The following is a 144,179-nucleotide window of genomic DNA, read 5'->3' as shown; positions in this document are numbered from 1 at the left end:
CAAAAATACATTTATTTTACCAATCATTCACATATATAAGTGACTCACACGCGATGGTATTATTCGCAAAAGTTGGTATCATCTTTTTTTAAATTTGTTGTCACACTTTCTCAAGTACTACTCAAAATCGTCTTAACTCATTCCTGTGAAATTTCGAAATAAAGCTTCGTCGTCTGCAATCAATTTTATATAGAAATTATTCTGTCTCTTGACTACCAACATATTAAAGCTCTCTTTTCCACTACCGTGGTTTACTTCTTTTCTTTTTACCCATCAATGCAATTACTAAATATGATGCTGCCGCGACTGCTTGCAAAGACATATAGCATTCTAAACTGAAGTCGCCTGAATTTGCCTGAATGAAATCACTTCTAGGCAAGACGCATGCGATCTAGGGAGACAAATGACGCATGCGACGTTTTAAAATTGGTGGCTCAAAGTCGTAAACCTTGAAGCAGGCGTCAAATGGATACGTGTATCTTGCCTCATGTCGTTCAGTTTTGTCTCAATGGAATTGCGCCTTTATAATTTAGGGGTCAGACGTAAAAGGGTTTAAGTGCAGTTTTGATAGTTATGAGATAATCAGCTTCAAAGTTGTTTGAGTTTTATAAATTCTAGGAGTCATTAAACTAAAATATGTCTAGTGTACAATGTACTATAAAATGATAAAAATATAAGAGTATATTATTATTCTTACTATATCCTTCCTTTTTTTTCAATTATTAAAAAAATGTAATTGAATCGGTACATGGTGCTGATAAATGTTACTGGTAAAACGGTTCAAGTGCAGATGCTAACTACATATTACTAATCATTTTTGTCCCAGCTGTTATCCACAGTATAACTACAACTGGCACGTTGCATAGATAATACTTAATTAGTCTTCAAAATTGGTCACAAATCTAATATTTATTTACTTGAAATTAATCCTGTATTAACATGTGTTTACACATTACAGAATACTAAAAAATAGTTTTGTGGTACAACCGTTCAAGCGCACGGTTAAACCTGTTTACTACCAAAGTAAAGTGCAATTGTTTTCAGTGAACTAAATGTAATGGCGATTAATGACGACTGTAGGGCGAAATATGCTTAAATCGTTTTACCACCAAGTTCTAATACCATTTAAGTATGAGAATCTGTCCTTAGAGTAAAATTTTAAATAAGTGCACTTAAACCCTTTTACTTCTAACCCCCTCAATTAAAAGGTCATGCGACCTAACTCTGTAGCTAGTTTCAACTGTTTTGGATCTGGAGTTTAACGTGATGATGAACTGATAAGTCCGAAAACGTTTGTGTGATGTACCTTGTGATGTACATACTTTGATTCCAACTTGGATCTTTTTTAGAAACAAATAAAATTATATCCTATAATCTACAGATGAAGAATTTTTACTTCTTAAGTCAATTTGCCCTAAATATAAAAGACTGCGAGCACTTTTAAAAAATAGGATCAGGGAAGCGCATGAGTCATACATACATAATGACGAAAACAGTATCAATACTAGCCCTAACTTATTTTGGAATTTAGTAAATAGAAACAAGAAAGCGAGTATTGACACTGAATATATAATTAATGGAAACAATGAAATAATTTTTGACTGTAAAACAATTTCCCAAGAGTTTGCTGATTATTTTAAGTCTATACATGACCATAAATCTTCTACATACGATTTAAATTTTATTAATTCTAGTCACAATAATTCTCCTTTGCTCAGTTTCACTAAAGTTACAGTGCGTGATATACATAACGCATTTTCAAAATTAAAACCAAAGTTTTCTTCGGGAACTGATGGTATTCAGGGGTATATATTTAAAGCATGTCGCGACTATCTTACATATCCTCTAATAATTATCTTCCAAAAAATAGTAGATAATAATTATTTTCCGAAATTGTTTAAAATGACTAAGGTAACTCCTATCCATAAAAAAGGTTCACGAAATGATTGCAAAAATTACAGACCCATTGCAATTTTGAATTGTATAGCAAAAATTTTTGAACACATCTTACATGAAAAAATGTATGCACATGTACAGAAAATGATATGCCCACAACAATATGAATTTTGTAAAAATAAATCTATTGAAGCTAATTTATTATTATTTACTAATTATATTAATTATGTCATAGTCAACAAGAACCAGGTAGACGTGGTATACACTGATTTCGCCAAAGCCTTCGATAAGGTCAACCATGATATTCTATTAGAAAAATTATTGTACTTTGGGCTAAGCAATTCATTGCTAGAACTTTTTGTAACATACTTGACAGATAGATGGCAATTTGTATTATATAAAGGAGATAAATCGGAGGTTTTCCTGGTGGAATCAGGTATACCACAAGGTTCAAATTTAGGATCGCTATTATTTTTACTGCTTGTGAATGAATTACCTTCTTTAATTACATCTCGGTGCCTTTTATATGCGGATGATTTAAAAATATTTAGAGAAATTAAAGATTTGAATGATTATTTTCAATTACAGTACGATTTAAACGAGATTTATGATTGGTCAATACCTACGTAATAAACTGTATTTTAATTTGAACAAATGTACGATCATGACATATAGTCGTCAGGCAAACCCTAGTTATTTTATGTACAATATGGGAAATAATAACTTACATAGGGTCAATGAAGTGACGGATCTTGGTATTACGTTTGTAAATAATTTAAGTTTCAACTTACATGTGCAAAATATTATGTCTCAGTCATACAAAATGATGGGACTTATTAAACGTGTAACATATAAATTTCGTAATATCGACTCAATTAAACGGCTCTTTAATTCATTTGTTAGAAGCAAATTAGAATTTGGGAGTATTGTCTGGAGTACCTTATTAAATAGTGGTCAGTGGTTAAAAAGTTTATTAAATATTTATTTTACAGAAAGCATAAAATATCGCCAGAATATGATTCGTATCAACCATTAAGAAAAGAATTTAATATAAAAAAATTAGAGCAAAAAAGACTTCAACGTTGTTTAATTTTTCTCTATAAACTATGTAATCAATTAATAGACTCGCCTAATTTTTTGGGGCAAATACAATTTTATGTCCCGGATCACAGAACCCGTCCAAGAAACATATTATTTTTTGTAAATACTTCTAGCCTACTTAATAAAATGTTCCAAATTTACAACGATTTAACAACAACCACTTGTCTGGAATTATTTGGAATAAACTTGCAATTATTTAAACGTCTATTGCATGAATAATATAAAGAGAGGTTTTTTTTATTATTTTTAACGTTTTTTCTGGTAAACATCTGTCGTTTTTGTCTCTATTACCTCGAATTATTACATTATGTGCATGTTGTACTAAACTGTTGTCATTGTAGATACGGATACATGTAAGTAGGGAAACCTGTTTGTATCTGTTATTAATAAATAAATTTTATTATGGTACGCAGCCAATTAGAGGGATTCATATTCCTTTTTATGTTAATAGTTATTTGATCTGTCCAAAAAAAATGTTTACAAAAAAAATAGTTTTAATTTTAATTTGCTCCTTCCTTTTAAAACCGGGTAGTGAGAATAATAAAACTTACCAACGTAACAAACAAATGATATAAAATAAAATATACGGCAACTAGTGGCGCTAGCATAGATCTCGTCCTCAACATTGTTTCATCCATCACTTCGACCCAAGCCTCTTGCGTCAATATTTGAAACATAGACATGAATGCCTCGGCAAAGGTTTCAAATTTAGCAAAATCCAAAAAACAAAATAACTGCATCGAAATACTAGAAGAAATTATCAGCAAACACATAGTAAATATAATCAGGCTTCCCAATTTTTTTCCAGGACCAAAGATTTTATAAACAAAGTCTTCTAGTAATGGAGAAGCTTTAATTAGCCTTACAACTCGCAGCACTTGGAAGTACGTAAAACCCGTCATATAAAAGCCTGGAATAACATGGATAGTAGTGCCAATAGCTAACAACAGCTCGAATTTATGAATGGAGTGTTTCCAGTATCCTCTCCACGCCAAACACCAAATTTTAAAAATAGTTTCCAAATTCAGTAGAGCTGTAAATCCCAGTTCTATGTAGTAATATTTTTCGTAAAAGACATGTCTAGGTCTTTCGTCGTGCTCAAATCGCATTGTGGCTGTGACGATGCCATTTGCGAGTATTACGCACATGACTATGAGTCGGAAATGGGGAGATCTTAAAATTTTATGGCAAAATTCCGGTGCTGATCCGCTATGTTTGTTTTCGTCCAAGGTAACGAGTCTCCATCCCCTGTCGTCACCAATTAGTATCTAAAAATATAAGAAATAAATAAATTTTATTGAATCATAGACATGAAAATAGTTAAAACTAGAATTTCAGCGAAGTAAAAGATGTTTGAAAAGAAAGATACTTTTTTCTAAAGGCGGGTTCTCACTTGTCAGTTACGCTGACGCAGTCTAACTGATTCAGTGATACTGAACAAATAATGAACATGAGAACACATTTTCATTTTAAATGATTAGTACAATCATACTTTCAGTTAAAGTGAAAACCAGTTCTACTTTTTATCATTTTTTAATGATCATGATCGCATAATGAATAGAAATTGAAGCGCGAGAACACAAATTTTCGTGATTTGTTCAGTGTGGCAAGTTTTGAGAGCAATTTTTTACAGAATCTTCCAAAGCTAAACCTTTCAATATAGGTTTACTAGTAGGCCTACCCCATATAATTCTGCGAAATATCCAGGACTTGGCCCACCATTTACTACGTTTTCTTCTCTTTTGATTCACTAGGATATTCTGTAATTGATTTACTAATTATTGTAAACATACTTCGCGAACAGCTGGTCTCAATTTTTTTAACCATTTTCATTAAACCTAAAAACTAAACTAATTTACTGGACATTTTGTATTCCAGATTAGGACCCGTTTTCAAAGTATAAGTTTTAAGTATGTATTAACAAACTTAATTTTAGTGTTTATTTATTTGATTTTAAAGTTTGAAATTCAATATTTCAAACAGTTTTCGATGTTCAAATCTGGAATAGTACATTGTTTACCGGGTAGGAAAAGCTTAACATTCCTGGACGACTGTGAAGATTGCTAAGTCGAGGCGCAAGCCGAGACTTAGCAACACAGAGTCCAGGAATGTGGCTTTTCCTACGAGGTAAACATACTATTTTTCCGCAAATCGTTTAAAATTCGACAGATATTGATTGATTTAAAAAAAACGCGATAATTTTATTCCCAAATAAATGGTGCTTTGAAATTCCTAATAAAATTACTTGGGTTACTATGGAAACGTATTGAGGTTGAATTGTCAAACTTGACGCTTATAAATTTAATTGCTGGTGTTCTCGAAAGTAAAATGATAAGTGATGATGAAATTTCCATTCCTGGGACTCCTCCAGAGCTGGTTGAGGCAGTGAATACTGCTTCATTAGAATTATTGCCAAAGAAATCAAGAGAAAAGTACGAAAATGCATACAGACGTTTTATGGATTATCGCATGAGTAAAAATATGTATTATCATTTATGTAGAACACTAACAACTGTACGGAAATATCATTTCCTTACAGTAAGGAAATGACATTTCCTTACAGTAAGGAAGTCCTGACTTTTTCTTCAAGAAATTTTGACAGGAATGTCAAAATTTCCTGGCGATTTGCGGAAAATAATATTTTTCCCAATAGTCGAAGAAATGAAACTGAAAAAATGGCAAAACCTCGCAATTTTTTCGTCCAGCATCGATTTGTACAAAAATTTGGGATTAGGCTCATTTCACCCTCTAGTTCATTTTCTACATTGAGCCGTTGTACGCTTTTGGTTTTTTAAGGGTGAAAACTACCCCTAAAAAAACTACTTTTAAAAATTATAAAATAACATTTTAAACTTTAATATTGTCAACATTTGGTTCTTATTAGTTACGTAATGATTGTTTTATGCTTTAAGATATACTATCATAATATTTTAACCCTTAAAACCACCCTTGTTGGAGCTATATATAAAAAATATTAGTTACTTATCCTAAAAGAATAATTTCGGCTTGCATCGATTTACATAAAAATTTGGGATTAGGATCATCTCACCTTGTACTTCATATTCTATATCATGCTCAAGGGCATCGATTATTTTTAGGGGTGTAAACTACCCCTTATTGTCAAAAATTATATAAAAACATTGTAAACTTTAATATGGGTAAAATTTGGTTTTGATTGGTTAAAAATAATGATTGTTTTATGCTTTAGGATATAATATCATAATATTTCAACCCTTAAAACCCACCCTTAAGAACATCACAATTTTTATAAGTAGATAATCTATAGATCTATACAGAAAAAAAGTAGAATAATTAAAGAATTACAAAAACATTTATTTACACAAAAATACGAATTTACAAATATGTAGAATTACAAATACAAATAGTTTTTAAGTCATTTTCCAGTATACGAACCAGTTCTGTGGTATTATACATGCATTGAAAATGTTCCATAAGCGGACTATTCGAATATTTCGAAAGAAAAAATTCGTCTTATAAACATAGCTCCTTGATTTTTGGCGATAAAAAGTTTTTTTCAAAAATGATTTTGTAGGATTTTTGAAGAGCTATAAGACATTGTAAATTAAATTCCGTTAGATCCCTTAGTTTTTAATTGGTGTGTAATCGTAAATCGAGGTTTAAACAGCTGTATCTCGCTCAGGTACCGACTTTTTTTATCATAAGTCTCTCTATTTTTATGGCAAGAATTTTTTATTATTATTTTTTGAAAGGTTTAATTGTATACTAGAAAAAAGATAATATAAGTTTTCCTCGAAAAATGCAAAGTTTTTCCGTTATTTGGCTTTGAATATTTCAAATTATGCATTTGACGAGAAAAGCTAACCTTTAACATGCCGTATCTCGGTTTGTATTGATCTTAAAGATATTATAGAAAAAGAGTTTGGTTTGTGTTGCTAAATGATATAATTTTGTTATCTGCAGTTTTTTTGATTAAGTGCATATTTTTCGAGGTATTCTCAAAAAACCCTCTAAAAAAGTCAATTTTTTCGTCGAAAAACTGTTACTTTCAAGCGCGAATAACTCGAAAAATATTAGTTTTACGAAGAAAATGTAAAAAACATTTTTTTCTTAGAATTGCCTTTTACATCGATTTACATGGTTAAAATGTAATTAAAAATTCCCACCCCCGAGATGGGGTGGCAACCACCCCCAAGGTTTTAGCGTACAGCGGCATGATATAGAAAATGATCCTTGGACTTTTCCCTACCTTCTGTGAAAATTTCAAGTAAATCCATGCTGGACGAAAAAATTGCGAGCCAAAATGCTTCATTTCCTCGACAAGTAGTGTAGGTTTTCGCGAACATGTTTTGTAATGATACATTCTTTCGGCGTTTTCAGACCATGGTCGAAGACAAATCTCGAGGAACTATATATACAGACTCTATGGTATGGTATTGTATGGTAGGTCCCGCTTTTGTGAGCCCTTCAGACACTTAGACCTTCTACGGCGGGTCCATCACCCCTATCTTACGAACCAGGTCCATAAGAACCTGGAATTCGGCGTTTCTAAGACTCAGGCTGCACGGGGCTCCTATGTCTGTCAGAGTCAGCAGGGTCTGTAAATCTGAGCTCCACCTGCCGATGCCACCCCGAACGTCTAATCTTTCAGCAACCTTATGGCCTCACAGAAAGGCACAAGTCTCTTCAAAGGCAACTCCCCTATCTGGCTCGGCTGCATAGAGGCCGATCCCAGGATCTGCCACCTTTGATAGGCCAATGCCGGGCACTTCCAGACGACATGTGAGAAGATTTCCTCCTCCTCATTACATAGACGGAACCGTGGGCCATCCGCCAATCCAAGCATATGAAGGTGCCGTCTGAGTCTACAGTGGCCGGAGAGCATAATGACCACCAGGGAGCATCTTTTAAGATCTAGAAGAAGAAGTTTAAAGATGGCCCCACTATGTGGAGCCTAGCCTGTCTAAAGCTCATGATGGGTTGTAACGCCACGGAGTAAAGTAGAAAACAAAAGACGATCGTCTGGGATTAGTTGTTTTGACGTTTAAGGCTATTAATTAGTTCCGAAAAAAGAGGACTAAAACGAACTATAACGTTAAAGGGGTTTTATGATTTCATATGGTCAATGGACCCCAAATATGAAAAAACCGCAAAGTGCTACCATTTAAAGAGATGCGTTTTTGAGAAAGGGGTCAATTAGTCCATTTTAGTGATGGAGTGGTTGGAGGTTGGAGCATTTGTTTCTGCAACACGAGACCTTGGACGTTCATTCCTATGTGTCGGTCTGTTGTACTTACGTACGGACATGTGGCACAGTATCGGGCTACTTCGGTTTCATTTTTGTTGGCGAGTCACAAAATTATGAGGGTATATCGATAAGGACAGTTTCTGCATATAAGAAGATGTCCCATATTTTGTATTTCTCCACAGTCACAGTTAACATCCTCTTGGTTTGGTTCATTTTTCCCCAATTTTCATGCTTGATTTTAATGGAGCTACCCATGTTCTTGTCGCGTAACGTCGCAACTTGTGGCATATGCTGACGACATAACATTAATTAACAGAAACCTTTTAGAAAGGGGTTTAGAAATAAATCAAAACAAAACAAAATACCTAATATGCTCAAGAAAAAATTCAGTTAATGTGACAAGGTTAAATATTTGTGAATATGAATTTGAATAGGTAGAACACTTTAAATATCTCCGGGTCTCAGTTAATCGAACTAATGATAGAAGCATAGTAATTAATGAAAGAATCCAGGCAGGAACAGAACCTACTGAAAATATAATAACTTCCTCAAAGATAAGAAGCTTACTCACAATACTAAACTGAAAATTTACAAAGCAGCAATCAGACCAGTAATCACATATCGTGCTGAAGGTGCTTTTTGTCTGACACAGAAAGAGGAAGAACGATTGATGATCCTAGAGAGAAAAATAATTCGGAGGATAGCAGGCCCACTAAACTTATACAGGTAATAATGAATTTAGAAAACTCATGAACCACGAAGTAAGAGAACTTCTGAAATGAGAAGACATCGTCAGATTTTTCAAGGCACAGAGACTCAGATAGATGGGACATATAGAAAGGAGAAATCCAGAAGCCGTTATCAAGAAAATTACCAAATGGAGACCTGTATCAGTCAGACTACGAGGAAAACCCAAAACTAGATGGGAGAACCAGATAGCCGAGGACCTTAAGAAGATGGGAGTGAGAGAATGGGTAACCATAAGCAAAACCAGGAACGAAAGAAGAAAAATTGTAGAATATACCAAGTCACACAACCAATTGTAAAACCAAAATGTTAATGCGGATTGATTCGCCGCGACAAACGAATCGGAAGAGCCCAAAGAGGGCGGCAATCACTTCGCTAGGAGTGTAGATACCATGATGACCCTCGTTCTTATCCTATTCGTAGTTTTCCACATTTTAAAGACTATATTTTGGCCGCTCAATTGAATCTGGGGAAAAATATTCGGGCGGTTCATCCTGCACTATTCCAATGAAGCTTTTCCGGGATTTTAGTCACTTTCGTGGTGTTCGAGCTCTATATAGGTATAAAGCATGCCGCTCGTCCGCGATTTGTTTTATTTTCTCTATGTGCTCTGCTATACTTCTGCGTGATCTGCAAAACCTGCAGCTTTATAAAGATTTGAGGGTGTGGTCAGTTTTATGCATCGCGTTACTATCCTGCATATGTCATTTAGACATCTACTACAATTACTGTAGATATAATTGGAGAACAACACAGTTAGTAAAATCTATGAACGATTTTGAAAAGCCGCCGAACTACTTGACGCGCAGAAAATTACCGAAAATTATCTTAGTAAGAGTTCAAGAGAGAAAAAACGGAGTCCAGTAGAAGAACCAAGGTGACTGACGTCATTGAAAAGATAGTCAGACTAAAATGGAGATGGTCAGAATACATATCCAGAATGACAGATCGGCGATGAACAAAGAGGTTACTGGAATGAAGACCAAGGGAAGACAATAGAAGCGTCGATAGATCACCAAAAAGAGGGACCGATGATTTAATAAGGCTAAATAAAAACTGGATGAGAGCGGCGCAAGATAGACGGGGTTGGAAACACGACGAAGAGGCCTATGTTCAGCAGTGTACTTTTAAGGCTGGATGATAATCTTAGTAAGAGAAATAAACTCGAGCTGTAAGCTATGTTTAAAAATGAGGTAGACTAGTCCCGGTATTCATTGGCGTATCCAAGTGGGGTGTCACGGGGGTCATGACTCTCCTCCCAAACGAAAATAAATATCAATTCAATAATCAAAAAAAAAAAAAAACCGAGAGCTGTCAAACAAAAAAAAAATAGGTCCATCCAAAAAATAATTGAAAACCTACTTATCCTAGGGGTGGTAAGACTAAGTGACCTTGAATCAAAGAAAAGTAATTAAATCACCCTTAAGATTGATGAACCCCCCCCCCCCCCAAAAATTCTGGATCCTCCACTGTCTACTTTTTTCTCTATCTGGTATTTGTGCAGATGGGCAAAATTTTGCAAGTCGTTCCTAGTCTTGATGAATTACAATTGAATATTTAGATTACAATATTTTTTGTTTAAAAAAAAGTATACGAGTCCAAATAAATATTAGAAGAGATAACTATTTCTAAACAAATACCTGAGAAGCAGTGCTGTTTTGAATATGTCCCCGTATACCCCACATTTGCTGAAATTGTACTCGTATTTCGTTAAAAGTTTCAGTGATAACAGCTATGAAAACGTTCTTGACCAACCAAGCTAGGAAGAAAATCATCGTACTGAAGTATAGAACTGCTCTCCAGCCAGGTAATGAGTCGATCGCTCTGTACATTATAAAAACCCATCCTTCTTGTGACGCTGCTTGGTAGACGGTAAAGAAGCTGGTAACTGAAATAACAAATTAAAGCATAAAAGTATAGTACACCACAAAAGCAGATACAGAACTTTTAATTAATCCTTAAAATTGATATTTTCTTCAGATAACTTCTAAATATCCGCTTTTTAATTTGACTTTTATTTGACACTCGAACTTATTGTTTGTAAAAAAATTTTTATCAAAAATGTGTGTCATATAGTTAACGTCATATAGTTAACGTCAAATTGTGATCGCCAAAACTGTCAAACGACTACGCTAGGTGTCGCGTCAGTCATGGACGGAGCGAATAATGCAGTAAATATTCTGATAGTTTCGATTTTGTTCGTGCTATAAATTTCTTGTTTAGTTAGTGTATTGAACATATTGTTTTTTAGCATGGAGCGACGTCATTTAAATTTGGATTAGATGAGTAGGGCTGTAGACCTTCTTCAAGGTGACAAGCGGGAAACTAATGTAGCTGAACGCATGGAAGTCTTCCAAAGTGTTTTAAGTCGATTGTGGTGGCGTTTTTGTGACACTGAAAGTCCAGACGATTGTAATTCAGGACGGGAGCGCGTTACAACTGCAGCTTAATAACGATGTTTAGTGTTACCGCTAGAATACAACCAACAATTACAACACCTTTTTTTAATTGAATCTGAATTGATTAGCGATTTGTAGCAGGCACACCCTGTAACCATAAGCCGTGATATCCATCAAGGCTTCATAATATGCCAGATTATTTGATTTCATTTATGACCTACTTCATTTTACACTATATACTCAGATATATAGAAAAATATATAGGTATAAGTAGACAATATTTACCGAATTCATCAAATCCATTGAAGCCTATAATGTAACGAGAAACTCCCTCAAGCTTCATGCATTTCATTCCTTCAGGACATTGATAGCCAGATGAAGGGTCCAGAGAACAATATGTGTCGGGTATAGCTAAACTGTTGATTGTTATTTCCCTAAAAAAATTAAAGCATATAATATCATGATAAAATTATCCTTGAACATTTATGAAATATTAGAATCAAAGTTATAGGACTGGACCCCGCGTATGAAAAAAAAGTTTATTAATAGCAAGCTGAAAATTTGTTAATAGCTTAAGGGTGTCTAGTCGGATAAACTTTGATATATGAGAACACTGGAACAGGGGCAGTTTTAATTGTGGAACAGGTTGAAAATTTGGAACGATCACACCACGAAAACGGCACATTTATTTTGTTCGACAGAACAGACTTAAACTCTTCGAACAGAGATTAAACTCTCATGCAAAAATCAGACTACTATTTATCACCAAATGGGCGTTTTAATGAGTGGAACATGCAGAATATGTTAAATGACAGGAATTATGATAGGTGATAAATAGCAGTCTAATTTTTGCATGAGAGTTTAATCTCTGTTCGAAGAGTTTAAGTCTGTTCTGTCGGACAAAATAAATGTGCCGTTTTCGTGGTGTGACCGTTCCAAATTTTTAACCTGTTCCATAATTAAAATTGCCCCTGTTCCAGTGTTCCCATATATCAAAGTTTATCCGACTAGACACCCTTAAGCTATTAACAAATTTTCAGCTTGCTATTAATCACCTTTTTTTTCATACGCGGTATCCAGACCTATTAGGTAACCGATTTTTTATGTAATTATAATTTCTGTGACATCAATACTCAACGTTTTTAGTGACATTATTAGCGAAATATAAATACGAAATAAACAAATTAAGACACTTTGAATGTTACGACGAGGAGCACTCCCAACCCAAATCATAATTTACAATGTACAGTGGACTCTCTATATAACGAACACGGATATTACGAGGTTTCGCTTATAACGAAATACACTAGATATCCCATGAAATTTCTATTGAACTATAACACCTCTATAACGAGGCATATTTGGTTATAACGAGGAAAAATGAAATCGAAGAATATGTTTATTTACCTGTTTTTTGCGCAGTAATGGCTATAAATAAATACCCCAACTTCCTGTATATAGAAATGCCCAACATCTGTGTTATTATCGAGGCCAGTGCTGTAATAAACTCCACCGCCTGTAATAAACTTCTTTCTTTATCGGCCGATATTGAATATTGTAGGAAATTTACAATTTACGATGGCGAAGTCGAAGTCTTATTTTTCAAGTCAACCATCGACACCTAATAAATTACGTAAGAGACATCAAAACATTTCAATATTATTGTTGTCTGATATAACGAAAACCGCTTATAATGAGTTAATTAGTCCGTCTTTGCAGTTATCGTTATAGAGGAAGTCTACTGTATATACATTGTAAATGCCAAATCATGATTTCGAAGTGTAATGAGGCAAAATGTATATGATGCATTCATTTCCGAATAAAATACGAAAAATTATACATAAACAAACAAAAACAATCTTACTTTAAATTTAAAAATAAAGTGTATACTTTGGTTCGGCCGTATCAACTGTGACGCAATGGTTTTTCAACTCTCCAAAAAATTGCACTCCCAATAAACCATACAGTGACATGAAGAAAAGGAAAAATAATGTTACGTTGTAGATTTGCTGACTCGAACGCCTAAAAGGTAATAAAAATATTCAATTAAGTTTCAAAATTGTCTCTATCTATCTCTTTTAGTTTATGAACTATAAACCTTATAAACAATATGATACTTTTAGGCCAGGAACCGAAGCTTTTCACCTCGCAATTTTTACAGATTGGATCAATTTGCTTGAAGATTTGAGAATAAGTAGTGGATAGTCCAAGGATCAAAATCTATATGATTCCGAAAGGCGCTTTTACCATGGGGGTGGTTGCCACCCCATCTGGAGGTGGAAATTTTTTATTATATTTTGACCACAAAAGTTGATAAAAACGTTCATTCTAAGCAAAAAATGTTCTATACATTTTTTTGATAAAATTAATAGTTTTCGATTTATTTGCCATCGAAAGTGTCAGTTTTGTATAGAAAAAATCAATGTTTTTCGATATACTCATTTACGATTCACTCAATTTTTGTCGTAAAAAAATTTTTTTCAAACCATGTTCTTGAGAATTAAATAACCTACAATTTCATATTCAAACATTTTTTCGTATCTTATGCTAATCTTTCTATTCTGAAGAAAATGGCATTTTTTAGCAAACTACAAAAATTCGTTATTCGCTTTAACTCCAGTTTTTTAAAAACTAATCATTCTAAGCCAGTCAAACTTCTAGAATCTATTAATAAGACATAAATAAATAAGAATAAATAAGGCCAATGACTAAAAACACCGCTAACTTACATTATGCCTCCAATTGGATTTCTCCTTTTTAGTCCATTCTTTGACGGTTTTTGCGGTAAATTTTAAAGAACCGCTTGGATTGACTTGAAATTTGGCATACATATAGATAATATGTCAAAAAAAAAGTGATATTGTGCCGATATGGGCTTTTGCTCTGGGGGTGGTCACCACCCCTTCTCGGGGGTGGAAATATTTAACCTCAAAATAACCTCGGAAATTGATAGATACTTCAATTCTGAGTAAAAAATCTTATATACGACTTTTTCGGTGAATTGATATTTAGCAAGTTATTCACGATCGAAATTGATAATTTCCTACACGAAAAATGCATGTTTTTGAGTGGATTTTCAAAAATATCTCTAAAATTATGCATTTTTACGAAAAAGTCATTATAATCAAAAAGAAACCTATTAAATTAGTGAATGAAGTGGTGTTCTTTAAATTATTATAGCAATAACACAACCTAAGTTACAGCCTACTTAAAATCGGGGTTTTTTCGAATTAACCTTGAATCAAACATTTTATCCGTAAATAACGCTAGAAATAGAGCTTTTTAGAAATAATTATGCAAACATCTTTTAAATATTTAACTGATACCTTTAAAAGGTGCTATGATAAAAGTGATTTGGATAAAAAATGGCTGAGTTATTACAAAAACAAAACGATTATGTCGTTTTTCATTGTTTTTCATTAAATGTTTTCCATTTTTCCAAAATTACTTGAAAACTAAAAGAAATCTGAAAAATATATATTAATACTAAATGTACCTAGTATTTTTCATACTAAAACTTATTCAGTTTTTTTAATGTCTCTATGGTAAAAACTGAGTGAGATATTTATATTTTAAGTTTGCACGTAAGTGTGAGAAGCAGTTCTCTAAGCCCTTTGAATCGCATGCTTTAAAAATCAAAGACCTCCAGAAAGTCCGCTTCTGATTACTTTTATCACTTACAATTCCCCACAAAATAAGCTTTGAAGCAATGAAATATCTTGAAAATTACAGAAGTTATCGTTAAAAAACCATATTGAAACTTGTGTCGAATACATTTTAAGCGTTGATATAAGTATTTTATTTTTTTTTTTCATGAAAAAGGCGCAAAGTATGAAAAAAAGGGAAGATATATATTTTCTGTCATAAATTAAATAAGTAACTCAAAAATGTTTTTTAATTTGAAATACCTCAGTGGCGTACTATTTTTTTTTTAATTCAGACTAGTACCCGTATGCGCGCCAATCGTGAATATAAAATTCTTAATGGTAAGTCTGTCAATAAATGCGTAATAACTACCTCTTAAAAACCACTAAATTTCATTTGCATATCTCAACCGGTTTTAGAGCAATCAATAAATCTTCACTTTGTAAGAGAAATATCAACACTCCGTATCTTGGAACTTCATTAGGTACGACTCTGGTTCTACTAGGTCTCCAAACTTCATACTTACACAGATTTTTTCATTTTTTCATAATCTATATTTCTGATCGGAATATTTTTTCGATAAAATACTTACTTTTTGAGTTATTTGCGAAAAACCGTCTAACAACGTGGTTCTTTTGTTGAAAAATGAACATATTCACTCGCAAATAACTCGAAAAGTATTGACTTATTGAAAAAACTTTATAGAACAAAAGTTGATTAGAATTAGTCAGTTTATCCATTTCCAGACTTATTTTGGACCTATATTTTTTCACCCTCGAGAAGGGGTGAAACTCACCCCCAGAGCAAAAGTACACATCGGTACTATATCACTTTTTTCCTTAACTTATTAGCTATGTGAATGCCAAATTTCATGTCAACCCAAGCGGTTGTTTAAAATTCACAGGTTTTGCAATATTTTACCGTGAGTGAATCATCTAATAAATCTATTTGTAGGGGTAATTTATAAGGGTTGAAAATATTAAATACTTAAACTAAATTGCAAACATAAAATAAAATTTAGATCACTACAAAATATATCATTACCTAATTTAAAATTACAAAATAATTTTTATACAAATTCTTATTTAGAGGGTAGTTTTTATGGGTTTAAAAATAGTTATAAACTATAAAATACATTTCAATATGAGAAACAATCAAATTCCTATATTTAACATACTATTTAACGTACCTACATATAATTTAGATTTAAATAACGCTTATATTGGCTGTTTTTAATTTTTGGTAAAAAGGGGTAGTTTTTACCCCTTAAAAATAAAAAGCACACATTGTAGTTATATCACTTTTGAAGAGAAGGATAAGATGAGCTTATTTGCAAAATTTCTTCTAAATCGGAGCGGTTCTTTAGAATTTAGAGGTCTTGCAATATTTTACCGTTAACGAACGTACTATTTTTTCAAAAAAATATATTGATTTTTTAACCGTAACTTTTTTATTTTTTCTCTTAGAAAGTTTGGTAAAAAATAATTTTATAGGTTTTTACAAGATATATAAGCCTATTAATATTAAATCTTTTTAAAATCCTCAATTGTAAAAAGAGGTGACTTTGAAAGGGTTGGTAAAGGTGGTTTTTGCATGTTATTACAAGTTTTAATTGTCAATAGCTGACTTAATTTTTGCAGTAGAAAAAATTTTTGCAAACTACGTTCTTGGGAGTCAAATATGCTAAAATTTCATATTTAAATATTTTTTCGTATCTCTTATTTCTTTCCAAACTACAAAAATTTGTTATTCGCTTTTAACTCCATTTTTTAATAACTAATCATTCTAATTTTAAGCCGGTTAAACTTTTAGAACCTATTAATAATACATAAATAAAGAAGACTAAATAAGGTCAATGACTAATTTTAATTAGGATGGTGATTAGGGGGTTGCTTGCGATCACTTTTTCGCTGAAAAAAAAAATAGGGACTGACACTATTTTCATTATAAGTCACTTAATTTTTGAGCTACGGACTTTTTTTTATTTCTGGCGATAGATATTTCTAAACACTTTAAATTAGTTTTCCGTCGACCGTCCATTTATGATCAATTTTAACACCCTCAAAATCATTGATTAATGATCCCTATTAATGAATGATTTTCTATTAATGAACGATTTCATTATAGGCAACACAACATACATTGCTTGCATAAATTAATTAAACGCTCTGTGATTGGCAGTGACCTGTGGTGTAGGCAACCAAACATATACCTATTTATATATTCCCACTAAAAAATTTAAAATCAAGTAGCCGTTGTTAGTAAGTACTCTCTGTCATTGTATGTCATTATTTACTTTATTGTTTAAAATTCTGTGTTTAAATAAAAATTTAAACTGAGATATCTTTATTTCTGAAAAGTACGGTCGACGGAAAAGTTTTGTAACGAACTCGTGAATTAAAATGGCGATTAACAATCTCGAACATTAACGCGCTCGATCCGCTCACGCGTTAAAATATCTCAATTGTTAATCGCCCTTATTAATACACTTGTTGGTTAAATAACTATAAACAAGTTCTCCTCGAAAAATACATAGTTTACCCGTCTTTTGACTTTGAAACTACAATATTTAGCATTTGACGAAGAAGAGCCAACATGTAATAAAGTATAGCTTGATTACTATTGGTCTTAAAGGATATTTAAAAAAAAAACTGTTTTGTTTATTTGTTCACAAGGTACATTTTTGTTAAGTAAAGTTGTTTTGATAAAACGAAATCTTTTTGAGTTATTAGCAGAAAACTGATTGATTTTTTCGATATAAAACTAACACTTTCGATAGCGAATAAATCGAAAACTATCAATTTAAACAAAAAAATGTATAGAACGTTTTTTGCTTAGAATGAACGTTTTTACCAACTCTTGCGATTAAAATATAATAAAAAATTTCCACTTGGACTATCCACTACTTATTCTGAAATTTTCAAGCAAATCGATCCATTTTGTAAAAATAGCGAGGTTTTGTCCTATTTTAAGCTTCATTACTTGGACTATTTATAAATAATTTATAAACAATTAAATTGTTTATAACAATTTTTTGACCACTCGGATCGAAATCCACCCTCGAAATTCGTAATCAGTAGCCAAAACTCAATAAGAAACCGTTGAGTTTGCCCATCAGAATTGAAAGGTCCACGCTGACCTAGCTGGTGCTCAGACTATCCACAGAGAACGGCAGTTCTCACCAGTGGCGCACAACACCCCTACATGCGACACTATATATCCACGAAATTTTCGATTTTCTAAACCTGACTGAATTAAAAATTGGGCCAAATCCCATCTTAAAGTTTAGGAAAAGACTCGTTTATCCATATGTTACTTCTCCATTTTGGTCCAAGGGTGTGGATTTTACGGCCCTTCCCATTTAAAGCCTGTTTTTCGTTCTCGTCCCCAAAACTCCCAAAAATTTCACAAGTTTAAGCCCGACCTTTGCGGCTTCTCATAGCACAGATCATTACCTTTCCAACGCATGTTTAATTTTGAAAATCGGTTATACCATTCAAAAGTTATCGAGCTCAGAAATATGACTCAATTTTTATTTAAAAAATGGAAAATGTTTGTGGATATGTATGTATGTATGTATGTATGTATGTGTGTGGAAAAGTTAAACCGATCTGAATTTGTTTTTCTGTGTTTCAAGAGGGTGTGAGGGCCGATTCAGAACCGGTCTAATTTTTGACTTCTGACTACCCGTAAGTCAGCTAGAGGGCTAGATAGATACAAAATAGCATATTTTTTGGGCGTATATATCTAAGGTTCAACGAAAGACAGGAAAACCGCAAATACACTAAATCAATAGGGATGAGTTAAGCTTTCAAATGGCGCCTAAGCGATCAAGCTGAGACATACACACTGCTCACCATAGCCAAAAAACTGAAAAATTAAACTTTGAAAATTTTGGTTTTTCGACAATTACTCAAAATTTCAACCTACGAATTGCGCCAATAACTGAGCGTTTGTAGAAGGAATCAGGACGCGTCTAATGGTGTATACCTTATATCTGGGAAAATTCGAATTTTTAAGTTATAGGCTTTATAAGTATGATCAAATCTATTTCTTATGGGAAAAACGGTTTTTCAAGCTCAATAATTCCTCTAATACGTTCAGTTATCATACTCGATCTTGGACGCATCAGATACTACTTGTCAATACGTTTCAAATTCATGTTTAGTGATCAACATCAGGTAAGCCGTTCAGAAGTTATAGAGATCCAAAAGTATAATAATTAGTCCAGGAACTGAAATTTTTCACTTCGCAATTTTTACAGAATGGATAGATTTGCTTGAAAATTTGACAATAAGTAGTGGATAGTCCAAGGATCAAAATTTATATGATGCCGAAAGACGCTTTTACCATGGGGTGGTTGCCACCTCATCTCGAGGGTGGAATTTTTTTTATATTTTGACCGCAAATGCTGGTAAAAATATTAATTATAAGCAAAAAATGTTCATTATAAATTTTTTTGATAAAATTAATAGTTTTCGATTTATTAGTTATCGAAGCTGTTAGTTTTATATCGAAAAGATTACCAGATAACGGCAGTTCTCGCCAGTGGCGCAGAAATACGCCCCCCTAAACGTGACACTATTATATACACGAAATTTTCAATTTTCTAAATCTGACTGAATTGAAAATTGTGCCAACTCACATCTTCAAGTTCAGAAAAAGACTCACCCATTCATATGTCATTCATATGAATGGGTGCCATTCACACATTCATATGTCAACCATCCATTTTGGTCCAAGGGTGTAGATTTTAAGGCCCTTCATATTTAGAGTCTGTTTTTCGTTCTCGTCCCCAAAACTCCCAAAAAGTTTAAAAATTTAAGTCCAACCTTTATGGCTTCTAATAGAACTGATCATTACCTTTCCAACGCATGTCTAATTTTGAAAATCGGTTATACCATTCAAAAGTTATAGAGCTTAGAAATGTTACTCAATTTGTATTTAAAAAAGGGAAAATGTTTGTGGATATGTATGTATGTGTGTTTGAAAGTTAAACCGATTTGATATTTTTCTCTGTGTTTAAAGAGGGGGTCAGGGCCGATTTAGAACCGGTGTAGTTTGTGACTTTTGACCACCCATAAGCCAGCTATAAATAGGACTTGGTAGGTACAGAACGGCATATTTTTTGGGGGTATATATATTCGAATCAAGAAGAGGTAGGAGAACCGCAAATACATCAAATCAATAGTGTTGACTTAAGCTTTCAAATGGTGTTTAAGCCGTCAGGATCAGACATACACACGGCTCAGTATAGCCGAAAAACTGAAAAACTAAACTTTGGGTTTTTCGACAATTACTCAGCATTTCAACCTACGAATTGCGCCAATAACTTAGCGTTTGTAGAAGGACTCAAGACGAATCTAACGGTGTATACCTCATATCCGGGAAAATTCGAATTTTTAGGTTATAGGCTTCATAAATATGATAAAATCTATTTCTTGTAGGAAAAACGGTTTCTCAAGCTCAATAATTCCTGTAATAGCTTCAGTTATCATACTTGACCTTAGATCCATCAGATACTACTGGTCAATACGTTTCAAACTCATGTTTACTGATCAAAATCGGTTAAGCCGTTTAGAAGTTATTAAGATACAAAAGTATAATCCAATTAACGATTATTCCCCAAATGGTTTATGTAGTTGTAGTGGTTACGACGCTAAATTTGATCTGGCAACGGGCAATCCGACTTCATTTACCGGCCATCTCAATATATTTTTTTTCAATTTACAGTACAACCTGTCATATCCGGACCTGTCATATCCGGACCTCCCCATATCCGGACGGTTCTGCGCCGTCCGGATCTACCGAAATCTACCGAGAAAGGCAGTCCTGTTGTTGGACAACGCACTAAAAGAAGAACTAAAAGATGGCCAAATAATGTATTATAGGATCTATAAAACGTGTCTATCGACGAAAGTTACTGACGGCGCTGATTACTGGAATGTATGAAGGAGAAAACGTTTCATAGACTGTAAAAGAAGTAGTGGTCTTGATATCCGGATTTTTTCATATCCAGATCGGTCTGTCGCCACATTGATCCGGATATGGCAGGTTGTACTGTATTTCGAATAGAAAAAAATCTATTGGACATTCGATGGACACTAGATCATTTGGGAGATAATGCAACAAAGGTGACCATTTATAAAGCTTGACGTGTAATAGAGGAACATTGCATTCAACTTCATACATTTAATTTATAAATAACTTTGAAAAACTCATGATACAAGAATAAAAAACCGCTAAACGCCGTAAAAATGAGTGGCGCATAAAATATTCCATCTACAAAATATCTGATATGAATGTTACGTGGCGCGAAAATGGAGTTTCATTTGATGCAAAACAAAATTCTAATTTTATTTTAAAATATTTTTCCATAATATTTGCTAAATTTGAAGTAAACGCGCCACAAAAGAGTTTCAAAATTCAAACTGTATCAAAGTTACTCTTTTGTGGCGCGTTTACTTCAAATTTAGCAAATATTATGGAAAAATCTTTTAAAATAAAACTAGAATTTTGTTTTGCATCAAATGAAAATCCATTTTCGCGCCACGTAACATTCATATCAGATATTTTGTAGATGGAATATTTTATGCGCCACTCATTTTTACGGCGTTTAGCGGTTTTTTATTCTTGTATTATAGACTGCAACAATTTGAACATCATACGATTTTCGACTTCGATTACCTGGCAGCGATACTCTTCCAGTAACATAACGTACTACGAAACGCATGGGTTTGGTGAGAGGGCCTTATATACCAATATCGTTTTAAATATGTCTCTCTCTTCTTATCATTGAAATTACATACCTAAATTAAATTATTTCCTATACTGTATGTAACAAATATACCCAAAAATTTTCAAAACAACCTTCGTAATAAAAAAATAAAAATCTTACTTGAATATCTGATTTATCCGAGATTTAGGCATAGAAAACTTCAAAAATACTCTCAAAAATCTTATCATGATCAAAGGTCTCGGTGCTCTTAATATAGATAAGTAGCTGAATCTTGGAACTATGCTAAGCATTTCAAAAACTTGCAAAATAACTGATATCCAAAGGAAAAACACCATACTTGCATCAAATTGGCACCAATGGTCTTTTAGGTAAGGTCGATCGCCCTACAACAAGAAGATAATGATTAAATTATTTCTAAACTCATATCTAGAAAAAATAAAAATTTTATCTAACGTTTCAGTTTTTAGATCTGTATTCGCATTCAAAATACAATTACCAGCATACAACAGTTATAGTTCAATCTTCTTCTTGTTGTGCTCTATCCTTTAGTGGAGGTTAGCGACTACGCTGCCAAATCTGTCACTCTCCAAGGCAGCTCTAAACAAAGATATTTGGATCCCGGGACCCCGTTTTGCTTCATATCAATCTTCCCCTGCATGATCAGTTGTACGAGGCGGTACTTTTTCTGTGTACCAGATAACTAACTTTTCTAACTTTGATGATCTTTAGCAGCTCCTTATCTGTACCTATTCTCCTCAGGATATTTTCGTTGGTGGTGTGGGTTGTCCAAGGTATTTTCAAGATCCTTGTATAAAGCCAGAGTTCAAAGGCTTTTAACTTGTTCATCAGCGTTATGTTGAGGGTCCAGGCCTCCGTTCCATACAAAAGTATTGAACACACATAGCAATGCAGAAAACGACATCTAAGACATATTAATGCTACTGTTACAAAATAATAAGCTTTTCATTTTGATAAAGCCTTGTCGGGATACATCTATTCTCGCTCTTACTTCTTGTTTATAATCAAGTTGATTCTTGAACCAGCAGCCAAGATATTTGTGTTATTTTACGTATTCAAGCATTTCAAGCTGTTGGTGGTTCACATAAATATAAGGAAGGGGTAAAGGAGAGTCATAAAAATTTATAGGTTCCCTCACAGCTGATTTTTGCAGGACTGTTTGACAAAAAAACTTACAATTTACTAGTAATATTGTCCGACAAATTTTAACGGTGCTCCAGTTGTCGGGCGCAATAAAGTTTAGAAACCTCTATATTTACTAGACGCACCCCTCCTGTAAATTTTCTGTACTAGAACAGTACGGAAGTACCGAAAGTACGCGGCAGAAACACGACCCGACACAGAGAAGACAAATTGATTGCTCGAAACAGCGGAGATGAAAACCCTTCGAAAAATCAAGGGTCAGACACTATGGGACAGAGATAGAAGTACAGATATAGGACGGAGATGCAAGGTGGATAACATTAATAACTGGGTAAGAAACAGAAGAATAGAATAGAATGACCACATAAGCCGAATGACAACAAATAGGGTAGTCAGGACAGCGAGAGACGGTTCCCCAATAGGAAGACGATCAGTGGGAAGACCACGAAAACGATGGAACGACAACTTACTAGAGGCACATTGAAAAAACAGACAGAGTCTCATGTCTATACAAAAAAAAAGAAGAAGAAGAAGAAGAAAATTTGTAAGACTCGACATGAATAACTGAATAAACAAATTCTTATAAGGGGGGTAATCATGATTTTAAGTGTGGGCCCAAGGTCTATTAGGAATATTTAGCTTAAGAAAACGTACTCTAATAATATGTTGAGTGTAGATCTTAATGTAATATACAGGGTGTAACAAAAATACAGGTCATAAATCAAATCACATATTCTGGGACCAAAAATAGTTTGGATGAACCTAACTTACCTTAGTACAAATATGCACACAAAAAAAGTTACAGCCCTTTGAAGTTACACGATAAAAATCGATTTTTTCCGATACAGTCAAACCCGCTTATTAGAATACCTCTTAAAGGAATATCCCGGTTTAAGGAATAGAAACTTGAGGTACCGAAACGTTTCTACTAGCGACCAATGATCGGTTATTAGAATATCCCGGCTATAGGAATAATTTTGATTGGCACGAAGGCTATTCCAATAAGCGGGTTCGACTGTATATCGAAAAGTATTAGAGATTTTTTAATGAAAATGGACACGTGGTAGTCTTATGGCAGAAACATTTTAAACATAAATTATAGTTAAATTTGTGCACCCCTGTTTTGTTCCCTTAAACCCCCCCAAACTTTTTTGTACGTTCCAATTAAATTATTATTGTGGTACCCTTAGTTAAACACAATGTTTTTAAAACTTTTTTGCCTCTTAATATTTTTTCGATAAACCAGTTTTAATCGAGATGCTGCTTCTTTTTTAATATGTTTACATACAAATTTTATGTGGGTTCTGTGCATTTAAACCCCCCAAATGTTTGTGTACGTTCCAATTAATTTATTATTGCGGTACCATTAGTTGAACAGTATATTTTTAAAACTTTTTTGCCTCTTAGTATTTTTCCGATGAGGCACCTTTTATCGGGATGTGGCTTCTTTTCTAATATGGTTCAAAATATACCTCAAACTGTAATTTATAAAAAAAATTTCATATTATTACCAGGTCTCTACAATCGTACGTAACAGTATACAAATATGTGGTGGATTTGACAAATATTCAAAATATCTCGATAAAAACTAGCTTTTCCAAAAAGTACTAACAGGCAAAAAAGTTTTAAAAACATTGTGTTTAACTAATGGTACCACAATAATAATTTAATTGGAACGTACAAAAAAGTTTGGGGGGGTTTAAGGGAACAAAATCCCATAAAATTTTTATGGGGTGCACAAATTTAACTATAATTTCTTTTTAAAATGTTCCTGCCATAAGAATGCCACGTGTTTATTTTCATTAAAAAATCTCTAATAATTTTCGATATATCGGAAAAAATCGATTTTTATCTTGTAACTTCGAAGGGCTGTAACTTTTTTTGTATGCTCATTTGGACTAATAAGGTAAGTTAGGTTCAATTGAACTATTTTTGGTCCCAGAATATGTGATTTAATTTATGAGTTGTATTTTTGTTACACCCTGTATAATAAGTACAGTTTGATAGTCATATTGAAAAAAAAAAGAATAAAACTCAACTTACTTCGATAGTCTTGTATCCTTACCTTAATTTTAAATTAAGTATTTAAGTATAAAAGTTTTATTAACATTTGAACAAAATATATTGATTATCATTATTGTCTTCTGAAAACAATACTACCTATTCTTAAATAAAGAATAACCTTAATAATTATTATTCAGTACTTTTAATTACAGTAGTTTTAGATCCATTAATCCATCCAATAATTAATTAATATTTTAACAATAGGATGCACTAATATAATTACCGAAGAACTCATTGAGATTATACAGTGAGATTATACATAATACAAAGCGGGCCAAAGAAAACAGTCCACCTCGATATTTGGCAGTATTTATTAGATTTTAAGGAAATGAAGAAACAGGTCGATTTTTGATCTAAGGGGACACATTTTTACGGAACATACATCTGTCATTTGTCAACCCCCTCCCTTCCATTTCCCCCAATCCTTATTTTTAAATAGGGAATAGGGGTCGTGTGCTACCTCATTTGAAAGGTTATTAAATTCTCTATTCAGTAATATTAATATTGACATAATTATTTATACAGGGTGTCCAAGAAAAATTATTTTGAATTAAATTAATTGACAAAAAAAGAAGAATGTATGCAATTTTTAACTCAAAATAGATTCTAATACTGCCAGATAAAAGAGAAAAATGTTTATTTGACAAATAAATATTGTTTTTCGCTTAAATTCAATATTCAACCTACCAAGAGGCAGATGAGTGGCAGCTTGAACATTGAAATTAAGCGAAAAGCAATGTTTGTTTATCAAAAAACATTTTTTTTCTATTTTGTGACAGCAGTAAAATGTATTTTGAATTAAATAAATTATATTCATTTTTCTTTTTGTGTCAATTAATTTAATTAAAATATTTTTTCTTGGACACCCTGTATAAATAATTATGTTAATGTTTATATTACTGAACCTTGATATTACAACCATTTAAATGAGCTAGTACACGACCCCTATTCCCTATTTAAAAATAAGGAGTGGGGGAAATGGAAGGGAGGGGGTTGACAAATGACAGATATATGTACCGTAAAAATGTGTCCCCCTTAGATCAAAAATCGACCTGTTTCTTCATTTCCTTAAAATCTAATAAATATTGCCAAAAAACGAGGTGGACTGTTTTCTTTGGCCCACACTGTATACATAAGTAAGTAGTCAAATAGATCTATACTACTACATGGCTAGTTATACAGACTATTTAGTATTCAATTAGATATTCGCACTATAAATGGCAACACTGCTTCCCTGCTGCTCACCTAATGCAAATGATTCGCGGCTGATTCATTCAGTTATTCGTCATTCTACAGTAATAATAATATCGTATGGCATTTTTGCCGGGGAGATCCTTTTGGATAGTTCCGGCGCCATTTACATCTTTAACCCTGTTTTAAGTAACTAGTGCCGATGTACACTAGCCCAGATTCTATAACTAGATTCTACAGTGACAATGCAACTCATTATTTTAAGCAATGTTGCCGATTTTAACGATTCCTTCATTGGAGTATATCTAATCAAACATTAAACAGTCTGTATTACATGACTTTTACAGAGACAGTTTCTGTTGACATGGATTTAATGTAGCTATATCATCATCATCATTATCCGTAGTTCACCCCACAAATTCCTGTCTTGAGCAAATTATTTGCGGCTGATTCATTCAGTCATTCGTCGTTCTACAGTGACAATGCAACTCATTCTTTTAAGCAATGTTGCCGATTTTACCGATTCCTTCATTGGAGTATATCTAATCAAACATTAAACAGTCTGTATTACATGACTTTTCCAGAGACAATTCCTATTGACATGGATTTAACGTAGTTATATCATCATCATCATTCAGTCTATACTTGTCCACTGCTGAACCTAGGTCTCCCGTAGTTCACCCCACAAATTCCTGTTATGAGCCGCTTACATTCAATTTTGGCATATCCGCTTCAGGTCATCTGTCCATCTTGTCGGTGGTCGTCCTCTACTCCGAAAGGTGTCCTGTCTGGGTCTCCACTCGAGAATACGTTTCGTCCATCTCTCGCGACATGCCCTGTCCAGTTCCATTTCAAGGTCGATATTCTTCTGATTGCGTCGGGTACTCCCGATATACGGCGCAATTCTGTGTTGGTTATTTGGTATCTTGGGGTTAATCCCAAGCTATATAATGAAGCCCAATGTAATGAAATACGCAGATGATAGAGTAATTTTATTAGACAGTTTATTTTAATCTGATTCAGAATTAGGGGAGGCCTATGTTCCACTTTGGACGCAGAAGGCTGGATGATGATGATGGGATGCACTCAGTGGCGTGCTGGCCATATAAATGAATCGGTGCAATCACCAAGAGGCCGCGGCCGGTCAAATAAGTTTCCATTATAAATAATGAATAAAAAATTCTGATTATAGAAGGTAACATGAGGATGGGAGGCCGCTTTCCTATAAAATCACCGGGCCGCTTGAAAAGTTCCAGCACGCCACTGGATGTACTTGGTATCGGATATGTTCGAGATTTCATTATGTGTAGATAAAGACGTTTTAAACACATTTATTCTTACCTTCAGAATTCCCCTTATGTGCATTTTGGCTATCATTTCGGAGGTAAAAAGAATTGTGACAACAGCATCGACAGAAAAGGTGGTAGTCTGCATAAAATGGAATTTCTCGAAGGTTTTTGGAGTATTGCAACTTACAGAGGCCAGACTTAACAGAGCACATGTTCTCATCAAACGTCGTACCCATCTCTGAAAATAAAAATAATTATTGTAGCTATCTAAACTTAAACTTACGTACATTTGTACCTATTTTTAGAATGTTATAGAGTTTTTTTCCTTAGAATATATTTTGATAACTATAATTGACACTAGTTGACTTTGTGTTACTTTTACTATTTTTAGTGGGAATTAATAAAAATTTCTGTTTAAAATACGTCTATTTTGACGTTTCAATATTAAGTTCGGAAATATTTCTCAAAATACAAATTAAAGAATAAAGAATGACTAAGTTTTCAATCTAATAGCACATAAAACAACATTAAAAATATTACTCTACATCCCATCAGATTGAAAACAATGGGAACCTTCTCTGGTTACATCTCCGAGTCTTCTAAAATTTGCAAGCCATAACGGATACTGAGACTAAAGAAGATGAGGCAATTTTACAATTTATAATTCACGTCCCATCTGCTCAGCGCGGTAAAGTTCCAACGAGAATGGTTCCCTTCGTACTCCAATCAGAGCAAACATGTAAATCAAAAATTAATAACCATTTTCAATTTCGTTGCAACACGAAACTACAGCCGCATCATATTCTAGTTTAATCAGAGACCGCAGCAAGCACCTCTACAGGTTTCGAAACTTATTAGTCTCTCATCAGGAGGCACATATGCTGCTCTCCCTGACCCAATCAGGACAAACCCGGGCGTGCAGTCACGGATTGCAACGAACGAAATGACAGGGATGCCCTAGCGCCAACTGCTAGCAAAAGACTAAGTTTTCAATTTAATAGCACATAAAACAACATTAAAAATATTACTCTACATCCCACCAGATTGAAAAACAATGGGAACCTTCCCTGGTTACACCTCCGAGGCTTCTAAAATTTGCAAGCCAACTGATGCTGAGGGTACCCCGTCAAAATAGCCCCGTCAAAAAAGCTCCGACAAAATAGCCTCGACATAATATCCCGCACACAAAATAGCTCCGATAAAATAGCCTGCAGACAAAATAGCCGCGGAATAATAGCCCGCCGACAAAATAGCCCCGACAAAATAGCCCCGACAAAATAGCCCCGTCAAAAAAGCTCCCTTCAGAATTCATTATGAAATCATTCCTTAAAAATACATTTTTTCGGAAATGGTAATTATCCTCAATTCAAATGTTTATCTTAACCACATTAAATAAAAATGGTCTTTTCAGAGAACTCGAGTCCTGTCTTCCCTGCCTCTTGGAAGTTTAAACATTTAAGTTAATAGAAAATCAATGTTTATTTATGATATAAACATTTTTTTCTGTTTTCGGGCAACAGTAAAATGTATTTTAAATTAAATAAATTAAATACATTCTTCCTTTTTGTCAAATAATTTAAATTAAAAAAAAAGTTTTGGACGCCTTGTATAACTAATTATGTAATTGTTTATAAGAGGCTGTTTTAGCCGGGGCTATTTTAGCCGGGGCTGTTTTGACCGGGGCTATTTTGTGTGCGATCCATTTTGTCGGGGCTATTTTGTTTGCGGGCTATTTTGTCGAGGCTATTTTGTGTTCGGGCTATTTTGACGGGGCTGTTTTGACGGGGCTGTTTTGACCGGGCTATTTTGACGGGTCACGGATGCTGAGACTAAATAAGTTTCGAAACCGGTATATGTGCTTGCTCCACTCTCTGATTGAACTAGAATATGATACGGCTGTAGTTTCGTGTTGCAACAAAATTGAAAATGGTTATTCATTTTTGATTTACATGTTTACTCTGATTGGAGTAGGAAGGGGACCATTCTCGTTGGAACTTTACCGCACTTTACACTTTATAAATTGTAAATTCCCTCATCTTCTTTAGTTTCAGCATCCGTTATGGCTTGCAAATTTTAGAAGCCTCGGGGGTGTAACCAGAGAAGGTTCCCATTGTTTTCAATGTGGTGAGATGTGGAGTAATATTTTTGGTGTTGCTTTATGTGCTATTAGATTGAAAACTTAGTCTTTTGCTAGCAGTTGCCGCTAGGACATCCCTGCAAATTTACTTCGTTGCAATCCGTGACTGCACGCCGGGGTTTGTCCTGGTTGGGTCAGAGAGATGTGCCTCCTGATGAGAGACTAATAAGTTTCGAAACCGTTAGAGGTGCTTGCTGTACTCTCTGATTGAACTAGAATATGATGCGGATGTAGTTGCAACGAAATTGAAAATGGTTATTCATTTTTAATTTACAAATTAAAGAAATTATTTTGTTTTGTTACGTAGTAATACGAAAAGTTTTCAGTAGTAATTGCACAAGAGCTCTAAAATTATTGAATTTTTTACGAGTGACACTTTGACAATTGTAATTTCACGAGCCGAAGGCGAGTGAAATTATGTCAAAGTGTCACGAGGGCAAAAATTCTATATTAATTTTGGAGATCGAGTGCAATTTATTGCGATTATTTCATGAATAAAACTGTTCAAAACCAAAATTTTATTGTAATTTATTTATGTAAGTACAAAATTATTACAATTAAACACACAGTTGTTATAAATATTTCACGGTTGAAAGTCATCACTTTTATAATTTTTAAAACATTAATTGTCATTAATGTCACTGAATTTATTTTTTCTTAGCAACAAAGGGCATCTGACGTAATATACTTGACGACGGGAAATTATCAAAAATTATCAATTTAATTTAGATTTCTGTAGCTTTCTATTGGTCAAAATCTCCTATGAATGAAATAATCAGTAGTAATTGCACAAGAGCTCTAAAATTCTCTATTAATTTTAGAGATCGAGTGCAATTTGTTGCGATTATTTCATGAATAAAACTGTTCAAAACCAAAATTTTATTGTAATTTATTTATGTAAGTACAAAATTATTACAATTAAACACACAGTTGTTATAAATATTTCACGGTTGAAAGTCATCACTTTTATAATTTTTAAAACATTAATTGTCATTAATGTCACTGAATGTATTTTTTCGTAGCAACGAAGGGCATCTGACGTAATATACTTGACGATGGGAAATTATCAAAAATTATCGATTTAATTTAGATTTCTGTAGCTTTTTATTGGTCAGAATCTCCTATGAATGAAATAATCTTAATAATTTAATTTTATTTGTCTCTTTCATTCTGAAAATTTAGGCCGACTTTAAAATGATATTGTCAATATTTTAAAGGTGTAGAATTCCTGAGACCATTTTATTGGAAGATATATAGTTAGTTCATTTGATTACATATGAAATCAACTTTTACTTAAGAATGCCCGTCAGATAAATCATAACATGTGATTTGTTTTTAAAAAGACAACCACAATACCTACTCATGATAGTAAAATTCTCTCATTATTGATGCTATTGTAAATCATGAGTAAAAAATAGGAAAAAATGATAAATACTATCCCGACATGGTAAGTATTTGATCTTAAATTTAGTTTACTCTAATCTAGTTAATTATTAACGTGAAAGTCTAATTTTATATGTATTAGGTACCTACATATACATACAGGGTGAGGCAAATAAAGGGCCTATTAGAAATATCTCGAGAACTAAAGGCAACAGAATCATGAAAATTTGAATAAAGGGGTTTTGAAGGATGATCTATTAAATGAAAATATTTTCATCTCTTTGCAACTTCCGGTTATACCGGAAGTTGCTTATAACTTCGTTTTTTTAAATGGGACACCCTGTATATTTTTACATTTTTGGATTCTCTTCGATGTCTTCTTTCTTAAAATATGAGGTTTTGTAATATTATACAGGGTATTTTAAAAGATAATTACGTTTTTTTATTAATTTCGTAGCAAAATTAACACCCTGTAGAATTGTAGTAGTTTGACATCTAAAACTCTACTTACGTTCAAATGATTTTTAATATACTCTACTATTGTTATGAATCATAAGTAATGCTAAATTTTTAATTTTAGTATACAGGGTTGGTCGAAACTCGGAATGAGTATTTTCTGAGTTTTCTTAAATGGAACACCCTGTATTTTAGTATTGTAATGAAATGATATTGTATGGTACTTTTTTGTTTCTTAAGCATTCCCTATACCTAACTGCTTTAATTTGTGCTTAATTGTTGGTCGCACCAACAATCTTAACTACGTAGGTATTTTGATAGCTAAACAATTATTGGTAATTTTAAGGACCAGTCTGGATTAATATGTATTTATTTCTGAAAAATTATTTGGGATTGAGTTTTTTCACGGCCAACCTAATAAAATTTTACGTATTTTTTGTTGCAATTATTGTTTAGCTAGTTATTACCAATAACTCACAAATTAAAGCAGTTAGGTATAGGGAATGCTTAAGAAATAAAAAAGTACTATAAAATATCATTTCATTACAATACAAAAATACAGGGTGTTCTATTTAAGAAAGCTCAGAAAATACTCATTCCGAGTTTCGACCAAACCGGTATACTAAAATTAAAAATTTAGCTATACTAATGATTCTTAACAATAGTAGAGTATATTAAAAATCATTTGAACGTAAGTAGAGTTTTAGATGTCAAACTACTACAATTCTACAGGGTGTGAATGTTGCTATGAAATTAATAAAAAAACGTAATTATCTTTTAAAATACCCTGTATAATATTAAAAAACCTCATATTTTAAGAAAGAAGACATCGAAGAGAATCCAAAAATGTAAAAATATACACGGTGTCCCATTAAAAAAAAAACGAAGTTATAAGCAAGCGGTATAACCGGAAGTTGCAAAGAGATGAAAATATTTTCATTTAATAGATCATCTTTCAAAATCCCTTTATTCCAATTTTTATGATCCTGTTGCCTTTAGTTCTCGAGATATTTCTAATAGGCCAGTTATCTGCTTCACCCTATACAGGGTGTTTCATTAATAATTGTCCATATAGTAACTGGAGAAACCTTAGCACAAAATACGAAGATTTAACCTAAAACACTTAAATAAAATGTGGTTCCTTACTGAGTTACAGGGTGTTTTATCTAAAAATTTAAAAATTATTTTTGCTTAGCATTTTAAAACTATTCGACGTATCCTTTTCATACTTAACAGAAAGTGCGACTACTATACAGCCTACTAAATTACGATAAACAAGCGTTTCTAGCTACTACCAGAGGCGTACGACAGGGGATAGTGAATTGTTGACCCTTCTCAAATTCTACGCCACTGGTGGAATTACTATTTTAGTACCATTTTTAAATTCTCAAATATTTTCTACGTAAATAATATACTCCTCATTGGTAACGATAAAGTCATTAGTTTTCGAGATATTTCAAGTTAAATATGAAACGGCACGGTTATTTCGATTAATTTACGATATGATTCATATGATTAAAATTTAAAAATTATTTGTACCCAGTACTTTAAAACTATTTGACGTATCCTTATCATACTTGGTAGGAATTGTAGGTACTGTACACCCTAATAAATTAAGATAAATAAACGTTTCTAGCTACTACCAGAGGCGTACGACAGGGGATAGTGGCTGGTTGACCCTTCCCAAATTCTACGCCACTGACGAAATTGCTATTTTAGTGTAATTTTTTGATTTTCAATACTTTTTATGTAAATAATATACTGTTCATTCGTAACGATAAAATGATTAGTTTTCGAGATATTTGGAATTAAATACAATACATTAATCAAAATAACCGTGTCGTTTCATTTTTAACTTCAAAAATCTCGAAAACTAACGACTTTATCGTTACGAATGAGGAGTATATTATTTTCATAGAGAGTATTGGAGAATCCAAAAATTGAACCAAAATAGCAATTCCGCCAGTGGCGTAGAATTTGGAAAGGGTAAACCATTCACTTTCCCCCGTCGTACGCCTCTGGTAATATACAGAAACGTTTGTTTAACATAATTTAGTAGTTTGTACAGTACCTATACTTCCTGCCAAGTATGAAAAGGATACGTCGAATAGTTTTAAAATGCTGAACAAAAATAATTTTTAAATTTTTAGATAAAACACCCTGTAACTCAGTAAGGAACCACATTTTATTTAAGTGTTTTAGGTTAAATCTTTGTATTTTGTGCTAAGGTTTCTCCAGTTACTATATGGACAATTATTAATGAAACACCCTGTATATCGTCGATATGTTATGGATTTATTAATATGTACCTAGTGGCATTTTTTACTACTAATTTATTCTTTTAATATTGTAGGTAATCGTCAATTGTAACTAGATCTTACTACATTTTGCTGAAGAATTTGTGACGCAATTAGTTTCATTTTTAACATCATAGTAGCAGCTTCTTTGATTATTTTCTTTTTGTCATCTATTTCTTTTAGGTCTATACATGACACATTGAAGTGTATGTTCACTTTTCCATGCGTGTTTAAATATTTGAGATCTATCAAATTCTCTATTTTCATATAAGATCGATGTTCACTTATACTAACATTTAATGGTCAGAATGGTCTTAATGTTTCACCTAAATAAAAGTGTTTGCATTCACAAGATATTTTATAAATGCAATTCTTTATTCTTTGTTGTTCGTTATTAGGTTTGGGTGTGTTGTTATCGTTTTAGTAAATCTTAAAACTAACTTAAATTCTAAGTTCATACATCAAAACAAAACATAATTACCTTGTTCACCCATTCAATATCTGCGCTTTCGTTGAAAGCCTCATCAGGTCCATAATCAGCCAAAATTGGTTCCCCTTTTAAGCTCTGCTTCCTTCCTAGCATCATCTTGATTCTTTCCGGGATAAATTTCGAACGAATTTTACCTAAAAATAAACAACTTAATAACTTTTAACAAATAAAAATTCTCAAGTATTTTTATTACCGAATCCTATTTACAAAAACGTAATAAAAATTAAACCTCGATGGGAAGAAAGGGGGCCCAGAAGTTATGTACTACTGTAATTAAATAATAAGTACAAAGTAGGTAAATTGCAAAAAAAGTGAAAAAATGGGGTTTTTCATTCGAATTTTTTCGACCCCTTGAGAACATAACTTACAACCTTCATATTCCGCCTAGAAAAACCATAATATTATGACTGAAACGTGTGATAAATTTCGTTAGGATTAGTTTAATAGTTTTTGCATAACAATTTTGCCATCTAGTGTCTGCAAAACACATTTCAAATTTGTAAAACTATGCTGCGTCCAAAATAGTCGAACTCTAAATACTCGAACATTTTTATTATTAGTCCAAGCAATAAGCAATGAAGCTTAAAATAGGACAAAACCTCGCAATTTTTATAGAATACATCGATTTGCATGAAAATTTGGAATTAAGTTCACCTTACCCTCTACTTCAAAATCTATATTGTGCTGACGGCCGCTTTTTATTTTTTAAGCGTGGAAACTACCCCTTATTGCTAAAATCTATAAAAAAGCTTAAAAAGGATGAAATTTGTTCAGATGCATTACATAATGATTGTCTAATACTGCAACTATATTTATTGACTATTTCGGCCCTTTAAAAGTTCAGTTTTTAAGTGTGCAAACTCCCCCAAATTGCTCAAATTTGCTCAAAACTTCTCAAAAATGCTTAAGCAGGATAAACTTTGATTCGGATGATTTATGTGATAATGGTTTGATATTCTTAATATAATTTCTGAGTATTTCAACCCTTCAAAATTTATTTTTGAAGGGTGAAGACTACCCCTTATTGCCAAAACCTATAAAAAAGCTTAAAAAGAGTGAACTTATTTGTTCAGATGCATTACATCATGATTGTCTAATAAGTACTGGAACTTAATGCCCTTATGCTTAAATTTGCCCAAAATTGCTCAAAAAATGCTTAAGGAGGATAATATTTGATTCGGATGATTTATGTAATAATTATAGATATTCATTTATATTCGTCCCGCCTAAAATTTACGGATACACGTATACGCAAATTATGTATACGTATTCGTATGTTATATAGTTCCATGAGTTTAGTATAAATCAATGTATAAGTATATATAAGTTTCTAACGTACACCATACAAAAAACATCGCTAACTTATTACATTATTATGCTTCCAACAGGATTTCTCCATTTTTTTTAATATAGGCATTGGTTTTTTAACCCTCACTTTTTTATTTTTTATCCTAGAGAGTTTGGTAAAGAAGAATTTTGTAGGTTTTTACAATTTCTATAAGGCTATTAATATTAAATCCTTTTAAAACTCTCAGTCGCAAAAAGAGGCGACTTTGAAAGGGTTGGTAAAGGTGGTTTTTGAATGTTAGTACCTACTAGTTTTAATTGTCAATAGCTCACTTAATTTTTGCCGTAGAAAAATTTTTTGCTAAACCAAGTTCTTGGGAATTAAATAATAAACAATTTCATATTTAAACATTTTTTTCGTATCTCTGATAGTAATCTTTCTATTCTGAAGAAAAAGGCATTTTTTACTAAACTACAAATATATAACTACATTATATACTAAATTTACAATCAAGATGCAGTAGAAATAAACAAACAGACACGTTAAATGCTACTAGGAGCATTGCCGAATCATAATTTACAATGTATATGGGTCATTTCATTTCAAATCACTCAATTTTGGAGCAAAAAAATTTTGGACCTCCGATTTGTCTGAAAATTGGTATATAGGGGAGTGCAATTAGAACGAAAAGATACAATGTTTCGGAAAAAATCAAACAAGGTTATATTTTTCTAAAACTTTTTTTGTTAGTTTATAAATATGTTAAAGTAAAAAGTTCTACTCACAAATTTCGCCGCTATTTGTTTATTAATTGTTTAAACAATAACAATTGTTCTGTATAAATAATGTTAAGAATACGGGTGAATTCAACATTTTATTTTGATAAAAAATATTTTTATTTTAGTTTTGATTATGCTGAACCCGAATCTGACATTACAATTTGCAAATTCAAAATGGCGGATTCAAAACGGCGGATTTTTTCCTAAAAATCCTTAAAAAGTAGTTGTAAAATCCGAATTTTTTTTATAAAACGTGTTTGTTTACATATATGTGGATATTTTTGAGAGGTTGCTGAACCTGAATCAAATTTTGATAATTTAAATTATAAAATGGCAAATCCAAAATGGCGGATAACTTAAAAAATAGTTGTAAAATAATAGTTTCTTTACAAAATGTATTTATTTCTACATATATTTATTTTTGAGAGCCTGGATAAACCTAACTTAAATGTTAACATTAAAAACTATAAAATGGCGGATCCAAAATGCGGATTTTCTAAAAACAACATAAAAAAGAACATTTTTCAAAAACATTTATTGTTTTTATTTTTAGCAGGTTGTTGAATCTGAATTAAAGATTAAAAATTTAAATTTCAAAATGGCGAATCCAAAATAGCGGATATTTAAATGAAAAAGAAGTAGAATCCAATCAAACAAATTTCAGTTATGAGTAAAATACCTATATTTTTCATAATACTGAAAATTGTTATTATGGAAAGTTGTTCAGAATTAAAAACGATGTGTCAATATGCAATTACACTCTTCTAATCGAAATATTGTGAACTATAAAGGTACATATTTATTGCGCGAAATATAATTTTTTTACGTACCTCGTATAATATTGATAAAATATAATATTTTATATTTGCATATTAAGTGTTAGACCATGCACAGCTATTTATGACGAATAACTTTCTTCATAAAATTAATAATAAAACAGTTATCATAAATAATAAGTGAAAATTTAATGAAGAAGTTGGGTATAATTAATTTGAAACAATATTAAAAAAAAACAAATTTTCGATTAGAAGGATATAATTACATATTGGAACATAGTTTTAATTCCAAACAACTTTTCTTTATAAAAATTTTCGATATTGTGAAATATAAAGGTACTTTACTCTTGAGTGAAATTCATATTTTTTGACATACCTCGTACAAAATTAAGAAAATTTGATATTGGATGGTTGCATCTTATGTTATATACGATGCAGAGTATTTTGTAAAGAATAAGTTTTTTACTAAAACTGATAAAACTAAAAAAGTTATCAATAGGTTCCAAGTTACGCAGACATACTGTATAAGAGCTAAAAAAATTTTTTTTGTTGAACATTTATTATTGTTAAAGCTTATTATTAAATGTATTTTAGGCAAGTTATACAGAAAAAAGTTTTGATTACTCTGTATATACATTTTTTCAGCTGGTAATTTTCGGTTTTTGTATTACATTTTTGTTATCTTTCTTAGTTTTCTCAAAAAGAAATTGTTTATTTTACATTTAAACTAAAATAATTCAGTGTTTTTTTAAGACTACATCCTAAGCTTTAAAAAAATATATCAAAAAAATTGTATTAGATTTATTCCAACTTGAGTAATACCGTCTTAAATTGGTGGGAACTCTGTAAAACTACGAAGTTTTCAAAAATTACATTTTTTGAGATATCGTATTATTTGAATGAAATTTCTGAGATTTTTTTTGAATAGAAGATCGTTTAGTAAGATTATTGAGAGGTAAGTTGTGCAATTTTGAGAGTTTTATAAGTAAAATTTTATTAGTTACACATTTTTAAATCATTTTTAAGCAAAATTCATGTAAGACTCACTTTCCGCCCACACCGTACTTATGTCCATATATTTTATTTCTTTGTATTACAACCATAAGATAGCTTATTTCATCTTCTTTCATGTCCAATTTGTAAAATTTCTTTTGATCCATTAGTTAAAGAATTACATTAAAAAAACTCAACCGTGCACTTCTTCCAACGCTAGTTTACAGTGCGCCAATGTGTGTGAGAAGGGTGACTTTAGCGTTATAAATAAAAAATTACAGAAGCTAGAGATTTAACTCTAGAAAAATCTTTATATAAGTTTTTTTTGTAAAATTTTCTGAATTTTTCAATGGTCAAGTCAGTTTTTTTCTAAAAATTATATTTTCGGAGTTATTTAAAAAAACATCTAACTTCGCTGTTCATTTGTTTAATAAAAAATGAAGCACCCACTTCTCGAGTAGAACTTTTTGATATGTTGTATATTAAACATTTCTTGATGAAATTACAGAAAGTTTTATCTTGTTTGATTTTTTCCGAAGTGAAAATCTAAATGCACTCCCCTAATATAGCTTCTGCGGAACGTAAAAATAAGATATTTAAGGTCAAACAATCTTCTTCTTTTTTTCTCAAAATGTTATTTTATGCGATTTTACAGTGATTTGGTGTTTATTTATACAAATTTGCATTTTCTGTCGTAAAGTAGCAATGGAAAACATAATATTTTAATAGAAGGGACTCAAAAATGTTATTATATGGCATTATAACAAGTTACTTTGATTCAAAACAAGCTTTTGATCAAATTTTATAGTGCAGAAAACGTTAAAATACCGTTTTTTACATTTTTCTCCATTCCCAAAATACATCATAATCGATTTGGCTGAAAATTTTCCCACAGATAGACAAAACATAGGACTTTAAGTGGTGAGAAGGATTTGAATTATATTACAATACCAAAACAGTTACATGCAATATTATAGTCAAAAATATAGGCGTCTACTGTAAGTACAATTAACTCGAAAATATCGACCTCACGACAAAAATTGTTAAAAAGAAATTGTAATAATTGTAAATACGATTTATTTGGAACAATTTCAGTGCCTACCATTTTTGTCGAAAAGTTAAAAATGGCGGAGATATTGAGCAAAACAGGTTCTCCTTTAAAATCAAGATGGCGGCTAACGTAACGGAGGAATTCATTCGTGATTTTAAATTTAGGCTACTATTAACTCCCCTAAAGATCAGAAAAATAAAATTTTGGGCAGCTCGGCATTCAAGGTCAAATGCTATCCCGACTGGACTAATATATACTTTTGAGTCTGATATTACTGCATGTAACTTTTTTTGTATTGTAATATAATTCAAATCCTTCTAACCACTTGACTTAAAGTCCTATCTTTTGGCTATCTGTGGGCAAATTTTCAGCCAAATCGATTATGATGTATTTTGGGAATGGAGGAAAATGTAAAAAAACGGTATTTTAACGTTTTTTACACTATAAAATTTGATAAAAAACTTGTTTTGATTCAAAATAACTTGTTATAATGCCATAAAATGACATGTTTGAGTCTTTTCTATTAAAATATTATGTTTTTCATTGATACTTTACGACAGAAAATGCAAATTGGTTTAAATAAACACCAAATCACTGTAAAATCGCATAAAATAACATTTTGAGAAAAAAAGAAGAAGAAGAATTTTTGACCTTAAATATCTTATTTTTACGTCCCGCAGAACAAATATACCAATTTTCAGAAAAATCGGAGATCCAAAATTTTTTGCCTGAGTAATTTGACATGGAATGTACCATATACGCTGTGAGCTCGTACGTAGAGGGGATATTTACAAATTCGCGAGCGCCAGTAGTGGCAAGTCTGTAAACGTTTACCGGAAATTTGACATAAATGTCAAAGTGATTAATTTAAAATTAAAATTAAAAACATTAATTATAATAAATATTATAGTTGGTCAAAGCTGTGGTATACAGGGTGCGCCAAACCTCTGGTCTTCTTTGATTACGGCTAAACTATGAGATATACAAAAAAATGTTTATAACAAAACTAATGTGTATCAAAGAGATCTATAATTTTAAATTATTTTCAATTATACAGGGTGAGTCAGAAAGACGGTATGAACCAAAGTTGTATTTTTTTAAATGGAACACCCTGTATATTAAATCATTTTTGAATGTATTATTTAAAAATATGAAAAATTTGTATAAGGTCTTATAGGCCTAAAGTTAATAATTTTCGAAATATTTACATTTTTATTGAGAAAAATGGTAATATTTATAGGGTTGTGGATAATGTTTCCATGGAAATAAAAATTTAGGTGATAGGTCAAAGTTTTTAAAATATAGTTTTATTTTTAAATAATTTAATATTTTTTACTTTTAGCCATAAAATATACAGTGTGATCACTATTTGCAAATACAAAAATTTTTTCATTTTTTTTAAATGCGACACCCTGTATATTAGTTTTGCGTTTTGTAGTAAATATTACAACCTTTCTTTTGGTATAAGGTTGTATGTACCTAGCATGTTTCGTTTTGTAGATATTTTAAAAAAACTATAGATTTTACGTTTTTGCGGATTTTTTATTTAAAAATTTTTTTGCAAAAAAAATAATTATAATCTGGTTTTAGAAACATACACTAAAATATAAAATATGAAAATAAAAACGTAATTAAAGATTAAAATAAATCGTATGCTAGTACAATTCAATTGAATTTAATAACTTTAAATTATTTTACAAAAAATATTTTACCATATTAATGAATACATAAATTAGTTACTAAATTAAATAAACAACTAAATTTTAAATCAATCGTAGTAATTCTTCTACCGCAACTTTCCTGTACCAAATTAATTGTTAGTTATATTGTATTTACGAGTAAGATCAGTTAACAACTTTTTAATTTACCTACGTCTTGAGAACGTATAAAGTATGCTTTGAAACAAATGAACGTTATGGAAGTATATTAAGAAGTAAATAGTATCTATGTACCTACTCGTGTCACAATAGCTGGTAATAATTTCTAATGGTTTCGCCCAAAACAAATGTCATATCCAAAAAAATTTCGGTTAAAAAATTAAAACTTAAAATATATAAAAATTGTTACAAAAATTTCAACTACAAAAGTATTACCCGTTTTTGTGACACCAGTAAATACTATTTATATTAATAAATAATTTGGCTGATACATTTAACATTCATTTGTTTCAAAGCATACTTTATAATAATTTTTATATTCTCAAGATGTATGTAAGTAAAAAAAGGTAAATTAAAAGTTTAACTAAATACAATTTAACTAACAATTAATTTGGTACAGGAAAGTTGCTGTAGTAGAAAAATTACTACGGTTGATTTAAAATTTGGTTGTTTATTTAATTTAGTAACTAATTTATGCATTCATTAATATGGTAAAATATTTTTTGTAAAATAATTTAAAGTTATTAAATTCAATTGAATTGTACTAGCATACGATATATTTTAATCTTTAATTACGTTTTTATTTTCATATTTTATATTTTAGTGTATGTTTCTAAAACCAGATTATTATTATTTTTTTTGCAAAAAAATTTTTAAATAAAAAATCCGCAAAAACGTAAAATCTATAGTTTTTTTAAAATATCTACAAAACGAAACATGCTAGGTACATACAACCTTATACCAAAAGAAAGGTTGTAATATTTACTACAAAACGCAAAACTAATATACAGGGTGTCGCATTTAAAAAAAATGAGAAAATTTTGTATTTGCAAATAGTGATCACACTGTATATTTTATGGCTAAAAGTAAAAAATATTAAATTATTTAAAAATAAAACTATATTTTAAAAACTTTGACCTATCACCTAAATTTTTATTTCTTTGGAAACATAATCCACAACCCTATAAATATTACCATTTTTCTCAATAAAAATGTAAATATTTCGAAAATTATTAACTTTAGGCCTATAAGACCTTATACAAATTGTTCATATTTTTAAATAATATATTCAAAAATAATTTAATATACAGGGTGTTCCATTTAAAAAAATACAACTTTGGTTCATACCGTCGTTCTGACTCACCCTGTATAATTGAAAATAATTTTAAATTATAGATCTCTTTGATACACATTAGTTTTGTTATAAACATTTTTTTGTATATCTCATAGTTTAGCCGTAATCAAAGAAGACCAGAGGTTTGGCGCACCCTGTATATTTTTACCTTAAATATACTTACGTTTTAAATGCTGAATTTAAGTTTTTTTAATGTTCCGTAATATGTACTTATAAATTAATCTGCGCCATCTACACGATAATTGTGAAAGTATTCGAAGTAAGAAATTCATATTTTATCAATAGGGCTTTTCATTTACAGTCATTTGTTTCGAGCTTCTGTCATGTGTCACATAATATTAATATATCTACGTCATACGTTATTGGTATCTACAAATGATACAAACCAAAGACGTATGACGTAGCTATATTAATATTATGTGATACATGACAGAAGCTCGAAACAAATGACAATCGATGAAAAGCCCTATAGAACGTCAAAATGATTAGCAAAATCTTAAAAAAATCGATTACAATTTAATTACTATTTTGCGTTGTAAATATTAAGCGATAACAATTAAATAATAATTTAAAAATTACCAGTGAAAGTTGAATTAGTAATCCGTCAGGAGCGACACCAGCGAAGCTCAAAGCGTATACATACATTGTAAATCTCAAATCATGATTTCCAAAGTTTATAAATTGTAAATTATGATTCGGGAGTGCTCCTAGTAGCATTTAACGTGTCTTGATTTGTTTATTTCTACTGCATCTTGATTGTAAATTTAGTATAAGCTAGTCAAACTTCTAGAATATATTAATAATACATAAATAAAGAAGATTGAATAAGGCCAATGACTAAAAACACCGCTAACTTACATTATTATGCTTCCAATTGGATTTCTCTTTTTTTTTTTTCAAGAAAATATATTGGGTTTTTAACCGCAACTTTTTTATTTTTTATCCTAGAAAGTTTGGTTTTTGAGATACAAATCAATTGGAAGTTCTGTCCGACAAAATATATATATGGGACGTTTTCGTAGTCTGACGTTCCAAATTTTTAACCTGTTCCACAATTAAAACTTCCCCTGTTCCAGTGTTCCCATACATCAAAGTTTGTCCGACGAGACACCGTTAATAAGCTATTAACAAATTGTCAGCTTGCTTTTAATCACTTTTTTGGTACCTACATAATAAAATTCTATATTTATAAATTATACACAGTCTTACAGCCCGTAGAAGTTCATGGGATGGGCTAATACATAAATAAAAATTAATATCCCGAATCTGATACCCAAGAAAAGTGAAGTAAATATTTTAGTTGATGAAATTCATACTTACACTATTTAAATCGTCTCCCTTCAAATATAATTGATGGGGATTTATATTTCCGTTTTATCATGTTTTTAATTTGTGGAATTGTCTTCAGACTTTGTGCCTGGCTGTTTATAATTTCATAAGAAGGGAAGCTGGGGCGCGCATGGACCTAAAAGATCAATATTCCCTGACACATTTATTTCCTAATAATATAACAAATTTACATTGAGTTTACTTAAATTATTTTAAGAATTTTTCTGTTTAAATATACTTAAAAGATTAAGTTTTCATTTGCCCTTTGAATTTTGAATATTTTAAGTATGCCGAAAATTTATTCTGGGCCTTTTTAAAAGTATTTAAATAATCGATAGTTGGTAAACCTGTTAGAATCCGGTACAGTGTTGCCTAATGTCGAATATCTATTGGAAACTTTGTATTTTTTGTTGTGTAATAAAAACAATATACAATCAACATATACCGGGTGGTAAATCGTAAAACGGGCCATAGGAATAAACTCAATGTAAAATTCTAAACTGTTGAATTCCTGCTTTCCTAATTATTTTACTTCAAAATGTGTAGAGGATTAAAATCTGTATTAAAAACAAAAGTTAAAATTGTTTTACGATTTAAATACATTCAATGTAATACATTTGCACGCGATTTGCACAATAAGTAAGTAGATATTTTTGTGTAAAAGTTAGGCCACACGTTACTATTTAACTCATAACTGAATAAAACATATTTAGTATTAATACTTTCTCCTCAATTGAGAGTAGGTATAGGTATATCTTATCAACTTTATTGCTTTTTAAAAAAAGATATAATAAAAATATTGACAGTTAAAACATTGTTAAAATAAGTTCATTGTGACCGAACGCAACCGTTATACACAGTGTGGTCTAACTTTGGCGTGATACTCTGAAAAATGTATTATATTTTTAAAAAATTTTGGAATATGTTTAATTCGAACAACAATTTTAACAATGGTTTTCAATACCTACAGATTACAATCCTCTACAAATAGTTTCAGATGTCTTTTGATGTAAAATAATTAGGGAAGCAAGAATTCGACAGTTTCGAATTTTATATTGAGTTTACTATGGCTCCATCCGGTATAAGCTGTAGGTGTAGGTGTAGATGTAGATCTGCGTCTGCAATATCGGTTCAAAAGTATGTAGTATGTAATGTTAAAAATCGATTAGAGTTTTCAAATAAAATATTTTTCCACCTACCTCTACCGAAAGTATACTTTTCCGGACCTGATTGTAGGGAGCAAAGTTGTACTTTTCCTCCCTAGGGAGGAAAAGTAAAAGTGACGTCATGGTATTTCATTCATGAAATATAACTTATTGACGCCCTGTACAATATCTATTTTCTATTACGTAAGTATCTATAGATTTTAACGTTTATTTAAAAACACTCTGTATTTTGCAGAATAGTAAAAAACAGTAAATTGTTATTCTGATTTAACAATGTTTACATTAATAATTTGACTTATATTTGACAGTTGACAGTTATAATGTACCTACTTGTTGGTTTTAGTTCTAATAAATTTTGTTGGTTAGTCACATAAATATATTAAGTAAAAATAAAAAAAGGACTTGTTATTTGAGGAAGGTGGAAAAACCATATGTATAACATGGGAGTAAAGTGCCTTTTCCTCCCTTGAATGATTACTGCCCTCCGCTACGCGTCGGGCAGTAAACTTCATTCTCGGGAGGAAAAGTAGCACTTTCCTCCCTTGTTATACAAATAGCTATTGCAAACCACGTCCAAATCGGGCTTTTAAGAATACTTATAATAGTTATAATAAAGTTTATTTGGGATACGATTATATGGTAGGGGAGCCCAAGTGGGAATTTTTGCAGTTACTCAAGCGCGTCAGATTATCACATGGGGAGAAACCTGGTACCCTTCTTCATAGGAAGCCGAGAAAATACGTTTTTTTAACGTATACCGATTTTGAACTTTGAGATTCAATTTGTTCAACCTAGCTGTTGATTGTTATTTTGGTATTTTGGGTATTTTTCACGCGTAACAGCGATTCTTTTTAATATTATGATACATGTTATGAGTCTCTTGAAGATATGAAGAATAAAAAGGTAATGGTTTAAAAATTACCATCCTATTGTTTATAACTTCGTCGAAAACGCCGGTCAACTTTGACGGGTTGTATCTCATAGCAACCACTCGTCGCAATTAAACTTTTTTTGTTTTAAAAGAAGCGTCCTGTCACAAAAAATTGTTTATAATTTTTTAATATAGGTACTCCTGAGTCCACTCAAATAGTCCAATTTCAATTCTGTAAAGTATGTTAGATAGTGCCTTTTTATACGAAAATCGTAATTATTCTGGAATATCATAATTATTACGGTTATTATTACCACCGTCAATTAATTGTTAATTAACAAGAAACCTAATTTTTGCTAAATTATTCGTTCAATTTCCACCGGCTTTAAGCCCCAGAATTCTGGAAGTATATTGTATAATCTATAAATCTATACCAAAATTGCTTTAATGTAACCAAGTTATTTAATTATTTATAAATAATTACTTAAGTACCTAACATTTTAGTTGAAAATAAAAGAATTTGTTGGGAAAACCCGGATTTTCGAGGAAAATTTTCATCGAAGCAAATCGGGAAGAAAGTATCTCTATGCAGAATTAAATTAAGGTGAATTTTTATTTGGATGTTTTTGGTGTAAAGTTAAAATCTTAGTTTCAGTGCTCCGGGTTACAGAGCAATAGTAGGGGAGGAAATATGCTAAATTTGCAGTTACTCGAACGTTATTGGGACCTATTGGGTTGTGAAGGGTCCTAAAACCAAAAAAAGGTAAGTAAAAGTTTCCATTATTTAATTTAAGTTTCCATTTCTAACAATCGATTTTTTCAATTATAGCGCCATCTATCCATAATTCGAAAAAATGTCTCGAATAAAAGTTACTTATTTTTATGTAAGGAATCCAAAAAAAAAATGGGGGCTCCTATTTAAGATTTTACAGTAACTACCCCCCCACCCCCGTGGGGGTCGTGTTTGGTGTCATAAGCTCTATTTTTCAAAAATATTGAATACGTGTAGGTTTTGCAGTTTTTCGATCTGATGTTCATTTCGGGAAATATCGCAAGGTTCCTATTTAAAATTTTTAATTTACCCCCACCCCTTTCCGTGGGGGTCGTGCTTGGTCACGTTTGGTATCATTCGATAGATTTTTGAAAACTATTGAACACGTATTTTTTAGTTTTTCGATCTGACGTTTATTTCTCGAGATATTCGCTTTTTTCTTGTGAAACTTTGTGACACACCCATTTCCTTACGCCCCGCTCAAACCGTCAGATTTTTGAAATACACACTATTCTGCAGATATGTACATACCTCACCTACCTTATCTTAATCTGACGATTTCCAGTTTTTCTAAGGATATATTTTTTTAGGACCCCCTTATATAACGAATTCCCCTGTATTAATATCCAATAATATGGTAGGGATACATTTACAGGGTACAAGGTTTCTCCCCATGTGATAATCTGACGCGCTCGAGTAACTGCAAAAAATCCCCCTTGGGCTCCCCTACCACAATAATTGAACAAATCACGATTTCGCAGCGCTAATTTATATATATACTAGCTGACCCGGTGAACTTCGTTGCACCTTAGATAATGTGTCATAATTCGATAATGTGTCATAATTTTAATTCTAGATCAATTGGTCGAACGCAATTGCTAGAGATCAATAACTCAAAATCAACTGCTCGAAAATTAATTGCTCGATATAAAAATTGATCGAAATACAAATTGCTCGAATAAAAAAGAAAATTATATGTCCAAATATTTATTCACAATAATACAAAATTTGTAGGTATATAAGAGAGGTACATTTAATAGGACAAATTATGTAATATTCCACGTATATAATCACAGATATTAATTTGTGGTTCATAATATGTAATTGTTTATTAAACGCAATAACCTATCAACACTATCTCTATATCTTCTATGACCATTTTGAGGTTGTTTGCCACTTATGGATACTCGTTCTCAGAGGCATCTTTCAGTGCATCACAGTTTTTCGATTTCTTTCTAACGCATTAAGTTGGAAGTGACAGAAAAATGGTACGTCCGTGATCACAGTTTGTTATAACATTTATTCTAATTGTTGATAAATGGCGCTATAATCGAACAAAAAATGATTTAGGAATTATATATACGACTATAATCTGTACAATTTATAAGACTATATAAATCAAAGAAAATACCATTTTATAAATGCAATAAACACAATTGATTTGTTTTTATACCAAATTGCAAATTAAAGGGTTAAACTGCAATACCCTTTTCATATTTGGGTGATTACGATTCTGACAACTGTCACAATTAACTTAAATGTCAGATTATAATAAATGTTATAAATGTGTATTACCACGGACTTACCTTTTTTGCGGTTACTTGTGACGTACTGAAAAATGCCTCTGAGAAGGACCACACTGTTCAATTTTTAGTTCATTTAAACTTTGTTCTTGTTCTAGAGCGCAAATAAATTTCTGCGGTTATTTTTCATTTATTTCCAAAGCTCAAACATATTTAAGATTTATAATAAAGATGTTTTCAGCATAAATTAATATACGATTATATACGTGGAATATCATATAATTTGTTCTATTATACTTACTATCTTTCTTATATCTATATTTTGTACTATTGTGAATAAATATTTTAGATATACAATTTTCTTTTTTATTCGAGCAATTGACTTTGGGTAAATGTGACCTTTCGGCAGTTGCTTTTCCCTGTAATAAATGCATAAACTCTAACAAACGTAGGTGTTCTACAAAATATTTTATAGAAAAATTTTTTGATCAACAATAGCCTTTGATTTTATGCTTCTGTATTTTGGTAAAATTTTAAAAGCATTAAAAAGAGTAAACTGACGGACGGACCTATTGAGACAGAGAGCGAAGTGTTCTGGCGCTAGTTTTTTGGGGAAAAAATTATTATTGTAGCAGAGATACACGCCTTCGCCAAAATTTTGATTATTATACCAGAGATGCGCCACCATCAAAAGCATCTGCCAAAATTTTGATTATTATGCCAGAGAAATGGTCCTTCGGCAAAATTTTGAAATATTTTTTGTACATTAAGAATAGTAATCGAAAAATTAAAAACTTCATAATTTCACGGATGTTTGTACAATTTTCGCCCGTTCTTCTCATGTGCTTAATATCGTCTTTCGTGCTCTCGTGCTCTCGTGTTGTCCTACGGGCTCGTTTTGTTATCTCGGAAACTAATTGACCTAGAGAGACGATTTATATACCGTTGGATAGCGAACTCAGCAGGGAGTATAACTGCAAAATTTCATAAAAATTGGTCAAGTAGTTTCGGAGGAGTATGGCAACAAACACTGAGAAAGAGAATTTTATATACAGATGTTAAATATTTAAATGGCTATTAAAAAATAACGGTTAAAGATAAAAAGTGAAAATTTAGGATTATATGTATATTTTGGTTCTACATCGTATAAAATTAAGAAAAAAAAATATGGCCAAAAAAATTTAAAATAATTTCGGGGGGGCAAGCCCCCTTTTCACTTAGGTAGACCGTACCACTTCAGAAACCATCCCGGGTTCATGCACAACAACTTTCATTAAGGTCATCATACGATCAAATGCATAGTTTGCGAGTCTATACGGAACATACATACAAACATTCATTTTTATTTATATAGAAGAGGTAATATTTAGATGGCTATTAAAAATTAACGGTTGGAGATAAAAAAGTGAAAATTTAGGATTGTATGTATATTTTGGTTCTGCATCGTATAAAATTAAGAAAAAAAAATTTGGCCAAAAAAAATTTAAAATAATTTCGGGGGGGGCAAGCCCCCTTTTCACTTAGGTAGACCGTACCACTTCAGAAACCATCCCGGGTTCATGCACAACAACTTTCATTAAGGTCATCATACGATCAAATGCATAGTTTGCGAGTCTATACGGAACATACATACATACATACATACAAACATTCATTTTTATTTATATAGAAGAGGTAATATTTAGATGGCTATTAAAAATTAACGGTTTGAGATAAAAAAGTGAAAATTTAGGATTGTATGTATATTTTGGTTCTACATCGTATAAAATTAAGAAAAAAAAATTTGGCCAAAAAAATTTAAAATAATTTCGGGGGGGGGGGCAAGCCCCCTTTTCACTTAGGTAGACCGTACCATTTCAGAAACCATCCCGGGTTCATGCACAACAACTTTCATTAAGGTCATCATACGATCAAATGCATAGTTTGCGAGTCTATACGGAACATACATACAAACATTCATTTTTATTTATATAGAAGAGGTAATATTTAGATGGCTATTAAAAATTAACGGTTGGAGATAAAAAAGTGAAAATTTAGGATTGTATGTATATTTTGGTTCTACATCGTATAAAATTAAGAAAAAAAAATTTGGCCAAAAAAAATTTAAAATAATTTCGGGGGGGGGGCAAGCCCCCTTTTCACTTAGGTAGACCGTACCACTTCAGAAACCATCCCGGGTTCATGCACAACAACTTTTATTAAGGTCATCATACGATCAAATGCATAGTTTGCGAGTCTATACGGAACATACATACATACATACAAACATTCATTTTTATTTATATAGAAGAGGTAATATTTAGATGGCTATTAAAAATTAACGATTTGAGATAAAAAAGTGAAAATTTAGGATTGTATGTATATTTTGGTTCTACATCGTATAAAATTAAGAAAAAAAAATATGGCCAAAAAAATTTAAAATAATTTCGGGGGGGCAAGCCCCCTTTTCACTTAGGTAGACCGTACCACTTCAGAAACCATCCCGGGTTCATGCACAACAACTTTCATTAAGGTCATCATACGATCAAATGCATAGTTTGCGAGTCTATACGGAACATACATACAAACATTCATTTTTATTTATATAGAAGAGGTAATATTTAGATGGCTATTAAAAATTAACGGTTGGAGATAAAAAAGTGAAAATTTAGGATTGTATGTATATTTTGGTTCTACATCGTATAAAATTAAAAAAAAAAATTTGGCCAAAAAAAATTTAAAATAATTTCGGGGGGGCAAGCCCCCTTTTCACTTAGGTAGACCGTACCACTTCAGAAACCATCCCGGGTTCATGCACAACAACTTTTATTAAGGTCATCATACGATCAAATGCATAGTTTGCGAGTCTATACGGAACATACATACATACATACATACATACAAACATTCATTTTTATTTATATAGAAGAGGTAATATTTAGATGGCTATTAAAAATTAACGGTTTGAGATAAAAAAGTGAAAATTTAGGATTGTATGTATATTTTGGTTCTACATCGTATAAAATTAAGAAAAAAAATTTGGCCAAAAAAATTTAAAATAATTTCGGGGGGGCAAGCCCCCTTTTCACTTAGGTAGACCGTACCACTTCAGAAACCATCCCGGGTTCATGCACAACAACTTTCATTAAGGTCATCATACGATCAAATGCATAGTTTGCGAGTCTATACGGAACATACATACAAACATTCATTTTTATTTATATAGAAGAGGTAATATTTAGATGGCTATTAAAAATTAACGGTTGGAGATAAAAAAGTGAAAATTTAGGATTGTATGTATATTTTGGTTCTACATCGTATAAAATTAAAAAAAAAAAAATTTGGCCAAAAAAAATTTAAAATAATTTCGGGGGGCAAGCCCCCTTTTCACTTAGGTAGACCGTACCACTTCAGAAACCATCCCGGGTTCATGCACAACAACTTTTATTAAGGTCATCATACGATCAAATGCATAGTTTGCGAGTCTATACGGAACATACATACATACATACATACATACATACAAACATTCATTTTTATTTATATAGAAGAGGTAATATTTAGATGGCTATTAAAAATTAACGGTTTGAGATAAAAAAGTGAAAATTTAGGATTGTATGTATATTTTGGTTCTACATCGTATAAAATTAAGAAAAAAAATTTGGCCAAAAAAATTTAAAATAATTTCGGGGGGGGCAAGCCCCCTTTTCACTTAGGTAGACCGTACCACTTCAGAAACCATCCCGGGTTCATGCACAACAACTTTCATTAAGGTCATCATACGATCAAATGCATAGTTTGCGAGTCTATACGGAACATACATATTACATACATACATACAAACATTCATTTTTATTTATATAGATATAAAAAATAGCACCCTATCGTGATTTTGCTTATAAGACTCTATAGTATTACAGGACTATCTCAGGGGGAACACCATTGCAGGTTAGAAAAATCAGGATAGGGTCTTGGAATCTTGGTAGTCTTACAGGTAAGAGTCTGGAGTTAGTGGATGCGCTCAAACGAAGAAGAGTTCAAATTGCTTGTATTCAAGAAACTAGGTGGAAAGGACAAAGGGCGAAAGAACTAGGTGAAGGATACAAATTGTGGTATGTAGGGAGTAGTAACACTAGAAATGGAGTTGGTATAATGGCTGATAGTGAAATGAAAGATAACGTAGTAGAAGTTGTAAGAACGAGTGATAGAATGATGTCAGTGAAATTTGTAATTGATAAAGAGGTATTGAATGTTGTTTTGTGTGTATGCTCCCCAAACAGGTCTGGGTGAGAATGAAAGAAGAGCTTTCTATGATCAATTAGGAGACGTACTGAGTGATATTCCAGCAGAGGAGAAAGTTATAATAGGAGGTGATTTCAATGCACATGTGGGCCAAACCAAGACAGGATATGAAACAATACATGGGGGATTAGGCTTTGGAACTAGAAATGAAGCTGGAGATGACATGCTTGAATTAGCAACAGCATTGGATATGGCGATTGTTAACACATTCTTTAAAAAGAGAGAAACTCAACTTATTACCTACAAAAGTGGACAACATCAATCCCAAATAGACTACTTCATGATAAGGAAAGAAGACATACGTGAATGCAAGGACTGCAAGGTAATAGTGAGTGAGACAGTAAGCCAACAACATAAGCTGCTTGTTCTGGACATCGAAGTAAAAAGCGAAACGAAAAAAAAATATCGGAGAGGACCACAAAAAATCAAATGGTGGCTGCTGAAAGATGAGAAAGAAGGTCTATTCAGGAGAAGAATAGTAGAAAAAATATGTTGGAACATGAAAGGAAGCCCTAATACAATTTGGAGAAAAATGGCCAGTAGTATAAGAGAGACTGCTATTGAAATACTTGGGAAAACGTCAGGAAAAAAGTTTGAGGATAAAGAGACTTGGTGGTGGTCAAACGAAGTACAAGGAAAAATAAAAGAGAAGAGAAAATTATATAAAAAGTGGCAAGAAACCAGATCCGACACAGATCTTCAAAACTATATGGTGGCGAAAAAGGAAGCGAAAGGAGCAGTAGCAAAAGCCAAAGCAGAAGCGTATTCAAACCTATATGATCAACTTGATACCAGGGAAGGCGAAACGAAGATATATAAAATAGCCAAACAGAGAGCAAGGAAAGCAAAAGATTTTAATCAGATTAGATGTATCCGAGATGAAAATAATAAAATACTAGTTCACGAAAGGGAAGTCAAAAAGAGATGGAGAAAGTACTTTGACAGCTTATTAAATGAAGAATTTGACAGACAGCCTGTAGAGTCAACGGAGACAGTAGCAGCAATGGTCACCAAAATAACCAACGAGGAAGTGGCTCAAGCGCTTCAAAAAATAAAGAAAGGAAAAGCGGTAGGACCAGATGATATTCCTGGGGAAGTATGGAGAGCATTGGGAGAGACAGGAACAAGGTGGCTAGCAGGTCTATTTAATAGAATTATGGAAGTCGGACAAATGCCAGACGAATGGAGAAGCAGTATACTGGTACCTGTTTACAAAAACAAGGGAGATATACAACAATGTACAAACTACAGGGCTATAAAACTGCTTAGCCACACCATGAAAATATGGGAAAGAGTAATTGACAGACGGATACGTGAAGAGACCGAAATATCCGAGAATCAATTTGGCTTTATGCAGGGTAGATCAACAACAGATGCAATTTTCATTATAAGGCAGTTGATGGAAAAATACAGGAGTAAAGAAACAAACGCTCATATGGTATTCATTGATTTTGAGAAAGCATATGATAGAGTTCCTCGAGAGGTTCTGTGGTGGGCACTCAATAAGAAAGGAGTCCCTGGTGAATATGTAAAGATTGTGAGGGATATGTATGAGGGAGTAAAGACTAGTGTTAGGACAGGTGTGGGAGAGACTGATAAATTTCATGTGAAAGTAGGATTGCACCAAGGCTCTGTGCTTAGTCCGTATTTATTCTCATTAGTTTTGGACCAGATAACAGCGAAACTACAGGGTAACATTCCATGGTGCTTAATGTATGCTGATGATGTCGTGTTAGTAGGAAATAGTGAAAGAGACTTAGAACAAAAACTGGAACAGTGGAGACAAGCTCTGGAGGAAAAAGGTTTAAAACTTAGTAGGACAAAAACAGAGTATTTGGAATGTTCATTTAAAGATGGAGCTACTACAAATAAAATGGTATCTTTGGATGGTGAAATGATTGTGAAAAGCAATAGTTTTAAGTACCTAGGATCGGTATTACAGAGTAATGGAGAAATAGATGGAGATGCATGCAGTAGAATTAGGGCTGGATGGATGAAGTGGAAAGAAGCGAGTGGTGTGTTGTGTGACAGAAAAATTCCAATGAAGCTGAAGGGAAAATTCTATAAAACAGCCATAAGACCGGCTATGATGTACGGGACTGAATGTTGGGCAGTGAAAAAGAAAGAGGAACAACGAATGCATGTGGCGGAAATGAGAATGCTTAGATGGATGAGTGGAGTGACAAAGAAGGATAAAATTAGAAATGAGTATATTAGGGGAAGTCTAGGTGTGGCACCAATTGATGCCAAAATGAGAGAGCATAGGTTAAGATGGTTCGGTCATGTTCAACGTCGAGACGTTAATCACCCAATACGAAGAATAGCTGAAGTGCAGATTCCTGGAAGGAGTAGGAGAGGAAGACCAAAGAAGACCTGGGGGGAGGCGATAAGGCAGGACATGTTGGTAAAGGGGATTAACATTGATATGACCCAAGACAGAATTGTGTGGAGAAATGCAATTAGGGAAGCCGACCCCGCATAGGGATAAGGCAAAGAGAATGATGATGACTCTATAGTATTACACTTGCTCTATAAAAATAAATAAACAGTTTTATCTATTTTTATAAGTCCTGAGAACTTATTTAGAAGGAGCTAAAATGTTTAAAAAGTACAATAATTTTGGTTGAGCAAATCGGTATCGGTATTTTACTTCTATATACGTGGCAACAACGCTACGCCTGCTGTCAAGTCAAATTCAGTATGTCATATTCGCAGCTCGATAAAGGAAAGTTTTTGCTCAGGTTGTAGTCGAAATATTTGAGAAAATCTTGGAAGAAACTATAAACAATAATCTATATTGTTTATTAGGCGAAAAGTAATATTTCGTTCAAATAAAGTAAGTGAAATGTAGTGTTTAGATGGTGATACTTGTGTAATGTGTATTGATTTTCTGGTCTCGCTTGCAACCATATCGACGCGTCGTGTTCTTTCCAGGTAAATTTAGATATTTTCGGTATCGTCTTCGGGCAATCAATTGACGACGCGAAGTGTTCAAGTGTTCATTTTTAATCTCTTACAGACTTATAAAGTGTAGTGTATTTTGAGAAAATTCTCTTTACGTGCGGACTGATTTTTTCGTGACTCCCTCTCACCACCTTTGGTGACCTATTTATTTGTGCTTTCGCGACCGTGAACCGTGGGTGGCAATACGATTTGCTAGCTACTTTCGCTAATCCGAGCCAAACCAATATTCTAGTATTATTTTAAACTTGTACAGCATTCATTACAGGTCAAGTATTTTAGTAGAGTGTAGAGTTGATAGGGAGTGTGCTTGGTTTCAGAGCCGAATTCAGCCCATATTTTTTTCACCCTACATTTTTTATTTTCTATTATTCAAGCGGTATACTTAAAGAAACAATCAAAGTACGCATGTTTTTATAGTATCTAATATCTCTTTTTTATTATTCACATATTCTATTCCTTTTCAAAGGTCATTAACCTACCTCATTTACTGTAATTTCTTCTTTTTCATTATGATGTATAATGTGTGTTTATGTAATTACTAGTTTTTAATTAGCATTTTGGTAAAAAAGTCACCTTGAAGCTTAAAAACATTAAAAATTTTCTTTTCCTTTCTTTTTAATTTTATTTAATATTGGTAAAAGTTACCCAGCACAAAATATTGTGCTCATCATAGTTGATCTTCTGGTGAACAGATTAAGAGATTCCTCTATTTTTTTAATTATTTTAGATTTTTCTTTGGTATTTCCACTGTTGGACAAAGGTAACTTCTTTTTTAAGCTTATACCAGGTGGAAGAAAAGAAATGTTTTTGTTATTTTAAGTTTGAGACACCCTGTAGGGAGGACAAAGTACAAGGGTTAGTATAATATATATCATGCTGTAGTCTCATGTTTTGTGAACATTTTATTTTTTAATTTCCCTGATATCTTTAAAAACAAACACAATAGACAGTTTTACTCTTGAACATGTGTTTTACTGAAACAATACTAAATTAACAATAAAAAATAACAACAGTTAACAAAACTTTCATAACAGAAAGAAACATAAATCAATATCACATATTCTCTCTCTAATTCTAATAAAAGCTTAACATCGCTTAAGGCATACTGGATATTAAGCAGGCTATTTGATTTTGGTATATGGAGTTTCAGATAGTAGTAAGCATAGTTTCTATATCTTGCAGGGAAACAGAAAAGGGTTAACAAAGTCTTAATTGTCTACAGACAATATCCTATAAGTTGTCAATAGGATTCATGTTTATTAATGTAATTCTCTCTCTAGTTCCATCCCTCATTGTGGAGTATTATTGGGCGCTTATGCGTTTCTTGGCCAAATGTGTAAGATTGCTGTCCAGCCGGGACAGCGCATATTTTGTTTTTATTGTCTGGATACACTGTTACTAGTTGCTTCGTTTCTATTCTATTGTTTGCTCTGTTCTCGACTTCACCCCATCATAGTCCAATTTTTTCGTTGTTCTCTCATTGTTGTTCTTTTCCAGCTGTTGTCTGGTCTAACTCTCTTTATTTTCCCCTCTGGTTGGTATTCAAGTGCTTGTCTTGCTATGTTGCTTTGATGTTTCCTCAAAGTGTGGCCAATCCATTTCCAATTTTTTCCTTGATTGTAGTTGATATGTTAGTTTGCTTTGTTCTTTCCCACAGCTCTGTATTAATTACCTATTCTGTAATTAAGATGAAATTATTTCCTATATAAGGTGCTAAAGGAACAAAGTGTTCAGAATAAAGAAAATCTCTTTAAGGTATGTTTAACTATTTAAGGAGACCTCTGTAAAGAGACCAATTCTGTTATTCTTCTTCTTCTACGGCACTACAGCCCAAATTGAGCCTTGGCCTCCTATATTTTTTGCCTCCACCCTAGCTTGTCTGTGGCTGCTCTTCTCCATACACAGACTCCTAAAAGGGTTTGTGCGTCGCTGTTTACTGTGTCTTCCCAGCACTTTCTTGGCTTTCCAACCGGTCTCTTTCCCTGCATTCTAGCATTCAGTGCTCTTTTTGGTAGCCTATCCTCTCCCATTCTTATCACATGTCCGGCCCATTGCAATATTTGTACTTTAATGTAGTGTGACAGGGGTGTTTCCTTATAAAGTTGATAAAGCTCGTTGTTGTATCGACTTCTGAAGATTCCGTTTTTCCTCACAGGTCCTAGTATTCTCCTAAGTACTTTTCTTTCGAATGTGTCGAGTTTGTTTTTGGATGTTTCTTTCAGGACCCAGGCTTCACTGCCATATCATGTTATTGGTCGATTAAGATTTTATATATTCTCATCTTTGTATTTCGGTGGACACATTTAGACTGAAATATATGGAAGAGGGCAAAATAAGCTCTGTTTGCCTGCGTTATTCTCTTCCGTATTTCTTCATCTTTTGATCCATCAGCATATATTTCTACTCCCATGTATGTAAACTTTAAAACCATTTCAATTTCATCTTCATGTATAATATTTTGTGGGACTGTATTTCTTCTCGTCTGAGTCATTATTTTTGTTTTTTCTGTGTTAATTTCCAGACCTAGCATTTCTGTTTGTGTTTTTAACTCTGCATTATGTTTCCTGTGCTCCTGTTGATGTCTACTCATAATATTAATATCATCAGCATAAGCAGCCAGTTGAACCGTTCGGTTGGTCAGTAGGTTTCCTCATCCAGTTTGCATTTGCCTAACTCTAACCGTATACTCCAGTGCCAGGTTAAACCATGTTGGGGCCAGCCCATTTCCATGCTTAGGTCCCGGCGAAATTTTGAAAAAGTAAAATCTGTTCTTGCTGTCAAGAAAATTCCACTCCAAAACGTCACAGCCCCCATTTAAACAATCTCGTTTCTTGTATGTTGCACTGTGCATACAGCTCACCTGGTTGATGAATAACTTAAGCATCGATCAGAACCATTTCCTTTATGTGTCTTTCTGTTTTTAAAGTTTTGTTAACTGTTATTTTATATGGTTAATTTTTAGTATTATTTCAGTTAACCTGGGAGTAGTCGCGCTCACTTCTGTAACGTGAATAGTCACATGTTAGATTTTATCTCACAGTACGAATTTACAACCAATTTTTATTTTATAGTATTTTTATTTATTTGCTATGTTAGAAATATTATTTCTAACAATTATTAAAGCTAATTGGCTTTCCCCAAAGCCATAAATTCCACAAAAAGAAGAAGAAAAAAAATACCTACGCATTACTACACCCTTCCTCGAGGCACTTACAAAATTTCTTCAAAATTGCAAAATGTTTCATCAAGTTATCACGAAAAAGGATAAAATGTGAGATTCTATCTAACGGCGCGACTACTCGCGGGTTAAAACACATGTTACAGAATAAAACCGTATATTTTCTTGTTTTTAACTATATCAAGGAGATTCAAAAAACAAAAGGTTGTTGACACAACATAAGACTCTAACATGATTTCGATGTATACCCACCCTTGTACCTTGTCCTCCCTACAGGGTGTCTCAAACTTAACAAAATGAATTTATTTTCTTAGACCTGATAACCTTAAAAAATAAGTTTGAGAAAACTTTTGCCCTACAGGGTAATTACTACTTAAATACCTACCCAAAGAAAAATCTAAAATAATAAAAAAATTACTGCAATCCTTTATAGTCCTGTCGCCAGGGGGGGTACAACGGCCTCGTTAATTCAGATGGACTTACTCAAGTTTTTTTTATGTATTTTGACCCGTAGAACACGAATTTTTTGGGTAACAGTTGATCCGGATGTCGATAAGATTGTTATAGACCAAGAACTTGAGGAATCAAATAACAGCGATTTTTGGCAAAACAAAACAATATTTTGTATTTTTTGGGCCATTTTAAGTAAAAAATATTTCTACAAGTTTTTTCGTAGGATGCACAGTTTTCGAGATAAACGCGGTTGAACTTTAAAAAAATCGAAAAATTGCAATTTCTGAACCCGAATAACTTTTGATTAAAAAATAAAATAGCAAGTCTGCTTACCGCATTTGAAAGTTTAAGTCAAATTATATCGGTTTTGATTATTTGCATTGGTAAAAATTTATTTTTTTATTGTTTAACAAAGCTATAAACACGTAGGGTTTCCCGTGCTTTTACATGCGTTTTACCGCATGTAACGTAGAAATAGTCTTGATTGCACTAGTACCTATTCTACCTACTCGTTCGATTTTAAATGAGAAATCATAGAAACATCACTCACGCACTAGTTGTTTGTAGCTTTGTTTAACAATAACACAATAAATTTTTAGCAATGCAAATAATCAAAACCGACATAATTTGACTTGAACTTTCAAAGGCGCTAAGCAGAATTGCTATTTTATTTTTTAATCAAAAGTTATTCGGGTTTAAAAATTGCAGTTTTTCGATTTTTTGAAAGTTCAACCGCTTTTATCTCGAAAACTGTGCATCCTACTAAAAAACTTGTAGAAATATTTTTTGCTTAAAATGACCCAAAAAATACAAAATATTGTTTTGTTTTGCCAAAAATCGCTGTTATTTGATTCCTCAAGTTCTTGGTCTATAACAATCTTATCGACATCCGGATCAACTGTTACCCAAAAAATTCGTGTTCTACGGGTCAAAATACATAAAAAAAACTTGGGTAAGTCCATCTGAATTAACGAGGCCGTTGTACCCCCCCTGGCGACAGGACTATTATCTGTTCACAAGAAAATCAACTTTTAAAATGAGCATAATTTTTGGTGGCCTGCGGTTAAGTTTGTATGATTGAGGTCCTGATTTGTGTGAATGGTAGTAGCATTTAGTATGTTGGAGAGTAATTGAAAAGTTTTTTATACCTATATTAACCATAGTATTTTTAAGGTATTTAGGTACTAACATGATTTCGATCGTTTTTCGTCACGAAACGATAAGTCACATTACTTATGGTGTCGGTTTCTGTAATGTGATTTATAAATTCGTTGATATTAACGCGTGATTCGTGGTTTTAGCGTCGTAATAATGTAAAGCATGCGATTTCCAAGTGTTGCTTTTTATTGGAAAGAATTTCACTATTGAAGCTGTGGTCTCTATTTGAAAACAACATTTAGAAAATTAACAAAAAGTGAGTTATCCACACCTGTTTACAATTTTATTTAAATAAGCTGAGAATATAATAGACTAAATGCTTGTTGTAGACGTAAATATCTTCTCATTTTGCAGCATTCATTTACAAAATGATACAATTGAATTACAGTAAAACCTTCGTTAACCGAAACAATCAGGAGGAGACCGTTTCAGATAACAAGAATTTTGGTTAAAGATAACATTGTTTTTTGTATTCTTCTTGTATCAAATTACATAGTATTCTTGGTTAAAGTTGGTATTAAAAGATACTATAAGGTGATTTCGTAATGTTCGTCCTAAGGTTTAGCCTCATTCGATTCGATTGAGCAATGTTGACAAATTATCATCAAATTGTTTCTGTTTTGAGATAAAAATTTACTTTTTATTGACAAAATTATTGAAACTGTCAGCCATTTTGGTTAAATTTTTCAGTTAAAAAGTTTTCGGTTAACTGAGGTTTTACTGTATTAGAAAAATAATTAGGATGTAGTTTTTGATAATTGATTTTGATTTATATTGCAAATGTTTTGTAAATTCATTTCATAGCATGTGCCCATCTATATGGTCTCCCCCTATCACTGGTGGATCTAGATATTTGCCTAGAGGGGTGCCAATGAAACACCAACCAAAAGGCATAAACCAAAAAGGCTTATTGGGTTGAATTGGTCTTTCTGTAGTTTGTTTCATGTCAGCTAATATATTTGAGGTGTGCTCAGAGCAACAGTGGCCTAACCCACAATCCACAATTTTACTAAAATGTTTTTATTATGTGAAAGTTATCCCTTTTTTGTTGAATAGTCTCGAAGCTATTTCTGATTTCTGGTAATACTGTGAATATTAAAAAAAATTTACAGACACTTTAATCGCAGCACAAACTTTGGTTAGTTTTGTATCTCATATTATTTTAGATCATAGATCTTTACACATTAATACTTTTTATATTTGAATTGTAGAAAGGACATCCTTAATATTTCAAAGTGTATCCATATTTCACATATTTGTAGACATTTTAATTATTTGTTATATTTAGGTGTGTAATATAAATGGCCCTTTATATTTTTTATACATTAATATTATTCTGAAGCTGTTTCTTTGTGGCATATTATACAATTTACTATTTTATTAGAACATAAGACACAATTTTTTAAGTTGTTATCATATTTTGATAACGACCTCCAACGTAGAAGTTGAAACATGAATAAATTTCATTTTTAAATTAACTTGTGGCTTATTTCCCAATAAAATAGTAAATTTTATACATTATTTGGTTCACAAAAACTTTCATTTTGAAATATTTATAAACAAAATTGAATATAGACTGCAAAATGAGTAGATGTTTTAAGGGTTTAAGTCTATTAGATAATTATAAAAAAAAAATACATTTTGTATAAGTTTTATTACCAATATCTAATGGATATAGGACATTTTATAGAATGTCTTCAAGACGAAGAAGTAGAAGTAGAGATAGGAAAAATGTGCCAGCAAAACTTAGAATGGATACAAAACCCCAGGCAATTCGAATTACAGGTATACAAAAATAAAATATAAATTTATTTTATCAAAAATAAATTCACTTATATTAGAAAAAGAGGAACTTTAGGCATACAGTGGAACCTCGATTATCTGTCTCTCCATTAACCATCACCTCAGTTAACCGTCAGGGTCCATACATAAATTGTATTGACTACATAAGCAAAAATTGAGTCATCAATTTATTTTGTTTGAGCATTGCGATAAGCCAAATGAAATTCGCTGAAATTTTTACGTTTTGAACGAGTTCATCCCTAATTCATAACGTCTCTTATTGTTGTGTCTGCAATGATCATCAATTTTGTCTTTTTCATATATCTATAAAGTAAGTCCAGTCTTCACTAATATCATCATCATTCTTTTTGCCTTATCCCTATGCCGGATCGGCTTCCCTAATTGCATTTCTCCACACAATTCTATCTTGGGTCATATCAATGTTAATCCTCTTTACCAACATGTCCTGCCTTATAATCTCCCCCCAGGTCTTCTTTGGTCTTCCTCTCCTACTCCTTCCAGGAATCTGCACTTCAGCTATTCTTCGTATTGGGTGATTAACATCTCGACCTTGAACATGACCAAACCATCTTAACCTATGCTCTCTCATTTTGGCATCAATTGGTGCCACACCTAGATTTCCTCTAATATACTCATTTCTAATTTTATCCTTCTTTGTCACTCCACTCATCCATCTAAGCATTCTCATTTCCGCCACATGCATTTGTTGTTCCTCGTTCTTTTTCACTGCCCAACATTCAGTTCCGTACATCCTAGCCGGTCTTATGGCTGTTTTATAGAATTTTCCCTTCAGCTCCATTGGAATTTTTCTATCACACAACACACCACTCGCTTCTTTCCACTTCATCCATCCAGCCCTAATTCTACTGCATGCATCTCCATCTATTTCTCCATTACTCTGTAATACCGATTCCAGGTACTTAAAACTGTTGCTTTTTACAATCAGTTCACCATCCAAAGATACATTCCAAAAATGTACTCTATTTTTGTCCTACTAAGTTTTAAACCTTTTTCCTCCAGACCTTGCCTCCTTTGTTCCAGTTTTTGTTTTAAGTCTCTTTCACTATTTCCTACTAACACGACATCATCAGCATACATTAAGCACCATGGAATGTTACCCTGTAGTTTCGCTGTTATCTGGTCCAAAACTAATGAGAATAAATACGGACTAAGCACAAAGCCTTGGTGCAATCCTACTTTCACATGAAGTTTATTAGTCTCTCCCAAACCTGTCCTAACACTAGTCGTTACTCCCTTATACATATCCCTCACAATCTTTACATATTCACCAGGGACTCCTTTCTTATTGAGTGCCCACCACAGAATCTCTCGAGGAACTCTACCATATGCTTTCTCAAGATCAATGAATACCATATGAGCGTTTGTTTCTTTACTCCTGTATTTTTCCATCAACTGCCTTATAATGAAAATTGCAGTTGAAGGAGCTACCAAAACAGATAGAATGAGGAACACAGATATAAAGAACGAACTGAAAACACAATTTATATTCGAGTTTATAGAACGGAGACTGCTGAGTTGGTAGGGTCATTTACACCAAATGAAAGATACCATACCAGTGAGAAGAGTATGGGAAGCAAAAATATTGAAAACCAAAACAGGAGGAAGACCAAGAAAGGCATGGGATGAAGTAATCGGAAATGTATTGGAAGAAAGAAGAGTGACATGGATAGACGCAAAGATGATTTTTCCATCAACTGCCTTATAATGAAAATTGCATCTGTTGTTGATCTGCCCTGCATAAAGCCAAATTGATTCTCGGATATTTCGGTCTCTTCACGTATCCGTCTATCAATTACTCTTTCCCATATTTTCATGGTGTGGCTAAGCAGTTTTATAGTCCTGTAGTTTGTACATTGTTGGCTATCTCCCTTGCTTTTGTAAACAGGTACCAGTATACTGCTTCTCCATTCGTCTGGTATTTGTCCAACTTCCATAAATCTATTAAATAGACCTGCTAGCCACCTTGTTCCTGTCTCTCCCAATGCTCTCCATACTTCCCCAGGAATATCATCTGGTCCTACCGCTTTTCCTTTCTTTATTTTTTGAAGCGCTTGAGCCACTTCCTCGTTTGTTATTTTGGTGACCATTGCTGCTACTGTCTCCGTTGACTCTACAGGCAGTCTGTCAAATTCTTCATTTAATAAGCTGTCAAAGTACTTTCTCCATCTCTTTTTGACATCCCTTTCGTGAACTAGTATTTTATTATTTTCATTTCGGATACATCTAATCTGATTAAAATCTTTTGCTTTCTTTGCTCTCTGTTTGGCTATTTTATATATCTTCGTTTCGCCTTCCCTGGTATCAAGTTGATTGTATAGGTTTGAATACGCTTCTGCTTTGGCTTTTGCTACTGCTACTTTCGCTTCCTTTTTCGCCACCATATAGTTTTGAAGATCTGTGTCGGATCTGGTTTCTTGACACTTTTTATATACTTATCTCTTCTCTTTTATTTTTCTTTGTACTTAGTTTGACCACCACCAAGTCTCTTTATCCTCAAACTTTTTTCCTGACGTTTTCCCAAGTATTTCAATAGCAGTCTCTCTAATACAACTGGCCATTTTTCTCTAAATTGTATTAGGGCTTCTTTTCATGTTCCTGCATATTTTTTCTACTATTCTTCTCCTGAATAGACCTTCTTTCTCATCCACTTCTTGATTTTTTGTGGTCCTCTCCGATATTTTTGTTTAGTTTCGCTTTTTACTTCGTGTCCAGAACAAGCAGATTATGTTGTTGGCTTACTGCCTCACTAACTATTACCTTGCAGTCCTTGCATTCATGTATGTCTTCTTTCCTTATCATGAAGTAGTCTATTTGGGATTGATGTTGTCCACTTTTGTAGGTAATAAGTTGAGTTTCTCTCTTTTTAAAGAATGTGTTAACAATCGCCATATCCAATGCTGTTGCTAATTCAAGCATGTCATCTCCAGCTTCATTTGTAGTTCCAAAGCCTAATCCCCCATGTATTGCTTCGTATCCTGCCTTGGCTTGGCCCACATGTGCATTGAAATCACCTCCTATTATAAATTTCTCCTCTGACGGAATATCACTCAGGATGTCTCTTAATTGGTCATAGAAAGCTCTTCTTTCATTCTCACCCAGACCTATTTGGGGAGCATACACACACACACAACATTCAATACCTCTTTATCAATTACAAATTTCACTGACATTCTATCACTCGTTCTTACAACTTCCACTACGTTATCTTTCATTTCACTATCAGCAATTATACCAACTCCATTTCTAGTGTTACTACTCCCTGCATACCACAATTTGTAACCTTCACCTAGTTCTTTCGCCCTTTGACCTTTCCACCTAGTTTCTTGAATGCAAGCAATTTGAACTCTCCTTCGTTTGAGCGCATCCACTAACTCCAGACTCTTACCTGTAAGACTACCAAGATTCCACAACCCTATCCTGATTTTTCTAACCTGCAATGGTGTTCCCCCTGAGATAGTTCTCACCCGGAGATCCGAACGGGGGCTCATTTTACTTCTGGTATATTTTACCTCAGGAGATGCCATCATTTCAGTATAAGTTTTTATATCTTCGGAGAAGGTCTTTTCATTTTTATGGTCTGAAACGATTTTGTTTGGATATTTGATGCCTGAATGCCTTTTCTATCAGCACCATACCCTGCCCTGCACATTTAGCCAATACACCACCAATGCAACCAAAGTGCAGTATTACCCCACACCCGCCTGCATTTTTCTGTATAGGCCAGGATCCCTACTGTAAGGACTCCCCTATAAACCAATGTATTGTTGCCTGTATCCCGCCACTAGGAGGCACTTACTTTATTCGGGATACCAGTCTTCACTAATATCTACAATCTTATTCATCAGAACCTCAATTCTTCAGCCAACTCTGCAATTAGTAACATATTAGCTTGTCTGATGTTATTTATGGTTCTCCTTGACTTTAATTCCACTTGATATTTCCTATAGTCCTTTCTGAACTAGCTTGGCTGAATATAGGTTAAAGAGCAGCAGAGAAAGTATACATCCCTCATTGTATTTCTATTTCTTTTGATAATTTGTTACCATCCTTCATAGATGCAAATTCTGAATTTTTAAAGAAGTTCTTAAAACAATTCTTCTGGTAACACTATTGTGGTTTCTATTACTTGCAAACCAAGGGAATGCTGAAGACAAGGAGAGGTTAATAATTTTCACCTCACTTCCTGTCTATTCAGCTTGGCAAAATTCCAATGATATTTTTAAAAGTGAACAAAATATTTTCCCAGATAAAATATGTATTGGTATCAAGAGTGTCTGCTCATGTGCTCATTCATGAGCAAATATTAGTGATATTTAAAAAATGGGATGGATGAATTACCTATTGTTGGAATGAATAATACAAAAGAGATACAATGATATGAATAATAAACAACATTATGTTTAGGACCAAAGCAAAATCAATAACGGTATTTAAAAAAAAATTAATAAAGACAAGAATACTCTCATAAATTTTACCAATAGACTTTAAAAATGGCAAAGATGTAAAATAGTTTATTCCTAGATTATCAACCTCTTCAAAGGTAATAACTAAAAACTGTTGATATAAATGGAATTAAGCTATAAAATACGTTACAACGAATAATATGTCTTATCGAGCTATTTTAATCAGTCTATTGTTTCTTTTTTTCTAATATATGTACTAAAAGGGGTTTTAAACCAAATTAGTTTAAAAATTGCCTATAATTTACACTAGAAAGGAAACGAAAATTCCATAGTGTTTATGGAAAACTTTATTTTCAGACCCTAGTTTACCTGCTGGCAGAAGAAGAGAAATTGATAATGTTATGAAAAAAGCTAGGGCTCAAAAATCACCTAATTCTGGCGTATTTTGGGACAAAAAACTTTTGGAGGTCGAAGCTAAAGATCCAAACAGGTGAATAAATAATTTCAAATTTTTGAAGTGACTTTAGATAGTCATATTTGTGAGTTTTATTGTTAGTTTAAATCATTAGCATTTAAATACTAATTCGGGTAAGTTAAGGTGGATAATTTTTTACATAAAGTATTTTATATTCTAAAGTAGATTAAGTTTTATTCTATCTAAATTTACGGGTATTCTGTACTCTATACTATATAACCAAAATTATAACCATTGTGTTTATTATTCTAGTACCCAGTACATCAACTTCTTTGTAAATGATTACAAAAGTCTTAAAAATGGTTTTAATTGCTTCATTTGAGTGAGTTTACTACTTTCTGAAAATTTTCAGAGTGCAGGTTGAATGTGTTTCGGCACGCCCTACGCCTAAACCTGTAGCTCTAGCGCGGTTAGGTTTTGTTATTACAAAAGTATAATTTTTAATTTTAATCAAAAAGATTATACGTTAAAACAAAATAAATTATTTTTGTCAGGCAAAGGCAAAAAAGAGGAAGCAATCGTCCAGTCCGATACCCACCAGATGTCATTCTATAGTGTGGTACAGTTTTGTTATTCTTCTTCTTGTGTCACTCCTATCGGAGATTGGAAATTATCAAGGCTATCCTAACCTTGTTTACAGCTGACCTAAAGCCAAACCACTCTATCAAATTCCACAACCATGACATTCTTCTACAGCCTGGATTCTGTTTTCCTTCTGTTTTTCCTTGCATTATATTTTGAAGTAATGTGTCTTCAGTATTCGATGGTAGCACTACATCTCGAAACTTTCAATATTTTTTATGTTGTTCTCTTTGAAAGTCAAGGCCTCTACACCGTGTAATAGCGTGTTAAATACGTTGTCTCTTAGCATTCTTAATCATAGTACCAAATGAAAAAAGAGCAGCAGCGGGAGAACCCCAAACAAGAGCAATAGAAAAAAGATTGAGTTCGAAACAATTAAAAACTACAAGCTTAGAGACAAACAAGTAGCTCAAAAATATGAAGAACTGACAAACTTAAAAATAACAAACTTGATGAGACCAATACAGGACAGCAATCTGGAACAAAAATGGCAACTATGTACTTAAAAATATATTAACTGAATCGGCAAAAGAAACGTGTGGGGTATACAGGAAAAACAACAAAACTAAACAAACGAACTGGTGGAATGAAGAAATCAAAAACCATGTAAAAATGAAGAACAAACTGAGGAAAAATTATTTGGGGAACAAAAAAGAGGAAAATTACGATGCATACAAAGAAGAAAGGAAGAAAGTAAGAGACATGATAAAACTAGAAGAAGAAAAGACCTGGATACAATTCGGACAACAGATGGAATACAATAGTAAAGAAAACCAGAAACTTTTCTATAGAACAATGAAAAATATAAGAATAGACAAACCAACAAGAGATACAAGAATAAAAGACACAGATGGAAAAATAATAACAGATGATCAAGAAATAATGGAACAATGGAAGCAACACTTTCAAGAGTAATGAAGAGTAACTTTACTAGTAATGAAGTAAACAGAGACAGAAACAACGGAGAAAATGAAGAAAGAACAGAACAGGAAGAAAACACGGAAGAAATAACAAATGACAGTATAGAAACAGCAATAAAGAAACTTAAAAATGGGAAATCTCCTGGACATGATAAAATAACACCAGAAATACCAAAGTATATGGGACTGGAAAGTAGAAAACTACTCAGAGAAATATGCAATGAGGCATGGAATAAAGAAGAAATACCGTCCGACTGGGAGATGGGAGTAATACTGCCCATACGTAAGAAAGGAGATACCAAAGAATGTAACAATTATAGAGGAATTACTATGTACGGCGTTGAAAGTATATGAAACAGTATTAGAACAAAAGTTGAAGAATATAATAGAAATGACACTAGAAGAAGCTCAGAGTGAGTCAAATCTTAGATTTTTGTAGAATGGTCTGCGAAATGTTTACATTTTTGTCCGCTTATTTGCTTCCACCTAATGGACAACATGCGCAATAAACTTTAAAAAATTGTTATAAATAAATATTGTCCTCCAGTTCTACATCTGGTTTATTATGACTATGTCTATGGATCAAAGTACATAAGAGGCCCCTAGAACACCAGGGGTGTAAGCGACAATTTTTAGGAAATTGGGTTAAATACAAAAATGGACTCCCAACACACATAGAAAACATGGTGGCTTTTTAAACTTTCTACATAACTAGAAATAACATGATCAAAAATGACATGTCATTAAAAACATGCCAAGTAGTACCTACATAGATTTTTTAAATTTGTCTAACTTTGCACAAAGTTTTCTCAAAACTTTGCATGCACTTACACACCTTGTGTTCTAAGGGCCTCATATATACTTTTCACTTGTGGTCTAAGACGATTTTAGGGAGAATTATTATCTATAGTCTATTCCATGAATATACGACTGTTTTGGAATTTTTAATTATTAATTTTATTTTTAATAATACAATTTTTAAATATAATATACAGTCGTATATTCATGGAATAGACTGTAGAAATGATCTGTACCACTTTAGTTTAACACTTCTTTTAAATATAATTTTTAATTACAATAATATACAGTCGAATATTCGTGGAATAGACTGTATTATTAGTAAGCAGCGTTCTCATGGTTGATTTTGCGAAACTAATAAGTTTCGGTCTCCCTTAAAGAAAAGTATCTAAGATAAAGTGTCTAGCCGGTTCATCTAGTGAAAAACTCCCCGGCGATATTCCAAAAATAAAAATACCATGTTCTACCTCTAAAAGTACTCGCCCAAAAAAAATTTTTAGACCCCTACAACCAAACATAAGCTCAAAGAAAATCCATGGTATTTTTTACAAAACTTTTGTCGCAAAATTCAAATTTTTTAACGTTTTTAAATTTCTTTTTAAACTAAAGATTTTTTTGCTTCTTTTTTGGGATGTACTTGAAGAAAATCAAGGCAAAGATTTTAAAACTGAATCCGAGTCACAACGGTTAAAGAAAATACCGAAAAATGCATAAAAAATTATTTTTTGTTATTTTGACCATGATAAGCACCTATACAAATCTTGAAAAACTCCAAGAAGATAATTTGACAGCCAAAAAGTAATTTTTTTTTCGGCGTTCCCTTTGAGCCAATTTTTTTAAAGGAAATTTAAAAATTTGAAATTTTGCGCCAACTATTTTGTAAAAAATACCATTTTGCAGGTAATAAAAAACCCTACAAAATGAAAAAATAGAACTGATATTATGTTTGGGTATAAGGATCTAAAAATGTTTGTGTATTTTTATTTTTGGAATATCGCTGGGGTCATTTTTCACTATCCTAACCGGCCAGGCTAGACTCTATTATGGTAAACGTTTCAAGTCGAATTTATTAATTTTGGGAAAACGTTTGGCGAAAAAAATGCCTTGAAAATAATTTACCAATACCTACTTTAGACATTTAAGGCATAATTTTATTCATCAGTATAAATTACACACATGGACAAAAATATCGAATATTTTTAAATTATCATGTGAAGTGAAATTTTTTGTGCTGCTCTCCTTAGCTCTCCCAGTGCCATAGGAATAGGATTTCTATTCCGAATGCGATGTTTTAATGTGTATAAATGGTCGATCGGATTTAAATCTGATATGGGCTGTATGGTGGCAATATAATTTTTTAAATTTAATATCATCAAGGTAACTTCACTATGCATGGATCTGTCATATCCAATATGGTTGGCAAATGGCAAGACATGATGTTCTAAAGTGCTTTCAATGTACATGTGAGCTGTCATTCACCTATCATCTCCACAAGTTCAAGGAATACCGCTCCATAGCAATATGCCGCCACAACTGGTTACAATTGGCATACAGTTCACCATGTGGAGACGACATTGATGAAACTTTGTTTAAAGAAAAGTTGGGGAACAGTATATCAGTTGTAACCTCATACAAAGCGACATAGTGTTATGAAGCGATATTGCTTGGAAAGGATGTACCGAACTTGTGGAGGTGATTGGGTGAATGACAGCTCACATGTACATTAAAAACCTTTTAGATTGTGTTTTGCCATTTGCCAACCATATTGGATATTTATGACAGGTTCATCCTCATGCATGTCCTCATGTCGCTAGAATAGTGAATACTTACCTTGATGAGACATAATTTAAAAAATTATATTGGCCACCACAGCTCTTCTTCTTAACATGCCCTATCAAGTTCCATTGACATTAACGATTAACATGGCGAAATTGTCTCTGTCTCAAGCTAATCTAAATAGTTGCTCTGCTTTCTTTATTCCTGTCCACTCCCTGGTATTCCTCAACCAAGAGGCATGTTTTCTACCAATTCCCCTATGTCTTTAGATTTTACCCATCATAATAAATTGAAGAGTATTATATTGGTCTCCTCTTACTATGTGTCCAAAATAGGCCATCTTTCTACATTTGATGTTATAAAGCAGCTTGCGAGCAGCATTTGCTCTCTTAAGGACTGCCACATTTGTCAGCATAGCCGTCCATGGCATTTTTAGTGTACATCTGTGCAGCCACATTTCAAAGGCCTCCAACCGATTAATGGTGGATATTTTTAATGTCCATGCTTCGACACTGTATAAGAGGACTGACCTCATTTTTAAAAATGTTGTGTGGGCTATCTCCATTCTACATTTTTATTTCTTTATCTGGATCTAGTTGTTCAGTATTATGGCAATCAAGATATTTAAATCTGGGTACTCTAAATTATATGACAAGCAACATATAACCGTGAATCTTGATGTGCCAAACGGCTAAACACCATGTATTTTGTTTTTAGCTTATGTTTAGGCCAAATTCTCTTCCCACTGTGTCGGTGGCATTTAAAAAGCATTGTACATATTCCATTCATATCACGTAAAATAACTGTGTCGTCTGCATATTATCTGATTGTATTCATCATAATTCCATTAACTTTCACCATTGATTATAAACTTACCCATAGATAGCTCACCTCCTGGTAACCGAAAGACGTATCGGCAACTAGATGGCGCTACTCGAAAACCGTATCGAGATTTCTCAGTCGCTGTCTGACTTGCGAGTAGTTAACAGTGGCGTCAGAGCCGAACTTACCCTATATGTGTATTACCTTCTATTAGCTGCGTATTGTGCTGTGATAAGTTAAAGCGGAATTTAAGACAACAACCACAAATTTAGAAACGTGTGCTGATACATGTGCATGTTACTGGTTATATTTACTATAAAATTATAAAGAATTTCAATTGGATTAAATGCCATGAAGATTTGCAAGACACTAAAACTATTACAGAAATACGAATTAATTTTACTTCTTAGAGAATATGGTGCACATGAATAAAGATTCTTCAGAGATAATCAGATTTGTTTGTTATTATTACTACAATAATGTTAGAAAAAGTTTCACGGGGCCTTTAATTCATTTAAAGTAGGTAATGCAGTTTTTGACAATATTGAAACCTATTTGGCTAAGCATATTTTATTAACTAAAAATTGGCTTGAAAACTGTAAAGACCATAAAAGGAAAAATATAAAATTCTTAGTGAAATTCAAACTGTTAAAAGCTTGTCAGTGGTATAACATTAATGAAAGCAAACAAAAAACATAAAATTACTTATTTTCGATAAAAGTAAAGTTAACAAATATGAATATTCTTCTTCTTCTTTCTCATAATCCTTAGTGCCCTTCAGGGCGTCGGATAACAAATATGAATATAATACAATAAATAGTCAATTTAACAAGATCTGAATTATGCATTTTTTTGAGGTGTGTTACTTTTCTTCCGGGTGAGCGATTATTGAAAACTTTTTTTATAAAATTCTTGATAAAAACCTGCATATTTAAAACTCAAAATGAAAGAATTGGATGTCCTCGGCTATTTATATTTTGGAAATTCCCTGTCATTTTATCAATATTATTCATTTAAACGTTGACAACTTGTGGTGTTTTGTCAAGGAAAAATATAATCCATTGTATTTGGTACACATCACTATCTGCTTTCAAAATACCTCTTTGAAGTAATTCCATCAGAAAGGTCCTCAGAAATTGTTAAATGAAATAATAATAATATCGTAGGGCATTTTTGCCGGAGAGATCCTTTCGGATTGTTCCGGCGCCATTTACATCTTTAACCTATTTCAAGTAACTATTGTCGATGTACACTAGCCCAGGAGGACCGACGGCTTAACGTGCTCTCCCGAGGTACGGTGAAACGGCTCTTATCATTTTTAGAAATGAAAAATTGATTGTCGTTTGCAGGGCTTGAACCCGCGTGCTCTGACGTATGATGCCAGTGATCATGCCGTTCACCGGCCGTATAGGTCTGGATCCCACATATGAAAAAAAAAATTGGATAATAGCAAGCTGAAAATTTGTTAATAGCTTAAGGGTGTCTAGTTGGACAAACTTTGATATATGGGAACACTGGAACAAGGGAAGTTTTAATTGTGGAACTGGTTAAAAATTTGGAACGGTCAGACCACGAAAACGGCACATGTATTTTGTCCGACAGAACAGACTTAAACTCTCCGAACAGAGATTAAACTCTCATGCAAAAATCAGACTGCTATTTATCACCAAATGGGCGTTTTAATGAGTGGAACATGTAGAATTTGTCAAATGACAGGAATTATGACAGGTGATAAATAGCAGTCTGATTTTTGCATGAGAGTTTAATCTCTGATCGGAGAGTTTAAGTCTGTTCTGTCGGACAAAATAAATGTGCCGTTTTCGTTGTCTGACCGTTCCAAATTTTTAACCTGTTCCACAATTAAAACTGCCCCTGTTCCAGTGTTTCCATATATCAAAGTTTAACCGACTAGACACCCTTAAGCTATTAACAAATTTTCAGCTTGCTATTAATCAACTTTTTTTTCATACGCGGGATCCAGACCTAGTAGCTCTGTTCTGTTAAATGTAAAAAGTATGCCTTCGAACAGTAGATCCTATCGATTTCATTTCACCTCTATACTATTTCTTATTTTGTACAAAATATAATTGACTTCTATTTTACCATTTCTAGACAAATTGTCAATTTTTTGTAATACCTACAATGTTAGGTACTCTCAGAAAAAAATATATAGCTAATTTTTATTTCCGGTAAATTAAAAATGCAGGTATTTGAGTACCTCTAATATACCTAGTACATATTCTAGTATTATTGTTTAGTTTTATAACATAACTGAATTTTTTTCTGAACGATGACGTTACTTTTATGTGACATTTCGCGCCATCACTAAATATGTAGGAGTAATTATTCCATTTACTCACGGGTTTTGCCCCTAATTTATATAGGTTCAAAATAAGTCCGGTATTAAAATGAGTAATGCTAAGCACCTTTTGTTCTATAAAGTTTTTTCCACTAAGTCAAGAATTTTCGAATAATTTGCAAGTGAACATATTCATTTTTCAACAAAAAAAAAAACACCTTTTTACACGGTTTTTCGCAAATAACTCAAAATGTAGGTAAGTATTTGATCGAAAAATTAAATATTGTTAACAAAAATTTACCTATCTTATAAAAAAAGTGCAGAATGGTATGAAGTTGTATATAATAAACGTATGAAGTTTGTAGACCCAGTAGAAACAGAGTTGTAGTTCAGGAAGAGTGGGTTCTAATTCATCAAATTCCAAATCGAATATTTAAACGTGGAATAATTAAAAAAATTAAGCTGTTTCTATGATCTGTAAGTTTTGGAAAATTTTTAACAGCCATATTTTAACCTATTTTTGTCTTAAAAAAAACAAAAAATATAAAATATTCAGAAAAGCAAAACCCCCTTTATAGTCTAAAAAGTGCTTTTTTCAGAATTTCAAAAAATTCTTTTTTACTTTAAAACCAATTTTTTCAAAAATAGGCGCTTTAATTAGATGGAACTTACAGACAATATAAAAAATAAACAAGTTAAGTAAATTGTAAGGCCGTTTCTATTCATTTAATTTCGGATGCTAATTAGGGGGTGATTTTCACGACTTTTGTACCAAAAATAAAAATGGGGCCAAATTTATTTTGACCATATCTTGCTTACTTCGATGCTAGAAACTTAAACAAAAATAAAGATAAACTTTTTTTTTAACACTAAAAAAAGTTGTAGTTTTTCCCGAAAAGTTCTTCATTTCTTGGTTATTTCACGTTGAAATATTCGATTTGGAATTTGACGAATAAAGACACACTTTTCAATACCTACTACTCTGTTTCTGCTGGATCTACAGACTTCATACGTATACCACTTTTTTACTTTTTTAAAAACTATAGGTATTTCTGCTACATATACCTTTTTTTTTTTTTCGATTAAATACTTACTTATTGAGTAATTTGCGAAAATCATATTTACCCGAAAATAACTCGAAAAGTATTGACTTATTGAAAAAACTCTATGGACCAAAAGTTGTTAGTATTAATCAGTTTATCCAATTCTGGACTTATCTTGAACGTATATTTTTTCACTCCCGAGAAGGAGTGATACTTAACCCCAGTGCAAAAGCACACAGTGGCACAATATCACTTTTTTCTTTGATATTTTAGCTATGTGTATACCAAATTTCATGCCAATAAAATGGATTCTTTAAAATTCGGAGGTTTTGCAATATTTTACCTTGAGTGAACGGGTTAGATCTGGAAAGAAATTGAAAAAAATGCAAATTGCAAAAAATAATTTACATGTCAATTATCACTGCTAATTTTATTATGTATTTTCTATTTTGTTGTTTTTTTGTAGTGTATTAATAATTAAATCATTTTTAGGAAACATCTTCACTATTTTTATTAATCAATATTTAGCGTTTTATCTGAAGTAAAATAGGAATTCCAAAATAGAGATTACAAGCTACAAGCTCGTTAAAATTAGTTGTGAAAATGCTGAATACTACCCTGATATCGTTGTCTATTACGCTAGCCAAGCAACTCAAATTTATTTTTCAATCTTGGCAACAATTTCAATAAATGTCGCCACCGTCCAGTCAGGTAGTACTTAGACTTGAGGGGCAAAGAGGTGTAAGTGGGCGGAGTTTAACACTGAATTCGGTTTTACCTTAAGGTGAGGTATCTATGTGTTTATTAATCAATGCTTTCACGCACCATTCCAAATTATGTATCGCAGCATCACTTCTTTAAATGTTCTATCTGAATATAAATTGAACAACAGTGGGGACAGTATACAACCCTGCCTGACACCTCTTTGTATTTTACCAATTTCTGTTGATTTACCATTTATGCAAGCTGCAGCTGTTTGACACCAGTATCATTTTTTGTAGGATTCGTACGTCTTGACTATCAACTCCTTTATCCTTTAATATTTTAATTTTTGTGATGCTGTACTCGATCAAAGGCTTTTTCATAGTCAATAAATACAACAAAGACGTCTTTCCTTTGATCTCGGCATTTCTGCAATAATACATTTTAGTGCAAAGAGTGCATCCCGGGTTCTCAGTCCATTTCTGATAATATATGACCATAGCTCGATATCAGATAAATCCGTTTGAGCATTTATATATTTTTTTCTATTCTCATACTATAATATATCAATAATTATGATTTCACTACCTGTATCATAATGAACTTCATTATGATACATATTTTCATTATGATGCAGATTTTTAACCAATAGAATCGCGATGAAGATGGCACACCTGCAGTGACCAATGTCGAGTCAAATACATAGGCTTTGCCAGTTCTCAATATGTAAACAAACTGACAAACTACTTAATTTGTTTGCGTTACAAAATTAATAAATTTGAATATATTTTTTGTTGCGAATGATCATAGAAAAAATCGTGTATACAACTTGCATTTAATTATCATTATGAAACTCGTATTCAATATGAAACTCGCTGCTAAGCGGCTCGTTCCGTATCCCTCATACTCGCTTCATAATGACCATCATTAAATGTTCGTTGCATAATATACTATTTCGTACTTCCGGGCCTAAAGTGACAACTTCACTCCCTTGTGACAGGTACTAAAGTGTCACATTTAATCCCTCCGGGATTAAATATTGACGAAACTCCCGGAACGATTAAATCACAAACAAACGAATTTAAGGGATATTTTATTGAAAAATATAATTAATTAGAATGGTAATTAACGTTAATATTCAAATTAATATTGTGACAGTTCGTCATATTGACCAGTCTTTCCTTCACATGATACACCTTCTTCACTCATGATACCAATAATTATCAATAACAATGTTTCTTTACAATGACACTAGTAATGACAATGTTTCTAAATTATAACTGTCACAACGCAATGTTACTATGGTAACTTATTTTAAAGACAGTTTATTAAATGAGTTGAAGAGAGAAAAAACTGATTGAAATTATTGAAATAATTAATAAAATCATACCGGAAGTACGAAAAGTATCGTATATACCTTGCGACTGAAGTACATTTAATCCTTCAGGTAAATTATGGCCCTCCCTGCGGTCGGGCCATAAACTTTACCTTCAGGATTAAATGTACTACTTCAGTCCCGCGGTATATAATGTACTATTAAAATATGGCATTCGGAACAGAAATCCTATTATAGTCCAGGGCGCATCTGTTTTGTGATGGATGTTGAGAAGTGACTCATATTTTTTCGCAGAAATTGCTTGGAAATAACACATATAATAATAGAGTTATCCTCTCACTCAAAAAGATCCTGAACATTGTTTAAATAATCAGAATGTCAAAAAATGAAGGAAAAATTCGATTTTTTTCTTCGTTTTTTGATTGTAACTTTAAAAGTATTCATTTCCGAGAAAAGTTACACTGACATAAAAGTTGCGTAATTAAATTTCCTACAAGATAGGATTGGTTAAAATTTTTTAAAATTGTCACCCATGCAAAATAGCAATAATTGCGAAAAAAAAAACATAAAAAACCAGTATTAGCATTTTACTTTTTTCAACCATTTATGCTACACTTGGAACCTTCATATTTCACCCAGAAAAACTTTATGTTGTAATAAAACAATACTGTAAATTTCATTAAGATCGGTTTAATAAATTTTGCAAAATAAATTTGGCAATCCAGCTTTCGCAAAAAAATGCATTTTTTCAAAATATTGCTTGGACTGAAAATAAAGCAGATAGCAAGTTGAAATGTTTTTTACATATAGAAGAACACTGTACCTTTAATATACAATTTGCAAAATTAAAATCGGTTAATTACCACGCCGTCAGGATTTTTTTTAAATAAACATTAATTTTTGTTGCTACGCACAGGACAGCGGATACGTTTGCTCTGATTGGGCATTCCAATGACCAGTCAAAAATTATCGAATATTGCGGCTGTGGACAAAAAAATGTGTTGTTGTTAATAGTTGTTAAGTTGTTGTTTTAGTTTTTATTGTTTTGAGAACAGAGACAAAAGTTTATGCTTGTAGTGAATTTTTAAAGTTTTTAAAAGCAACTAAAAGTACTTAAAAAAACAAAAGTACTTAAGTGTAACTATTTTAGCATTGTAATGAAAAATTATATCTTCTATTTTTGGAAAATGTAAAATATTCGATTTACACAAGTTGATTTCCAACAATATTTCTACCAATCTTTATCTAATATCTAATAAGAAAATAATCTGACTCTATATTTTGTTTAATATTTTAATTCCACAAAAAGCAAACTAATTTGATTATTGTTTGTGAAATATTGTTTAAACAATTGCATATTTTTAAAAATAATAAACTTTTATTCTCTAACTTAAAATATATGAACAAAGAAAGGTTTTGCTAAAAAAAGTATTATTTCAAAGGACAGAAGTATGTGTTTTTATTTTGCAATAAACAAATTTATTTATGTCGAAATATACTAAAAATTAAAATTTATCAATATGTTATTTGTGATTTTCGCTTCGAGTTATATCAGTTTTAAAAAATGATAAAAATCGTTTCACTAGAACCCAAGATAATGCAATTTTTTTATTTTTCCATTTTGAAAGTTAGATTTCATTTTTTTTCTCAGCTCAATAAATTAGTATTTTTAGATCTTTCCAACGAGCTTTTATAAATTTAATTGCGTAGTTTGAAAGATATTTTCTTTGTTTATAAGCAAAAAAATTAATGTTTTTTTAAAAAAATTCCTGACGCCTTGCTAATTAACCGATTTTAATTTTGCAAATTGCAAATGAAAGGTACAGTGTTCTTCTATATGTAAAAAAATAAACTTGCTATCTGATTTATTTTCAGTCGTGCAACATTTTAAAAAAATACAATTTTGTTGCGAAAGCTGGATTGCAAAATCTATTGAACCTATCTTAATGAAATTTACAATATTGTTTTATTATATCAGAAAGTTTTTCTGGGTAAAATCGAATCTTTCCTTCATATTTGACATTTTGATTATTTAAACAATGTTCCGGACCTTTTTGACTGGGAGGATAACTCAATTATCATTATATGAGTTATTTTCAAACAATTTCTGCAAAAAAATATGAGTCACCCCTCAACATCCAAATGTACTAATATTTTAACAGATGCGCCCTGGACTATTACTATTATACTGAGAGGACTAATGATTGTAGCACAAACAAATTTCACTTCACGTGATTGTTTCAAAATATTCGATATTTTTGTCCATGAGAGTGTAATATACGTTACATTTTAAAGGTTGTTCTAAACGCATTCGTTTGTTTCAGGTGGCGCCACAGCGGCTATCAATCTCTCTATATCGACGGTTCGTCGTCTCCATCGTCCAACGGTAGACGAAGTCGCTCGCGGTCGTTTGGTCACGGCTCTTCACCCGCAACAGGTCGCCGCACTTCGCCGACCTCGATGCGTCGCACGTCGCCGGCAATGTACGGAGGACGCTCTGCGCGCTCGCCCCGCTCCCCGAGATCGCCGCCTCCGCGTAGCACCCGCTCTCGTTCTCGATCTTCCTCGCCTCATGCTCGTCGTAGATCGCCACCGCCTTCATATAGAAGACACGTGCCTGGAGGTGGCAGGCCGCGTTCTCCGCCATCACCGAGGGATCCACCATCATCGAGACATCTGAAGAGAAGATCCGTTTCGAACAGCTCTATCAGTAGCTGTTCTGATGATTCTTGTTCCGTTTGTTCTCCGAAGGCTCATAGAAATGCTAGAACGAGGTTTGTATAACAAATATTACTAGAAAATTACACTTTCTTACACTTCTCCAAGAAATTAACGCACGCAGAATAAAAAAGAAAGTTCCCCTGATTTATTCTACATTTTATTAGTAACTAGTGATTTTGCCCGTCGCCATGTGACGGGGAATACAATCAATAGGGAACTTGCATAAAATTTTAAATTCGAAAAAAATGCTATAAATTACAACAGAACAATTAGACATTATAAACGTCAGTAGAAAATACAGTTATGTGACGTCACAAGTGTTTTTGATCGTTTGAACTATTCATAGAAAGCTTGTACTTTTACAAAATGGTTTTATTTTCCATAGTAAACCTTCTTTCCTTTCCTTTAAAAACCGTATCAAACTCCAATCTCAACAAACTAGTATATATTATTACAATGACATACGATAAATGTCATTAGAATATAAATATTTTTCCCTTATTCCGCGACGACGATGAGCTGGCCAAATACCCAAGTAGGTGGAGGCCAATAATCTAAAGAAGGAGAAGTAGAATATACCTAAATATAACCATAAACATACCCATACAGTAAAACTATGTGACGTCACGGGCCGTCTGAACTATTTTAAATCACAGAAGATTTTAAACTTGTATTTCTAAGTTATTATGAGTTTTTGAAGCGTGAAATTTTGGAAATCTCATTTTTAAACAAAACTGAACATTATTATGTAATAAAAAAATGTGCAAGTTCCGTATTGCTTTCTACAGTTACTGCACTCAATTTTTGTGTATCGTATCTCCTTCCAATTTTTTCTGACATCCTCAATTTTTTCCTGACTTATTTTTTTATATATATATTTTTTTACTTTATACTTCGATATATATTACTTTTATAACTCGAGAAGGACTGGATTGATTTGGCTACTTTTGATTTTGAAATATTTGTAGAAGCCTAAGGAAGAAGGTCTTTACAATATCACATCAGATATTTTCAAATTTTATTAGTTGTATAGGAGGTGTGTAAAAAATGTGCTCCTTGCTCAAGGATATTTCTATTTTTGACAATATCGGAAATTAATATACAGAAAATATGTTTATAATTTAACAACAAATTTAAAACATTGTTTACTTACAATAATGAAAACTATTTTTCAACATTTTCTCTGCGATAAAGTTAAATTCAAGTGTGTGCATTAACGCAATACGTTTTAATAATAATTATAAATTTAATGAAATAATTATTCTAAATTCAAACAAAGGATTTGACGGGAAAGGTAAAAAACTAAATGGACCCGAAGTTAGCCGCAGGTTTAGTGACGTAAATCTAAAGGAATATAATAATTATTATAACTGTGTGTATATGACAGGGGTGGCCAAACTGTGGATCTCAATCAGCGTACCTACATTACTTTTAATTTCTGTGTTTCAAAATATCTTAAATTACTGACAACAAATATAAAAGACTAAGTGTAATATCAGAACAAGGACACCCCTTATCACCGTTGTTATTCAATTTGGCCTTAGAATATGTAGGTAATATAAGTAAAATATCATCTGACCTGATCGGGGGACTTGCGAATCAAGGATCAAAACTATTGTTGGCCTTTGCTGATGATCTAGTATAGGGGCATTCACTCATTCTACAAGAGACGTGAGAGAGGTGTCTTCACAACTCTAGGAAGAAACAGGTAGTCTGGTCCTTCGAATAAATAAAGAGAAGACGAAATACAATGCTAGTAACCAAAAATTCAATAGCAAGAGTTAGGCAGAACATACATATTAATGACCACAACTTCGAAGTAGTAAAAGAGTTTAAATAGCTATGGGCGGTAGTCACTCCTATCATCATTATTAAGATCTAAGTTGCTAAAGAGACAATTTAAATTAAAACTGTACATGCCAATTATTCGCCCAATGGTTACATATAGAAGTGAAACATGGACTAGAGGGAAATAAATAAGCTGCTGGTATTTGAAAGGAAAGTTCTCAGAATGATATTTGGCCCTCAAGGTGATAAATTGACAGGAGAGTGGAGAGGCTGTCGCAAAGCTGAATTGGTGACTGTATGTGGTACTGAAAACATCGTCAGACATAATATAAAAGCTAAGATTAGCTGGGCAGGTCATGTGGTAAGTTCAGAGGAAGACAGTTTGTTAAAGACAGTGTTTTTTGAGACAATAGAAGATCAGTAGGCCGTCCCAGAAAAAGATGGAAGGGTGATGAAGAATCGAAATATCCTGAATTAGTACCATCAGTATGTGAACCATTTTAATTCACTTTAAAATTCGTGAAATCCAAACAGTGAGAGAAAAATTTAATACCTTTTTTACACTTCTTAAATAATTATTGTTTAATTGGGGCTCGCGAAAAATTTCAAATTTTGAAAAATGGCTCGGATTATCAAGTAGCTTGGCCACCCCTGGTATATGACAATAACATTGTTGTTTTTATTACAGTGGTAATACCTCGATATACGAGCGCCCTAATATAGATATAGAGTGTTTTGAGATACGAGCCGCCGAGCAAGCGATGTTTTGCTTTGAGATGAGAGCAAAATTTGAGATACGATAAACCGCTTTTTAAAATACATGCCTCTTTTTTTTGACTACCTACTTCTAACTTGTATTATAAAATAAAAGGTAGTTTTACGGTAATAGATCTTTACGGCCCCGCCATAATAATTAAATAGACAAATTCGTATTCCGCGTTCCCATCCCAACCATATTGCACTATCGATTTTTGTGTAATTTACACTGTGTAAATTTTTAGTATACACCTAGACCTCAGTCTGTCGGTTTTGCTTGTTTTCGAAGTATTTTTGATAAAGTGAAGGGTATTACACAGAAAAAACCGGCTAAGTCACAGGTTAACAATTTTGAGTTATTGGATGTTTTAACCTTTAGTCCGTTGTATCTTTGTCGCTAGCTCGAGTCTTAGACTTCTAACAAAAAACCTATAAAAGAAGGTATATTTTTCACATTCTGCGAATAGTTTAACTTTGTACAATAGTTGCAGCCCTGGGAATCCAGCATTGTATTTTAAAGGGTAATGGCATGTGGCGTTGTTATGACTGACCGTCTGATTGATACAGAAATAAGGAAGCTGTTGCGTCTCGATGTTTTGGTCTTAGCTTGTTGATTTCCTGTACCACGTGGACTTAACTTATTTTTCTCGTGTATGGGCATATATTTATGGGCTTTTTCTCGTGACTTGTCTTGTTATTGTCTTGTTTAAAGGTTTCATAAGATGTAAACTGGAATTTACTATAAGATGGAGTAAAAAATGTAATTTCTACAAAAATGGACTTAGCCGGTTTTTCCCGTATACCCTTTAAGTTGTGTCACATTTAGTTTTATACCCATGGGTTCGAAGAAGCTTGTAAAGTTTCTTCTTGTAAAACCATTTTTTTATTTGAAAACAATTAACAAAAACAACTAAGGTGATTTTTTGGGGCTGGAACGGATTAATGACATTTCAGTTAATTTCAATGGGGAAAATTGCTTTGACATACGAGCAAGGTTACGGAACGAATTACCCTCGTATGTCGAGGTACCATTGTGTATTTTCTTTGCAATTTCATCACATTTTCTCACCTTTTAAACCTTCCTTGGACTTCTACAAATGTTTTAAAATCGAAATTAGCTAATTCGATTCAGTCATTCTGGAGCCGTTATAAAAAGATATAACAAAATAAAATGACGTTTATTAAACGTCATTCAAAGTTTTACATATCGACACCGTAGCGGACAGACTGCGTGACTTTTAGGATTTTATAATATTAGATTATAGCAAACTAATATCAAAACAGCAGTACTGACAGCAGCAGCGTCCACCCTGGGAAACAAGAAAAAGGAGAGAAGAGCAGCATGGTTTGATGACGAGTGCAGACAAGCAATAGAGGAAAGAAATGAAGCACACAAAATGTACATAACAAGAAGAACACGGGAAAGACGAACATTATTTGAAGTCGCAAGACGGACAGCAGACAAGACATGTAGAAATAAAAAGAGAGCCTATGAAAATGGACAAATAGAAAAAAATGGAAGAAAATTTCAAAAACAACGAAATTAGAGGGGCTTACGAATACCTAAAAAAGATAAAAAGTGGGTATAAACCTCAAACAAGTCTATGTAAAGATGAAAGTGGGCAAATAATCAGTGACCAACAGAAAGTCACAGAAACCTGGAAGCATTATTTTCAGACACTACTTGGAAGTCAAGTAGACATGGAAGATGAAATGGGTATGATCTACGTAGAAGAGAATGGAGTAGAAGCTCCAATCATAGAGAAAGTTCTCGAAGCCATTAAGGCCCAGAAAAACAATAAAGCTCCGGGAGTTGACGAAATACCAGCAGAACTATATAAGGTAGGTGGCGTCCATCTAGCAAGTCACATCCACGCGCTCATCAAAGACGTATGGCAAGAAGAGAAAATACCCGACGACTGGAAGAAAAGTATAGTATGCCCGATCTATTAAAAAGGAGACAAACTCCAGTGCAAAAACTACCGTGGAATCTCTCTACTATGTACAGCATATAAAGTCCTCAGGTATATTATAAACCAGCGGCTCCAACCACTAGCAGAAAATATTATTGGAGAGTATCAGACGGGCTTCCGACGGGGAAGATCGATACTGGATCAAATATTTACAGTCAAACAGATCTTGAGCAAAGCATGGGAACACGATGTTGATGTTCATAACGTGTTTGTAGACTTCAAACAGGCATACGACTCAGTCAAAAGGAACAAACTATACTATATATTGGCTGAATTGGCAATACCACACAAGCTAATAAGACTCATTAAAGCCACAATGGATGAAACTCAGGCATGTGTACGAATACAAAACCACCGGACAGACTTTTTCAACATTTCACAGGGACTAAAGCAGGGAGATGGGCTGGCCCCAACATTGTTTAACCTGGCACTGGAGTATGCGGTTAGGCAAATGCAAACTGGACGAGGAAATCTACTGACCAACCGAACGGTTCAACTGGCCGCTTATGCTGATCATATTAATCTTATGAGTAGAACATCAACAGGAGCACAGGAAACATATGTATGCAGAGTTAAAAACACAAACAAAAAGGCTAGGTCTGGAAATTAACACAGAGAAAACAAAAATAATGACTCAGACGAGAAGAAATATAGTCCCAGAAAGAAAACATTATACATGAAGATGACATTGAAACGGTTGAAAAGTTTACATACCTGGGAGTAGAAATATATGCCGACGGATCAGAAGATGGAGAAATGCGGAAGAGAATAACGCAGGCAAACAGCTTATTTTATCCTCTCCCATATATTTCGGTCCAAAAGTGTCCACCGAAATACAAAGATGAGAATCTATAAAACGTTAATTCGACCAATAACATGCTATGGCAGTGAAGCCTGGGTCCTGAGTCCTGAAAGAAACATACAAAAACAAACTCGACACATTCGAAAGGAAAGTACTTAGGAGAATACTAGGACCTGTGAGGGAAAACGGAATCTTCAGAAGTCGATACAACAACGAGCTTTATCAACTTTATAAGGAAACGCCCCTGTCAGAGTTCATTAGAATACAAAGATTGCAATGGGCCGGACATGTGATAAGAATGGAAGAGGATGGGCTATCAAAACGAGCACTGAATGCTAGAATGCAAGGAAAGAGACCGGTTGGGAAGCCACGAAAGCGCTGGGAAGACACAGTAAACAGCGACGCACAAGCCCTTTTAGGAGTCCGTGTATGGAGAAGAGCAGCCACAGACAGGCAAGGGTGGAGGCAAAAAATAAAGGAGGCTAAGGCTCAATTTGGGCTGTAGTGCCGTAGAAAAAGAAGAAGATTATAGCAAACTGTCAAGGTTGTTTAGGTTGAAGTACAACAGAGCAAAAATAAAACATTCTAAGAAAAATAATGGTAAGAAAAGTGAACTAAAATATGAAAAAAGTCTTGTTAACTAGTGTTTCTACCTCTATCAGGTATAAGTGAGCACCTACATTGGATCCGTATTTCTCCGATTCGATCCGATCTGACGTCGGATGAACACAAACTCAAGGTATTAAAGCGTAGTGCCTGCACTGCAGTGGGAAGCCCGATCCGATATCGCGCGATTTACGCTTTAATACTACGCACTACGCTACAGGTATTATACGCTTTAATACGCTTTTTAATACAGAGTTAACAAAAACCCTCAAGGTCACTTGCACCCCATAAACGAACATCTGTCGTCGCTTCTCCTCACGGTTGCAAACAAATTGGTTTTACTGTACCTTGAGTTTGTTTTCAATCCGACGTCGGATCGGATCCTAGAAATACGGATCCAATGTATGTGCAGCCTAAAAGTCTCACATCATCGGTCCATACTTAAAATGAATTGGCGTATTTCATTTTGGTCTAGTTCTCCCCAAATCTGGATCAGCCTCTCTCCCATTTCCTGTAAGTTGTTGGATTGGATCTGTGTCGCTCTTAATCGCCTACCAAGGATATCCCAGAGATTTTCGATCGGATTTAAGTCCGGGCTATCTGCTGGCAATTCTATAATGTTAATTTCTACCTCTTCTAGATAATTTCTGACTATTTGTGCAATGTGAGGTCCGGCATTATCTTGCATTAGTAAGAAATTTTCGCCGATATAAGGGACAAATGGTATTATATTTTGCTCCAGGATCTCCAATATGTACCTTTCAACTGTAACAGTCCATTTTGTATGAACAGTTGAAAGGCTGATAAATTTTGTACACACTTGAATGAATAAAGGAAGTGAAAAAAGTATATATTAAAGTGTGTAAAGATATTTTATTTTCCTTAGCTAATAGTACAATCATTCAAGCTTAAAATGGATCTAAACCTCACAATTCTGATTCCCTTCATCGATCTTCTTGAAAATTTGGAATTAAGGTCATTTTACCCTCCTCTTCATACCTGACTTGGTCGCAAAGTATGCTACTTATTTTTAAGGGGTGAAAACTACCCCTTACTCCAATAAATTGAAAACTAATTGAATTAAAGCGGTAATGGCTATAGTTATGTTCAAATATGTTAAATATTGATTGTTTTGAATCATGACCTTAATATTTTGATATTTTACAGCTCACCAACCCTTAAAGACAACCCCTCATACAAAGATTATTTAAAAAATATGGTCAAGAAACATGAATTTTTTTTATTTTTAATCGTAATATGAGATTTTCTTTCCTTCAAGTACAAGAAATCTGACACTTAATTTTAATAATAATGCAACTACCAAAAACCACCCCTAAGAATAAAACTTAGAAAAAAATTGAAAATTAATAAATGGAAGCAGTTATAGACATCAATATGTTTAAACATGTTAAATTTTTGTTGTTTTTTACAGTTACCAATAGTTCGATATTTTTATACAGGGTGTCCCGGAAAATAGTGCGTTCCTTTAAGGTATGGAGAGAATACACAATTTGGAACAAAAAAGTCCTATACCATTTTTTTCTAAAGTTAACCGTTTCCAAAAAAAAGTTAACATTGTTTTCCATATACCTGTATTTTAATGTTTGGAAATTTTAATAAACTGGCAACATCGTACGCACTACGGAATAATAACAGATAATAAGAACTCGTTTGTGATTGTGATTTACAGTATTTAAAATAATCCAACCTAATAGTAGGTAATACTTATGTATTTACTATTTGTCTACTAAAATTATTTTCTTTTAAAATGTATTGAAATACCTATTGCATAATTTTAAACAAATTACACATCTTTTAACATAAAAACACAGCTTTTAACTGAACTAATATTATGTATTTAGTAAAGTTTAAATGGGTTGAATGCTGAGTATTGCTGAGGGCTTTAACTGAATTACATAGTTTTAATAGTTTACAGTGGAACTTAAATACACCAGATAATGTCTCAGTAGTTTGTTTACTTGTGAACTGAAATAACTAAGTTGTACTTACTTGAAAATAATTATTATACCGAATAGTAACCTTTCACAAACACCATTCATAGGTAATAACATAATAGGTAATACACTCACTATTCGAAAACATTTTCGGCATTGACACTAAACAGGATTCTTTAAAACCTGTTTACTATCTATCTTCTATCTATTTATTTACATGGGACTGTCTATGCTTAAATTTGCATACCGCACATAGTTGTCAGATTTAAATTTGCCTACCAAAATACATTTTAATTTTTTGGTCAAACGGTTGCATTTAGAAAAAAATGTTATAAGAGTTTTTTGTTCTACATGGTGCCTTCTACCTATACCTTTAAGGAACGCACTATTTTCCGGGACACCCTGTATGTAACTACCCTTAAAAACTACCCCTCATACAGTTATTAAAAAAATTGCTGAGATTATGAAATTATTTTATTTTCGATCTTAAATTGGAAAAATTTATATTATTTAAATATAAAAAAAATTTATATATACAAGTTTTTAATTTGGTTCAACCCCTAAAAACTACCCCTTATAAAAATTAGGGAAAAAATCTTTTTGAAAGCTTGAAGTAATGGAATTCGTTAAGAAAATGAAAATTAATTGTTGCTTATGATATAATGATATATTTACAAAATTTGTACCCCATAAAAATATACGTTTGAGGGAAATTAAACTTTTTAAACTTCACATTTTGATGATAATGAAAAATATTTATTTTACAACATTAAAATAAGTATAAAATTATTATGATTTTTAAAGTATATAAGTATCAAGAATTTAACTTCAACTTCCAAATTCGCATATTTCTTCTGCATCAACTTCCTTTTCTTCTTGGTTGAAAGGAGGACAATTTTGGCAGCTGTCACCAGAGCAAGAACCGCAAGATTGATTGCAATATAATCCAAGTTTGCGACACCCACAAGTTGAACCACATCCTTTTTTGCAATTGCGAAATATCATTTTAAGTAGTTCTTCTGGTGCAGGAATATCCGTCATTTTGCTTGGTACCAAGGTGCCATTCACTTTTGTCCATTCCCAATCAGCAAAATTGAGAGTTTTGTTGCCCGATATTTAAATACAAAGCAGACACTGCATGTATAAAAGAATAAATATTCCAAAAACATCAAAATTTAGACGCTCCGTAATTTTCAAACATTATCTCTAGAAAAATGTATTTGTTTTTTAACAATAACTCGGCTTCCCTTTAAGCTTTTTAGATTCACTCTCACATCATTTTGTAGGGAATTTCATAATCTATAAGATCATGAGAGTTGAAATCTTTCTAGACCCTTTTGTTCAGAGAATTTTAATGTTAAAGGGCTAAAAAGACGCATCCTTTGCATTGAAATCAATCACTTTAAACGCTTATATCACGCTTAATTTATAAGCTACGTAAGTTATAAAAAAGCAAAATTTTCAGTGAAAAAAGGTCAATTTTTGACACAACGCTTTTTTTCATAAATCAAATAGTTTTTGCGACATTTTGAAAAAATTACGTGTTTTTTGAAAAACCGAAAAAAAAAAGAAATTTACTTAAAATAAGTTTTTTCAAAATGTAATTGTTCTACATAATTCAAACTTTTGGAACCTGTTATCGGAACATAAATAAAGTTAATTTTACATGGGCTACGATTATTGGGTATTAATTTTTCGCACATGGCATACATTTTACCGTCAATTTTTCTTTTATAAATTCGAGGTATTTGACTAATTTTCGTCATAACTTGCTTAGGGGGGGGGGGTATGGTTTGAAATATTAAATTTTTTTTATTTCAAATAAAAGTGCATACTTTCAAGAATACCCTCTGAAAATTTCAAAATAATCGGAGTAAAATTACCAGAGATACAGCGTGTTGAATATCCCTACTAGGCTATTGATTATGTATTTTAGAAAGGAACTACAACGTTAACGGGGTTTTATTATTTCATATAGTCAATGGACCTCTAAATATGAAAAAACCGCGGAGTGCTACCATTTACAGGGGTGCGTTTTTAAGAAAGGGGTGAATTAGTCCCTAGGCACAGGGCGAATTAGGGTGAGTTCTATGCACGTTTAGTACAAACACGTCTATAGGAAAAATTTTCCAGGTTAAATTTACTATCGAAATATCACATTTTAAAGTCAAAAATAATTTTTTTTACAAAATTATATTCAAAAGAAAAGCAAGAAAAAAACACGAAAGGTAGCATTTTTGTTTCTTGCCCTATAACTTTTTTCCACGAGGATATAGGTATAGGCATTGCATTGCAAAATATGATTTTTCAAATTTCGCCACTCACAACAAATTTTGGGCCATTTTCCTTGTTACTTCGCAAACATTGTTCTATAATTTTTTTTACGCAGCTTTAGGTATACCCTATTCCACGAACATACGCCTGTTTTGGATTACTTCGACAACGAATATTTTACTGTGCAAAATAAGAAGAACGAAAGTAAATTGCAAATTACATTGTTGTTTATTGGAATAATTATTAGCGCCATTTACTTTCGTACTTCTTAAGTTGCACAGTAAAATATTCGTGGTCGAAATAATCCAAAACAGGCGTATGTTCGTGGAATGGCCCATATATACAATGTTACATTAAGTAGGAAGAAAAGTCAATTACCTTTAAAACGGTCTATCATAGAAGGCTGTATGACTATTTTTAAGTAAGATATGGAATTTCAAAATTTTATACCTTTAATGATTTTTTATATATTTTACGATTATTTTTAAATTTCTCATTATAAATTTTTTATTGTGTATTTAGGTATATACATTGTGCAATAAAAAGGAAAGCTTATTTTCTTTACTTTAAAATGGTGTATTGCAATCACCTCTAGGTCTATTTTTAAACAAGATATGCTTTTTCAAAGTTTGACATATACACATGCAATAGGTCCCACTAAGTTGGAACCATATGGAAAACTTTTTATTATTAACTTTATGAAAAAAATTATTCTTTATAAAATGCTCTGCATAGTCTTAAACCTAAGATGTAATCATCAAATATAAAATTTTATCAATAGTGTACGAGGTATGTTAAAAAATATGAATTTCGCTCAAGAGTAAAGTACCTTTATATTTCACAATATCGAAAAGTGTTATTAAGAAAAGTTATTTGGAATTAAAAATTATGTTACAATATGCAATTATATTCTTCTAATTGAAAAAAATTAAAAATTTTAAAATTTTTCTCAAATTACGGATACCCTTTGATATCCTACGGATATCTTTTTTAAAAATAGTCCTAGAGGTGAATTCAATACACCATTTTAAAGTAAAGAAAATAAGCTTTTTTTATTCCAGAATGTATATACCTAAATGTACAAGAAAAAAAGTCATAATGAGAAATTTAAAAAATAATCATAAAAAATATCAAAAATCATTAAAAGTATAAAACCTTGAAAAAGCATAACTTGTTTAAAAATAGTCGTACGGCCTTACACAGTAGACCATTTTATAGATAATTGACTTCTCTATATGGGAAATAAGCCACAATTAAAATGAAAAAAATAATTTTATTAACGTTTCGACGCCCAAATTGAGTTGGGGTTGATTTCATGTAATCGAATGAACTATCTTTCAGTAAGTCGTCCCAGGAACGCAACTCATAAATATTGGCAATATCATTTTAAAGTCTTCTACTTTAAAATGTATAATATATGTCTGAATTGCCAATATAAATGAGTGAGATTAAATAAATTATTAGAAGAATTTTTTTTTTTGCTTAGCAACAACACTTTTGTTTATTTTAGTAATATTTTGTATTTTGACAACGGCACCCGATTTGGGCGTCGAAACGTTAATAAAATTATTTTTTTCATTTTAATTGTGGCTTATTTCCCATATAAATAATTTTTCATAAAAATGCCACAAGGAAATAGCTTCAGAACAAAATTGACTTCTCTTTCTACTAAATGTACCATTACATATACCTAGAAATGCGTAGAAAAAAGTTACAGAACAATGTTTGCGAAATAATGGGGAAAATGGCTCAAAAAGTCTGTGAGCGGCATACTTTGAAAAATCCTAATTTGGAAAATATACATCCTAGAGACTTCTACCGAACGCCATTTTAAAGAGGAAGGATGGAAGTTATTTTTCGCTGAAGCATTGTCTATACCTATATCGCTGTGGAAAAAAATTATGGGGCAAAAAACAAAATTTCGTTCTTTCGTGTTTTTTTCTTGCTTTTCTTTTGAATGTATTTTTGTAAAAAACAATACTTTTGACTTTAAAATATGATATTTCGATAGTAAATTTATCCTGGAACAATTTTCCTGCAGAAGTGTTTGTACCAAAAGTGAATGGAACTCACCTTAATTCACCGTGTGCCTAGGGACTAATTCACCCCTTTCTCAAAAACGCACCAATTTAAAAGGTAGCACTCCGCGGTTTTTTCAAATATAGAGGTCCATTGACCATATAAGACAATAAAATCCCGTTAACGTTGTAGTTCCTTTTAGCTTTCTTATTTTGAACATAATCAATAGCCTATACCATCGACTCGCTTTGCCGCGACTTCGCGCCAGCACGCTTGAGCGTAGTGAGAAACGTTAAACAACTGTTCGCCTTCTCTTTTGTAGATTACTCCTCGATTCAAAAAACATATTCCAATGTGCATCACTTTACGATTTGGCAGACAAATAAGAAGATGAAGATGCAGTTGTCAAAACTTTAAACGCATTTTTCTCAAAACTGCTTTTTCAAATGCGGTGGACATTGTAATTGAAAAACTACTCGGCCGATCTACCTGATATTGTGCACAGATTTTCTTTAGACATTTCACGAGGTAACAACGTCGAGATATTTTTCTTTTTTGCTCATTTTTTGTTCAACAATAATAAATCTCTTGATTTTCACAAAATGTTTACCAAAAATTTCATTTTTTTGATTTCTGAGTGATACCAAAAATTCAAAAATATTAAAAATAAAAAAACTCGACGTTGTGACCTCGTGAAACTCATAAGGTAATTAAATCTTTTTGAATTTTTTGTTTCGTATGATCTAGTGACGAGTTCTGATGTCCACCGCAAAATCCATTTTTTTTGTGAGCTGCCTGTCAAAATTTGTCACCAATTCAAAATTTGTCACAAATGGCTTATTTTTCAATATTTTGGACTGAATTGATTTCTAAATATTCTTTGAATTGTACTTAATATGTTTATTTAATTTAAAAATAAAATAATTGTACCGTAGCTTCGAAAAAATTCACAAAAATGTGCTTAATATGTTGATTTCAAACCATACCCCTCTTAATTTTCATGCTAGAGGCTTTTATCAAAGCTTGTTTTGAAGGTCTAAAAAAGTATTTTAAAAATGTTTATTAAGATTTTCTATGAAAAATTAATTATTTTTCCGTTATTTGAACTCAAATTTTTGCATAAATTTACGAAAAACAAAAAATTTGTTTTCAATTACTCAAGTTGCGTAATATTATCTAAAAAATTTAATTAAAACTGACTAGTTTATTTGTTTTTTTTATAAGCTTCCATTTTAAAAAGGATGATTTTTTTCCTAAAAATGCGTAATTTTCGAGTTATTCGCGAAGAACTATTGAAAAACTTGTTTTTTTTTATTCTTCAATCGCGAATAACTCAGAAATTAATAAGTTAAGTACCTAAACAATTTTATTCTACATTTTCTTCATAAAATTCAATTCTCTATCGATTCCTGGTGTCATTTTGAAATTTTAAATTTCCACCCCCGAGAAATGGTAGCATTCACCCCCGGAGTGGAAGCATATATTGGCACTAAGGCAGGTTTGTTATTTGCATCATCTTTTAGCTACTGTCAAAATTTCAAACAAATCCATAAATGCCTTTAGAATTGCGAGGTGAATTGCTTGAATGAATGTACTATAAGCACTTTCGTCAAAATTGTCATCTTCCTAGCTAATGCTACAATAAAAATTAATCTAATGAGAAAAAAGATGTGTAAATACAAAAGTTTTTTTAACTTACGTCAATCTATAAAAAAAGAAGTACCACTACTTAGAGTTGTGTGTGCATTATATTTAGATCTATTGTCTGCTGTGCAACTCTGGATGATGGAAAATTAATAAATACAGTAATAAAAAACAATAAAACAACCACTTAAATATTACAAACATATAAAATATCTTAAACATATTAAAAAGATGGGGGATGTGAATTGCATAGTGTAGAATTCCTTCCGTCTCGTCTTCACTGCAGCATCCATTTGACTTGCAAATTGTAGAAGTCTTGTAGGTGTCACCAGGAAAGTGTACCAATAAGTTTTCAATTTAAAAATCTTTTAGTAACATTTTTAATATTTTAAATATTAATAATTTACTATTAGGATTGAAAACTACTTCGTCTTTCAATGCCAGATGGCGCTAGCCACCTACTATCATCACTTCAGTTGCAATGGGTGGGAAAACCTCTCGATACGAATCAGTTAAAATATGGAGAACAGTGCCTACGTTCCTTCCGATGAAGGCTCCAATAAGAGCCGAAAATCGCGGTTCAAGGGACTGGACTGCACTCCGTATTCTAATTGAAAAGTAAGATTGTTTTGCCTTCGCATTGCAACTGAATAAAAATGGTATACATTTTTATTTTATAGTCGTATTACTCCGTAGAGTTACTAGGTGCATTTTTCCGTTGGAACTTTACCAGCTGCAGACGGGGGATGTGAATTGCATAGTGTAGAATTCCTTCCCTCTCGTCTTCACTGCAGCATCCATTTGAATTGCAAATTGTAGAAGTCTTGGAGGTGTCACCAGGAAAGTGTACCAATAAGCTTTCAATTTAAAAATCTTTTAGTAACATTTTTAATATTTTCAATATTAATAATTTACTATTAGGATTGAAAACTACTTCGTCTTTCAATGCCAGATGGCGCTAGCCACCTACTATCATCACTTCAGTTGCAATGGGTGGGAAAACCTCTCGATACGAATCAGTTAAAATATGGTGAACAGTGCCTACGTTCCTTCCGATGAAGGCTCCAATAAGAGCCGAAAATCGCGGTTCAAGGGACTGGACTGCACTCCGTATTCTAATTGAAAAGTAAGATTGTTTTGCCTTCGCATTGCAACTGAATAAAAATGGTATACATTTTTATTTTATAGTAGTATTACTCCGTAGAGTTACTAGGTGCATTTTTCCGTTGGAACTTTACCAGCTGCAGACGGGGGATGTGAATTGCATAGTGTAGAATTCCTTCCCTCTCGTCTTCACTGCAGCATCCATTTGACTTGCAAATTGTAGAAGTCTTGGAGGTGTCACCAGGAAAGTGTACCAATAAGTTTTCAATTTAAAAATCTTTTAGTAACATTTTTAATATTTTCAATATTAATAATTTACTATTAGGATTGAAAACTACTTCGTCTTTCAATGCCAGATGGCGCTAGCCACCTACTATCATCACTTCAGTTGCAATGGGTGGGAAAACCTCTCGATACGAATCAGTTAAAATATGGAGAACAGTGCCTACGTTCCTTCCGATGAAGGCTCCAATAAGAGCCGAAAATCGCGTTTCAAGGGACTGGACTGCACTCCGTATTCTAATTGAAAAGTAAGATTGTTTTGCCTTCGCATTGCAACTGAATAAAAATGGTATACATTTTTATTTTATTATATAAAATTTTGTTCATGGTATGGGTATCACCCCACCATTACAAGTGAAGAGGAGTAGTTGACTGACAATAGGGCTTTTCATCGATTGTCATTTGTTTCGAGCTTCTGTGAAATGTTGTATAATCCGTGTATAATATTAATATACACGGATTATACAACATATGACAGGAGCTCGAAACAAATGACTGTGAATGAAATGCACTATGATTGACACTTGGATGTTGGATTTTAAATGTTTCATCTGTCCGGTGTTGACATCTGACAGCTGGCATTACAAATGACATTTTGTATGACCACAACACTGCGTTTCAAACGTTAGAATCAGTATGGTTGTATGGTTGCAAGCGGGGTTGTCATTCTGTGAATTAGCATAAATAAATACTTCTTTTATTAAAAGCGGCAACGTTTTCAAGAATATTCTCATTTAGTTTGCATTGGCCCTCTCCTTCGTACACTGAATCACATGTCTGAAATACACTGTAGGTCCGTACGTTTGGTCAAAGATATACCACCAAACACTATATCGGATCCTCCACCAAATAATGTGGTGTGTTAGAAGTTACACTGAGCATATAGTTCGATATGCTTAGTGTCTCCCAACGTCCTACAGGGTGTGTCAAACTTAACATAAGAAAACTTTTCTTCCAGCCGGTATAAGTATAAAAAAGACGTTTAAGTAAACCTTTGCGCAATTGTGTAAATACTCTGTGATTGTTACACCTGGTATACAATGAAATTTACCTGACTGGCAACAACATTATTACAGCGATATTAAAGAATAAGACATTAAAAAAATCACTCAAATCGGACAACAGGTTTAGGAAATTTGAGACATCAAAAATGTCCCAACTGTTAGATGGTGCGTTAATTTCTTGGAGAATTGTAGTATGATTGAAAATCTAAGATATTATGTATTTAACATTGATTGTTTCAACAAAGTATTTGATGGAATATGGCGAAAAAAACTTTACTCAACTACAACTTAGAAAAAAGCAGTTTTAAATGTTCTTGTTTACTTATGGCGAAAAAAACTTTACTCAACTACAACTTAGAAAAAAGCAGTTTTAAATGTTCTTGTTTACTTTTCAGATCAAGATCATTTTCACCGAGACCACGCAAACAACCTCCCAAAGTTGTCTCACCTCCTCCAAAGTCACGAGTTCGTCAACGACCGCCGTCACCATCACCAGTGCCCAAACGTGTTCCTAGACCCACGACACCTCCACCAGTTCAAAGAAAAATTCCGAAGCCCAGTACCTCAGATAGACCTACTGATCCTAGGAGACAACCTCCGCCTCCAAGGCCAAGGGGAAGTACCGGCGAAATTATCAATGTTAGAGGTGTGAAACCTCCTGCTAAACCTGGAACCTTTAAAAAAATTGGAGAAAAACCTATGGTTAAACCGGTAAGTTAAAAACAAGACTTTTCTTAGAATTTAATTGTATCCATTAGTCTTAGTCATATTCATATCCATGTCTTACATCTCTCTTTTCCACATCACTTCATCTCATTTGCGGTCAACCTGTTAATCTTTTTTGGTATATGACTTCCAGCAATAATCACAACTGGTATACAATCACTAAACGAATCCGAAACGAAATGAATACTTTAGTCCAGTGATACTCAACCTGCGGGCCGTATGCGGCCCTCTAGCATTTTATATGCGGCCCGTAGGCTAACTAATGTGCCCTGTGATCAAATTATTTGTCTTTCACGTGTTTTTCAAATTATTTGATAGTGTGCCGATATGTTTGGGCGTGAGGCAGACAATTTAATGACTTTAGTTTTAAATTGTATTGAAATTTTTAAGAACTCTGATTAAAAAGCAAGCTATTATTAACTTTTAATAATAAATTACTAAAGTTAATGAACTCATACTCATTTTAAAAATAATCAATACTTATTTACTAGATTGCAACGACCCATTTAGTAATCACAAGAAAATATCAGGCCCGGATTAACAAAACAAAAAATTAAAGTAATTGTGACCTTGAAACAACACCCTGTACCTATATTAAAATTTTCAAAATTGGTCTGCACGTTTGAAAAGAGCACAAAAAACTAAGTTTAATTGCTCGCTTCAATTTTTTGCGCAGGTAATTTAATGACATTAATTATGAAATTATATCGAAATTTTTGTTTATAAAGTTCTAGTTCTTAAAAATTTCGACATAATTTCAAAATTAAAGTAATTTAATTATCTGCGCAAAAAATGAAAGCTCCATTAAAGCTCTTTTCAAATGTGCAAACGGGTTTTGAAAATTTCAATATACAGGATGTTGTTTCAAGGTCACAACGGATTTATAATTTTGTTTAATCCGGACCTGAATTTTTCTTGTGATTAGTAGTTGAGTGGTTTCGGTTCTAAATGTGACATATGTGTATTACCAGATATCAAAAAAATATACAAGGTGGTTCTAAAGTTGTGGGTCCAGAAAGAAATGGGTAAAATCGATAAAACACCCTGTAACTCTGTTAGACAGTTGGTGGAGCAATAAATTTAGTATGTCTAGAACCGCCTCATTTACCTCTATTCACCATTCCATTCAAGTATTTCCGTTTCCCAATGAAACACCCTGTATACTACTTCATCTTGATTGCGGCCCGCAAGCTGTGGCAATAGCTACTATGTGGCCCAGGAAAGAAAAAGGTTGAGTATCGCTGCTTTAGTCAGCCAAAATAAAAAGGAAAACTGGCAGCGCTTCGCAAAACAGGTGGAACACGACATCTATGGAACACAAAAAGAAATTTGGAGAATGATTACAAGACAAAGAAAAGAGATAAACGAACTGATAAAACGAAACACATTCAGAAGGAAACATGGGCAGACTATTTTTGAACCCTATTTGTTAAAAGTGACGATAATAAACCGACAATACCAGACGTGACGAGAATAAAGAAATAAACATTGAGAAGGGAGAGGTAACGAAAGCATTAAGGAAATTAAAAAATAGAAAATCACCAAGACGGGACAGAATATTGAATGAACTCTTAAAGTGCGGAAGACCAGATCTAGCCAAACAATTATTAAAACTAATCCGAAAAATAGTAGAACAAAACAGAATACCGCAAGAATGAAGATGAAGCATCCTAATACCTCTCTTCAAAAAGGGAGAGAAAATAGGACCCGGAGAATTACAGAGGAATTAATTGATTAAACACAACACTGAAATGAACAACCAAAGTCAACAAATAAACTGAATGAAATTATAGCACTAGCAGAAGAACAAGGTTTTAGGTCGGGAAGACCATGCCCCGGCGCTATATTTATAATAAAGCAAGTACAAGAGAATCATTAAAATACAAAAACTGGCCTATTTATGTTTCGTGGACTTTTAGAAGGCATTTGACAGGGTAAAATTACAGGAAGTTATTCACTTATTGTACGCAAGAATACTTCTAAATGTAAATTTATGTGATAATGTTATTATCTCTGGCTTAATTTTCTCTCGATGCATTGTACTGATAAGCATAATATTCTTGCCCTTTGGGATGTACGAAACAATAGTGGTTGCTTGTTTTTGGAAAGTAAATATAGGAATTTTGGTCACGCCTCTTCGCTCTTATCAATTCCGTAGGTAATTATTTTTTTGTTCTTTCGAATAGTTCCAACCATTGTTGTGCTACAATCTTTTAATAGGTCTGTAACCAAATTGTTACTAGTAAACCAGTTATCTCTGGTCACATTACGATTTGTGTTTTTGATTGGATCAATTAACCTTTTCACCACATCATATGGTGAATTGCTGAGGGAAAAAGTCTCATTGGGTTGCTTCCCAGTATATAGGGTGAGGCAGATAACTGGCCTATTAGAAATATCTCGAGAACTAAAGGCAACAGAATCATGAAAATTGGAATAAAGGGGTTTTGAGGGATGATCTATTAAATGAAAATAGTTTCATCTCTTTGCAACTTCCGGTTATACCTGCTTGTAACTTAGTTTTTTTAAATTGGACACCCTGTATATTTTTACATTTTTGGATTCTCCTCAATATCTTCTTTCTTAAAATATGAGATTTTGAAATATTATACATTTTAAAAGATATTTACGTTTTTTATTAATTTTGTAGCAACATTCACACCCTGTAGAATTGTAATAGTTTGACATTAAAAACTCTGCTTACGTTCAAGTGATTTTTAATATAGTCTATTATTGTTAAGAATCATTAGTATAGCTAATTTTGAAATTTTAGTATACAGGGTTGGTCGAAACTCAAAATGAATATTTTCTGAGTTTTCTTAAATAGAACACCCTGTATTTTAGTATTGTAATGAAATGATATTTCATAGTACTTTTTTATTTTATAAGTATTCCCTATACCTAGCTGCTTTAATTTGTGAGTTATTGGTGATTCAAGCTAAACATTAATTGCAACAAAAAATACGTAAAATTTTATTAGGTTGGCCGTGAAAATATTCAATTACAAATAATTTTTCAGAAATAAATACATATTAATCCAGACTGATCCTTAAAATTACCAATAATGGTTTAGCTATCAAAATACCTACGTAGTTAAGATTGTTGGTGCGACTAACAATTAAGCACAAATTAAAGCAGTTAGGTATAGGGAATGCTTAAGAAATAAAAAAGTACCATAAAATATCATTTCATTACAATACTAAAATACAGGGTGTTCCATTTAAGAAAACTCAGAAAATACTCATTCCGAGTTTCGACCAACCCTGTATACTAAAATTAAAAATTTAGCTATACTAATGATTCTTAACAATAGTAGACTATATTAAAAATCATTTGAACGTAAGTAGAGTTTTAGTTGTCAAACTACTACAATTCTACAGGGTGTGAATATTGCTACGAAATTAATAAAAAAACGTAATTATCTTTTAAAATACCCTGTATAACATTACAAATCCTCATATTTTAAGAAAGAAGATATTGAGGAGAATCCAAAAATGTAAAAATATACAGGGTGTCCCATTTATAAAAACGAAGTTATAAGCAACTTCCGGTATAACCGGAAGTTGCAAAGAGATGAAAATATTTTCATTTAATAGATCATCCTTCAAAACCCCTGTATTCCAATTTTCATGATTCTGTTGCCTTTAGTTCTCGAGATATTTCTAATAGGCCAGTTATCTGCCTCACCCTGTATAAATATGTATGTACCTCCATATTTATTGCAAAAAATGTTTTGGAATCAGCCAATGTAAAAATCTTTATTCCATACTTTGAAGGCTTATGAAGGTACGTATCCATATGTTGGTGCTCAGTGTAGTAGCTCTACATAGTGGATATTTATGTTTGTGGGAGCACCAACTCGGCGCTCTCCCTCTTCGATTCAACCGGTTTGCGGTTTATATGTAGGGGAGCGCATGCCGTATCCATTTGAGTAGCTACAAGGAGCACCAACGTATGGATACGTACCTTTAGGTATATACAGTCAAACCCGCTTATTGGAATAGCCTTTGTGCCAAGCAAAAGTATTCCTATAACCGGGATATTCTAATAACCGATCATTGGTTGCTACTATAAATGTTTCGGGACCTCAAATTTATATTCCTTAAACCGGGATATTCCTTTAAGAGGTATTCCTTAAGAGGTATTCTAATAAGCGGGTTCGACTGTATTACCTAAATCAAAATCTTGCTCGGAAAGCGGGCAACATTTCGTCCAAAGTCACAAACTCAGATGAAGTATAATTGTTTCTTCAATTCTTCACAAACACTTAAAAAAATTCTGTTCTTGGTTTATTGGCCTCCAAAAAAAAATTCTCTATTTGACACTAGTTTATCGGTGCCATTATAAAATGCGGTCTACCTCGAGACGATGCAGTCTACCTGTGCATATCTATTATAGTGTGCAGAATAAGCCAAGTTTATGGCTTATTCCTAAAATAGTAATTTATTTATTTATTTATACGGGCAAGCCCAATTCGGTAATACATTAATAAGATATTGATAATTACAGTGTTGAATACATAAGAATAAAATGAGAGAGTACAAAACATTTAAAAAGACATGACCAAGTAAAATAATTATAAAACGTTAATTACTAACAAATAACAAGGTTATGACATTGCTAAATATTTAATTTGGTTAAATGGTTCTTAAAAACATCAACAGAGTTACCAAAAAGTAAAAGGTCACCTAGGGAGTTAGCAAGTCTTAGTGTTCTAGGAACAAAAGTAAAATATGAGTAATTATATCTATGAAAAGAAACATGAAAGGTTTGAATTTGTCTTGTTGATCGTGGTGGAACAAACAACAATATTTTAGCAAGGAGTTCAGGGCAGTAATATATGCCATTGATAATATTAAACAATACTGTAAGATCTTTACGCTTCCTACGGACATCCAGAGAAGAGATATTCAAAAATCGTTCCATATCTGTATAATTATAATTGATGTGTTTTTTGAACCCAATATATCTAAGAAAATTATGTTGAACACTATCAAGTTTGTTCTTGAGGTGTAAATAATGTGGGGACCAAACTGGAGAACAGTAGTTAAGGTGCGTCCTGACTAAAGAACAATAGAGCATTTTAATAGCGAACACGTTCGTGAAATCACGAGTTGTCCTTTTAACAAAGCCAAGCATTTTCATGGATCTTTGAGTAATATTGTTGATGTGATGGTTAAAGCTCAGAGAGGAATCAAGAACAACACCTAAATCTTTAATTGAGTCTACCGTATCCAATAATTGATCATTTATGGTATAATTAAATACTGATAAATGATGATTCCGACAAAACCGGATAATGACATTCAAATCCATCCCATTATCAAGACACCAGTTGGCTAAATTATCTAAATCTGATTGCAATGATATTGCATCATCTTGATTATTAATGATTTGATAACATTTAAGATCATCAGCGAATAAGAGAGCAGAAGTGTTAGAGAAGCAGGTGACGATGTCGTTAATATACAGGTTAAACAAAAGTGGACCCAAATGAGAGCCCTGAGGTACACCAGAGGTTACTAGAAAAGTGTTGGAGTAATGATGATTAACCCTAACCTGCTGTGCTCTATTTGTTAGGTAACTGCCCAACCACTTCAACGCAGAACCTTCTATGCCATATAATTTGAGCTTATGTAACAAAAGATCATGGTTCACCCTATCAAAAGCCTTGTAGAAGTCAGTATACACTGAATCAATCTGCAACCCCCTCTCCAAAGCTTCAGACAAGGTATCAACATAAAGCAACAAACTAAGTTCTGCTGATTTACCACAAGAAAATCCGAACTGTTGAGAATTTAGTATCCAAGAGCAGTCATAATTAAGGTAAGCAGTAACAATACTCTCAAATACCTTGGGAATTGTGCCGAGAATAGAAATAGGACGATAATTCGTTATGTCAGCTTTATTACCTGCTTTGTAAATTGGAGTGACATAAGATAGTTTCCAAAAGTCAGGAAATTCCCCCAACTGAAGGGATTTATTAAAAATATGATAAAGCGGCCGAGACAGAATAAAAGAGAATCGTTTAAGAAAAATGGGAGAAATACCATCTGGCCCAGGTCCCTTATTGACATTAAGAGTTGAAAGTTTTTCGTATATTTTTGAAATTGGTATAATATAGGAAGATACACAGATCTTAGACTGTATTAAATTGTCATTATGCTTAAGAGTTTTATTACTAAAAACTGAAGAGAAATGGCTAGCAAATAAATTTGCAATATCGTTGCCATTAGAGGCTAGTGTATTGTTGAGTGACATTGAGACAGGCATACTATTATTTTCTTTCTTACTGTTTACAAATTTCCAAAAAAATTTTGGATTAGCTTGGATCGAAATCTCAGTTGAATGTATATAATTATCATAACAATTTTTTGATAAAATTTTGCACTGAGCTCTAAGTTGACTAAAACCTGCATAATTCTCAGGAGACCTGTTACTCTTGTAAATTAAATGGGCAGTCTTTTTGTCACGTATTAATTGTGTAAGTTCACTAGAATACCAACCAGGAAATTTCTTTGTACAAACTTTTTTCAATGGAACATACATATTAAGCACACAGTAAAGAATATCATAGAAAGTACCTATCATCTCGGAAAGTTATTTGATATGACAAAACAATTTGATATGACACAGTATTAATTTGTAAAATTAAAATAATAATTCTTCTGATTTATGCGTTTTTTTAACATAGTAAAGATTTTTTTGCCGTACTTAATCTCAGAAATAAAACGCATAAATAATAGACCTGGATCCCCCGTACCAAAAAAAAGTTGATTAATAACAAGCTGAAAATTTGTTAATAGCTTAATGGTGTCTAGTCGGACAAACTTTTGATGTATGATAACACTGGAACAGGGGAAGTTTTAATTGTGGAACAGGTTAAAAATTTGGAACGTCAGACTACGAAAACGTTCCATGTATTTTGTCGGACAGAACTTCCAATTTATTTGTTTATTTGTTACCATTTCATTAAACTTTCATGCAAAAATCAGACTGGTGTTTATCACATGTCAAATGACAGGAATTATATTGGTGATAAATAGCAGTCTAATTTTTGCATGAGAGTTTAATGAAACGGTAACAAATCAATTGAACATTCTGTCCGACAAAATACATGGGGCGTTTTCGTAATCTGACGTTCCAAATTTTTAAACTGTTCCACAATTAAAATTTCCCCTGTTCCAATGTTCCCGTACATCAAAGTTTGTCCAACTAAACACCGTTAAGCTATTAACACATTTTCAGCTTGCTATTAATCAACTTTTTTTGGTACGCGGGATCCAAACCTATAAGAATTTATTATTTTAATTTGACAAATGAATACTTTGTCATATCAATTTACTATTTTAGTTGGGAATAAGCCACAAAATTGGCTTATTGCTGGACAAGTGCCGCCCATATTCTGCTTATTTCCTAATTTTTTTTTGCTTACTTCTATCTGCACTGATAGCTTACCTTAAGTTATATTCTTGGATATGTTATATATTTGTTCCATCTATATTCATTTCTGACAATCAGCCCTATTCTGTAACTTTTAACAAATCGAATAGAAATGACCAAGTCGAATCGTAATTACCCGAAATCGGAATGTTTGATATCTATCGCGTCATTTTCGTGTTTGGATTGGTATTCTGTAACTCACATCGTAAGCAAGTTAAATCGAAATCGGCAATTTCTATTTCACGCGGTCAAGCGGGGGTGGCAATCCCGCATTGTCAAGCGAAATTAGTGTTCTGTGACCCGTTTGTTAATGGTCCTAAATTTGAAATACGACACCGTTGCCATATCTTCAATTTTTCATATTATCATATTACATACAGTTGCTTTTTTAAAAATAGTTTTGAAATAACAAAAAAGAAAAGTTTTGAAAAGTAAACAATAAAATGTTACGTGTAAATATTGGACACAAAAGCCTCAAAAGATGATAAATGGTTTTAAATCAAAGTTAATTAAAATTGTTATAAAAAAGAAGATAAACTAATAAATAAAAAAGATAAATGAAGCTAAGATGTATTGTAAGATATTACTAATATATACAATCTTAAGATTTGATTCTAGCTAAAATAACTGATAAACAACTTTTTCCAAAAACGGCGTCTTTTCTATAATTATTTTCTTTTCTTTTAGCGTTAATTAATACAAATACAAGTAAACTGGTATAATATATTTATCAATCAATGCTATAAGTCTATCTTTATATTTTAAACGTTCTTGTACAATTTATTCTTGTACATTATGCCATTGATTGAAATTGTACAAGAAATTAACAAAAAATGTTTGGCAACACTGTGGCTGGCAAACATTCAGAATCTGAATTTCGGATGCCAAATCACTTTTAAGGTTAGGTTTGATGCATACTCGTACATGTCTAAATTAAATATACAATTCCCTAAGTAAATACCACCACAGACTAAAAATTAAGCAGATACAAAAGGTAAAAATACTATAAATAATGATAAATAAGTAGTAATAAATTATTTTTGGTAGATATAAAATATAAACGTCAAAACAAAATACAATGCGCTTGCGTCAAACACAATTCCGATTATCGAAATCTAATTTCGGCAGGGTAAATGGTGTCGAAGTCATTTCTATTCACTATTCCGATTGTAGAGATTCCGAGGGAGTTATGGAATACCGATTTTGACTATTTCTATTCGACTTGGCCACTTCTATTCGATTTTCCTGACTTCTATCATCGAAATTAGTTACAGAATAGGCATGATTAATATAATACCATATGTATATTGAAACCTATTGGGACCGTGCAAGTTCGGCAAAGCGACACCTATTTCTACGCTCTGCAACTTTATTCGCACTTTTAATTATATTGGCCAATTATATTAGTCCTGGTTACTGGATAATTGTCAAGGCCATAGCCCAAAAAAATAATAAGAAAAATAAGATTCAGGTTATGTTATTAAAACGTAAACAGTTGTATGTAGTAAATAAAATTAGTTATTAAAATGCAGTACTGCAAGCAAAATACAATTAATTAAATTTACCTTTATATAATAATTGCATATCATATCAATATTGTGGAGCAACATATAATTTTTCTTCTTCAATGACAATAGGTATGAAATGTACGTCAATTTGACAATTTCAATTGACAATATGAATTATTTAAGAAAGTTGCAATATTTTTCCGCTATTCGCTCACGATCGTTTCACGTATCCCTTCCAAGTACTTGCACACCGCGAATAATATTCCTAAACGTTCTGTAAGCCAAGCCGCACACCAAAGAAACATGAAACGAAAAACATGAAACATGAAACGAAAAACATGTTTCATGAAAAGAAAACACTGCTAAACAAATCTCAAAGTCCGCCTACCAATGAAACGAGTGTGATTCATGCTTATGACACATTTTTATTTTCGGAGAGTTTCATAAATGGCCGGACATATATTTGTTTAGCAGTGGTTTATTTCCATGAAACTTAATTTACGTTTCATGTTTCTTTGATGTGCCTTATAGTCAAGTATATTGAAAGTCAAGTTCTGTAATAGTGAAGTATCTATATTGAAACGTCCAAATATAGTTCTTTCAATAGACATACATACAGGGTGAGTCATGAGGAACTGTACATACTCCTACCTCGTATAGAGGCTCCTATGGGGAATAAGAAATGACCATTAAAAAGTGTCTGCTCCCATTGTTTAATAATATACAGGGCAAGTTTCGCATTTTGACAAAAATTTGTATTCGTCATAATTTTTGAACGGTCAGATCGATGTGTCTCTTATTTTGGCCAATCGTTACACTACTACCACCTAATCAACTAATTTATTCAAACTAGAAAAAAATCAGGTCCGGCTTTAAAAAAATTAGTTCGTTTGGGTCTTAGAAAAAATTTCACCCTGTATACGCTTTTTGAAAACTCTAATATGAATTTTACAAATTAGACAAATAGGCAATTAAAATGGCATATTTATTTTTTTCCGCACACGATTACTTAATTTTTTATAAAAAAATCAAATTTCACTATGAATTAAAAGTTTGGTAAAGTGTATGTATTTAAAAAAAAATAACTTTTATTACAAAAATTTATTTTTTTTGCACAAATAAGTAATTTATGTTACCATCCAATCAACTGATTTATTCAAACTAGAGAAAAATCAGGTCCGGATTTAAAAAATTAGTTCGTTTTGGTCTTAGAAAAAATTTCACCCTGTATACGCTTTTTGAAAACTCTAATATGAATTTTACAAATAAGACAAATAGGCAATTAAACTGGCATATTTATTTTTTCCCCCACACGATTACTTAATTTTTTATTAAAAAATCAAATTTGTCAAAATCGGAATTTTAACCTAAAAATGAAAAAAAAAATGAACTCACGGTTTAACTCGCTACAACTCTGTTCCATTTTAATATTTTTTTTCTGAAATTTTTACAGCACATACCTCTTACCATTGTGAAGACTATGAAAATTGTTGTAGACTTTCAGTCTTCTTCTTGTAAAAGTTGCAAACTTGTAAATCGCAAAAATTAGGTGGAAAAATTTAAAATTTATCAATTTGATCACGTCTATGTTAAACTATAGAGTACAAAAGAAGTGTTATGGGAAGTTTTAGATGTAGACGTGTTATAGAAAAAAAAATGGTAAAACTTTTAATTTTAAGAGAAACGTTGTTTTTGTAAATTAATTTTTGGAAAAAAAGTTAATTTTTTTAAATCTATGCAAAAACTTTGCCAAACTTTTTATGCATAGTCAAATTTGATTTTTTAATAAAAAAATAAGTAATCGTGTGAAGAAAAAATAAATATGCCATTTTAATTGCCTATTTGTCTTATTTGTAAAATTCATATTAGAGTTTTCAAAAAACGTATACAAGGTGAAATTTTTCCTAAGACCCAAACAAACTAATTTTTTAAATCCGGGCCTGATTTTTTTCTAGTTTGAATAAATCAGTTGATTGGGTGATAACATAAATTAAATATTTGTTCAAAAAAAATTCATTTTTGTAATAAAAGTTATTTTTATTTTAATCTATGGTTCACTTTACCAAACTTTTAATTATTCATAGTCAAATTTGATTTTTTTTTTATAAAAAATTAAGTAATCGTGTAGGGAAAAAAATAAATATGCCATTTTAATTGCCTATTTGTCTAATTTGTAAAAATCATAATTAGAGTTTTCAAAAAGCGTATACAGGGTGAAATTTTTTCTAAGACCAAAACGAACTTATTTTTTAAATCCGGGCCTGATTTTTTTCTTGTTTGAATAAATCAGTTGATTGGTGGTAACATAAATTAAATATTTGTTAAAAAAAAATTAATTTTGGTAATAAAAGTTAATTTTGTTAAATCTATGGTTCACTTTACCAAACTTTTAATTCATAATCAAATTTGATTTTTTTATAAAAAATTAAGCAATCGTGTGCGGAAAAAAATAAATATGTTATTTTAATTGCCTATTTGTCTAATTTGTAAAATTCATATTAGAGTATTTTTTTTAAAGCCGGACCTGATTTTTTTCTAGTTTGAATAAATTAGTTAATTAGGTGGTAATAGTGTAACGATTGGCCAAAATAAGAGACACATCGATCTGACCGTTCAAAAATTATGACGAATAAAAATTTTTTTCAAAATGCGAAACTCGCCCTGTATATTATAAAACAATGGGAGCAGGCACTTTTTAATGGTCATTTCTTATTCCCCATAGGAGCCTCTATACGAGGTAGGAGTATGTACAGTTCCTCATGACTCACCCTGTATATTCGAACTTGTAAGTGTTTTGATTTTGGGATTTTAGATGGTGCTGAAAAGGATCAAAAAAGAACGGACAGGTAACAGACCAGGTTCTCCAGGCGGCGAATCGTCCGGTTCAGCTGACAGTGCACCCTCTGTATTACCTTCGCCAATAGTAGCTACTACAAATTTGACTTTGTCAGAAAGATTTGGAAAAATAGCCCAGTGGAGTGCAGATAGGGAGAGAAGGGAAATGGAGAACATGCGTATTACAAAAACAGGAGGCAGCATGAAAGTGTTGGTCGAAGAGGACTTCCTTTACGGCAGTCCCCCAAGAAGGTACAGGTTAGTTATAGTTTTATTTAAAAAATGTTGGAAAATTATTCAGTTGTTTAAAAAACAACAATTAAAAGCCATTTTACACTGCGTCTTACAATGCAGTTATTGTTTAGCAATATTTTTGGCTGTGTTGCCAATCCTTTTACATTAAGTCAATGAAAGCAATATAACTTACTATATACAGATTCGGAAAAATTTTGTGGTTGGTATTACAAAATTGGCGAGATATCTAACAAAGATACTAACATTTCGTTTTCATTGAATAGACAAAGGTCATAATCATATTTCCTCGTAGTCTCCCCTCCACATTGTGCATTAACGCCCATCAGAGCGTTACACCGAACGATAAAACTGGTTGTTTCTGATCCAATTATACTCTTCGAAGTAATATCTCTCGACTGATCTAATATTTTATTTCATTTTTAAAGAACTAAGTAATTTTATTTTCACATCTATTATGTACTTCCAAAAAATCTAAACAATAATATAGTTATACCCTATTCCACGAACATACGCCTGTTTTGGATTACTTCGACAACGAATATTTTACTGTGCAAAATGAGAAGAACGAAAGTAAATTGCAAATTACATTGTTGTTTATTGGAATAATTATTAGCGCCATTTACTTTTGTACTTCTTATGTTGCATAGTAAAATATTCGTTGTCGAAGTAATCCAAAACAGGCGTATGTTCGTGGAATGGCCCATATAAAGATACCATTAAAATTTGGAAAATACCAAATAAAATTTTATTTTTAATTAAAAGACGTCATTTTTCGCCCATTTTAATCATTTCAGTACATACATTCTCTCGTGAATGATCAGGTCTTCTTCTTAAGGTGCCTATCCGTTCCGGATGTTGGCGATCATCATAGCTATCTTGACTTCGTTTACCGCAGCACGGAACAGTTCAGTGGTAGTCATGTTATACCACTTTCGTAAATTTTGAAGCCAGGAAATGCGTCTTCTTCCCGGTTCTCTTTTACCATTTACCTTCCCTTGGAGAATCAGTCGGAGAAGGCCGCAACGTTCTTGATTTCTCATTACATGTTTTTGGTCTTTATTATGCTAAGAGCTAGTCCGTATCTGTTGCTGACTTCTGTTATACGATATGTTAATATCTGGAAATCATTCAGATTATCGGCAAAAACTAGTGGTATCATCTGCATATCTATTGTTATTCAACCATTTACCGTTTATTAATATTCCTTTCGCACAACCGTCTAAAGCTTCCTTAAATACTCATTCAGAATAAATATTGAATAGTAGTGGAGATAAAATACAGCCCTGTCGTACTCGTTCTATTACAATTTTATCAGTTAACTGGTCTTCTATTTTGATTTTGGCCGTTTGATTGTAATAAATGTTGCTGATAATTAAAAGAATTATTAATTTCTCATGTTCTACCCTGTCAAATGCTTTCTAGTAATCTATAAAGCATACGTATATCTCACAGTTTACATCCCTGCATCTCTGAAATAGCATGTGTACAGCAAAAAGGACCTCCCGTGCTCCCAGAGTATCACGAAATCCAAATTGTGTTTTTGTTAGTTCATCCTCGCACTTTGTATATTATATTCTTTTGTGAATGATCACAAAAGAATTTGTAATTTTGTGAATAATTCACAAAATAATGATCAGGTAATACTGAATTAACATTTAAAATTCACTTCAGGTAACAGAAGTGGTTCCATGACATCTCGTAACGCGACAGTTCGTAACCGGACAATTGGTAACGGACAATTCGTAACAGCGACAGTTCGTAACGGAGGCACTTCGTAACGGCGACAGTTGGTAACTATACAAGTTCTTAACGGACGATTCGTAACGTCCAAATTGTATTATGCTGTTTATTTTTGTTAACGTGGAAACTACTGTTATTACAGTTATAAATGAAATTATGTTTATCAATTTAACGAATCAGTATCAGGATAAACATTTTAAGGCATTTCATATTTTGTGTTTCAAAATATAATAAAAGTATTTAATAGCCCAATAAATGACCGTTTTGGAGTGTAATTTCCAGGGGCAACTCCGAATTGCATGAGAATTTTGATTTAGGTTCTACTTACCCTCCACTTCAAAGTTGAATTTGTGCCGTTGGTTGCTTTTACTTAAGGGGAGACATTTACCCCTTCTCGGGGGGGGGGGATTTTCGACAAAAAAACTACGTTTTCAGACCGTTTTTCCCAAATAACTCAAAAAATAAATATTTTATCGAAAAAAATATTTTTGGCAAAAGTGTAGCATATAAAAAAACGAAAAAAATGGTGTACCAGTAAAGTCTACAAATTGAGTAGAAGCAAAGTTGTAGCTCATGAAAAATACGTTCTTATTCGTCTAATTCCAAATCGAATAATTCAACGCGAAATCACCGAAGAAAGAAGCGTTTTTCGGGAAAACCTTATTAACATTTTTAAAGCATCGAAAAAAAGCTTATTATTTGTTTTTTACAAAAGTTTACAGCATCAAAAATAAACGAGTTACACTGAAAAAAAAGTTGGCCCCTTTTTTCTGGGGGGTGAACACCTCCCTCTATTTAGCACCCTAAATGAAATTAATCGTTTGGCTTTACCATCTGTTTTAACTGTATGTGTATTGCTTATATGATCTGTAAGTTTGATTGGTTTGAAGTGCTTATTTTTGAAAACATTTGGTTTTAAATTAAAAAAAAATTTCTAAAAATTTTTGAAAAATTTAATTTTTTCAAAATAACTTAAAAAGTATTGGTGATAAGAAAAATCTTAAAGAGTAAAAAAATGTAGGTTTTGCTATTAAAAATATGCTAGTTTATTCTGTTTCTCCATAAAACAAAAATTGGTTAAGATATGGCTGTTCAAAATTTGCATACACTCGTGATTAGTGACCCATTCAAGTTTTCTCAATTATAACCCTTTCAAAAATAAACACTTTAAACCGGTGAGACTGGCAGATCATATAAAAAATAGATAGGTAAGTAAATTGTTTGTAAAGCGGTAGCGATTAATTTCATTTGGGGAGCTAAACACGGCGAGATTTTCATGATTTTTTACAAAAAGAAAGAGGGCCAACTTTATTTTGAGCGTAACTCGCTTATTTTTAATGCTAAAACTTTTATTAACAATTAAAACAAAGCTTTTTATAAACACTTTAAGAAAGTTTAAATGGGTTTTTCCCGAAGTGCTTAATTTTTCGGTGATTTCCCCTTGAAATATTCGATTTGGAATTAGACGAATAGGAACGTATTTTTCATGAGCTACAACTTTGTTTTTATTTGATTGATAGACTTAACTGATACACCATTTTTTTGGATTTTTTATAAGCTAAACTTTTACTGAAGACATTTTTTTCGATAAAATATTTACTTCTTGAGTTATTTGCGAAAAACCGTTTGAAAACGTAGTTTTTTTGTCGAAAAATCAACATTTTCAATGGCAAATAACTCGAAAAGTATTGACTTACGTAAAAAACTCTATAGAACAAAAGTTGCTTAAAATTAGTCAATTTATCCATTTCCGGTCTTATCTTGAACGTATGTTTTTTCACCCCTCAGAAGGGGTGACTGTCACCCCCCAAGTAAAAGCAACCAACGGCACAATTTCAACTTTGAAGGGGAGGTTCTAAGTAGAACCTAAATCCAAATTTTCATGCAAATCGGAGTTGCCCGTGAAAATTATACGGTATCGCCGAATTTCGCGTTCATTTACTGGGCTATAAGCACGCAAATAAAAATTATTTAAATAATAGTTATTTGTGATATAAGTGTTAAAAGTACAATTTTAAGGCACGCACGTGAAAGTTTGCAGAATGAGAGAAGCAAATTCTGCAATTCACATGAGTGCCTTAAAAATGTACTTTTGAACACGTATATCATACAATATTTTTTCTACAAACGTCTTAATATATCAACAATTATAATTTATTCATTCTCAATTACAGGACAATACCTACAAAAACTTTTACTTGAACTTGACTGACATTCCATTTTTATATTTTTCTTGACATTACATCAAAACTGCCTATAATGTCAATACGTAAATCATAACAACTATAGAATAACATCTACCTTTATTGTTGTATATTCTAACAAATTTTAATAGTTTTTTTCTACAAACGTGTTAAAAATGCAATAATACAGTTTAAATTAAATTTTAAAAAACGTTTTAAACCACCTTTTTCAAATTGCGCATGTTGTACTATTAATATTAATGTTAATAAATGAAATATAAATGTTTTGACATTTCACAATTTGACAATTCACTTTTAACTGCAGTGCCTTAAACATTTTAAGGCACTAGTGCTTTAAAGTAACATTTTTAACGTTCTTATGGAGTGTTAAAAATTGCATTTTTAACACGGTTGTAGAAAATAGCTATTTGTATAACAAGGGAGGAAAGTGCTACTTTTTCTCCCGAGAATGAAGTTTACTGCCCGATGCGTAGCGGAGGGCAGTAATCATTTAAGGGAGGAAAAGGCACTTTACTCCCATGTTATACATATGGTTTTTCCACCTTCCTCAAATAACAAGACATTTTTTCATTTTTACTTAATTTATTTATGTAACTAACCAACAAAATTTATTAGAACTAAAACGAACAAGTAGGTACAACATAACTGTCAACTGTCAAATATAAGTCAAATTATTAATGTAAACATTGTTAAATCAAAATAACAATTTCCTGTTTTTTACCATTCTGGAAAATACAGGACGTTAAAATGTATAGATACTTACGTAATAGAAAATAGATATTGTACAGGGCGTCAATAAGTTATATTTCATTAATGAGTTATATTTCCTCCCCTAGGGAGGAAAAGTACAACTTTGCTTCCTACAATCAGGTCCGGAAAAGTATACTTTCGGTAGAGGTAGGTGGAAAAATACTTTACTTAGCAAAATGTTTACTTAGAAAGTTAGGAATGACTAAAGACGGTTGTCGGCTTAAAGATTTCACAAATTACTTCATTATTCCTTTGTCTAAGTAGGTATATGCAAATTTAAGGAACAATAAGAGAGATAAAATTTTAAAAATATTGTTATAAGTTTGTATGTATTTAAATATTTAAAGTTTGTATGTGTTTAAAGACTTTTAATATATTCTGTAACACGAAATATAAAATGTGTTAAACATGTTTATCCAGGTACCTACTATTTCGTTAAATTGATAAACATAATTTCAATTGTAACCGTAATAATAGTTAGTTTCGACGTTAATAAAAATAAACAGAATAATTCAAATAAACAGAATTGTCCGTTACGAATTTGTATAGTTACGAAGTGTCGCTGTTACGAGTTGTCCGTTACCAATTGTCCGGTTGCGGACTGTCGCATTACGAGATGTCTGGTCACGAACAGAAGTATAGGACCAGTGGCTCCGCCTCTCAAACCAAGCTTCGACGACGAGCTTGATGCAACGATGCTATTTAATATTTTTCTGTAGATTTTTCTTGTGGCATCGTAATTCAACGTACTATTTTTATTGAGAATAAGCCACAATTTGACAATAAAATAAGTTTACTTTTGTCGTTTCGGTTTTCATCTCATCAATCGTTCTCAAAACACAAAACATTAATAAATTTTATTTATTGAAAACAAAAAGTGAAAATTTTCAAAAACAATTCGTATTGATTTCTTCACTATATAACTTACTTTGTACCAAACCCTAATATAAGGGCCTCTTGGTGATATGCTGATCTAGAAAGTAGAAACGTGTTTCGAATGTCACTCCACAAAACACTTAACTCTAGATAAGTTGCACAGCGATTTTCCACTATAATGCTTGATTTATAGGTTTTGTGACGACCGAACCTTAGTTTTCTGTCTTCTTACTATATTTCTTACACTCTAGCGTATATCTAATAATGATTGAACAGATTTTCTCATCGGTATCTTTACCTCAGCTCATTTTAAAACTCACACATAACAATAAGCTTTACAATATCACAAAATGCATTTGACATTCGTTGACAATTATTGTTTTGATGTCATTTTTTCATAGCTACCTCTGGTTTTAATGTATGGTTTTTCACTGTTCCTTGGATAAAAGAAAATTTTAACGTCAAGCATAGTCACAAAAAGAACGAAAATATTGATATACAGAACTCAAGCTGAGACCACGCGTCAGAAACATGGACGATGACAAAAAGCGATGAAGAACGTTTAGGCGGTTTTGAACGTAACATCCTCAAGACATATTTATAAAGGCGCGCAGGAAAACGGATTATGGCGTAGGCCCTACAATTTTTATCTTTACTGCCTTTATAGTGAATCCAGTATTGGTAGGTTCATCAAAATAAACAGGCTGCGGTGGCTAGGCCGTCTAAACTTCTGCTGAAGTGAGGAGAGGAAGCCCAGAGTACGATTTAAGGATCAGGTAAAAGACGATTTATGAGTGTTAAGGTACGGAATTGAAAACCCAAGGAAATGGATAGCAAGGAATGAAAACTTATCGTAGAACAGGCGAAGGCCCACTAGGGGTTGTAGAGCCAATGCTGATCATAATGACGTCTAATCTTAAGATAATTATGCAAAAATCAACCTACGTTGATGTAAGTGGATGAAAATCGATGATGTAGCGAAACTTTTTCTCTTATTGTTGAAAATAGATAAAAAACGGAAGGGTAATGTTTATAATAAATGTTAATAAAAATGCTATATTAATTAATATGGGAATTTATAAAAACATGAAGATTATAATTTGTTTATGGTAATCGTCATAAAGTGCAAATCCCATAGGTGGCCCAACTGATAATGGGGCTCGTATTTCTAATAGATGGTCGGTTTGGATAGTATTTCTGATTATTCATGCCGTTACTTATCATTAGTTATAACAAATGTCTGTTAGTCCGATAAAAATTTGAATCTTTTCTTGGGCTTTAGATACACATCGGCGTTTTGTACCAGAACATCTTGAATGATATATTTCAGATAGTTTTTTGTTGTAGAAACATTGTTTTTTTTTTCTTCTAGTTCCATGCTGGTTATCCATCGTTGGATACCATATTCGCTACCGCTATCATAATCGATTTGACTATTTGAATGAGTGATTTGATGAGTTTGACTAAGCCACACCATAATGATGAATATATGTAATTATGAAACATTAATTAACGCAGCAAAAAACTTGCGATTGGATAAAAATCTCCATTTTATCCAATAAGTTGCTTTCAACATTGACATTAACGTAATATCTATTCAAGATAAATTTTTGCATTTGCTGGTTTATGAATAATTTTCCAATGCTTTTTTATTCAATTGATTATTCAATATTACTTTCGTAAATCTCAACCTATCAAGTATGAAACTGGCATTAGACAAGGAGATTCGCTGAGCCCGTTAAGATTTAATCTGATAATGGATGAAATCGTAAAGAAAGTTAAAAAAAAATAAGAGGATATAGAATGGGAAAAAAGGAAATAAAGATAATATGCTACGCCGACGACGCCATAATAACAGCCGAAAATGAAGATGACCTACAAAGATTAATTAAAGAATTCGAAGACACGGCGCTCATATATATTGAAGCGTAGCACTGGCCCTGTTACCTTCCTTGTATACCGTAGGCCCTATACCCTATTCCACGAACATACGCCTGTTTTGGATTACTTCGACAACGAATATTTTACTGTGCAAAATAAGAAGAACGAAAGTAAATTGCAAATGCTTTATAATATGGAGCAAAAACCGTGAGCAAATGGACTAATGGAATAATAATTATATATTTATTTGTTCTCTGATAATGTAATCATTGTTTTTTGTAAATACATATTTGTATTATTCATAATAACTTGTCAGTATATTACTTTCCTGCTGCTGAAAATGTAAGAGCAGAAAATAAGGGTTACCCAGAGGACCATGCTAAGAATCGCAAGGAGACAGAATACCAAATAATATCAGGCAAAGAACAAAAATCAAAGACATAGTAGAACATGCAGCAAAAAAGAAATGGATATGTGCAGGTCATGTGGCAAGAACACCGAACAACAGCTAGACTAACAGAAGATTATTGGAAAATGCGACCGCGGACGGACAATCGGATAAACGAAGCAGAGATTGACTACCAACGTGCTGGAGTGACGATATAAAGAGAACTGCCGGGAACTGGATAGCTGGTAGCTCAAGATACGGAGACATGGAGAAACTTACGAGGAGGCCTATGTTCAGCAGTGGACGACAACGGTGAGATTAGGATGATAATGATACTTTCTTAACACATAAAAAATATTTTGTAGGTATACCGTATAACGATTCACTAAGCTACAAAAAACTACTTACGAAGGAAGGAGGAAAGGGGCGCCAAAAATTACTTGTCCCGGGGCGCTTGAAAGCCTTGGCGCGGCCCTGCCCCTACCATATATGAATTCTTAATACAGGGGCGTGCGCTGCGGGCAGTCCGTAAAAAAATCTATCTTTAGGAAAGCTCGAAATCGTTAGATTAAGACAAGGTAACTTAAGTACATGAATAACAGTGTATATTTCAAAAATCTGGCGATTTCAGCGGGGCGTAAGGAAATGGGTGAGTCCCAAAGTTTCACAAGAAAAGCGAATATTTCGCAAAATGAACATCAGATCGAAAAACTTAAAAATACGTGTTCAATATTTTTCAAAAATCTATCACATGACACCGGACACGACCTCTTACGGAAGTGTTTTGTGACCAATTATTTTTTATTGTCGATTTGGATTCCTTACGTAAAAATGTGGATTCTTACGGGAAAATAAGTTAATTTTATTTCGAGACATTTTTCGAATCATGGATAGATGGCACTATAATCGGAAAAAACGATTTTGGGAAATGGAAAATTAAATTAGAATTGGAATTTTTTTGTTTTGTTTTAGGACCTAATCTTCACAACCCAATCGATCCCCATAACTAGGGATTGCAATCCAGTTGTATTTTTGCAAGATTTTGCAAGATCCAATTGGATCCAGCAAAATGTGGAATCCAAATAAAAACACAATTTTAATGTTTTTTGTCTGTATTCTAAATTGCGAAACAACAGAAACATGAATTATTTAGTTTTTTGGAAGTGAGACCTTAAAAAACATATTTTATCTATCACATTATTCACACCTACTTCGCTCAGAATTGCACATATAGCAGGTTGCAGAGAAAACCCTTTCGGCCTCTATGCTGGTCGGTTTTAAGGTCATCAAATAGTCATAGACCATGGACAAATGATCGCCTTTCACTCCTATCTCATAGAAGGTCATTTCCTTTTCCAAAATCTTTTCGTGATCTTTTAGAGAACCAGTTTATTTTGGTTATAAAAAATGTCTTTCTAGTTTCAATTCAATCTCAAGTTCTTCAAATTAAAATTCACGGGCTCCGGATTAGTTGGCCCATCTTCTTCCATTATAGCCTCTTGCACTGGTACCACAATCACTTGTTTATACGACTTAACAAATTTTCATCTCTTGTCGCATTGCATGATTTTTCGGCATGGGGAAATAACCAGGATTGTTTAGTCCTTCGTCATACTTTTTTGGATTTTGTAAGTACACTAATGTACCTGTAATTTCGCAGAGGCGCCGTTCCGCAATTATGTTGCGTAATGCTGCCGATGGATCGGCACTAAGGCTAAAGTTCTGGCTATTTAGTTTGTCTAAGACAAATTTCAAGGTTGTGTCGGCTGTTATCAAAGTGGACTCTCTTCTGCAAAGAGCGTCTACAGCCAGTTTCACCGGTTAAAGAGTGGCGATCAACTCATCGATTATTGGCCACTCACCAGCAGAAAATATTATCGCACAATCAATGTCTAACAACGCTTTATCAATGCAAACTTTTAGGCTGTAGAAACTTTCCAGCATACTAAGCTACTGCTAGCGCGATAGAATAGCAAGTTTCCGACTCGAGGCTTTGAATAAAGAGGCTAATAAAGACATTAAGTAACTTATTTCTAATTTGACACGTAAAAAAGCGCTTCCAGCAATTGCAATCTTAAAGCGTCGTTTTCACGCTACGTCTTATTGTACGTTTTGTGTGTCATGCAAAACGTACGACAAAACGTACTTTTTGTCCAGTGTGTAACAAGAAATGAAATGAATCGGAATGAAGTCCAAGGTCAGATCGAAGATATAATGGGAAAAGCATAAGCGCCGGACTCCACTTGCGATTTGTAGTCGCGCGATTGTTTTGTAGCGAAGATTGAACACATTGTTTGAAAAACGTTAATATGTATTGATGTGATCTTGATTATTGATATGAGATAATATTCTTATATGTCATTTAATTTAATCAATGCATTAATCATAATCTAATTAATTTACCAGATCACATATCAATATGTTTTCAATCTCAGGGCGAATTATAAAATTAATTACTTACTCTCGTGGCTTCTAAGTATTTCTCAATGGTTCCTAATCGGGATAGGAAAGAAAAGAGTAAAATAATACACACATATGGGTTACAATTATAATCAAAATATTGTTTATTTTATTTAAATGGCAATCACTGCTTAATATTTGCTAGATCTTATTATTCTTAAAAATACATTTACAAATGGGAATCTTATTTCCTTTTGGTTTCCAATTGAAAGTTTTTATTAACATTTAACTATTAGGATTTATTAGCAACAATTCTATTTAAGTTTGATGAAGCTTTTCTGATATTATTTATTATGTTCTTCAATTTATAATGTGGTATTTAATACGAAAAACCCATACATTCATGTCCAAACAAATGAGACTGACCTTTTTCTGGTGAACTGAGAATGTCTTCACACAAGACCCGTTTCCTGCTATCCTTGGCTGCGATCAAAACCTCGTCCTGGCTTTCAGTAATGTTCTCCTTTGAAAACTAGCTCGTATAGCTCTCGTTCCTGCTTCTGTCGTGATGCTGTATTCTACCTTTTTCGAAACTGCAATCAGCTACCGGGACACTCTTGGCTCAAGGAGGTTCTTTTACTCTCAACCTGGCCTACCTCTCGTTCCACGATAGATACTCCACACTCACGGAACTACACCGGCTTTCTCACTCTCCGTACACTACCGTCTACTACTGGACTTCACTTCTCGACAGCTCAAAACATTCTGATCTCTCTTTTCATTCATTCCCCTACTTTCTAAATATCCCTTCCAGATTCACAAATCAACCTTCCACCACCAACTCTCATTCGCAGTATTCCTCAAAACCAATTTTTAATCTTTCTAAATATGCTTAATGGATTTCCAAAAAAAATAGTTAATTCCCATTCTAAAATTACTTTCTACTATTTACAAAATTTAATGACCTATTATCTACTTCAACTGAGTCTTATTTAGCATAGGCTAATGATCGAACCTTCCGCGAACAACGATAATGACCTATTATCGATTTCACTTGAGTCTTATTTAGCATAGGCTAATGATCGAACCTTCCGCGAACAACTATAATGGTACGCGCCATTCACTTTGTTTATTCTAAGCGCATTGTCCCGAGTTTCGTTTAATCACTTCTTAAAATTAAATATAACAATTTGTTGTATACAGGTTGTTCTACATTTATATGCCCGTGGTTGAGAAAATTGAAAATATTTTATATTAAATTGAATTCTGCTTATAATTATCAAAATTTAATTTTCAGATCAAATAGAAATATAACAAATCCCCGCCTTGTATTCGATAAAATTTATCTGCATTTTTAAATAAATTTTTTCGAGGCAAAACCAACTCCCTCTATATTTCCTTACTTTAATCTACGTCTTATACCCCTTCTTCTTGTATTACTCTAATTAGTCCCACCTGTAGAGTACTTGTTTCCTTATTTTCAGTGTCCTCATCCTGTGTTAGAGTGTCGGCTATTATGTTGTCTTTCCCTTTTTCCCATATCAATCTTCTGTCTTTTTCCTCAGATTTTTCACATACTTTTACCGTGTATTCTGCATCCTCGTTTTCATATGCCTCCTCTTCAAATGCCACTGTTTCGATCATATCTTTTTCGCTTTCATTTGTTAGCTTTATTTCTTCTTCTCCTGAGCTCATCTCTTCTTTTGAGGAATCCCAGTTTTCTTTTGCTTTTGATACTCTCAATTTTTCTTCTTCTGGGCTCAACTCTTCTTTTGAGGAGCCACAGGTTTCATTTTCTTTTGTCTTTTTCTGACTTTTTCTCCCTTTTCTTCTTTGTCCTTGCTTCGTTGCCAAATTCATTTCCACTGTTTGTTCTTTACCTGATTTGTCCGTATTTTGTTTCTCCTGTTCCTTGTCCTGTTCTTCTTTACTATCGAACCATAGGCTTGCTTCATATTTGAGATGGTTTCTGATAGTTTCTTTTGCTGTTTCGAAATTTCCGATGTGTTGTATTTTCTTTTTCAGGCTATTTATGAACGGCACTGGGTGTAATCTTCTTACATCCCCGCCAAACCTTATCTTCACGTCATCTGTGCTATGTATAACCATTTCTCTTCTTTCTCCTACATTTTGTTGCGTCCGGTTTTCGGTGACTTGTTTTTCTATTTCTGTGATTCTTTTTTCCACTTCTTCTCTGTCTACTTGAATAGCATTTTCCAACTTATTTTCCAAATTTTCTATTTCCTTTTTCTGGCAATTCGTTATTTCCTTTATTTTGCTTTTGATTTCTTTTTGATTGTCATCCAGTTTTTGTTGTATTTCATCCATTTTCTGTTCCATTCTTTGTGACTGGAGTTGCATCATTTGTAATAATTTATCTATTCCTGATAATTCTTGCTGTTCTGATGCCATGATTGTCGTGTCTAAAATATCTTCTTGGTCTGAATTATTCTCTTGGTTTGAATGTTCTTTTTGTTTTTTGTTGTCTTTGCTTTGGCTTCTTGTCAACGACATTTGTTTTCAAGAAGTACTGTCCCCGCCAAATATGAAATTTTACTAGTATGTTACCAAGACGACTTTTTCTCACCCAAATATTATAAATTGTCAATAAATATATCAAATGTAAATATCGTAAAAATAAAATATTAAATCAGTTATGTAAAATTTGTACCTAAAGAGATCTAAAATTTTATGTTATCAAATGTAAGTATCTCACTTTTTACCACAGGCATATAAATTTTCAAATACCGGCTTTACTCTTTCTATCCTTCAAATTTGCCACTAGAAATACTTTACAATGCTTTCCACGTTGGACGACAGTTGATGTGATCTTTTTTATTGATATGAGATAATATTCTTATATGTCATTTAATTTAATCAATGCATTAATCATAATCTAATTAATTTACCAGATCACATATCAATATGTTTTCAATCTCAGGGCGAATTATAAAATTAATTACTTACTCTCGTGGCTTCTAAGTATTTCTCAATGGTTCCTAATCGGGATAGGAAAGAAAAGAGTAAAATAATACACACATATGGGTTACAATTATAATCAAAATATTGTTTATTTTATTTAAATGGCAATCACTGCTTAATATTTGCTAGATCTTATTATTCTTAAACATAACATTTACAAATGGGAATCTTATTTCCTTTTGGTTTCCAATTGAAAGTTTTTATTAACATTTAACTATTAGGATTTATTAGCAACAATTCTATTTAAGTTTGATGAAGCTTTTCTGATATTATTTATTATGTTCTTCAATTTATAATGTGGTATTTAATACGAAAAACCCATACATTCATGTCCAAACAAATGAGACTGACATTTTTCTGGTGAACTGAGAATGTCTTCACACAAGACCCGTTTCCTGCTATCCTTGGCTGCGATCAAAACCTCGTCCTGGCTTTCAGTAATGTTCTCCTTTGAAAACTAGCTCGTATAGCTCTCGTTCCTGCTTCTGTCGTGATGCTGTATTCTACCTTTTTCGAAACTGCAATCAGCTACCGGGACACTCTTGGCTCAAGGAGATTCTTTTACTCTCAACCTGGCCTACCTCTCGTTCCACGATAGATACTCCACACTCACGGAACTACACCGGCTTTCTCACTCTCCGTACACTACCGTCTACTACTGGACTTCACTTCTCGACAGCTCAAAACATTCTGATCTCTCTTTTCATTCATTCCCCTACTTTCTAAATATCCCTTCCAGATTCACAAATCAACCTTCCACCACCAACTCTCATTCGCAGTATTCCTCAAAACCAATTTTTAATCTTTCTAAATATGCTTAATGGATTTCCAAAAAAAATAGTTAATTCCCATTCTAAAATTACTTTCTACTATTTACAAAATTTAATGACCTATTATCTACTTCAACTGAGTCTTATTTAGCATAGGCTAATGATCGAACCTTCCGCGAACAACGATAATGACCTATTATCGATTTCACTTGAGTCTTATTTAGCATAGGCTAATGATCGAACCTTCCGCGAACAACGATAATGGTACGCGCCATTCACTTTGTTTATTCTAAGCGCATTGTCCCGAGTTTCGTTTAATCACTTCTTAAAATTAAATATAACAATTTGTTGTATACAGGTTGTTCTACATTTATATGCCCGTGGTTGAGAAAATTGAAAATATTTTATATTAAATTGAATTCTGCTTATAATTATCAAAATTTAATTTTCAGATCAAATAGAAATATAACAGTATACCGGGTGGTGAATCGGAAAACGGGCCATAGGAAACTCAATGTAAAATTCTAAACTGTTGAATTCCTGCTTCCCTAATTATGTTACATCAAAAGTCATGAGAAGTTATTTGTAGAGGATTGAAATCTGTATTAAAAACAGAACTTACAATTGTTCTACGATTTAAACACATTCCAAAATTTTGAAAAATATAATGTATTTACCGCAGTAGGTATGTGTGGGTATGTTAGGCCACACGTTACTATTTAACTGACAGTGAGCACATTATTGACTGAAGAAAATATCTTTATTATTAATATTTTCTCCTTAACTAAGGGTATCTTATCAACTTTATTGTGTTTTAAACAAAAAATGATAAAATAATTAAAAAAATTGACAGTTCTAATTGTTAATATAATAAATTCATTGTCAACAAATGCAATCTTATACACATTATTGTATTGTGTGTGGCCTAGCTTTGGCGTATTACTCTGAAAATTGTATTATATTTTTACAAAATTTTGAATAATTATTGTTCATAGAACAATATTAACAGTTGTTTTCAATAGAGAATTCAATTCTCTACAAATAGTTTCTGATGACTTTTGATGTAAAATAATTAGGGAAGCAGGAATTTAACAGCTTAGAATTTTACATTGAGTTTCCTATGGCCCGCTTTCCAATTCACCACCCGGTATATACACTTGACAAAACGTACGTTTTGTCGTACGTTTTGCACAGTGATGTGGGAGGGAGTGGATAGGACCCGAGCAATCCTGCCTGTATTTACTAATAGGCTATTGATTATATTCAAAATAAGATAGCTAAAAGGAACTACAACGTTAACGAGGTTTTATTATTTCATATGGTCAATGGACATCTATATATGAAAAAACCGCGGAGTGCTACCATTTAAAGGGGTGCGTTTTTGAGAAATGGGTGAATTAGTCCCTGGGCACAGGTTACATTAGGGTGAGTTCTATGCACTTTTGGCAAAAATATATCTACATAAAAATTGTTCCTGGTTAAATTTCCTATCTAAATATCACTTTTTAAAGTCAATGATACTTTTTTTTACAAAAATATATTCAAAAGAAAAAGCACAAAGGAACCCAAAAGAAAGAAATTTTGTTTTTTGTCCCACAACTTTTGTCCACGAGGATATAGGTATAGACATCGCTTTACAGAAAAAAAACCTACATATTTCTTCTTTAAAACGTTGTTCAGTAGAGGTAATTAGGATTTATAGTTTTCGAAATATGATTTTTCAAAATTCGCCACTCACAGCAATTTTGGGCAATTTTCCTTGTTATTTCGCAAATATTGTTCTGTAACTTTTTTCTACGTAACTTTAGGTATATACAATGGTACACGTAATAAGAATAGAAATCAATTACCTTTAAAATGGTCTACTGTATAACGTTGTAAGACTTTTTTTAAAGAGATTATGGTTGTTCAAGGTTTTATACTTTTAACGATTTTTTATAATATAATATAAAAATAAAATAATATTATAATATAATATATTATATAATACTATATTACATATAGTATATTTAATATATTATTATATTATATATTACATAATACCTAATATAAAAAAAAATATTATTTCTTACATATTTTACGATTATTTTTGAAAATTATCATTACAGTCAAACCCGCTTATTAGAATACCTCTTAAAGGAATATCCCGGTTTAAGGAATAGAAATTTGAGGTCCCGAAACGTTTCTACTAGCGACCAATGATCGGTTATTAGAATATCCCGGTTATAGGAATATATTTGATTGGCACGAAGGCTATTCCAATAAGCGGGTTCGACTGCATAACTTTTTTTCTTGTACATGAATATACTATATTATTGCTCAATAAAGAGGGCTTACTTTCTGTTCTTTAAAATGGTGTATCATCTATATTTAAATATGTTATGGAAACCGAGTGATTCTTTTGATATTTTTTACCTGTATTATTTAGAATTATTTCTTTTACAACAATTACGTAAACATTAGTCTTAGAAAACATCACTTAGCTAAAAAATTTTAAACGTTGACATTTAAAAAATTTTCAAAATCAAAGTCCATCTCTTCGTTAGCATTAGCTTCAATATCTTCCTCTGACACGTCAGTTATCTTAGAGTTCCCACAATTAGTACCCATGTACATGCACCCTTTGCAGAATATTGAACAACTAATTCCTATCTTCCTACAACCGCAGTTTTTTGTACATCCTTTGGTACATTTACATGATATTTTTTCAAGCAAAGCTTGTGGTGCAGGAGCTTTGACAGTAAATATTGGAATTAATCCATATTTTGAAGTTTGCCCGGCCGAGTTAAGTGAATCCAAAGTATTACCTATAAAAAATAAGATTCAATCATAAAACACTCACATAAAAAAGTTATGATGAGGAATTTAAAAAATAATCCTAAAATCAAAAATCCTTGCAAGTACTTATTACATTTTGAAAAACATATCTTATTCAAAAATAATCCTAGAATTTTTTATAATACACCATTTTAAAGTAAACAGAATGAGCTTTCTTTTTTATTATGTAATAAATAAATAAATGTAGAAAAAAAAAGTTATAATAGGAAATTAAAAAAAATCGAATAAAATATAAAAACTCCTTAAAAATATAAAGTCTTTAAAAAGGTAACCTCTTTAAAAGAAGCCGTACAACATTATACAGTAAAACATTTTAAAGGTACTTGATTTCTATTCCTCTTACGTGTACCATTACATATGCCTAAAGTTACGTAGAAAAAAATTACAGAACAATATTTGCGAAATAACAAGGAAAATTGCCCAAAATTGCTGTGAGTGGAGAAATTTGAAAAATCATATTTCGAAAACTGTAAATCCTAATGACCTCTATCAAACATCATTTTAAAGACAAAATATGTAAGTTTTTTTTCTGTGAAGCAATGTCTATACCTATATCCCCGTGGACAAAAGTTATGAGATAAAAAACAAAATTTCTTTCTTTTGGGTTTCTTTGTGCTTTTTCTTTTGAATATATTTTTGTAAAAAAAAAGTATCTTTGACTTTAAAAAGTTATATTTAGTTATATTTAGATAAAAAGTTATATTTAGATATGTAGACGTGTTTGTACCAAAAGTGCATAGAACTCACCCGAATGTAACCTGTGCCCAGGGACTAATTCACCTATTTCTCAAAAACGCACCCTTTTAAATGGTAGCACTCCGCGGTTTTTTCATATATAGAGATTCATTGACCATATGAAATAATAAAACCCCGTTAACGTTGTAATTCCTTTCTATAGTACATAATCAATAGCCTATAAATGGGACCACTTGGTGAGACGTACAATATGGCGACGGGCAGGTCCGGATTCAAATTAATTCAAGATGTATTTACGATTTTATTTGGGAATACGCATCGAGTTAGATTAATAACAGTTATTTGAATTAAAATTAGTTTAATTTTTAGTACTTTTCAAGTACACTTTTAATAATAAAAATAACATAATACAATTTATTAAACTAAAATAAAGAATATGTGAAATATAAGTTTTGATCAATCCAAACCCCTAAGCATTTGACATACTCAGAGAAGGGTATCAGATGTTCATTTAGTTAAATATTGTCAGGTGTACAATACGGCTTTAGTTTTTTCAAGGTTCAAAACTAGTCTTGAATTTAAGAACCAGTTTTCTACTTCCGACTTCAAAGAGGTTTTTTGAAGTTATACTTCTTTAGGTGCGATTGAGAGGGAATTTTTATTATGCCACGCGCATGCTCACACATACAGTATGGAGTTAGTTGTTAAATCTTTCAAGTTATTTCAAGGCTTCATCCAAATGATCACGATTTATTACAAAAATATAAAACATATAGAAATAAACTGCATTCACTTATCGACAAAACAAAACGGAATTTTTATAAAAATAAGATCCTAGAAAGTTCAAAAACAATAAAGAATTATGGAGTGTAGTGCAAGATTTAAGTGGACCAAAAAAAGGAAAAGTACCTATTGAGAGTCTTAATAACCAAATGGGAGATATGTTGACTGAGCCCTCTGATATTGCAAATGAATTTAATAAGACATTTTCAGAGATGGGCAAAAGTTTGGCTGAAAAAATTAGTACTAATCCCCGCCAAGTATATGAAAATACTGTCTTAACAAACTCAATGATTTTATTACCTACAAATACATTTGAATAAGAAACAATAATAAATGAACTGAAGTGTAAAAAGGCAACTGGTATTGACGACATTAATGCAGAATGTTTGAAAACAATTTCACCATACATACTCGAGCCATTGGTTCATATTATCAATATATGTATAGAAAAAGGAATATGGCCTAAAGCCTTCAAAACAACAGTAGTCATACCAATATACAAAAATGAAGACAAAACTCTTGCTGCAAACTATCGACCTATATCTCTTATTCCGCATATTTCTAAAATATTTGAATTATTATTGAAAAATAGGCTTATAGCATATATCAAAAAATATAATTTAATTTCCCCTCACCAATTTGGTTTTAAGCAAAATACTTCCGCCCAAGATGCCATTTTTAATTTAACATACAAAGCATATGAAGCACTTAACAACAAAAAAATTTTCTTATGCGTATTTCTTGATTTGGCCAAAGCTTTTGACACTGTTAGCCACAATAACCTCTTACAAACCTTAGAGAAAATTGGTATAAGAGACAACTGTTTACAATTATTTAGAAGTTACCTCTCTGAGAGACAACAGGTAGTAAGGGTCTCCGAAGTAATAAGCGGACAAAGAGATATAACATATGGAGTGCCACAGGGAACATTATTAGGTCCTGTCCTATTTAATCTATATATAAATGGATTATTTTCATTACAGAGTACAGGGCATATAATTGGGTTTGCCGATGATACTGCTATTATTTATGATGCTGAGAATTGGTATGAATTAAAAATAACAGCAGAATGTGATCTACAACTAATAAAAGAATGGTTTGACTACAAAATACTAACAATTCATTTTAAGAAAACTGTTTATCTACCAACATTTAACTCTAACTTGACCACTGATCTTTTCAAACTCCTTCAAATATCACATAATAAACAAAATTTTTATATTAAACCCGTAACAAATGTTAAATATCTAGGAGTTTTAAAAGCTACAGTTTATCCTGTATAAGTTTAAACATCTTAAAAAACACATACCTAATATATATCTTCGCACACTACATTACGGACTAGTAGAAAGTCATCTCCGTTATGGTATACTGGTTTGGGGAAGCGCCCTGAAAACACACATTCTCCCACTGGAAATCATACAAAGAAGATTTCTGAAAATTATTATGTCTAAACCATACACCTACTCTACAGATAGATTATATAAGGATAGTAATATATTTGACTTGAAACAGTTATACTTTCTTTGTGTGTCTTTAAAATATCACACCATGAAAACAGACAACAATTTACCATCATACGAGCATGATACAAGAGGCAAACACCTCTATATGGTTCCGAAAATGACAAAGTCCTGTCAAAGAAGTTTTCTATTTCTAGCCCCAAAAATATATAATCATATCCCCAGTGATATCAAAAATATTAAGAATGTTCTTCTATTTAAAAAGAAATTAAAATCATTTCTGATGGAACAAACAAGAAATTTTTGTGACATCATTTTAGTAGCTTAAATTTACATACGTTAAAAAACAAAAAAAAATAAATGAAACTCTAGAGTCACTACCAATTTTTATAACTATATTTCAAATTTTATATTGTTTTAAACTGATTTATTTTGCTTATTATTTTTATCATATTTAATAAAACATGCGTATATACACCATTCTTCAGAAATATTACAAACTAATTGAGCCATACATAATTGTTTTTAAAAAAAATTAATTATTCGTGCTTTTTTGTTAAACTAAGTATTTATTTTATTGTTTTCATTATACTATTTATTCAACGTATCATATTTATTAAAACATAACTGTGTATTTACAATTAAAATGTATTATTAAAAGTTATTTTTACATGCATTATCACTAAAATGGAAGTAATACCGCCCTGTCCACTGTTTATGCTTACATACTAACCAATGTAAGGAGATTTTGGTTGAGTTTTCTTTATTCATTCGAGCGTTATAGTTACACAACGGGAACGCACACGACGGCATACTATTGTCACTATAAAATCACTGCAAAAACACAACAAAAATAAGTTCAAAATAATTTATAAAATATATTTTTTAAATTCACAAATAAACCAAACAACAAGAACTGTCAATAGTGTCAATGAGACGTACAACATGGTCGAAGTGATCCCATCTACCTCACCACATGTCATATCCCCTCCCTCCCACATCACTGGTTTTGCATGACACACGAAACGTACAATAAGATGTAGCGTGAAAACGACCCTTTACCCATAACCTTTCTTCTTCTTCAGCCTGTGTTCGTCCACTGCTGGACATAGGCCTCTTCCATTTGCTTCCATCGATTTCTACTCTTGGCAATTCTCATCCACTGTTCGCCCGCGACTTGTTTGATATCATCTGCCCACCTCTTCTGCGCTCTGTCTACTCCTCGCCTGTTCTCTCTTGGTCTCCAGTTTGTTAGTCTCTGTGTCCATTTTTCGGGATTATCTCGGGCAACATGTCCGACCCATTGCCACTTGAGCCTTGCTATACGTTCTGCGACATCAGTAATCTTTGTTATTTCACGAATGTCGATATTTCGAATTTTGTCTCTCAAACTAATCCCTAGCATGGCCCTCTCCATCGCTCTTTGAGTTGTACTGAGCTGCTCTAAGGTTTTCTTTGTATAAAGGCCATGGTCTCCAGTCCATATGTAGTTACAGGCAAGATACATTTGTCATAAACTCTACGTTTTAGACACATTGGTATATCTCTATTCTTCAAGATAAAGCTTAACTTGCCGAAAGCTACCCAAGACAATTGTATGCGTCTTTTTATTTCGGCTATTTGGTTTTCTTTGCCGATTTTGATGGTATGTCCAAGATATATATAGTGGCCTACATTTTCAAGACTGACGTTGTCAATAACAAGATTAGTTTGTACATTACTCATTATTTTTGTTTTCTGAAGATTCATTTTGAGACCTATTTTATTTGACTGCTGGTTTAGTTCCTTCATCATTTGCTCGAGTTCCTTGATATCTGTACTGAATAATACTATGTCGTCCGCAAACCTCAAATGACTCAAACGTACACCATCAATGTTTAGACCTTTTTCCTCCCAGTCGAGCTGTTTGAATACATTTTCCAATGCTAAGGTAAAAAGTTTTTTTCGGCGTATTTTTTCGGTTTTTTGGTCTTCATTGATTTTGATGTGGAATGTGGCCTGTTCATAAATGTTTTTAATGAGTGTAGTGTACCGTGAGTCTATTCGAGCATCCCTGAGGGCTGACAAAAAGGACCAGGTTTCAATACAATCGAAAGCCTTGTGAAAGTCAATAAATGCCATATGTAAGGGTACATTATATTCTGTGGTTTTTTCTACCAGTGTTCTGATGGTTTGTAAGTGATCGTTAGTACCAAACCCTTTTCGAAATCCCGCCTGTTCAACCGGTTGATATAAATCAAGTTTTTGTGTTATGCGGTTGGTTATTATTCTTGTTACCATAACCTTTAGTAACTGCAAATTTAGCATCCTTGCCTCCCCTACTATTAACCTCTATTTGAACATTTGCATTTATAATGAGCTGCCAGTTGCAAACAAATAGACTTTTGGGGGGGGGGGGGCAGTTTTTATTTGATTCAGAGTTGGACCACCATGTCCAGATAGCTATTTCTGCCTCTCAGGCGTTATCAATGGAGCTATGCAGTCACAACTCTGTACCAAACATCAACAGACTGCCTTATTTAAGGGAAATTTCCGCGAATGCAATAATTCCACCTGTGAGACGCAAATCAGCGACATCTCTCGTAAAACGAGGAAGACGAAAAGTGTCAGATACAAAGTTGACTGCAATAAAACAACTAAAATAATTGAAATAAAATAATCCAAATAAACTTTAGTTAATGTTGCTTTAAAATCAGATGTATGCGAATTAGCTTTAAAGTCGGTGTCTATTCATTACCTAATATAATTAAAACGTTATTGTGCAATCATGTTTTAACTTTTTTTTCTCTTTTAGCATATCTCCAGTTCCAACAGGTCATTTTCCTGATAAGTTAATGTCATCCGGCCAATCAAGACTAGCTGCATGGGACGATGTGCGAGTCCGTTATCAATACTATAAAGATCTGGGCTATTTGCGTGACCTTACATTGGACGATTACGTAAAATGGGAGGAATGGTGGTACAAATACCAAGACTGGTTGGCCAATGAGCGACACTACGAACATTGGCTGGCGACTCAAGGTGGTAGTGGCAGGCGGAGAGGCAAGAAACGCTTACCTGCAACACAGCGGTTAAATTAAAAAAGACGACGGTTTATCGGTGTTTCAAATTCGGTATGAGATGCTTAGACTGCGTTGTTTAACGGTTTTAAAGTGTTGATTTTATTGTACATATAAAGTTGCTTATAAGTTTTATGCCACTAAATATGAATGCGATGGAAAACTAGCATTCGGCAAATTTTCTTTATACATATACGGTATGTGGCAAAATAAACAGTACTGAAATTTGTATGTGCCATGTGCCGAAACGTACTGAATGGTTTCCAGACGTCGTTGTAACTTATGTGAATGTCGTGATAATGGGAGGTGTTTCAGAATGGTTCTCAGTTTCGCAGAAAAAATTTTTATGGTGGAGTACTATTTTCGGTCATACGGAAAAGGTCACGAAAATGGTCTAAGATTAAAATCAACAACGGTTTCAGCAGGACGGGACAACCTGTCACACTGCCAGGGAGTCTCTTCGAATACTGCGCGATCATTTTGGGGGTTGCCACTCACCAGAACTAACGCCACCAGATGCGTACATATGGGGAATGCTGAAGGAGCCAGACAGATCCACCGTCAGCCATTTCGAAATTGAGGACTAAAATTAAAGATTTTTTTGTGCCAGAGGCAGTGGCGGATCTAGAAATTTGCCTTGGGAGGGAACATTTGCCTTAGGGGGAACTTCCAATCAAAAACCAACCAAAAGACGTAAAAAAGATGAACTCAGATTACATAGAAAACATAAATGATAACTTATAGGCATTAAGTTCCCTTAATTTTACTACCTAGCGTGTTTATTGGATTGAATTTGTCGTTCTGTGGTTTCGGATTTATGTCACCTATTAAATTTTTATGATTGGAATTTTTTTTCTTAATTTAAGATCTTGTTATGGGAAAAAATTTCGTCATTTTCCCTCCACGTAGATCTGCCAATGGTCAGAGGGCATCTTTAACATCTGTTTTATCGGGAACTTGCGTCGTCGTGAGAAATGGTTGCAAGGCTATATAATGTATACTAGATGTATAAATAATCATAAACGTTTCAATATTCATTTCAGTACTGGTTATTTTGCCGCATACTGTATTTTTTATCTGCCTATCCGTGCCAAAGTACGGACTTCGTGTGTATCTATGTAAAGTACATTTTGGATTCTGATTTTTCTTATCTCGTACCTAACCTGTTTTCATTTGGTCGTATATAAAAGATATTAGCGTTAAATTGTTAAAAAAAACTTAAGTAGAAATGAAACATACAAATATTCGATACGCTACTAATAAACCTTCTTCTTTGGGCACCGCGCCCAAATATTTAGGCGTGGGTAGCTTCCATGACAATTTGCCGACATCGTTTTCGATCTTGCGCGGCATGTAACAATTGATCTGCTGATAAGCTAGTCTATTGACTATTGAATATTTCTTTCGACCAATTCCTCTTTTTCCTCTATCTTTCCGTTGAGTATTAATTGCAGTATCCAGTATCTGCTACCTTTCATTGTATGCCCCAGATGTTCAAGTTTTCTCCTTTTTATCATCGTCAATTCACCTCCGCCTTGATATACACACACCCAAACTTATATGGAATCATCCGATATTTCTTATTATTCCGTGCGAATTTAAAAAGCGAAGACACGAAGTCAAACAATATTTATTTTAAAGCAATTTAATAACAAATACATAACAATTAAATAAAACAATAAAGTATTTAACAAACAAATTGAAAGTAGTTGTTTTAAAGTCAATAGCATACAAAATTTCAATGTAAAACGAATAATGTTTAAATTGTTTTTATTTTTTTTTGTATTTTGTGGTAGTCATTGTTATCACCTCTAGTCCTTATGCAAGCTTCAGTTTGCGTGAGCACGCTCCTAATCAAATTATCAACATTTTGTTGTGGTAGGTTGGTCCATCCTTTAAAAGCAGATTGTACTAGCCGTGCGGTGTTTTGTGGATTATCCCGGCGAGCTCTAATTTTTCTTTTAAGCATATCCCACAAATACTTTATAGGATTAAGCTCGGGTGAGCAAGCAGGCCACTCCAAACAAGGGATACCTTCTGCTTCAGTGATGTCTGTAGTCACTCTAATGGTATGAAGAGGTCCATTATCATAAAATAAAATTAAATTTTCTCCTGTTTCACATCTCCAGGCCCTGACTACAGGTTATCAACATACCTGTGAGCAGTTAAAGTTGATTGGATGAAAATTAAAGGAGTTCTTTTACGGATCACAATTCCTCTCCAGAACATTACACTTCCCCTTGTATATTTGTGAACAGATCTGACACTTTTCGTTCTTGCTTGTCTTCCTCGACCTCGTGAGTACACGATTTCGTGGATCATCTGATTTTCCATCTGATTACATTAAGTCCTGACCGTTTTTGAAAATAGCACATTTTGTCAATTCCCAATGTTCCAGTTTTCGTGGTGAAGACACCAATTTAGGCGATCAATCTTGTGCTGCCTGGATAACTCGGGAACTCATAACTGTCTCCGGCTGTATACTTCTTGACACGAACTCTTCTTCGTATCGTTTCAACTGAAAGTTACACCTGTAGCTTCCAAAAGCTGCCTTTGGAGCTGCAGGTGAGAAATGGTTGGGTGTCTTCCAGCTGATTGGACAATTAAACGATCGTGGAGAGCCGTTATTGGGTATAAATATTTTAAATACATCCCATATGCACGCCAATGGTGAATATAAAATTCTCAATTGTATGTCAAAAAATGCGCAATAACTCCCTCTTAAAACCTACCAAATTTCATTTGCATATCTCAACCTGATTTAGAGCCACGAATAAACTGTCAGTTTTTAAGAAAAAATTCAACATCCCGTATCTCGGAAACGAAGCATTTTAGACAAATCTTTATAAAGCAAACATTCATTATTTTTTCATGCAGAATTACCCCATAAAGTTTGTCGCACTTATTTAGAAACACCCTGTATTGATGAAGAACATGGCTAGTTGTTAAAATACCTAACTTTTTTATTATCCAACACATGCAAAAAGAAAATGTTAAGAAAGTCTAAGGCTACAATTGAGTTTTAATTTCAATATTTTATCTAGGCTATAATATACCACAGAGAGTTCCGAACTTTAAGGAAAAAACAGTATGATTGTTACACCCGGTATAAAATGACATTTACCTGTCTAGCAACGATTGACATTGAGATTCTTAAATAATAAAGCCATAAGATACTAAAAAAATCACTCAAATCGGACAACAGGTTTAGGAAATTCGAGGCATCAAACGTGTATAATTCATCTAGTGACCTAAATTTTTTGCTCGCCAGTGTATTATAATATAACGTTAGCTATCGAATAAACTTAAAAACAACCTGCTAGTTTTCACTATCATAAACTTGTCAGGATGACACGTTTATCACGTTCCACGATTAAAGCTTCCCCTGTTCCAGTGTTCCCGTACATCAAAGTTTGTCCGACTAGACACTTTTAAGCTGTAAACAAATTTTTAGCTTGCTCTTTATTTATATTGTAAATAAATGTGCACTTCTAAAATCCAAGCTTTTCACATCACATTGTATGCTTTTGCGCTTGTGCTAATATTAATTATATTAGCATAGTATAAATACTTGATTCAACACAGTCTAAGTATCTAAAGGCCATTCTGGTCGTTGGCAATAGAAACGAATACGTGCTGAGACTTTATGTTTATGTTGCTTATTTAAGAAAACAAATGAACTTCTTAAGTGAAAGAAGGTATTCGAAGGTAAGGTATAAAAATCATAAAGCGAATAGTTCAAAACGTATATAATTATTTACTTGAAATTAAACTAGTTTTTTTAGTGACCGAAAAAACACACATGAAGTTTTGCTGTAAATATAAATTAGTTCATACTCGGGGATATACTTAAAGTAATAATTAAGATATTGAAAGCTTAATCAAATTTTACTTTTCTAAATTTTAACACTAATGAAATATCCATGCTAAGACTATATAATTTGTTAAATAAAAACGTTATGTTATGCATAAAAAACGGATTATTAATCGTGATTACCAGTCACCATGTCTTGACATAAATATTTGGCAGTTTTTTGCGAATATTCTATATTCTGGGCTTCTTGTAACTAATTTCCTTCTATTTTCATATTAAAATTTCATTTGGTATGTTATTTGCCCCGAATAAACACAATATACAGGGTGTAACGAAAATACAGGTCATAAATTAAATCACATATTCTGAGATCAAAAATAGTTCGAATGATCCTAACTTACCTTAATACAAATATGCACATAAAAAAATACAGCCCTTTGAAGTTACAAAATGAAAATCGATTTTTTCAAATATATCGAAAACTATTAGAGATCTTTTATTGAAAATAGACATGTGGCATTCTTATGACAGGAACATCTTAAATAAGAATTATAGTGAAATTTGTGCACCCCATAAAAATTTTATGGGGGTTTTGTTCCCTTAAACGCCCCGAAACTTTTGTGTACGTTCCAATTAAATTATTATTGTGGTACCATTAGTTAAATATACAGCGGTGCAGAAGGCAAAGGGAAACCACTGCACTATTTTCCCAAGAGAATTTCTTCCCATAATGATGACAATTTCAGTAAGTGAAGATGGAATGTGTAGCGACCCGACTCACGCTCGGCGCCATCTCGGTTCCGGGTCGGATGGTGTGAAATTTGCTACCGGCTGCCAAGGTGTGAGGGACCAGGCACCTGGCAGAAATTGTGCGACTGAATCCAAATTTTCATTTAATTTAAGAAAATGTCAGCGAATTGGTACATGGAACGTCCAGGGACTGATCCAAAACCCTGGAAAGTTACACATAATTGAAAAAGAAATGGCAGACCACAATCTTTCGGTACTGGGACTCTCTGAAACTCGCTGGAGAGGTAAAGGGCATTTTAAAACAACTGCTGGCAACGTCGTCTATTTTTCAGGCCCAGATAACAAAAGTACAAATGGAGTCGCAATAATTGTACCCTCTAAACTTAACGACTGCGTAATTGGATATAATACTATTGATGACAGAATAATATCCCTTAAAATGAGAATATCCACCAATACCCTACACCTTGTCCAGGTATACGCTCCTACAACAGCTGCACAAGAAGAAGACATCAACAAGTTCTATGGTCGTCTAGAAGAAACTGTTCGCGCTATTCCGAATCGTGAACTCATCATAATTCTAGGAGATTCTAACGCTTTGGACTGGGACAGAGAAATGAGAATGGCGACCGTCTAGTGGAGTTCTGTGTAGAACAACATCTTACAATTACAAACACGTTATATCAACATCATCCACGGAGATTATACACATGGCGCAGCCCAGATGGACGAACAAGGAATGAAATAGACTACATCCTCATAAGATCAAGATGGAAGTCATCGGCCAACAACTGTAAAACATATCCTGGCGCAGACTGTGGAAGCGATCATCAACTCCTGGTATTGAACGTTCGACTTCGTTTTAAAGTTCCCAAAAGAAGACCCCAGAGAAAAGTCATGTCTCTAAATCCATCAAAAATCAATGACTTCCAACACAACCTAGAAGAAGCTCTCTCTTTAGACCAAGTAGATAGTGACCCTGAGAGCACTTGGGTTTATTTCAAAGATAAGGTAATCGAGGCTGCAAAAGACTGTGAGGCAGCGGTTTCCACTGGCCGTAAGCCTGGATATCCGATAATACGTGGACTGTGATTCAACGCAGAAAAGAACACAAAACTAGACACGGAACAAACGATGAATACAGAGCGTTATCGAAAGAAATAAAAAAACAGTGTCGCAAAGACAAAGTTGATTACATCTCTCAAATATGCAGAGAGATAGAGGAACATGGCTGTCGAAATGAACCGAGGGATTTATTCCAGAAGATCAAACTCCTTACCAGAGAATTTAAACCTCAAACGTGGTCTGTAATAGATAAGGAAGGTAATCTAAAGACCGATACTGACGAAATATTGAAAACATGGCGAAACTACTGTGACGAGCTATATAAAAATAACGAGGTATCAGCAGAACATCAGTGGCCCTCTGACTACCCTAGAGAACCTACTGTCTTACTCGCTGAAGTCAAATATGCAATTAAATCACTAAAGAGAAATAAATCCCCAGACATTGATTCAATACCATGTGAAATACTACAGTTACTAGGTGACAGAGGAATACATATCATCCATTCTATCTGTGTCGCTGTTTGGAATTCAGGAAAATGGCCATCTGATTGGTGCACCTCAATTTATATCCCGCTACACAAAAAAGGAACTACTACCAGATGTGAAAACTACCGCACACTGTCACTAATAACACATGCTAGTAAAATCTTGTTGCATATCATCAAAAACAGATTAAAAACCTTAAAAATATCTACATTACCAAATACCTCAGGAACAAGCGGGATTTGTAAAGGGTAAACGTACAAGGGAACAAATCCTGAACCTGAGACAACTTATTGAAAAGTCTAGAGAATTTCAAGTACCTATGATTATATGCTTCGTTGACTACCAAAAGGCATTTGATTGTGTAAGCTGGATAAATCTGTGGTCAATTTTAATAGAAATGGACGCACCAATGCACCTGGTGACACTTATTAAAAATTTGTACCAGTCTAATATAGCGACAGTACGACTAGATCAGAAGTTCTCAAACTAATTCAAGACCGAGAGAGGTGTTAGACAAGGATGCGTGTTGTCACCTGACTTATTTAACATTTATGGTGAACATGTCATGAGGATGGTTTTAGAAGGATGGGCCGGTGGAGTAACAGTAGCCGGTAGGAAAATCTCCAATTTGAGATTTGCTGATGACACTACACTTATAACAGCAAATGAGCAAGAAATGTTTGATCTTCTGCGAAGAGTTGAGCACGAAAGCAATAAAGTTGGTCTGAAAATCAATAAAGCTAAGACAAAAATAATGGTGGTCGACAGATTCGACACTATTCAACTGACTAACATGTTACAGGAATACCAGATAGTAAACACCTTTGTCTATCTCGGGTCTAGTATAACTAACGATGGCAACTGTGAAGCAGAAGTTCGGAGACGTATTGGTATGGCAAAAAACGCGATGAGTCGCCTAACTAAAGTTTGGAAAGACAGATCTATCTCTCAAAATATCAAGATGAGACTGGTGAATGCCCTTGTATTCTCAATATTTCTATACGGAGCAGAGACTTGGACTCCTCGCGCATGCGAGCGCCAAAAAATTGATGCCTTTGAGATGTGGTGCTGGAGAAGAATGCTGCGCATACCATGGACAGCTTATAGGACAAACGTTTCCATTCTAAACCAACTCAATATTAAAAAAAGGCTGTCCACAATATGTCTGCAACGAATTCTGCAATTCTTTGGTCACGTGGTTCGCAGAGGTGACGACAGTTTGGAGAGATTCGTTTCTGGAAACGTTCCGGGGAGAAGATCAATAAAAATAAAGAATTCAGCTGAAAATTCATTCTGCGAAGCTCTTAGAGCAGCTGAAGATAGAGACCAATGGAGAAACATTGTTAGGAATATTGGAAGAAATTACGATCCTCAGTAATGGGGAAACGACAAGAGAGAGAATTAGTTAAATTCAATATTTCTAAAACTTTTGCCTCTTAGTATTTTTTCGATGTCAGTTTTTATCGAGTTTCGGCTTCTTTTTTAATATGTTTACATAAAAATTTTATGGGGGTTTTGTTCCTTTAGACCCCCCAAATGTTTGTATGTTCCAATTAAACTATTACTGCGGTACCATTAGTTAAACACAGTGTTTTTAAAAGTTTTTTGCCTCTTTGTATTTTTTCGATAAAGCGCCTTTTATCGAGATCAGGGCCCGGATTACGAACACTCGATACGAATCGTATCCGCCATGTTTTCCCATAAGGCGCTACGGTAAAACATGGCGGATACGATGCGTATCGAGTGTACGTAATCCGGGCCCTGGTTTCTTTTTTAATATGGTTCAAAATATACCTAAAAATGTAAATTATAAATAAATTTTCATATTATTACCAAGTCTCCATAATCGTACTTAGCCATATACAAATATGTGGTGGATTTGACAAATATTCAAAATATCTCGATAAAAACTGACTTTTCGAAAAAGTACTGAGAGGCAAAAAAGTTTTTAAAATATTGTGTTTAACTAACGGTACTACAATAATAATTAAATTGGAACGTACACAAAAGTTTGGGGGGGTTTAAAGGAACAAAACCCCCATAAAATTCTTATGGGGTGTCCAAATTTCACTATAATTTTTTCTTAAGATACTACTACCATAAGAATGCCACATGTCTATTTTCACTAAAAGATCTCTAATAGTTTTCGATATATTGGAAAAAATCGATTTTCATTTTGTAACTTCAAAGGGCTGTAACTTTTTTTATGTGCACATTTGTACTAAGGTAAGTTAGGTTCAATCGAACTATTTTTGGTCCTAGAATATTTGATTAAATTTATGACCTGTATTTTTGTTACACCCTGTATAAAAAGTGACATATTCCGCACCAAAAGGCATGAATCCATTCTACAAGTGATTCGCCACTAAATGGTCTCATCCGATAGTAGTATGTTAAAGACAAACTTGAAGACAGGAGAAGAGGCATTTAAATAAATTTTATTTACTTTTTACTATTCATGCTTTATAGTGCACAATACGGAATTATATATCTATAATTTGTTTCTGTAAGATGAAGGTACGGTAGCCCAAGATCGCGAAGGTGCTATACAAAAGGGGTACAAGCTGGAGATGCCTATATTAAGCAAATTCAGAACATTGTTGATAATAAGTCTTGTCTGACAGTTTCTCGTGGACTTTTAACTTTCCATTTACAAAGTACGTTAAACCTTAAATCCTCATGGCCATATTGTCTTGCTATAGGATCAGGTCACGTATTTTACAAATCTGGACTTTGTATGGAGTCAGGTCTGAGCATGTTGTGAGCAAGGGAAATATTTTTATCTTCCAACCGTTTTGTTCATGTCTTCTTTTTTACTACTTCAAGTGGGAGCTTTGCCCGCCTGTTTACTATGATATGGTGCGTTGTCAACAGCGATAACACTATTAGGTGTTTCTATCAACCACTTCTGATAGTTTTGAGAATTCATTTCGTCGTGTAGTCTCCACTTTTTGTTTGTGATTTCCTCCTTAGATAGAAACTTTTCACAAAACCATTCTTATTGACAGCACCAACAATTATAAGCCTTTGTCTTTTAGAAACGGGTTTTCGAAGACCTTCTGAGCTTGCATCACTTCCTCACCGAAAAACCTTTCTCTGTCGGCTGCTGTGCGAAATAATTCTTGTACCGTGGAACCACTTCTTCTTCTTAAGGTGCCGAGACCGCTTGTCGATCGTTGGCTCTCATGTTGCGCAGCATATTAACAATCATTGTCTTATTTACAGCCGCACGAAATAGTTCAGTGCTAGTTTTCCCAAACCATTGGCGTAGGTTTTTAAGCCAAGAAGTTGTACGGCGGCCCACACTTCTTTTTCCCATTATTTTACCTTGCATGACAAGGTGAAGTATGTCATATTTTTCTGGGTGACGCATTATATGACCAAAGTATTCCAATTTGCGCCTTTTAACCGTGTTCACTACTTCGCAACTTTTATTCAAACGTTGCAAAACCCTTTCGTTTGTGACTCTTTCTACCCAACTGATATTCAGAATACGGCGGTAGACCCACATTTCAAATGCTTCTAGGTTTTTTAAAAGCGATTCTGTCATTGTCCATGCTTCAACCCCGTAAAGCAGTACTGGGAATATATAACATCGGATCATTCTTATGCGAAGTTCCAAATTTAGATCATGACTGCACAGGATTTTCTTAAATTTCATAAAACTTGTTCCTGCTTTGGCAATTCTACTTTTTATTTCTGTACTAGGGTTCCAGCTTTCATTAATATGAGTACCCAGATATACAAGATTACTTACTCGTTCAATTGAGTCATTACCGATTGTTACGTTATAGTTATTATTATTTACGGCTGCCTGTTTACTAATAACCATAAACTTTGTTTTTCTTGCGTTGAGTTTGAGTCCATATATCGCGCAGAATGCCACCATTCGATTTAATAACGCTTGAAGATGTTCAATTGATCCAGTCAGCAACAAGGTGTCATCTGCGTATCTGATATTGTTCATACCATTGTGGAACCACACCATTCCCTAATATTATACAGCCATGAAAGTTTGTTTTTTCAATAAATCTATATCTGTCCCTCCATCTTTCCTTGTATGGCAGGCGAAGTTGGTGGTATTTAGGTCCTCTAATTATATGGTCGAAGTATACTGTTTTTCTCTGCTTCACTGATTAGATTTAACTAATGTCTGGAGATCTGATTTTTCTGCAAAATAGCTTTATCGTCAGCTTATCGTTGATTACTTCTCCGCCTAGTCTTATTCCTTCTCGTTTGTGATCCAAAGCCTCCCTAAAGCTTTCTTTAGAGTATAGATTAAAAAACGGGGGCAAAACACAACCCCGTCGTACTCCACGTTTGATAGGTAGTTTTTCAGTATGACTAGGTCCAATTTCAAGAGAACCTATTTGATTGTAATATAAGTCTTTTACAGTCTTACATCGTAGTACTGCCCGCAGGCAATTGTAAAATATATCGTGTTGTACTTGGTCGAATGCCTTCTAGAAGTCAAACGCTCTTTCGGAACTCACAACTTTTTTGTAAGATGCTCACAACGCGCATACAAAACAGTTCCTCTGTAGTTCCTAGACTATTTTTAAATAGAAATTGCTTATTACCCATTCTACTTTCGCACAGAAATAACACTTTTGTATAATTCCTAAAAGTATCTTATGTACATGACTCATCAAACTGATTGGTCTAAAGTCACTGCATTTGGTATGCCTGCTTTTCTTTGGTAGTGTAGTAACATTGTCTGCAACCAATCATCTGGTATTTTTCCTTCGTTGTAAATTTTGTTTTAAAGAAAGTGGGTAGAAAGTAGGTAATATTTTCATCGTCCAAAAGATTAAGTAGCTCAGAAGTGATTTGATCTAGCCCGGCTGCTTTATTTTTTACTATGTATTATACTTTTTATTATACAGGAATTTTTCCTTGTGATATCTTTATTTTTTATTTTTTTACTTGTTGTATTGCTTTTCTGACTTCCGGTTCCAAAATACTGGGACCCCTGCTTAATTGATTATCACAAGTAGTGTGTGTGTATGTGTAGCATTTTTTCGAGAAGCATCGTCAAAAAGGTCACTGATGTATCTCTCCCATTCTTTAAGTACGTGGGCATTTTTGTTTTCTAATTCCGGAGGTATATTTAAATTTCTTGTGGAGGTTGAAGCTGTCATGCTTTTTTATCTTCTAGTTGTTTGCACGAGTTGTCGTGTCAAAATCTTTGGCTTGCTTAACTTTTCTTTTTACAAGTGTGTTGATTTCGCGGTATTGACATACGCCACATATTTAATGTTTCACAGGCTTTCACTATGTTTGCTGCATTAGCAGTGAACAAGTAAGTGAACGTCTCATTTGCCTTCCATTATTCCAGAATCCTGTAAATTTTTGTCTCCCGTTTAGTAGCTAGAGCTTCGAAGCAGTTATGTCTAAAAACTCAAGAAATACCAAAAAAATTTAAGACTACCTACAATTTGAACAATTGTGTGTAATCGTTTATTCTTTTTCTCTCATATTTTATGTTCCGTATTGTTTTTAGAAAATATACAAAGCCTTGTGGAATCTTATGTCTCAGTACTAACGAAACTTATTAGAATTTAACCAGTGTTTAATGGTTTGTCATTATGGGAAATTAATATATATTTTGTCTGAAAGTAACATCTTGATATATCGTAGTAGGTAAGAGTGAAAAATATAAAAATCAATCACTAATTAACACCCACAGAGGGCAGCTTTAAAATTAGATCTGACAGTGGGGGTACCTAAATAAAAATTATATTGTTAAAATAATTAATACATATGTGCAATACGATGATTGACTCCTTTGTTAATCTATGTAACATTATCTCCAAACGTAAAAAATCTTAAATTGTTCATTCGTAATATACTTGACTCAGATAACTCCAAAAACGCTAATATGACTAGGATTTTTTTTTTCAATTTATTTCATTATTGTTTGAAAATGGAATATATAGTAAAATCTAATGAAACGTTCGAAAAAGAATTAAGCTCTTTTTTGTATTTTTTTTGTGATAAATCGCAACAACTGTAATTTGATTTCTACTAGTGAACAAACACGCTATATAAATACACTAAGGTTAAAATGTATAATGATCTTATTTAGGTTTATTTATCAATAACGGTTTTTTAACTCGATTTTTTTTTAAATTATACAATATTACAACTAGCTTCATGTATTTATATTTAAGTAAATAAAATTATTTATTTGTTAAACTGTGTTTTCGTTACGATTATTATTCCCATGTTCCCTCTGTAAAAAATGTGGTTATGTGAAATAAAGAAATAAACAAGAAACGTCCAAGATTAAGTCAACTTAAACTGGTAAACTACTAATAGTCCAGGGCGCATCTGTTTTGAGATGGACGTTGAGAGGTGGCTCAAATTTTTTTGCAGAAATTGCTTGAAAATAAATCAAATAATAATATTTGAGTTATCCTCCCTCTCAAAAAGGTCCGGAACATTGTTTAAATAATCAAAATTGCAAAAAATGAAGGAAAAATTCGATTTTTTTATTGGTTTTTTGATTATAACTTTAAAACTATTCATTTCTGAGAAAAGTTGTACTGACATAAAAATTTGCGTAATTAAATTTCCTACAACATGGAATTGGTTAAAAAAATTTAAAAAATAGTCACCCTTGTTGCAAAATAGCAATAATTGCGAAAAAAAAAACATACAAAAACAAGTATTCGCATTTTACGTTTTTCAACCATTTACGCTACACTTAGGACATTGATATTTTACCCAGAAAAACTT

General features: G+C 32.8%; 2 protein-coding genes across 14 annotated transcripts in view; one reads left to right on the top strand and one right to left on the bottom strand.

Moving 5' to 3' along the window:
* Nucleotides 1-43,599, bottom strand: part of LOC126887697 (sodium leak channel NALCN) — a 157,311-nt gene extending 113,712 nt beyond the window's left edge. For 3 of the 4 annotated variants that reach the window (XM_050655351.1, XM_050655352.1, XM_050655353.1), the window contains exons 1-8: nucleotides 43,442-43,599; nucleotides 34,214-34,356; nucleotides 27,512-27,697; nucleotides 21,914-22,137; nucleotides 13,261-13,392; nucleotides 11,656-11,804; nucleotides 10,612-10,859; nucleotides 3,549-4,265 (exon numbers count right to left, since the gene is read on the bottom strand). In XM_050655351.1, the coding sequence (XP_050511308.1) occupies nucleotides 3,549-4,265; nucleotides 10,612-10,859; nucleotides 11,656-11,804; nucleotides 13,261-13,392; nucleotides 21,914-22,137; nucleotides 27,512-27,697; nucleotides 34,214-34,318 (1,761 nt within the window). In that variant the 5' untranslated portion in view covers nucleotides 34,319-34,356; nucleotides 43,442-43,599. Of the gene's footprint in view, nucleotides 1-3,548; nucleotides 4,266-10,611; nucleotides 10,860-11,655; nucleotides 11,805-13,234; nucleotides 13,393-21,913; nucleotides 22,138-27,511; nucleotides 27,698-34,213; nucleotides 34,357-43,441 lie in introns of those variants that run through there. The other variant, XM_050655354.1, reaches the window with a different exon arrangement.
* Nucleotides 43,600-54,757: 11,158 nt separating this feature from the next.
* LOC126887699 (serine/arginine repetitive matrix protein 1) lies at nucleotides 54,758-143,636 on the top strand. Of its 10 annotated transcripts, none has more exons than XM_050655366.1 (8): nucleotides 54,758-54,899; nucleotides 59,960-60,072; nucleotides 61,507-61,601; nucleotides 66,401-66,533; nucleotides 79,121-79,570; nucleotides 96,120-96,435; nucleotides 108,214-108,488; nucleotides 131,057-143,636. In XM_050655366.1, exons 3-8 carry the CDS (start codon nucleotides 61,508-61,510, stop codon nucleotides 131,340-131,342), a joined length of 1,554 nt encoding a protein of 517 aa, XP_050511323.1. In that variant the 5' UTR covers nucleotides 54,758-54,899; nucleotides 59,960-60,072; nucleotide 61,507; the 3' UTR covers nucleotides 131,343-143,636. The 10 variants fall into 10 exon arrangements, with proteins under 10 accessions (XP_050511323.1, XP_050511317.1, XP_050511318.1 ...); XM_050655360.1 differs by having other exon boundaries at nucleotides 108,214-108,494; XM_050655361.1 differs by having other exon boundaries at nucleotides 61,495-61,601; nucleotides 108,214-108,494.
* Nucleotides 143,637-144,179: the final 543 nt, after the last annotated feature.

Source organism: Diabrotica virgifera, chromosome 7 (genome assembly GCF_917563875.1).
Source record: "Diabrotica virgifera virgifera chromosome 7, PGI_DIABVI_V3a".
Classification (NCBI taxonomy): domain Eukaryota; kingdom Metazoa; phylum Arthropoda; class Insecta; order Coleoptera; family Chrysomelidae; genus Diabrotica; species Diabrotica virgifera.
The sequence above is the reverse complement of the archived record's forward strand: the minus strand, read 5'-3'. Positions and strand labels throughout refer to the sequence as shown.

What these genes read in the sequence shown, in the direction of transcription:
- LOC126887699 (XM_050655363.1), top strand. Translation starts at nt 61,508, where the DNA reads ATGTCTTCAAGACGAAGAAGTAGAAGTAGAGATAGGAAAAATGTGCCA. An exon ending in GAAGCTAAAGATCCAAACAG is followed by an intron (nt 66,534 to 79,120) that starts GTGAATAAATAA and finishes CGTTTGTTTCAG; the next exon opens with GTGGCGCCACAGCGGCTATC. An exon ending in CATAGAAATGCTAGAACGAG is followed by an intron (nt 79,571 to 96,119) that starts GTTTGTATAACA and finishes TTTACTTTTCAG; the next exon opens with ATCAAGATCATTTTCACCGA.